Raw genomic sequence first — 128421 nt, 5'->3', positions numbered from 1 at the left:
CCTCACATGATCAATATCCCCCGTCTCCCCCACTCAGACTAGGTTGTGAAGTCACCAACATCCGTACGCGCTGTGCGCAGACACCTGCCGTCTCCCTCCCGGACTCGGGTGGGCCGGAGGTTCGAGACCGGCACCTTCCCTGTGACACGTCATCATCTAGGTCCAACCTTTTCGTTTCAATTTTTTTTTCGGTTGTGTTTTAAAAAAACAAACCAAAACTCGCGCGACGGACGTCTCGTGAAGTCAGTTGTGAGTTCAATCATTTCCGATTATTAATTGACGTCAAAGTATTTAATTGTCACCAGAAACTTCGCAGCGTCGGGTCATCTGTAAGAGGAGGTCGCTCCCACTCTTAAAGCGGACAGCGGAGTTTTATGGGGTTAAACCCTTTTTATCATAATAATTAATAATCTTGTATGGAACAGCGCCTTTTGCAAGCAATACCGCAATATCGCAGGCGTATAAACAGGTATTGGATAAAAATCAACAGAGAGGAGTTACTATAAAGGTTCTCGATGCTCAACAACGATAAGCCACCTGTTCACGAAGGAAGGCATCCCAGGTAACTGAGGGAAGCAAGGGTGGAAACAGCGGAGGCACTGACCATGATCTTCCAATGCTCTTTGGACACTGTCGTGGTGCCAGAGGACTGGAAATTTGCAAACGTTAATCCCCTGTGCAAAATCAGGCAGAAAAGTTAAACCTGAGGACTGCAGGCCAGCCAGCAGTAGGGAAATTTCTGTAGACTCGAATTCTGGACAATATAAATTCTCACTTAGAAAAATACGGCTTAATAATAACTCTGAATGAGTTGGACTGTATGGATTGTAGTAAATGAGAGACCGGCAAGTAGGCGATTGAAATATTCCAGCCGAGAAGTGACAAAGGCATGGACCAGGGTTTCAGCGGCTATTGCAGTGAGATATTGACGGAGACGGACCGATGAGTCGGGGTGAAAGCGGTGCTGGTGAGGGACCGGATGTGGGGGAGCAAGGATGGGGTTGAACCTGACGCCTAGGTTGCGTACGGGATCGGAGAGTTTTAACGGAAGGTTGGATAGGTGGAGGAGTCCAGATCTGTGAGATTTTATCAGAGATTTATAAACAAAATAGAAGCACACAGTATTAAAGAGATTGCGGCAACATGGATCCAGAACTGGCTAGGAGACAGAAAGTAGTGAGTGATAGTGAGAACTATTCTGACAGGAGGGAGGTGTGTAGTCGTGTCCCTCAGGGGTTGCTATTGGGACTATTGCTCTTTCTGAGTTATATTTAAAATTCTGGACCTGGATATAGGGAGCACAATTTCCATTTTGCAGAAGGTACTAAATTAGGATAAGTAACTAATGGTGACAAGGGTAGCATTAGAATCCAAGAGGGCTAAGACAGATTGGTAAACGGGGCAGAAACGTGGAAGATAATGTTTATTGCGAAGTGTTGCAATTTGGTAGGAAGTATGAGGAGAGGAAGTGTAAGCGAGATGTTATGAGCAGGGTGAAAATGAATAGGTAGACCTGGGGATCCACATAAGCAAATCTCCGAAGGTAGCAGGACAGTTTGACACAGCTGCTAAAATGCATACGGTTACTAGGTTTTATAAATAGAGGCATAGAATTAAAAATTCAGCAGATTATGTTGAATATTTATAAAATGCTGGTTCGGCCTCAGTTACATAAGAACATTAGAATTCGGAGCAGGACTAGGCTATTCGGACCCTGTAGCCTGTCCCGCCATTCAATAGAGTTATGACTGATCTATTCTCACTCCACTACCCGCCTTATCCGCATATCCTTTAATCCCTTTATCGGGAAGAAATCAATCAATCTCAGCCTTGAATATGTTCAAGGAATGAGCATCTAAATCCCTTTGGGGTAGAGAATTCTATAAACTGCTCAGTCTCATTGAGGCCCTGATTGCAAATGGTGTGTTTGTGGAAATTCCCTTCCTGCTGCATAGTTGGCCTCAGTGAAAATTCAGAGGGTTTTGAGTCAACAACGAAAACCCTGCTTCGTATTCTGCATCTGACTCACTGTTTGTACGGAAGGACAGGTAAGCAGGCGCTTGGGTAACTAACCACAGGGAATGTGCAAAGCCGCACTCATGGCCGCTTCTTCCTCTCTGCTGCTGACAGTCACAGCACGAAAGCAAACGGACAAAACAACATGGAAATCAAACACAACTCAAACATGCCACCAATGCATAGCAACAGCTCAAACTGGTGCCGTTTGTTTCACTGAAACTCCGATGTTTGAGAATGTAAGTTTGTTATAAAATCCTGTTAGTTTAAGCTGTAAAACCATGTTTTATTGAATTAGATTTTGTCACCACAATAGGCTGGATACCCACAGAGCAAACACCTGCAATTTATATCTGTATTAAACGACAAAGAGCAGCGTATCCACAAATGCACCATTTCCATTCTGGACTTCAGTGAAACTCGGCAAAGTGGAATAGAGGGACACAGATATACAGAGAATGAGAGAGAGAAAGAGACAGAGAGAGACACAGCGAGAGACAGAGATATACCCGTCCCTACACATGGACACAGCCAGAGAGAAACACACACACACACACAGACATAAAAATAGATACTGCTGTAAACAGACAGGCACCAGGATATTTTCCAAATGTACATACAGATGCAGAAGGAGATACAGATATCAACACATATGTAAAACCATGTTGTATTGAGTTCAATTGTGTTATGGATTTGCAGACGCGGAGAGAGGTGCGTATCTATGCACACATACAGAGATGCACAGACACACACAGACAGAAAGAGACACACCGAGGGAGAGATACAGAGAGAGGGAGTGTGATAAACCTACATGCACTACAAACTTCAGACACACAGAGAGAGAAGGGCTTATTACCCTTAGAAAGCGATCCATCAATCGACTATCAAGCAGGTTCATACCCACTTGCTAGATAAAAGTTTGTGAATGAGTGATGTTCTTGTAGAATCTCCACATTTTCCATCAGATGTGGGTACTATGGATTCATTGCCTGCATAGTATAAACATTGCTTGTGGGGTCACTGCTGTGCACAATTAGCTGCCGCATTTTGACCAGAAATATACAGTCATTTCACCTTAGAACATACTCTGGGAAGCGCTTTGTGACGCCAAGAGGATGTGATCAGGCGCAATATCAAATGCAAGGATTATAATTGTACAGTATTATATAAACAGAGATGCGCTTGTGTATGTGATATGTGAAGGACGCTGTGTGAAAGCAATTTGTTTTTCTTGTTATAAACAATCGGTCTCCACAAATCTGCAGATGAAAATTGAACTGATGCTGAGACTAAACATTGGTGTAAGTGTTACTGAGTTAATTGATGCCCTCACCCTAACTTTCTGTTGCTCTCAATGTTCAGTTGTTGATGGGGTTGAATGCCCGCCTCTCTCTCTCTCTCTTTCTGAGCTGCCAATGTTTACTTGCTGATTTTGCTTTAGAAACAGTGACCTACAAATCCTCTGTCTGCCCGGCTTCTGCTGACACGATTTCTTCTCTGGCGCTGGTTGGCTCCAGTTCCTCCCAAAATGCTGGAAACATCTGATTGGTTTAGAGAATGAACACTCTGCTGGCCTAATTATCTTTACAGAACCCACATCCCGCCATCAAAATACGCAGCTGGGTTTGTCTTAGACCCTTGAACCTCTTGAACGGTCAATTCAGGGAGAAATAAGTTCCATACACACAGGCAGGAGAACGGAGAGAGAGATACAGACACACACGCAGACATACACTGAGAGTCAGACAGACAGACAGACAGACACATACAGAAAGAGCGAGATACACCACACAACACAGACAGGGAGAGGAATACAGATACAGATACAGCAGCAGTAATGTGTATCTGTGTCTAAAGTGCTTCTATCTCTCTCTCTGCCTGTGTGTGTCTGCATTTGCGCATCCAAGTCTCTCTCCATCCATCCATCCATCCATCCATCCGTCTTTCTGTGTCTCTATATTCCCTGTCAGTTACTGTCTATTGATAGGATAAGAGCGGAAACAATAATAAAATAATCATAATCCTTGCATTTGTCACAGCGCCTCATCACGTCTTCGAGATGCCTCAATGCACTTCCCAGAATATACTGTCAAGTGAATTCACTGTATGTTTGGTGCACGAAACGCGGCAGCCAATTGCGCAAAGCAGCGTCCCACAAACGTTCATGGATTGAAATGATCAATTTTTTTTTGTCATGGTGTGTTTGTGGAAAAACTGCTGTTGCTCTGTTGACATAGATACCAAATGTAGGTCTGGGCTGCGTGGGTAACGTCCTAATCATGGTGACACAATTGAACTCAATACAACACGATTTTCAGCTCAAATTAACAGAATTGACCACAAATATACATTCTCAACCGTCCGATTGTCAGCGAAACCACTTTGAACTGTTGCTGTGTATTGATGGTATATTTGAGCTGTGTTTGATTTCCATGTTTGCTCTCGTGCTGTGACTGTCAGCAGCAGAGAGGAAGAAGATGCTGTGAGTTCAGCTCTGCACATCCCCTGTGTTCAGTTACCCCAGCGCCTGGTTCCCTGTCTTTCTGCAAAACTAGTAAGTCAGATGCAGAAAAAGAAGCGGGTCATTAGTTGTTGGCTCGCAGCCGTCTGACTTCTCAATGAGGCCAAATATGGGGCAGGGACTGCAGTGGCCAAACTGTGTGCTCTGCATGTCCTGGTCTGTATGTGTGTGCATGTGTAGAGAGTGGAGTGCGTGTGTGACTGTGTGTAGGGAGGGCAGTGTCTGTGGGTGTGTGTGTCTGGGGGGGGGGTAGATTGTGTGTGTGTGTGTAGAGAGCGCAATGCCTGGAGGTGTGAATGGAGGCAGTGTGTGTGTGAAGGGAGGGTGGCATTTGTGTGTGGAAAGGAAGGGCAGTGTGCGTTCAGGGAGGGCAGTGGCCACTTTGTGTGCACTGATTGTTTCGGGCTGTGTGTTACATGAGCAGCAGTAAAGTGTATCTGTATCTGTATTCCTCTCCCTGCCTGTGTTGTGTGGTGTATCTCGCTCTTTCTGTATGTGTCTGTCTGTCTGTCTGCCTCTCAGTGTATGTCTGCGTGTGTGTCTGTATCTCTCTCTCCGTTCCCCTGCCTGTGTGTATGGAACTTATTTCTCCCTCAATTGACCGTTCAAGAGGTTCAAGGGTCTAAGACAAACCCAGCTGCGTATTTTGATGGCGGGATGTGGGTTTCTGTAAAGATAATTAGGCCAGCAGAGTGTTCATTCTCTAAACCAATCAGATGTTTCCAGCATTTTGGGAGGAACTGGAGCCAACCAACGCCAGAGAAGAAATCGTGTCAGCAGAAGTCGGGCAGACAGAGGATTTGTAAGTCACCCTTTCTACAGCAAAATCAGCAAGTAAACTTTGGCAGATGAGAAAGAGAGAGAGAGAGAGAGAGGCGGGCATTCAACCCCATCAACAACTGAACATTGAGAGCAACAGAAAGTTAGGGTGACGGCATCAATTAACTCAATAACACTTACACCAATGTTTAGTCTCAGCATCAGTTCAATTTTCATCTGCAGATTTGTGGAGACCGGTTGTTTATAACAAGAAAAACAAATTGCTTTCACACAGCGGCCTTCACATATCACATACGCACGCGCATCTCTGTTTATATAATACTATACAATTATAATCCTTGCATTTGATATTGCGCCTGATCGCGTCCTCTTGGCGTCACAAAGCGCTTCCCAGAGTATGTTCTAAGGTGAAATGACTGTATATTTCTGGTCAAAATGCGGCAGCTAATTGTGTACAGCAGTGACCCCACAAGCAATGTTTATGCTATGCAGGCAATGAATCCATAGTACCCACATCTGATGGAAAATGTGGAGATTCTACAAGAACATCACTCGTTCACAAACTTTTATCTAGCAAGTGGGTATGAACCTGCTTGATAGTCGATTGATGGATCGCTTTCTAAGGGTAATAAGCCCTTCTCTCTCTGTGTATCTGAAGTTTGTAGTGCATGTAGGTTTATCACACTCCCTCTCTCTGTATCTCTCCCTCGGTGTGTCTCTTTCTGTCTGTGTGTGTCTGTGCATCTCTGTATGTGTGCATAGATACGCACCTCTCTCCGCGTCTGCAAATCCGTAACACAATTGAACTCAATACAACATGGTTTTACATACGTGTTGATATCTGTATCTCCCTCTGCGTCTGTATGTACATTTAGAAAATATCCTGGTGCCTGTCTGTTTACAGCAGTATCCATTTTTATGTCTGTGTGTGTGTTTCTCTCTGGCTGTGTCCATGTGTATGGACGGGTATATCTCTGTCTCTCGCTGTGTCTCTCTCTGTCTCTTTCTCTCTCTCATTCTCTGTATATTTGTGTCCCTCTATTCCACTTTGCCGAGTTTCACAAAGATCCAGAATGGAAATGGTGCCTTTGTGGATACGCTGCTCTTTGTCTGTTAATACAGATACAAATTGCAGGCGTTTGCTCTGTGGGTATCCAGCCGATTGTGGTGACAAAATCTAATTCAATAAAACATGGTTTTACAGCTTAAACTAACAGGATTTTATAACAAACTTACATTCTCAAAGATCGGAGTTTCAGTGAAGCAAACGGCACCAGTTTGAGCTGTTGCTATGCATTGGTGGCATGTTTGAGTTGTGTTTTATTTCCATGTTGTTTTGTCCCTTTGCTTTCGTGCTGTGACTGTCAGCAGCAGAGAGGAAGAAGCGGCCGTGAGTGGGGCTTCGCACATTCCCTGTGGTTAGTTACCCAAGCGCCTGCTTACCTGTCCTTCTGTATAAACAGTGAGTCAGATGCAGAATAAGAAGCAGGGTTTTCGTTGTTGACTCAAAATCCTCTGAATTTTCACTGAGGCCAACTATGCAGCAGGAAGGGCATTGGCCAAGCTTTGTGCTCTGCCTGTTTCGGGCTGTGTGTGACACCAGCAGCATCAAACCATCCGCTCCTGACAATCAGCTGTTAGTTTATATACGGCTCCAATTGATATAACATGACATAAAATAATGACATATGGCAGCAGGAGGAAGCCATTCGGCTCTTCGAGCCTGCCCCGCCATTCAATCACGGCTGAACTTCTAATCTATCTGCTGCTAATAACCTGACCCTGCCTTATCCCCACACACGTTAATCCCTTTTACAATAAGAAATCCCTTTTACAATAAGAAATCTATCTATCTCAGTCTTGAACATGTTCAAGGACTGAGGGTCAACAGCCCTTTGGGGTAATGAGTTCCACACATTCACTGCCCTTTGAGTGAAGAAGTTCTTCCTCAACTCAGTTCGAAAGGGCGGCCCAATCCAGCCCGAGAACCATTTCCAAAAATGGGCAAAGCCACCGCACCCCCCCCCCCCCCACCCCGTCAACATTCCCACACTCACCACTAGCTAAGCGACCACTCAGCCTCCGACCGCTCCCCTCCTGCTTACCCCATAGCCCACCACTACCACCTTCCCCGGACTACTTTCTGCACCAGCCTATTCACTCGCCACAGTAGCATTCGCTCCCGAGCCACTCCACTTCCCACCGACTTACCCCGTCCACTCCCCCACACTTGCCCACTCCAACACACCCACCATCTCACATTCCAGCCACATTGTGCCCCGTCGTCGAATCTTAAAGTCAGCCCCGCGTACCCACCAGTACTCAATAACCAACTGATTCCACTTTGTGTCGTTTCTCACATTCTGTACTCTCTCTGACTCTGGATATTGAGACAGCGCATCCCGACATGTCAGATTACTGGGAGACTCTCATGTTAATACTTTATTATTCAAAACAATACAAACTTCTCCACATATACAGCGCAATAGTGTGAACTCATTGCTTGAATTAGCAGGATTTTGCAAATATATTATTGATTTCAACAATAGTTTAGGTGGAACATAGCAGCATTGAGCTGGACTACATGGTTAATCAGAAAAGTCCCAACGATAAGAGGTGCAGTTAACACTCCACTTGGGGACAAATGTATAGATTAAACTGGACTGTCCAGCACAAGCTCAAAGCTATTTCTGGAGAAAAAAGAAACAAACTTGCATTTCTTTAATTGAATGCCTATTATTTTAAAATCAGGAAATGAGTTTAACACAGCGACATTCAAATGGGAGCACGCCCCAAGATATTGACCAGTCAGGTATTTAGAACAGAGCTGGGGGTTGGGATGAGGATGTTTGGAGGGATGGCATGTGTGGGGAGGAGGTTGAGTAAATGCGTGGTTGGTCGAAGAAGAGGATCTGTAGACGTGGCTTGAAGGAGGAAAGAGAGGGTTGAGGCCGAGGGATTGTGGGATGGAATTGCAGGAGCTGGAGACAGAGTGCCTGAAGAACTCACCATCGATGTTTTTATACACCCACAGGGGGAAAAGCTACAACTACTTAAACAGTCACTTGCTCTCCCCGTTCTCCATATCTGAGATTTCAACTTTCTCCATTTGAAAACTGTGCGTAACCTTGACAGACACAGCTGAGTTTCCTGTATGTTGGCACAACAGATACAAGGGATAGCACAGAATGATCAACGTAAACAGGTCATAGCTCCCAAATGTTCCATGCACACGGCTGCCCCCACACCTCTTATTCCCCAGAATGGAGAATTGTCCAATGTCACATTAGAGAGAACAAACTTGTCCTTTTCAGTTTCTGAGAAGCAACTTCATACTGGGCAGGTATGCGTGTGTGTGTATGTTTGTGTGTGTGAGCGGGTCAGTGTTAAGCAGGTGTTGCAATGATTAACGTAAAAGACATCACAGACCGTGCTGGTTTGCTTTTGATCTCTGCAGAGAGATATAGAGAGAAATTGTTGAACAGGCTACCAGAATAGATGATTGAGAAAAGGATTTGCTGATGCAATCAAAAGCAACTTAATGCTTTGCTGTGAGAATGGTAGAGTGGATATTCTGGATCCATGAGAAGACATTGGCCAAAGGGGATTCTTCATATAAAACATTGTTGTTGGAACCTGTGTTATCAGACACTCATACTGACAAACTCGCATAACTGTACAACCTTATGAGCCAAAAGTGGCAACGTAAAGGTAAAGCACACATGTAAACACACTTAGAAACGGACATAATGTTTAATAGTCCCGCAAGATTAAAGCTAAATGTTCGTACAATGCCACGACAAAAAAAAACAAGTGTAAAGCGCCTTTCACCAGGATTGTTGAACTACAACTGAAGAGATGCTCGTCTATCTCATAAAGAGCAGCAACTATGCATCTTATCAAATACAAACTCACAATTATGAAAATAATGATATATACTGACCAGCGAAACAAAATCTGCAAGCAGGAGGCAAACACATAGGCTTTTCAGTTGCACAGACAACAGAATCACGTACAAATGTCGATATTATCAATTTGGTACAAACATATACGTGTCATACGATCATAGGTTTATACAGCACAGAAGTAGGTCATTCGGCCCATCGTGTCTCAACCGGATCTTTAAAGAAGCTTTCCGAATCAATCTCTCTCCCCATTACACTGCACAATTTTCCATCCAAAATGCGTATCTAGCATCACAAACAATCATCAGATAAACCGGTCTCTCAGTGTTTGTGCCAATATATCTCCCTCTGTCTGGCGTTGTTTTGTGGGTGCACTTTTTTTCCTTGAAATATCACCTTCTAAAATTCCCAAAATGTATCCCTTTCAATTCCAATTTCCCGCTTTCTCACCACATCCCTTAATGACCAACCAAAAATCTATCAAAGTCAAACTTGAAGGTGTGGATGGAATCAGCATCCACGGCATTTGGGTGAAAGAATTCCAGATTTCTACCAACCTTTGAGTGATAAAATGCTTCCTGATTTCACACTAACATGGTCTGGTTCTAATTTTGAGACTATGCCTTGTTTTGGATGGCCCCGCCAAAGGAAATAGCTTCTCTGTATCTAACCGATCAAATCCCTTTATCATCTGAATACCTCCAACAAACCACCCCGCAACCTTATAAACCAAGGTGCATACAATGCAAGTTTATGCAGCATTTCCTCATAACTTAAACCTTTTAGGCCTGATAGCATTCTGGCAAACCTATGTTGCACCCCTGCAAGGCCCACATATCTTTCCTGGGTTCCAGTGCCCAAAACTGAACACAGTCTCCAGGTGGGGTCTTACTAACACTTTATGCAGATAAACCATCATTTCTTCCACTTTGCCTTCCAGGTCACTTGCTCTCCCCGATCTCGTTGAACTCCTAACCCCCTGGCATGCTGCTCGCTCCCTTCGCTTCGCCGGCTCTGGACTGTTTCGCATCCGCCGCCTCGCCCGTCCCACCGTTGGTGGAGGAGAGTTTATAAAGATTCAACATAACCTATACATTTTTCGACGTGTGCTTCTACTTATAGAGCTGATGATCGCATGTGCTTTTTTTTTTAGAGATTTCTGAAGCTGCCATTCTGCTTTCCAAGGCTTTCCCGTGTGAATCCCCAGTTCTGTCTGTTCATCTGCGAAATTCAAAATGTTACTCACTATAACCAAGTCAAGATCAATATGTGGAATCCTACAACTCAGTTGTTTAAGCACTCGCCATGCAAGCGAGAGACCTGGGTTCAATTCCAGGCAGGGTGAAACCATAGACAATTTCCTTACTCCACACGCCTGATAATAATTCCTCAAAAAACTAAATAATAATAAATTGGTAATTTTCCATCCATACTCTATGTGGCGTACTGCTGTACGCAATTATCTGCCACTTTTCGTCCACAAATATACAGTCAGTTCACTTGACAGCTTATCCTGTGAAGCGCTTTGAGATGTCTAGAAGAGGTGAAAAGCGCTATATCAAATGCAAGGTTTATTATTATCATTATATGTTAGAAAGAGCAGTGGGCCCAATACCACCTGCAGGGGAATCACGGCAGGCCTCCCTCCAGTAAGAAAAACAACTCTTAATAATAATAATAATCCTTGCATTTGATATAGCACTTTTCACGTCGGGAGGACGTCCCAAAGCGCTTCACAGAACACACTCTAAAGTGAATTTACTGTATATTTGTGGGCGAACGCGGCAGTCAATTACGCATAGCAATGTCCCACAAACAGTCGTAGATTGCAAATGAACAATTTATTATCGTTTTTGGTTTTGGATGGATTATTATTAGGCTCTGTGTGGAGTAAGGAAACTTGCCGAAGATTTCGCCCTGCCTGGAATTGAACTCAGTTCTCTCGCTTGCAAAGTAAGTGCTCTAACCACTGAGCAACAGGACTCCAGCACTGCCCTCTGCTTTCTATCTACCAAACAATTTCGGATGTATGCTCCACTGTCCCTTTTGTCACAGGGACTTCAGTTTTGCTGATACATGTAATATATGTGTGTCTACATATGTCCTTGGGGTGTGGATGAATGGTTGGACGGAGCTTTATTTTGTATCTGTTCCCTCTGACACCGGAATGTTGAAGGACATATGTAACCTTGAAGTGCTAACTAACAGATTAGAGAGAATATTTTCCTGTCTATTAACTTAAGCTATGTGTTTGGATGGACAATCCAGAGGGGTCTTTGATATGCCTCTATCCCTGACCTTAGAGACTGGACAAACAGAGTCGATGGAGCATTATTCCTTTGATAACTCTGTCCCTGGGAGTGTGGACGCGCTTTGTAGAAGTACACTTAATATATCTCTAATCCTGACCAAGAAGTATGGCCGCACATTGCAGATGCTGGGCTTATGCTGCTTTAACTTACCTGGCAGTGTCGAAAGACGGAATAGAGGGAGCTTTACTGTGTCTCTAACCCGCAACTAGAAGGTTGAACGCACGTTGAGCATTTTTGTACCCTTAAATCTGATCTGAGAGTGTGGAGTGAGAGTACGGAGTGTGCGCTAAAATTATCCCATCACGCAACGTGTGTGTGTTACAGCTCACATCGACTCTCAGCGGAAGTTTGTATATATCACAGGGAAGAGAGTGATTGCAAATCGCAGAGCTTCGTAAATTGAGCTAAACCTGCTCCTGAGATTTCTTCCATTTGGGTTACCTCCGAGTTTGCAGCAGCACCACCGATCCACGGTGCCCGTACACAAGACTCCACGCTCTTTTACTCACCAGCTTCGCCTGTCCCCAGAATGAAGCAACTGATTCTGTTCGTTGGTAAGTATTGCTTCTGTCCGAATCACAGTAATGTCCCGACCAGAGAGAGAGAGCAGAGGAAATAGCAATGGGAGTGGAGAGAGGAGATAGGAGAGAGGAGAGATTGAAGGACTAGATGGGGGAGAAGAGCGGACCGAGGAAAAAGAGGAGAGAGAAAGGGGAAGAGAATAGAGAAGAAATGAGAAGAGGGGATATGAGAGAGTAGGCAGGAGGAGAGAATAGACAGGAAAGAACAGAGAGGGCAGTCGGAGAAGAGAGAGGTCAGAGAGGAGAAAAATGACGGGAGCAACGACGGAAGGCACAAGAGAGAGGACAGGGGCGATAGGAGAAGGGATGAAGGTAGGGAACAGTAGAGAAAAGGAGCGTGTATACAAGAGAGAGAAGATCGGTAAGAAGAAAGGACAGATAAGAGATGCGAGACGAAAGAGGAGAGTAAAAAATGGCAAGGAGTAAGGAAAAGGGATAGAGAGGACAGGGAAGGAAAGAAGAGAGGTGACAGAGGAGAAGAGGAGAGAGAGGAGAGCAGAGGGGAAGAGGAGAGAGAGGAGATTGGACCGGAGAGAGCAATATATATACCTGTCACGCTGCAATGCATTAAAATCAAAAGTGAATACTTATGTAACTCTCTTGCCCAATTGAAAGTCACGATACTGTTATCATTCGAGATATATAGTAGCTCATTGGGTAGAACACTTGCCTCGAAAGCGAGAGACCTGAGTTCAATTCCTGGCAGGGCGAAACCTTGGGCAAGTTTCCTTACTTCACACGCCTACCAATAATCCCTCCAAAACCAAAAACAATAATAAATTGGTCATTTTCAATCTACGACTGTTTGTGGGACATTGCTGTGCTCAATTGGCTGCCGCGTTCGCCCACAAATATCCAGTCAATTCACTTTACAGTGTGTTCTCTGAAGCGCTTTGGGTCGTGCTCCCGACGTGAAAAGCGCTGTATCAAATCCAAGGATTATTATTATTATTATTATTAAGCAAGAGATCCGGTTTCTATTCCCGGCAGGCTGAAATTTTCGCCAAGTTTCCTTATTCCACACTCCTCTGTTTAACTAATAAATAATAATAATCCTTGCATTTGATGTAGCGCTTTTTATATCATCTAGATGTCTGAAAGCCCTTCACAGAATATGCAGTAAAGTGAATTGACTGTATATTTGTGGGCGAAACGCGGCAGCCAATTTCGCACAGCAGCGTCCCCACAAACAGTCATGGATTGCAAATGGCCAATTTATTAATGTTTTATTTTGTAGGGATTACTAATAGGCGTATGGAATAAGGAAACTTACCCAAGATTTCGCCCTTAATAACACTAAATGGGAATCCTATGTTTAGCCGTTTGTCCGATCGGTTTTCCGTGAATAATAATCCATCAAAATAAAACGTTGGTCAATCATTGCACGTCTGTTTCTTGGACACTGCTTTTTGTCGCATTTCGCCCACAAATATACAATCAATTTACTTTACAGTACGTTATCTAAAGTGCTTTGAAATGAATCAGAGACGCGAAAAGCGCTATACTAAACGTAAAGATTGTTATTATGATAACATTATACCACAGAGAGTAAAGAGAAGAGGAGAGAGCGATCAGAGAGCAGCGGAAAGGGGAGAGTGGAGAGATTGGAAAGGGGATAGAACAAGGAGGAATGAGAAGAGGAGAGATGAGAAAAGGAGGAGAGGGGAGAAAAGAGCGAGCAGGGACGAGGAAGCTGAGAGTGGAGAGCTGAGAAGATCGGCAGATGCGATCGGTTGGGTGTGTTGAGGGTAAGAGAGAGTAGAAAGGAGAGGAGAAGACAAATGAGTGAGGAGAGTTTTTTTCCGGGGAGAAGAGAGGAAAGGAGAAAGGACATAGGCTACGAGAATGGGGAGAGGAGAGAGGAGAGGAAAAAGGAGTGATTAGTGAGAGGAGAGTGGAAAGGGGAGAAGAAAGAGCAGAAGAGCGGAGAGAGGAAAGAAGAGAGGAAAGCGGAGAAGAGAGGAGGAGAAAGGCGAGAGGAGAGGAAAAATAGGAGAGGAGATGGGAGAGGGCAGAGATGAGAGGATAGGGGAGAGGAGAGAATAGAGATGGGAGAGCAGTGAAGAAAGAAGAGGGAAGAGAGAGGGGAGAGGAATGTGGCGAGAGGAGGAGGGAGATGAATGCGGAGATGGGATAGGAGACAAGAAAGGAAAGGAGTCAGGAAAGTGGAGAGGGGGGAGAGGAGTGAGCAAAGAGGGGAGAGAAAAGACGAGAGAGGAGTGGGGGAAGAGCGGGGAGTGGAGATCATAGCGGGAAGAGGGGAGAGAAGAGCAGAGGAGTTGCTGTTCCCTGGCCGTCACCAAACCCCATCTTCTTCGAGAAGCGAATCAGAAACACAAACAATCCTGGCGCCAAGAATTGTCGTTCAGACGATAGATGTCTATGTGAATCGGTGAAAGCGTTTTGCGTTCTGTCCCAATCCTCCTGCTCTCCCCATGTTGTCTGTGCTACTGCTCGCTACCCCCTAGTGCTCACTTCTCAAACCCATTCTCTGCTCTCTCTCTATCGTGTACGTGCTGGTGCTCACGAGCTCTCTACTCAACCCCATTCACTGCTCTCTTCCTGTCTTGTCTAGAAACATGGCAAGTAGCATACTCAATTCAGTTTGATCCCCTAAACTAATCCTTTCAATTCCAGTATCCTCCTTTCTCCAGATAATCTTTAATAGTCTGACCCAACAATCTATCAAACTGACTCTTGTAGATGTGGATTGATCCAGCATCCACGATTCATCTATTCCTTTTGGGGGAAAGCATTCCAGATTTCTACCACACACAGAGTAGAAAGAATGATGTTGCTTGCTGCCGCACTGCAGCTCTCTATTCTATCCTCGTTCCCTGCTCTCTCTATCTCTCTCCATTTCGTGGCTGTGCTGGTGATCATTCCCACACTGAATATCTCTACCAAAATCGAATTGCCTGTCCTCTATCTCCGGATCGTGCCAATGCTCGTGTCCGATCGCCACCCTGGGGCGCTGTATGTGACGACTTTAAATTGCTGGCCTCTAAATACGGACCGAACTATGATCGTGTGAGACCGGGCAGACCATTTCTTCGATTGTGGGAATTACCGCATCATTAATTCCTGCTTTGATTTTGGATTTTTTTTTCCTTGTGCAGTGATATTGCTGGAGACATAGATGGTGGAATGAGCAGGTTAGTGACACAAATTCACAGCCAGAAGCTGCTATTGGAATATTCGCTGATGAGAGTGAGACACGTCCTTTCCACAGGGGAATAGGAGAAGAAACCACCACTCCGTACATAAGCCAAGTTAATAGAGTGGCTCAAACCTTACACGTGGCCATCGTGCCCTACTTTTCAAGATGGGTAGGATGTGCCCTCGATGGTAGGATGGTGCCGGGGATGGGGTCTGTACCCTGCTGGTAGCTGTTCCTGAAGGGTATCTGCCTTTGGGGCTGTATTCTGGGTTGAACCTGGCTTGAAAAAATAAAAACTCCGCGCCCCCCCCCCCCAGGGCTCACATCAGAGCCCACTATGGTCCTGTTGGGTTCGCTGCCCCAATCTACGGGATAATGCCATCCAGCTGACTGCTTGCTCCCGGTCCCCGCGTTCGCACTATGGCTGCCGCTTTGACCCGAGCCCCCTCACCCCCTCCCTCCCGCCCTCCTCCTCTCTCCCCCCAAACCCTCCCCCCTCTGCATCTCTCCCGCTCTCTCCTCCTCTCTCTCCGTCCCTCTCGTCTTCTATCCCCACTTGACCCTCCCACAACCTCCCTCTGCTCCAGTCTGGGAATCCTCCGCCGGGCTCACCGTGGCACTCGGCGTTGGCTGTCCAGCAGCAGCCACACCGACTGCCCCATTCCCCACCACACTCGCCACCCACCCCGGGCACAGACCCGGGGAGTCAACCTCTCCTCCCTCATCCCCATTCCCCCACCCCTGCCTCACAACCTGGACCCCCTTCCCTCCCACACACCCTTCTGTCAACCGCTCCCTCCACATCGGACTGCAAAATGTCCGCTCCCTCTGCAACAAGGCCCTGGTCATCAACGATCTCATCCTTGATGAGAACGTTGATATCATGGCCTTAACAGAAACCTGGCTCACCCCAGGCGACACCTTCCCCCTCACGGAGGCCACGCCACCCGGCTACACCTCCCACCACATCCCCCGCCCCAACCGCCGTGGCGGTGGTGTTGCCCTTATCTCAAGGACACCACTTGCCCTCTCCCCCTACTCCTCTGGCTCTTTCCCCTCCTTTGAGCACCTCACCCTCTCCCACCCCTCATTCCTCTCCCTTAAAATCCTCCTCCTCTACCGGCCCCCTAAAACCTCTCCCACCTTCATCTCTGACATTTCAACACTCCTCACATCTCTTTGCCTCTGCTCCGATCGCCTCATCATCCTGGGCGACTTTAACCTACACTTCACACCCTCCTGCTCCATCTCCACAGACTTCTCTTCCCTGCTCTCCTCACTCAACCTCTCCTTACACATAAACTCCCCCACTCACAGTCACGGCCACCCACTCGATTTGGTGATCACCCGGGGCCTCAGTGTCTCGGATGTCACTATTACCGACAAGGCCATCTCTGACCACTACTTCATCTCCTTCACCACCTCCACCCCCCTCCCCACCTCCACCAGACCCACCACCATCTTCTACCGCCCTTGGAAGAAGTTACCCCCACAATCCCTAACCGATGCCTTGGAGTCCTCTGAACTCCTCTCCCTCTGGCCTTCAACCCTCACCGACCCCTCTTCTCCTCTCTCCCTCCTCCACAATACCCTCTCCTCCACACTCGATACTCTTGCCCCCATCACTTCCCGCACTGTCTCCTACTCCCGCTCCTCCCCTGGTACACCACCCACCTCCGCTCACTGAAAAGCCAGGTGCGGGCTGCTGAACGCACCTGTGTCAAATCTGGCCTAACGGTCCACCGACAAATCTGGCTGGACCTCCTCAAAATTTACCGCTCCACTCTAGCCTCGGCCAAGTCGTCCTTCTACTCCAGGATAATCCTGGAGGCGAAGAACAACCCCAGGCTACTGTTTTCCACCACAACCCGACTCCTCCGTCCCCCCCGCCACCCCGCGCAGGTCATCTCCTCCAACCTTCACTGCGAGGAGATGCTGGATTTCCTTGAATCCAAGATCAAGGGAATCCGCTCCGCGGTCACTTCCCCTCCAACTTCCACCCACCACCCACCCCTTCCCTCCCACACTCCGACTCCTACCCATCCTCCCCTACACACCTTCGTACCCGTTTCCCCACCCTCTGTCACTGAACTCATCCTATCCCTAAAACCAACCACCTGCTCCCTTGACCCCATCCCCACTCCACTCCTTATCTCCCAGCTCCACTTTCTTGCCCCACATATCACTGACATCATCAACCTGTCCCTCTCCTCTGGCTCTGTCCCCATTCCATTAAAAACTGCCATCATCACGCCCACCCTGAAAAAACCCTCCCTTGATGCGTCGCAGCTATCAAGCTACCGGCCCATCTCCAACCTCCCCTTTCTCTCCAAGGTCTTGGAAAGAGTTGTCGCCTCCCAACTGCGCTCTTTCCTTTCCACCCATTCTCTTTTCGAACCCCTTCAGTCAGGTTTCCGTGCTGCCCATAGCACAGAAACTGCCCTGGTCAAGGTCACCAATGATATCCTGACCATCTGTGACCAGGGCTCCCTCTGTCTCCTCGTCCTCCTCGACCTATCGGCAGCATTCGATACGGTCGACCACGCTAACCATTCAAGGCACTGTCCTTGAATGGCTTAGGTCGTACCTTTCTCACCGTCTTCACTTTGTCTCGACGAATGGCTTCTCCTCCACCCCCCGCACTGTCTCATGTGGTGTCCCTCAGGGCTCTGTCCTCGGTCCCCTCCTCTTCACCCTCTATATGCTCCCCCTTGCTGACATCATCCGCAGACATGGAGTTAACTTCCACATGTATGCGGATGACACCCAACTCTACCTTTCCTCCTCTACTCTCAACTCCACGACCACCGATGTCCTGACAGCCTGCCTGTCCGACATCGAGTCCTGGACGAGAGACAACTTTCTTCAGCTCAACGTGCGAAAAACCGAGGCCCTCCTGATTGGCTCACGTCAGCGCCTCCGCACCTCAGGCGCTGACACCATCAGCATCCAAGGCTGCACTCTCCACCTCTCAAAGCCAGTCAGGAACCTCGGCGTTTTGTTCGACCCTGAGCTGTCCTTTCTCCCTCACATCCGCACCACAACTGGCACCGCCTTCCATCACCTCCGGAACATCGCCAGACTACGGCATTACCTCACCCCTCACGCTGCTGAAACCCTGGTTCACGCCTTTGTCACCTCAAGGCTGGACTATGGGAACTCTCTCCTCGCCGGCCTTCCCGCCACCTCCCTCCACAAGCTGCAGGTCATTCAGAACTCTGCAGCTCGTGTACTGTCCCGCACCAGGCTTCGGGACCACATCACTCCCACCCTCGCTCGCCTCCACTGGCTCCCCATCCCCCAGAGGATTGATTTCAAGATCCTCATCCTCACCTACAAGGCCATTCACGGCCTTGCTCCCTCCTACCTCTCCAACCTACTATCCCCCTACCTACCTGCCCGTACCCTCCGTTCCTCTGGCTCCGGTCTGCTCCACGTCCCCCGCCCCAACCGCCCTACCATCGGTGGTCGGGCCTTCAGCCTCTCAGCCCCAGGCTCTGGAACTCCATCCCCCAGTGCCTTCGCCTTGCTTCCTCCCTTTCCTCCTTCAAGGCCGGTCTCAAAACCTTTCTCTTTGACCGTGCCTTCAGCTCCCCTCTCGACTCTCTTCCCCCTCCTCGCTCCCTCCCTTCTCTCCCCTCACCCTGACCATTTCCCCCCTCCTCGCTCCCTTCCTTTCCTCCCCTCACCCTGACCATCTCCCCCCTGCTCGGGTCATGACCCAACTGTGCAGCGCCTTGGGACGTCCTCCTGACGTGAAAGGCGCTTTATAAATGAAATCTTGTTGTTGTTGTTGTTGAACCTGGCACTGTGGTTGCGCTTTTGGGTTGGGGTTCTGTATGGACCGTTGCCTTTTTGAGATGGGAAGGGCTGTTGCTCCAGTGGGCTGTGCCTGAGGGAGAGACTGTGTCCTGTCATGAGCTTTGCCGTGGGGAGTTCCTAGCCTTGGGTGGTTGTGCCTTGGGGGAGGTGACAGATGCTGCGCCTGGGGTTGTCTTTGCCTTTGTGAGAATGTGCTTTAGTGAGGAATACTTGTACCCTGGAGGGTGCACTGTGTGAGAGTGCTGTGCCATTTGGTGTGTTGCTGTGCCCTGGTGAATATGCTGATCTGGGTTGGGGGGCGATTCTGTGCCTGGAGTCGGCTGTGTACGGGTGAGGGGCTTTGGCCTGTGTCAGTCTGTGCCTTTGTCCAAATGTACCTTCTGAGAATCGAGCTTACCTGTATTCGCGTTGTGTTTGATGCTAAATTATTATGTACCGCACTGTGGATGGATTTGCCCTGAGTTGGGAGAACTGTGAGGCTGCATGCTGCCCTACTTCCTATCCAGCTCATTGTGTTTGTGTAGAAAATGTGTAGCTTGACGTGACTCAAAACTGAGCTATCAACACACTGAGAAAATGACACTGTCTCTCTGCGCATATATATTTGTGTATCGGTAAATAACTCAAAAACCAATTGGTGTAGGTCTGGAAGGTCTTCCATCTGCAAGGTCTTGAGTTCGCTGGTGTCATGGGCATGCTGTTTCCCATCCCCTATAATTGATGATCTATATACTAAAACATCATTAACCCAGCCTCAAAGTAGAGACGTATGGTATTCTGTAACAAAGTAGCGAAGTAATAAATCACACACTGTTCTGGAGAGCTGCATATGTACTAATATTTCTGTAGGAAATTAGGAATCCATGAGCATTATTTTCTGTGAGGTGGTGGTGGGGGAGGGGGGTGGGTGCAGTGGTGTAATCACCTATGGTTACAAAAACTATAATGATCTGTTATAAAGTATAATATTATAATGTACAATCTATTATAAATTATAGTAAAATATAAAATATAGTTATCTTATATAACCAATAATAATCCTTGCGTTTGATATAACGCCGTATTACAACCTAGAAATGTCGCAAAGCGAAACGCGACACCAAATGTGGCACAGCGGTGTCCCAGAAGCAGTCATGGATTGAACGACAAAATTATTAGTTATATTTTGGAATGGTTTGGTAATCCCGGAAAAGGGATCCGCCAATTGACTAAAGGTTTCCCGTTGACTGCAAGGTAATCAGAGACATATTTAGTGAGGAAACGACCTGAGCGTTTCGCCCTGCCTGGAAATCTAAATAAAAAATGTGTAATAATCTAAAGTACAACAACAACATGATATGATTATAACATACTGACATAAAGCTTAATAATCTAACGTGTTGTATAGTAAACAAATACAAAATATAAAGTGAAGCATAATTATCTGATATAAAGTGCAATAATATAGTGAAGTATAATAATATAATTGCAATTATAATAACGAAATCCTTTGGTTGCAAACTTAGCTGCAACCTGTGCAGCTAGCAGTGCAATAAAGTGTTACTGTTGTTTTGACACCCGGGTGGAGGATTGTAGGTAGCCAGCAGTCATTGCAACTATTATAATGATGACTACTGTTGTTGTATTGTTTACCACCCCTCCCCACAACCCCACCCCCCCAACCCCTGATATCCTCCCAACGTGACAGGCGCTCTGCACATGTACATTGCAGTTTATTATCCTGAGTGACTGGAAGTCAAACAGGAAACGGACACTTAATACTGCGTGTGATGTTTTACAGAGAGTGGAAGTGTGACGCTGGTGAATGGCAGCAGCCGCTGTACCAGGAGAGTGGAGGGTTTCCACGATGGACAATGGGGCAGTAGCCACAAAGTCAATCTGACCTGGGATATGCTGGACGCGGCTGTGGTGTGTGAGGAGTTGGGCTGTGGACCCGCGCTGTCAGCATCAGGAGACGCTCAGTTTGGGAGGGGCTCAAGGTACATTTGTGGAATCCTGTAGGTCAGTGGTTAGAGCACTCGCTATGCAAGCGAGAGACCTGAGTTCAATTCCAGGCAAGGCGAAACCTTAGGGGAATTTCCTTAATAGACACGGCTAATAATAATCCCTCCAAAACCAAAAACAATAATAAATTGGTGATTTTCAATCTATGACTGTTTGTGTGACATTGCTGTGCACAATTGGCTGCCGCATTCGCCCACAAATATACAGTCAATTCACTTCACAGTGTGTTCTGTGAAGCGCTTTGGGACGTCCTCCCGACGTGAAAAGCGCTATATCAAATGCAAGGATTATTATTATTATTATATTACATTGTAACGTATAATGTTCAGTGCAGAGTGAACGAGTCTGCTCTGAGGGACTGTCGCTCAGAGAACTAGAATCACTATTCACTGCCACAGTCCTATGACGCCGACATCATCTGCTCAGGTAAATAATTTATTCTCTGATAATTTTTCAGTTCCAGTGTTTTCGGTAAACCACAGTTTGGGAAAATAAGATAAAATGTGTATCCGGCAATATGTTAGTTTATTATCATTTAATCTGGGAGTTGTTGTGTGGTCACACTCTTGGCCCTGGAGTCACTATTCAGCTTCATACAACCATGACGTCGGCGTTAGCTGCTCAGGTAAATACCTCTGTCTCTGATTATCAGTTCGTACTCGGGGAGGTGAGGGCAGTGGGTTAACCAAAGTTGGAGGGCACAAGCGGGTGAATGCAAGGAATGATTACAGGGAGTTTATTACAGTGGGTGAGAACAAACAGGTGAATACAGGGATGATTACAAGGTGGATGACCGAAGGGAGGGTCAGTTCACTGGGTGCGGAAATGGTGGTGTAGCAATGTTGGTGAGTGCAGAGTGAATTAACACAGTGAGTGAGCACATGTTAGAATAGAACAGGAGGTGAGTACGGGGGTGTGGGGGGAACATGGGTTTAAATGCATGGAGAGGTAACATAGGGTTTGAGTAAAGCGGGATGAGCACAGAGGGTAAATACGCGGGTTGAGAACTTCGTGGGATAGTATAGGAGGTCAGTACAGGGGATTGAGGACAGGAGGTGAGCAGAGGGGTTGAGTAAAGAAGAGATGAGCACATATGGGATTGGGTGAGCATAGGGTTGGTGGGAAGAGCACAAGGGGCGGAGAACAGTGCGGACCGAGGACAGGGATGTGAGCTTCAGGGGCTTATCAAAGGCCGATAAGCACAGGGAATGCAATGAGGTCGGAAGTGGGCTGAATACGGTGGACTCATGAGAAGAGGGAGTCGAAACCAGCGGACAGCGGGGATTAAGCACAAGGGGGGTGGGGGTTTGAGCATATAGTTGAGCACATGGAGGGCTGGTGAGCAGAGATGTGATGCAAACAAGGGGGTGAACACAGGCTGTTGAGAGTCTCAGGACAATCATGGTGATCACAGTGGGGTTTAACACGGGTTCGTTGAGCACAGGAGTGAATTGAGCAAGAGGGGGTGTGCGTCAAGGGATTCAGAAAGTGGAGAGGGAAACAGAAGGCAGAGGTTAGTACAGGGGCCGTGAGTAAAGTGGGATAAGCACAGGGGTTGAACACAATGGGGTTTGAGCAAAAGGTGGTGTGAGCAGAAGGTGGGTGAGCATACGGTGCTGAGCGCAAGAAGGGTGCACACAGCGCGGGATACAGCACTGCTGGTGCGCGTTGAGGGAAGCTGTGCACAGGGAAAGGGGAGCAAAGTTGGGGAGCTTATGGAAGAGTCTGTCGAGGAGGTCAGCACAGAAAGAGATGAGTACAGTGGCGGTGAGCTCAGAGGTAGGGAGAGCACGGCGTGCTGGTGTGTACATGAGCGTTTGAGCACTGGGGAGTGTTTTAGTACAGTGGATCCGGGAGTTGATGAGAATCAGGGATTGCTCATGGGGAGATGGGGCGGCGGGTAATGTCGGGTGGTTGTGGGGTGGGGAGGGGTTGTAAACCGAGCAGGAATGTGTACAGGCGATGTGGTTTACAAGGTGGATGAGCACAGGGTTTGAGCTCACTTGGGAGAAAGATGGTGGAGTGAATGCGTGAACACATGGGGATTACCAACAAGGGGTAGAACGCGATGTGGTGAGCACTGCAGGGAGGACAAGGAGAGTGTCAGAGGGGGTGAGCATAGAGGCTCTAAACAGGGAGTGTAGGAATTGTGGTTTTGAGGAAAGGTTAAGAACCGAAGGTTTTAAAGCACAACGGGCTTGAGCACGTGTGGGGTGAGCAAATTGTGGGACGCGAACAGGGGCAGAACAGGAAGATGAATACAAGTGGAGGGGTGATAACAAGCTGTTAATCACAGGGTGGAAACCAGAGCCTGAGCATAGTGGGGGGTGAGCAAAGTGGGATTCAGCACAGTTGCGGTAAGCGCAGTGAGATGTGTTCGGTGTGGGGATGTGTGAACTGGGAGAAAGCTCAGAAGGGAACAATAGGGTTTGAGCAAAAAGATGGTGGAGCACAGGTGGATGACACCGGTTGAGCCCAGAGAGCGCAGAAGTTGGGGATGAATGCGGTAAATGGAGGAGATGAGCGCACGAGTATTAGCACCGCAGCGTGAGAACATGAGTGTTAACACAGTGGGTGAGTATAGGGGCAGAGCACAGTGGGTTGGTGAGCACGGGGAAAGAAGTTACCACAATGGAGAGAGAGCACAGTGGGTAGAGCACAGGTGGATAGCACAGGCTGTTGTGCGTAAGGGCGCTGAGCACAGCGAAGCGGTAAGCACAGGAAGTTGGGCACAGGTGGGTGAGCACAGGGTTGTGTTCAGCACAGGGGTTTTAACACAGTGGCTGGAGCACAGGGAGGAGAGCACAGGGTGGGAGCTGACCACACTGGTGGATGAGCGCATAGGGAAGACTGCTGGGTTGGTGAGCAAAGGCTGCTCATCGTAAGGACGTAGAGCACAGTGGGGTGAGCACAGGGAGAGGGTTGAGCAATTGTAGGGGGTTGAGCACGGGGCAAGTTTTGAGCACAGGCCGGGTTTTGAACATACGGAGGGAGATGAGCAAAGCGAGAGATTTGAGCAGTGAGGGGGACGGTTTATCACATGGAGGGGGTTGAGTTCACTGAGAGGGGGCAGCACAGGTCGGGGGTTTAGAATATAAAAACAGGGAAGACTTGCTGCAACTGTACAGGTTCCTGGTGAGACCGCACCTAGAATATTGTGTGCAGTTTTGATCTCCTTATTTAAGAAAGGATGTATTTGCCTCGGAGGGGTTAAATAGGTTCAATATGTTGGTATCAGGGATAAGGGGGTTTAGTTATGAGAATAGGTTCAGCAATTTAGGCCTATATTCACAAGAATATAGAATAATGAGAGGTGATCTTATAGAAAACTATCAGAATATTAAGGGGCATGGCAGAAATGATAATGGGAGACTTTTACCCTTGGTTGGAGAAACTATAACCAGGGTTCACAGTCTTAAAATTAGGCGTAAACTCTTTCGCACCGAGTTGAGGAAAAACGTCTTCACTCGGAGGGAAGTGAACTTATGGAATTCTCTACCTCAAAGGGCCGCAGATGCTCAGTCCTTGAAAATATTAAAGTTTGATAGATTTTTTATGAATAAAAGGATTAAAGGATACGGGGATAAGGCGGTTAGGTGTTGATAGAATAGATCACCCATAACCTTATTGAATGGGAGTGCAGGCGAGAATGGCCGAATGGCCTAATCCTGCTGCTAATTCTTATGTTTTTATGAATAAATGCAGGGGAAGGTGAGCACAAGGAGGGGATGAGTGCAGGGAGGCGTTTGATTGCAGGGAGGGGTCTGAGCACAGTGAGGGGAAGGAACACAGATAGCGGGATGAGTACAGGGAATGGGGTGAGCACAAAGAGGGGATGAGTGCAGTGAGGGGTTTGAGCACAGCTGGGTAAACACAGCGTTGGGGTCAGCCCCAGTTGGGAACGCAGAGGGGTAAGCACCGCGGCTTAGCATAGGGGCTGCATATGAGGGTGAGAATAGTTGTGATGAGCACAGGGTGATTAATACAGCGGCATGAACACAGTGAGGGGGCAGAAAAGGTGGCTGAGCACAGGGGGTTGAGGACAAGTGCGGGGAGCAAGAGGCTTGAATATAAGGGTACAGGTGAGCGTATGTCATAGAGAACACGGGTTGAGCACAGGCGGCGGACCACGGGGGTGTGGGGTGGGGCGCTGAGCAATGGATGCGGTTGTCACAAGGGGTGAATGCATGGGTGTGAACACAGTGGGGGTACGCAGAGCGGGTGAGCACAGGGGAAAGCCTTACCATAGGAGTTAGGCGTGAGCCCTTTGGTTGAGCACAATGAGGTGTGCTGCACAGTGGGAGTGAGCACATGGGTAAGCACAGGGAGCGGGTGTGAGTACAGAGGGGCTGGGCACAGGCGATATGAGTACAGTGGGTGTGTGCAAACTGGGGGTGAACACAGGGGAGGTGAGTGCGCGGTTGTACAAGGGAGGTGGATGAGCAAAGGTGTGAGTACAGCGGTGGAGCAAAGGGGTTGAGCATAGGTGGGGGGCTGTTAGCGTCGTGAGAGCAGCACAAGTGGGTGAACACAGAGGATGTGTTGGCACAGTGGCGGGAGCACAGAGGAGTGAGCACAGGTAGTGGGATAAGCACGGGTGGTGGTTGAGCTCGGAAGGGTGATCCAGAGGCGTGAGCAAAAGGTGGTGAGAACAGGGGTTTAGCACTGCGGGTGGGAATCATGGGGGCAGTAAGCACGGGGTGGGGGTTAGAAATGCGAGGGATAAATGGGGGCAAACAAGGGTGCATGACCACAGGGGTTTAAAATAAAGTGGTTGAGCAAAGTGTGCATGAACGCAGGTGTGTGAGGTACAGGGGGCTGAGCACGTGGGAGTGGACCCGGGGAAGCCAATGAAGGGTCAACAGGGAAAAACTGGAGGGGTTAAGGAAAGGGCAGTTTGCAAAGAAGAGTGAGCAGGGGAGTCGTGTAGCCCAAGGTGGGGTGACACAGAGGTGGGGTTAGCACTGAGGCCGAGCAAAGGTGTTGGCTTAACCCACTGTGCGGATCACGAGTGGCGGGGTGTGAGCACATGTGTCGCGTTAGGCCACTAAAGTTAAGGGCCCATGGGAGGCGAGAGCACAGTGGAATATGATCACACTGTTATGGTTGGGGTTGTTGGCACTTCTTTGGTGTTAGCCTAGGGATGGAATGAGCACAGGGGTGGCGTTATTGCAGAGGTGGCAGCACATTAGGTTGAAAACAAGTGCGGATGAGCACATGAGGGTGAGAACAGGCGTAAGGAGCATAAGTTTGCGGGTACAGAGGGGTGACCACAGCGGGTGGAGAGTGGAGCAAGTGAAGGCTGAGCACGGAGGGGTGAGCACAAATGCTCGAAATATGAGGGTAGATCGGTGGTTGAGCAACAAGGGGGACTGGTGGAGGTTTGAGCACAAGGCGGTGAGTACACGGTTGAGACCAGGGGTCTGAGCAAACGGGGGAGGTGACTTGTGGGGTGGTAAGCACAAGGTTGGTGTGAGCAATATAGGGAAACACAGGAGCGGGGTGAGCACAGGGATGCGAGCAAAGGGGAAGTTCAGAGGGTTGACAACAAGGGGGGTGCGCGCAAGGCTGTGAGCACGGAGGGTGCGGGTGGTTTAGCACAGGACGGGGACTTGACAGAACGGCGGATGCCCAGTGGAGAACAACGGGTGGAACGCAAGCGGTGGCTAGAGCTGAGCACAGATGGCTGAGCTCTGAGGCAACAGATGAGCACAGTGTTTTATTATAGGGAGGGGGGCGCGGTGATCAACGTGGGAATGAGCACCGTTGGTGGAGCGAGCACAGGATTAATGCGCAGGTAGTGAGGGAGAGCACAGACGGCACAGCTGGGATTGGAACAGAGAGAGGGGACAGGGGTTGACGACAGCAGATGAGGAGAGAACGTGAGTACATGGCGTGAGGTCAGGTGATGAGGACAAGCAGTGAGGACAGTATGAGGAAATGGGTTGTGGAGAGAGGTAGAGGAATGGAGGTGAGGACTGGGGGTGTGGACAGGGGCTGAGGACAAGGGTGAAGACTGGGGGTGTGGACAGGAGTTGAAGACTGGGGGTCAAAACCGATGTTGAAGACAGGGTGTGAGGTAAGTGTGGTGAGTTCTCAGTGGTGAACACAAGAGGGTGGTGAGCACAGAAGGTTGAAGACATTGGGTGTGAGTCCGTGGGTGGATGGATCAGCAGAGAGGGTGTGGGTTAACGCAGAGAGATGACAGCAAAGAGAGATGACCAAAGAGGGAGAAGCATGGGGATGGGGGAAGCACTGGTGCGGTGGTAGCACAGAAGGCTGAGGACCACGGGTGTGAGCACAGTGGGATTAATCACAGAGGGTTGGGTTAGCAAAGTGGGGTGCACTGTTGCGTGAATAAAGTGGTGTTTAGCACAGTGTGTGATAGAAGAGGTGGAAGGAGCATGAGATGGTGAGAACAGGCGGGTGAGCACAGTGGGTGGGGAGTGATCAAAGGGGTTGAGCACGGGGGTAGGGCGGAGCACAGTTGTTGAGCATTGAGAGGGGAGGGAACACGCGTGGTTGATCATAGCGAGGATGAATATAGCCGTGGGTGAACATGTGGGCTGAGGCCAGGAATGTGAGCACAGTTGGGTGTGGAAAGCCGGGTGAGGAGAGATTGCTTTGAGCAAGACTGATAAACAGTGAGCGCATGAGTGTGAGCACAGGATGATGACCACAGAAGGGTGAGAGCAATGGTTTGAGCACTGGGGGGTGCGTTAGCAAAGTGACGTGGCTACAGTGGGTGGCGCAAGTTGGAGGGGTTGGGCACAAGAGGGCAGAGGGAGTGGGGTGAGCACAGGGCTTCAGCAAAGGAAGTGAGCACAGGAGCGTGTGAGCACAACGGTTTTTGCAAGCACGGGGGTTGAGCACGTGGTGGTGAGCACAAAGATTGGGGTGAGTAAAAGAGTTGTGCAAGTGGGGTGGGCACAGGATTTGGAGTGAGCACAATGGAGCCAGCATTTGAGGTTGAGCAGAGGCTGCTGAACATAAGGGTGGTGAACACAGGTGCTGAGAAGAGTGGGCGGAGCACTGGGGGCTGGTCAACACAAGGTGGGAGCAATGGGGGAACCACAAGGATGGGTGAATACATAGATGTGAGCACATGCGATGTGAGCCTAAGTGAGCACAAGTGAGATAAAACAGGAGGTTCAGCGCAGTGGTCTTACCACTGGGGTCGGTGAGAATAGGTGAGGTGAGCACAGGGGCTGAGCACAGGATCGGTGTTGAACGAAGAAGTTTGAGCACCGGATATGACCATGGGGTGCTGAGTACCGCAGGCAGTGAGAACAGAGTTTTGATGAAAGGGTGGGGTTTGGGTGAAAACAGGGGACTGAGCACAGGGGTGGTTTGCACAGTGGTCGTTGAAATTAGGAGGGTGTGAACCCAGGTTGGGGGTGCACAGGCTGTGGGCTGGGTAGGAACAAGAGGGCATGAGTATCAAGGGAATGCTTGAGCACTGGCGGATAGGCTGAATACAAGGAGAAGGATAGAGTGCATGGCTTCTATGAACAGCTGGGGGCAACATAGGGCGCGTAACGAGAGTTGGAATGAGCGCAGATTGGTGAGCGTAGGGTTAAGAAAAAAATGGTGATCACAGGGATCGCAAAAGTGTTAGGGTTAGGTCACAGGGTGTGTGTGAGTTCACAGCGAGAGGGTGAGCACAGATACGTGTGCACAGGGTGGGTGACAACAGGTGGCTGAGCACAGTGTGGGTGGTAAGCACAGGCCTGTGACCACCTGGTGATGAGAACAGTGGGGATAAGCAAAGGCGTGTTTGTAAACAAGGCGGTGGATCGGCACTGGGGTGGGTGGTTGGACGCGATGGGGCTTGAGCACAAGGCGGCTTAGCACAGGGAGGGATTAGCTCAACGAAGCGGTTTAAACGAAGGGGTTGGGTGAGTACAGAGGTTGGGTGAGCACAGAGGTTGGGTGAGCACAGGGGTTGGTTGAGCACTGGGGTTGGGTGAGCACGGTCGCTGGGTGAGTAAAGCGGTTGGGTAAGCACAGGGGCAGGGTGAGTAAAGGAGTTGGGTGAGCAGTGGGGAAGGGGGAGTAAATGGGTTGGGTGAGCACAGGGGCAGGGTGAGTAAAGGGGTTGGGTGTGCACACGGACGAGCGCACGGACGGATAAGCAATTGAGAATGTGGGAGTGCGGGGTGAATAGTCGCAGATCGTTAGCACAGAGGGCAAATGAGCCCAGAGCATGAACAAAAGTGTTGATTGAGCACAGGCGTCGGGTGAGCACAGTTGCCGGTGTTAAACACGGGATAGATGAGCACACGGTGGGTCAGCACAGCGCTGTGAGCACTACGGGTGATCACAGGATGTGGTGAGAAAAGAGGTGTCAGCTTAGGGTGGGCTGAGCACAAGTGTATAAGCACAGGTTCGAGTGTGCGCACGGGGTGAGCGCAGGGAGGGGTAAGCAGAGCCGTCAACACAGGGGAGGGCGTGAGTTTAGGGTTGTGAGCACAGGGTGATGGAATGTGCACACGAGGGTTGATCGCAATGGTTTTAATCAAAGGGTTGGGTGAGCTCAGGGGTTGAGCACATGGCAGGTGATCACAGGAGTCGGATGACAACAAGGGTCAGGTTAGCACAGAATGGGATGAGAAAAGTGGGGTAAGCAAAGTGGGGGGAGGGGGTGAGCGCATGGGGTTGCAACACAAGGGCTGTGATCACAGGTTCGGTTGAGCACGGTGAGGCGTTTGAGTTCAACAACAACAACAACAGCAGCAACAACAAATTGGATTGAAGTAGCTCCCTCCACGCCGGACGGCGTCTCAGAGCGCTTCACAGTAATGGGTCCCGGAGCCGAGCCAGGGCGGAGGTCGACGTCGTTGACCAAAGGCGCGGTCACAAAGAAAGGTATTTAGCCTAGACATGAAAATAGGAAGAGTGGGAGGGAGGCAAAGCGAACGAGGAAGGGGTTTCGAGAGCCTCGGGGCACAGTTGCTGACGGCACGGCCGCAGATGGTGGAGGATTCGGAGAAAGAGGAGGAGACCAGACCCGGTGGAGCGATGGCAACGGGCACTGTTGTGAGGTGAGAGGAGGTCAGAAAGTTCGGGGGTGCAGAGGAGTGGAGGGATTTGAAGACAAGATTGAGGATCTTGAAATTGATCCTCTCTGGGACAGGCAGCCAGTGCAGTCTGGCAAGGACTGGGGGTATCGGGGAGCGGAGTTCGGTGTGAGTAAGAATGGGGTGGGGGGGGGCGAATTATGCATTACTTGGATATTTTGGATGGTAGTGGAGCGGAGATCGGAGAGTAGGTCTTCTGAATAATTCAGCCGAGAGATGAGTTCAGGTTAGCACATAGTGTGGTGAGAACAGTGGGTTGAGCAAAGGGGGGCGTGAGCACATGGGATATTGAGCACAAGGGGTGTAATCACAGGGATGGTTGAGCTCAGCGGGTGAGCACATGAATGCGTGAGCACAGAGCAGGGTGAACCACAAGCTGGGGAGAGCGAGCGAGTGGGAATCTCTCGGTCGGATAAGATTTGATTAAAATCTCGCACGAAACCTGTTTATATTTCTACCATTTACCGCAGTTCTTGTTATGAACACCCTTCACACCTTAATATTTCCATGTTATATCCTGGGATTGGCTGGAGTGCTTGACCCCGGTCGGAAACCCTTCACCCCGATAAAACATTTCCCAAATCCAAACAACAGAGCGATCCCCACACGGCATTGGCTCCGTGTCTCCTTTGTAGCGACCCCACCCGCCCCACTCCCTGTCTTTCACCCTGCCTAAACCCTCCCACTCTCTCCCCCAGCCCTCCATTACCCACTTCTCTCGTCTAATCCTCCACCTCTCTCCACCTCTCCCCCCACCACCTCTATCGCCCTCTCGCCCTCTGCTCCCTCTTTCTCCCTCTCCCACTTTTCCCACCCTTTCTCCACATCTTCTCACCACACTCATCGATTCCCACCCCTCTCCGCCCTCTCCTCGCCTTCCTCTCTCTTTCTCCCAGCGTCTCACCCCTCTTTCCCCATCTCGCATCCTTGTCCATTCACCGCGCCCCCCTCCCAACCTAGCCCCTACTTCTCTATCCCTTTTCCCGTATTCCCTGTCCTCCTCACTAACCCTCTCTCCCACACGTGTAATTCTCCCACTCCTCTCTCCCCACTTCCTTCCACCTCTTTTCCAACTCTCCCTCCTCTCTCCCTCTCTCCCATACTTTTCCCCCTTTCACCCTCACTCTCATTCCCTCCCTCCCTACATCCCACACTTTCCTCCCTTTCACCCTCTCTATCACTCTCTCCCTCTCTCTCTCCCCCCCTCCCATCTCCCCAACTCTTCCCCTCTCCCACCTTCTCTGCAACCCTCTGACCCTATCTCCGCCCCACTATCCCCCTTCGCTGCGCCTTTCTCGCCTCTCTCCCCTGCCGCTTTACTCGCCCTCCCTCCTCGTTTATGCTCTTTCCTCATTGACACACTCTTCCCCGCTCTCTCACTCCTCTCCCACTCTTTCCACCTTTTATTTCTGCCACACTTTCCTGCCCCTTTCACGATTTCGTCGACTCTTCCACACCCTCTTCCTACGTTTTGCCACTGTTCACTTCTTTCTCCCCTCTCCCCCTCTCCTCCCATCTCTCTTAACTACTCCCCCAATCTTCCTCCCTCTCTCCCCACATTTCTGATTATCTCTCCGCATCTCCACAGATCTCTCCCACCTTCTCCCCACTCTCAACACCTCCTCCCTCATTTCTTCCATCTCTCCCTCTCCACCTCTACGCCCTTTCTCTCTCTCTCTCCATCTCATCATCCCTCTCGTCTCCCTCTCCACCTCTATCTGACCCTCACTCCCAGTCTCTCCCACTTCTCTCGCCCGTCGCCCCTCTTCAACTCTTCCCCCTAATCTCTCCCACGTGCGCCATCTGTACCTCCCTATCCCCCTTCCTTCCCCTTCCCCTCTCCATTCTTAACTCTCCCCCGTCGGCACCACTGTTGCCTCCCTCCTCTCTCCCTTCGACCTCTTAACCGCTCTCCCACTATTAACGTTGTCCCCATCTCCCCCCCGTCACAAGCTCCTCTCCACGCTTGCTTCCTAACACCCCACACACCTCCTAGTCCTATGCCATGGAGAGTTGGAGACTTTTTGTTCATCAGACCCGGATGGTGTTGCATGTGGGTCGGTCGGAGCGAAACGCCAACTTTTGCGTTGAGGTAAACGCTGGAGTTCTCCAATCTAAACCAACGGATTCTGTCGTTCAGAGTGAATGCTGACTGATTAGCGCTCCCACTACTTATTCAACTAGGAGCAATCTATCCTTTAGTTGGGCTTTGGCTGTAGCGTCAACAGAAGCTGACTGGAAATCTTCCATGGCCCCAGTAACTGGACAGTCCTTCTGGATACTGGCAATGGTCCACATTGGGCTATCCTGCCATCAGCAGTGAGTGCTCTGTAGTACTACGGACACGCCTAGATCAGGAATCGGAATAGAGTTCAATCAGGGTTTATTCGATTCTGATATTCCATTTGCACATCGAGCCCCCCACCTATTGGATATTACGATCTCTATTTACATTCCATTGATTTGTTCAATCAAGTAACCGTGAAAGTCGATGAAGGAATTGCTGTATATAATGTGTAGGTAGACTTTCAAAATGCGTTTGATAAGGTGCAAAAAATGGAGTTATTAGCAAAATTGAAGGCCATGAGGTTAATGGAAAAGTAAGGAAGCATGGATCTAACATTGGTTGCAAACAGAACTCGGAGGGTTGCAGTGAACAGTTGTTTTTCAGGCTGGAAGAAAGTATACAGTGGTGTCTCTTAGAGGTCTGTATTAGTTCAACTGTTCTTTTCAGTATATATTAATGACCTGGATTTAGCTATAGGCGTAACATTGTAAAGTATGTAGGTGAAACAAAACCTGGAAACGTATTAGACAGTGAGGAGTTTGGCAGCAGACGGCAGGAGGATACAGACATGCTGCTGAAATTGGCAAACACATGGTACAAGCTAATACAGTGTTGTAAAGAGGTTGCAGGCACATAGAGACCAGGTTGCACATTAGCAAATTGTTGCCGAACACGTTGGGGAAGCTGTTTTTTTTAAAAAAAGCATACAGATTACTCGGTGTGCTAAACTAGGGCATGGAATACAGAAGTAAGGCGCTTACTTCTGTATTCCATGTTGAATGGAATACTTACTTCTATTGAACTTGAAAATTAGCTGGTTAGATCTCAGCTGGAGTATTGTGTCCATTCCTGGGCATCACACTTTAGGAAGGATGTTAGAGCCTTGTAGAGGTTGTGCAGGACATTTTTCCTGGATGGTGCCAGAGCTGACGAACATAATTATGTGGAGAGACTCGAGAAGTTGGCATTGTTCCCCTTAGAATAGAGATTTAAGATAATTGATAAAAGAACCAGATGGGAGACGAGGAGAATTTTTTTATCCAGCGAGTTGGAAGGAATCCAATGCATGACGCGGTGGTGGAAACGGATTCTACAATAGCTTTCAAAAGCGAATTAAGTGAATTAAATGGCTATTTAAAAATGTGGAAATAAAGCAATTCTATGAGATATGAGCGCAGTTTTGGGACGGGTTAGTAGCTCTTTCAAATAGTTCATCGGCACAGGCATGATGGGCGAAATGGCCTCCTTCTGTGCTGTAACATTCTGTCATTCTAAGATTCTACTTAAGAGATTGCGAGCCTAATCCCCAGAGTTACTCATCCAGTCTTTTCCATTACCTTCCCTTTATCTATCTTTAACCTCACTTTTTGCTATAACTCTTTAGCTCCTCAATGGTCACCTTTCCACGCCCTCTCCCATGCTGGGGACAGGGAATCCAATGGGACACTTTGCATCGCTGTAAGTCGCTATCCTGGATGAAGGGAACGATACGAATGTAGATTCTTGTTGTGGTCACAGTCTTTTAGATTGGTTAATCAGCATTCGAACATTGCACACTGTATTCCATTCCAACCACAGCCAAATATCCATGTGCCAATGGCATAGGTAGAACCATAGATATATCCAGCACAGGAGATGGCTACGGTGATTGTCCTTCTCTATTAAAGTGCAATCATTTCAGTGATGTTTACCTGTCCAAAAGAAGAAGCCCATCCCCGTGCTATAGAGATTCAGTTATCGCTGTGGAATTTGTTTGAATATTCTTAAGCATGTTGATGAGTTTTCTCTTCTGTTGGACACCCAGCTGACAAAATAAACCTCAATCATTGGAATAATCATGATTCAGTCACTGATCAGTGTAATATCTATGATTTCTCAAAGGTTCCCTTTCTACTCAGGAAATTGTGAACATTGCTCACATCAGCCTGGCGATCGCGTTTTCTCTGATATTCTCTCTGCCTTAAATCGTGGTCGAATGCCATCGAATAAAAAAAAGATAACAGTCGAGAAAGAGTTATTGAAGAAACGATCTGACCTCTCCACTGATCTCCTCAAAGCTCTTTCAGATTCCATCTCGTCTGCACCTTATTCTCTGGCTCAGACCACAGCATCTTTCTCTTGATATAATTTCCTGCCTTTGCTGTTGCCTCACACCCTTGATCCATTCAGTTCCCAGTTCGCTATGTACCTCCTTTACCCTCGTGTTGAAGTTGAATTGGGCCCCTTTAGGGCTTAACAGTTAAATGCACCTGACAATAAAAGAACAATCACAATTTCCACACTTGATATTGCAGTTGTCACGTAAGTACCACTTGTCAAAGCACTTTTCAAAATGTACGGCTCAAAGACTAGATATTTGGGGTACGACAGCAAATTTGTGCACAGCAGTATCCCAGAATCCCAATATCCCATCAAGTTGATGTACGGCAGACAGAAGGCCCATCGAGTCTGTGTGGGCATTTTAAGAGCAAACTACTCAATCCAGTCTTCCTGTCCTTTACCCACCGATAGTTAAATTTGGTGGATATTTAGCCACGAGAAATAATTGGAGAGACACTATTTGAGCTGTGCCTGTGATATTTAACGTCCAATTGAACATAAGACTGTAGTCATGCGCTTGATTGACACATCGAGAATCTAGGCATCAGTTTAACTTCAGTTCTGCAGGAAGGCACCTCCAAACATAGTCCAGGGCACAGTACAGTGCCTCAAACAATATTTCAGGGCACTGACCATGGCTTCCTGCCAACCTAATATGTAGAAGAATTCAAATTATTCCCACCCAACTCCTCTTATTAACGACAGCGTGCAAGGTGTGTTGGTGAGCGTGGTCCTTATTGGACAAGCCGCGGAAAGCTTACTCAAAATCCACAAGAAGCAAACTGTGATATGTAAGTTGGCTAAACAATTGCAGTTACTTCGCACGAACCCTCCATCCCCCCTATAATCATAATCTGGGGGCCCCCAAGCCTTGTCTATTGTCAACCTGCACCTAACACTGTTTGATTAGGGTATCAGATGTATCCCTTTGATCAGCGAAGAGTGAAAGGGAAATAATATGTTCTCCAGACGCAGACAGATGGATGCCAGACACGTGTGAGAAAGCCTCGTTGAATTGTGTATTTTAACTTTGGTATAGAGCCTATTGTACCCGCAAAAAGACTCAACGAGCTTCATAGGATATAGTATCAATTGTAGTGATTATGAGCTTGTGGGAAATCGCAGCAGCCAAATTGCGCAGAGCAATGACCACATATGGAGATTTCCCTGTGTGTGGAATGTAATGGTGCTCTCTGCCAGACAAGCCTCCTGGTCAGCAGGGCTTGGCCTTACAATGATACATCAAAGGAATCTCTACGTAACTTTAATAAGCTTTGCTAATATAAAATGTATAGTTGCAATCATTTTAATATATTTATCATTTTTATTCTGCTAAGCTGATTAGTATGTTCTTTTAGTGTGTATTTTACATATATCAGAAGCGCTCTAACATTTATACTTTTATAGCTTTGTTTAACTGAAAGTCCGCTAGAAAATCGGCTAGAGCTCCCTCATCTCCTGTTCTTGGTGATGTGGTCGAGCAGGGAAGGGATGTTTCTTAGGTGATATTCTTTGGGTAAATTTCAAGAGGAATGCGGCTTACTGTATGGTTATAAGGTGTACTTTTTCCCGGGTGGATTTAAAGATTGCCAGTCAAAGAGGAAGGTTTTGAGCTGGAACTGAAAGGCAGCAAGAAAAGTGGGGAGGCAAAGCTTTCCTGGGATGCAGTTACAAACATTGGGGGGTAATAGACTGTTAGCTCAATTTCCAGTGGTGGGTTGGGCAAGATAGGGCAGGAGACATTAACCAGGCATAAGATGGGAGCGGATCAGTCCGTAGAATGTTAGTAGATTGCACAGGTCAGTTGGAGCTGGACAAGGAAGGCTTGAAAATTGGGACTATGCTATGAGCTGGTGAACATAATTATCTGTGGATAGGATGGTGTCTATGAACACTCACTCGGTGGTTGACATCAGACCATATGAAACATTGACAATCGTGCTTGTACGAAAGGCTTTCTTGAATGATTAATGCTTTGATTTTCTTTCCATTTCCAGCTGTTTGCACCACAGCCTTCTTTAATAATAATAATAATAGTAATCCATGCATTTGATGCAGCGCTTTTCACGTCAGGAGGACGTCCCAAAGCTCTTCAAAGAATACACTGTAAAGTGAATTGACTGTATATTTGTGGGCGTTTGTATATTTATTTATTTTCCAAGTATTTATTAAATGCTCTTATTATGAAATATGAATCTGCCTCAGACATGATATCATGTTAGGCATTCCACTTCCTAACAACTATCTCTGGAAAATTTACAATCATCCATACTTGACCCAGAAATCAAATTATTTTGGGTGGAGTGTTTTCAGAGATTGTTTTGGTTTCCACAAATTTATAATCGCTTTTGTGAGGAAAAAAAGCGATTATATTTTGTTAATGATCTTAATTCTACAACGACAGTGATGATCAACAAAATTTATAATTTAATAATCTCTATTGTGTCACCTGAACTAAATGAAAATTATTTCAGATTTCACATCAATTGAATTAATTTGCACAAACAGTTTCTCCCAGTTTTCCCTTTTGCTGTTTAACAGCTGATTTTCTCTTTGATAGGCAGAAAGATCTGCTCCCCCATTGTATTGCAGGCTGGAGACTGTCTTCCTTTTCTGATTGTAATGTTGTCAAACGCCGACTGGACAGCAGGGCTGGGGAACTCTCAGCTTAACTCTTAATTATTAAAAGCAACACAAAGTTGTTTTTAAAACGCCTGCTCGGTGACGCTTAATTTCCGATATGTGTTTGCAATTCTGAGCAGCAATTGAACATATCTTGCATTTCCTGCACATTCTGTTAATGACGTTCTGTCCTGGACTGCAAGTATCGTGGTTGTTGTTGGGCTTCGGAGTTACGCTTTGGTTTCCTTACTGTATTTAACGGTGTTTTCTTCAGTTCTTTCTGCTTGTTTGACAAGTGAAGAGATAAGAGCCTGGTGAGGAACCTGGCTGCCTTGTCACTTTAAAAAAATACTGGATTATAATAATAATAATCATTTTATTTGGTATAGCGCTTTTCACGTACCTAGACGTCCCAAAGCGCTTCACAGAACATACTGTAAAGTGAATTGACTGTATAATTGTCGGCAAAACGCGGCAGCCAATTCCACCCATCAGTGACACACACAGAGTCCTCGATGGAAATGAACAATTTTTTTTGAGGGATTAATATCAAGCTTGTGGAGTAAGGAAACACGCCCAAAGTTTAATCCTACCATTAATGGAATACAGATCTCTCGGTTGCAAACGAGTGCTCTAACCACTGAAGTAAAAGACTCCACCATTTGCATCAGATAAGGAAGCCAGCCTTACCTGTGTGGGGCGGTTTGTGGGGGGTTGCATTTTGGCGAGAATTCCGTAAGGCATGGTCGAAGGGGAAGGTCTTCAGGCGTGATCTGATGGTGGGGAAGAAGGGGAATATAACAGTAACCTTGCATTGATGAAATGTATCGCCTGATGCACAGTCTATGAAGCTCATACTTTGTATGCCTATACAGACACCATTATCACACAAGCAACTGTGAAGCGAACAAACGATTTGATACATTTGTGAATGGATACCGCAGAAACTTCCCACTTTACTTCCTATAGTGCCTTGAACCATATCATTGTGTAGCACTGAAGGCTCTATTTGGCCATAATGACTGAGCTGGCTCAATAGAGTAACAATCCCATCAGTCCTATGTTGATGTCTCTTCCCCAATTACTCCGTGATTATTGTATTCTAAAGTATCTTCTGTTATAGAATGCAATTGAGGCTTAACTTAAATCAATTGTTATTCAGGTGCAAGTCGTAGGATTTCGTGCATGTTTGTTCCCCATTTTAGTAAGGACGTCTGGGTCATAGTGAATGGGCAGAAAGGACTTAGTTGTATGCAAATAAGTTGTATGTTTTGATCGATGATCAGGGACTGTAAGAACTGGCCTTATTTTCTTTCAGGATAGCTTATTTGGAAACGTGATGGAAATCCTCAAAATTTTGAGTATGTTTGAAATTGTCCTTTCCTCGATGTGGTTTCAACTGGTTAGTGATTGCAGGATATAAAATCATATAATCTTAAAGTACAGAATAAGATGGATTGGACCATTATCCCTGTGACGGCTCTTTTAAGGAACTGTCCAATTAGTCCCACCCCCATCTCTTACCTCATCGGCTCACAAACTTAGTTTTAACGAGCTTTCCACCAAATTACAATAATTAGCAATGAAGCAATGCGGTAGATGAGGAAATTTGTTTCACACAATTTTCCGTATGTGAAATACTATTCCAGGCATGTTGGTCAAAGTAGTAACCATGCGAGCTCTCAAAAGGGTGCCATATGAATATCTGAAGCGAGCTAACGTCCCGTGATTCTGAGGAAAGAAAGGTGACGTATACTAAGGAGGTTTCACTTTCAAGTACACAGTGAAAAAATGGCTTTCTTCCGTGTAATACATTTCTAGGGCTCTATTAAAAAATGCCTGTTTGGGGAGTAAATTATTTCAAATCTCAAACCATTTAAACTGTCTTTCTGCCAGTTTCCCTCTTGCAGTTTAAGTGATCTTTCACTTTGAAAGACAGAAAGGTCTGTTCCCCTATAGACGCCCAAGATATTGCAGGCTGCCTTTCGCTTATCTGATTGTAATGTTGTCAAAAGCCGACAAGACATCAGGGCTGGTGAACTCTCAACTTAACTCTTTATTACTGAAAGAAACACAAAGTTCTGGACGGACACAGCACAATAGTGGAACAAGTTGATTCATTTACAACAATTTTGGAAATATGTGTATCATTCAACAATGGTTTCTGAATTCATAATCAATCTGAATAGTTCCGGTCGTTACAAATTCAGTTCAAATATCCCTTTCGAGTACAAACTCGAAGTACAAAGTGGAGTCCTGCTCAGTGGTTAGAGCACTCGCTTTGCAAGCCAGAGACCTGAGTTCAATTCCAGGCAGAGGGCGAAACCTTGGGCAAGTTTCCTTACTCCACACGCCTAATAATACTCCCTCCAAAACCAAAAACAATAATAAATTGGTCATTTTCAATCTACGACTGTTTGTGGGACATTGCTGTGCGCAATTGGCTGCCACGTTTGCCCACAAATATACAGTCAGTTCACTTTACAGTGTGTTCTGTGAAGCGCTTTGGGACGTTCTCCCGACGTGAAAAGCGCTATAAGGATTATTATTATTATAAACCTACAGATAAACAATGGATTATCTGCCGTCAGCTTTGGACAAGATTCCTTACTTATTGTCTCATGAATAATGCTGGAAGAGAATTATTGTTTCAATCTGGCCCAATAGCAGAACATTCGGCACTGAGTCAGAAGGCTGTGCGTTGATGTCTCACTTTGGAACTGGTTTAGTTCCAAGGGATCTTTAACTTCCACCTAAGCAAGAAGCAGCCCCTAGGCAAGACCTCTAGACTCCTAGATGTGGCTCCTGTAGCTCAACAGTTAGAGCACTCGCTTTGCAAGGTAGAAACCTGAGTTCAATTCCAGACAGGGCGAAACGTTGCGCAAGTTTCCTTACTCCACAAACCTTTAATAATCCCTCCAAAAAGAAAAAGAACAACAATAAATTGGTCATTTTCAATCCATGACTGTTTGTGGGACATTGCTGTGAGCAATTGCCAGCCGCGTTCGCCTGCAAATATACAGTCAATTCACTTTACCGTATATTCTGTGAAGCGCTTTGGGACGAGACCTGAAAAGACCTGAAAAGCGCAATATCAAATGCAAGGATTATTATTATTAAGAAGACTTCAATGATTGTGTTTTAAATAATAGTAATGTGTTTACTCAAATCACAGCTATTTGGAGACACTATTGTTTACAGTGGACAGCCCAAAAGTAAAGATTATTTTACAGTATAATCTTGAAGATCTTTGAGTCATTTTGAAGCCGTGATGATGCGCTCGTCCACTAAAAGTCCAAACCAAATGTCATGACTACCGAGCCAGATAAACGGATTGGATGGTCTCTTCAGTAGGAAAAGACGTAACTGAATCTAACTGACTTCCGTATTTTGGGATCTGCTTCCTCTGTATGAGAGCAGATGAAACAAGTCAGAAGGGAAGATCTGCAATAGCGATTCTTGCCACCAACGGGACGAAGGCACAGTTATCTGATGGGAGATCATCATCCAGATTGCATTAAGGGAAACACCGGTCTTGTTGCTCTTTCCACAACGGAACTTCTAAAGGAGAATTTTGTGGCGGACGCACAGCCTCACGAGTAACTGATCAGAACAGTTACTACATTTGAACTTAGTGAGTTTGGTTAAGATATATACCTAGATTCTTTCCATTCTGTGGATCCTGTAGCTCAGTGGTTGGAGCACTTGTCTCGGAAGTGAGAGGCATGGGTTCAATTCCCGACAGAGTGAAATGCTGGGCAAATTTCCTTACTCCACCCGTCTCTGTTTAACTAGCAGTAAGTAGGAAATTGGTTGCTAGTCGATGGCCGATCGCTTTCCCTGTGGTAATAATAAAAATACTATTAAACGTAGAATGATCAATTCAACCCACAGCTGTTTTTGTGACACTGCTCTGTGCAATAAGCTGTCGCATTTTGCCCACAAAATATACAGGCGCTTCATTTTACAGTATAAAGTGTGCCGCGTTTTGAGACGACTCGATAACGTCATGAAGCGCTATATAATATTCAAGGATTACTTATTGTTAATATTTTAATTATTATTATTTTTATTATTATTATATCATTACCTGACTTCACAGTTAGTCAAGCGATCAGTCTTCTTCATATCTAAGTTATCAGACACTGCTGTGTTTGTGTCAGATGCGGAAGCCAATCTCCAAACTGCAATACCTTTCCAAACCATTGGAGGAGGAAAAACTGTGCCAACAAGTCAGCTTTCTGTTGTACCCTGACAGCGAAAAACCTACTGCAGCGACAAACCTACTGCAGCTAAACAAAACATCAACTTTTTGTGAGAGGCTGTTTCTCAACTGTTCAATCCATATTATCAAACCCAAGACATAGAAATAAATAACTAATAACTAACAAACCAATTTTATTTACAATCATTTCCAGCTCCTGAAGCATATCTTATTTGGTCAGCCGCTTGTCTGATATACAACGAAACGAATGCCCAGGTTTACGATGATTACAACAACTACAACAGCCTATTTATATAGCACCTCGCATCAGAGTAGCGTCCCACAGCGCCTGCGAGTGGCGGAGATTCAAGGGCCTGTCCAATTCGTTCCACTCCCCCAAACTGACCCCATAGTACTACGAATGCTTCGTTTTTAAGTACATTCATTCCCATTATTGTTTTGCCCAATGTGTCAAGTTGCACCATATCAACGCCAAGAAGAACCTCAACTGCTTCCGACTCGCTCAAACACCATCGCCAACCTTCCCCACACCCCACACCCGCCCGCGCCACACACGCAGGTTTTTTGTTGCCGGCACCAGCTGGGTGATTCCCAGCTGAGTTCCTGGTGAGCAGCAGAACTCAGTTGATTTTATCATGCCACTGAAGTTGATGGGTTTACTTATTCTTAGCATCAAATGTTACCTCTTGTCATGTTTATATGGGACATCCTACCATTTGCAACATGACATGTTTATTATCAGTTATATGAGCCACTTTCCGATATATTATTTTGTCTATTTTATTTATTTCATGAATGTAACCCATGAAGATGGTCAATCTGTCCCTGCAGAAAATAGGCCTTTATTAATTTGTGCTTTATCGAAATGAATGTTGCAATCCGTGTCGTATTATAAACTTAAATTTCAACTCAAATGCTTTTTCATAATTTTATTTGCATCTCCATTTTCTGCAGTTGTGTATTGGAATATATTGTGAAACAAACAAAACGAGAACCTTAGAATGCCACCTGCAAGTTTTGTTCAGTCTGCAACCATTCTACACCTGATTGATTTAATCTACACAGAATTAATAAGGGAAACACGTAAATCTGTTCATGTGATCGAAAAATAAGATTTCAGACCTGGTACTCAACAAAACGTGGATGACAAGAATCCATTTACATAAATCCTCTGACATGCACATGGTTTCAGTGTGGTTTTGGGAATTTCCTATACTGTTCTGACAAAAGTAAAATTATTTAACTGTATTAATATTCTTAATGCACAATGTGGGCGGTGTTCTTCAAATTTTTTAATTTAATAATCTGTATTAATTCACCTGGAGCAAATGAAAGTTATTCAGATTTCACATCAGTTAAACTAATAAACACAAACAGTATCTGCCAGTTTCCTCTCTTGCAGCTAAGCAGCTAATTTTTCACCTTGAAATAGAGAAATATCTGCTCCCACTGTGCTCACCCGAGATATTGCAGGCTAATGGCTGTCTTCCTTAACTGATTGAAATGTTCACAAAGACCGACAAGAGAACTGTGTTGGTGAGTTATCAAGTTAACTCTTTACACTCAAAGCAAATGAAAGTTCTGGACAGACAACGCTCAATAATACGAACATTTTGCTTTATTTACCAAAAATTTCCTAACAAACACGGTATGTTCTACAATATTTTTACAGTGCATTCTGTAAAGCTGTTCCTGGTGTCTCGAAGATGTGGTGATGTAGTATATCAAATGCAAGGAACACTAATATTATCACAAATCCAGGCCCATTATACGGAGAGCATGCTTGTTATTCAGAAACCAGTCTTGTTATACGGAGGCCAGGCTTGTATTACAGAGACGAGACGTTTCGTATATAGTCCAGACCTGTTATGAAGCGATTAGGCCTGTGGCAAGATAGACCTGACCAATTATACAGGGACCATGCCAGTTAATAATAATAATACAGTAATAATCCTGGCATTTGATATAGCGCTTGATAACTCTTCTGGAACTCTCAAAGCGCTTAGCAGGCATATATACGGCTTATACGTGGAGAGACAAGTTAGAAAGAGACCACAGCTACAAGTACCACCAATTGTACAATAACAATCTCTGTATGGTCAACGATCATTTGAAGAAAGTGCCAGATAATGCTCAAATCGTTGGCCTTCAATAAATCGGTTAGAAGAGCAGAGAGCTGGCTTCAATGGTGTCGCTGACAGCGGCAGTTGTGTGTAATAAGCTTGAGGATGTGAACCTCCTGTCGATGAATTATTTTGCTCAGGATGAAGCTCTGAGGACCGCCGCTTGCCTATGTTTGGGTACAGTAGGAGAAGCCATTTAAAATAGCAAAAATGTAACGCTAAAATAGGTAAGAGTTGAACGAGGATACGACAGAATCTTGAAGGTGTAGCAGAAAACTGAAAGAATGATCGTGTGGATCAGTGTGGAAGAAAGCAAAGTGATTCTGAGAGCAAGGAGGCAGGAGATCCCTGGTCGCAGTATTTAGGTCACCTGACATTCTCGGGTGGTTTACAAACACGGCAGCCAATTGCACACAGCAATAGCCCACAATAATTCAGGGATGAATGACCAATGCTTTTTTTGTTTTGCTGAGATAACTTACGCCTCACTCATCCACTATCAGTGGATATAACCAATATAGAAAGTCAGGTGACCGGATGGCCTCTTCAGTAGGAAAAGCCCGGATCCAACCTGGTGACTGATAATTGAAGCGAGTTCCAATAATAATAATAAAAATAATTCTTGCATTTGATGAAGCGTCACGTCTTCTAGCTGTCTCACAGCGTTTTCCCTGTCTCCCCCTGACGCGGTCCCGGGACCAGTTAATGCGAAGCGCTCTGAGAAGCTGTCCGGCGTGGAGTACGCTATGTAAATCCAAGTTGCTGCTTTTGTTTTTATTACAAAACAGCAACAACTTACATTCATGTAGCACCTTTCACGCAGGGTAGAAACCCAGAGCACTTCGGAGAGGTGGAACCTCACGCAGTGCGAGGGAAATGGGCAGAAGGGTTGGGAGTCTTTAGGTGGGGAGAAAGCTGTAAGACCTTGTCGAAGAGGAAGGGCTTCAGGCAAGATCGGAACGTGGGGAAGATGGCCAATAGTACAGTAATGTTAGCATGTAATATAGACCCTGGTCACATTGCAGAAACGCGTCACGTGATACACAGTAATGTGCTGTGAAACTCATACTTTTTATGCGAATACAGAAACCATTATCAAACATACAACTATGAAGGAAATAAACAATTTGTGACCAGGACAACGGTGGAAACTCGAAATATGTTTACAATAGTGCGTTGAAACATATCAAGGCACAGCACAGAAGAGGCTATTTGGCCATAGTGACTGAGCTGGCTAAACAGATTAACATTCTCATCAGTTCCATGTTAATCCCTTTACTCCCATTACTCTGCAGATTATTATTTTCTTTCGTATCTTCGGGTATATATGGCGAAAAGAGGCAATTGGATCTTAACTTATATCAGTTGCAATGTTTTCTGCAAGTTTGGTCCCTATTCTAATAAGCACGTCTGGAATCATAGTGAGTGTGCAGAAGAGATTTATTTGAAGTGTAACTAGAGATGCATGGCTGGAATAACAGTATTTATTTTCTTTCAGAGAACCTTGTGAGGAAACGTGATGGATACCTTCAGAGCAATTTTTATTACAGGGTCATTTCCGAGATGTGGTTTCAACTAGTCTGTGATTTTGTGACCGGAGGATATGAATCTACATCATCTTAAAGTAGAAAATGAGACAGAGTGGAGGTTAGTTGCTGAAAACGCGGCCACCATTTGCGGAACACGTGGTATGCGGGTCATTAAGGCGATATACAAATATAGTTTATTATTGTTGTTCTTTTATATATCAACACACGTTCACCTCTCTGCCCACTCTGGTACACAATGGATGGTAGTCAAAAAAGCTATAAACCTTCAAGACGTTACCTCACTTCCTAAACCAAGTTCAGCAAATATCACACAGATTCAGCCTTTAGACCATCTAAAGTCTGTCTTTCAAATTTACTTTTTCAGCATCTCATTGAAAGTAATTATCAGTAACCAAACTCCAAACTGGTACCCAATAGGAAAATGAATCCAACAACAGTTTGGTTGATCTTAAATGTACCTTTCATAAAGTATTCAAATCTATAATCGCAGAAAAACTAGATGTAATATGTGATAATGGACATCCTTTCCTTCAGAAGCAGATCCACTTTTGGTTATTATCCATGCGTATAGCTACATAGATTGACACTGAAAGACACTTGAAAGAGGTTAAGCAAAGCTGGATTCCTATTATTTACCTTCTGTCGGCCAATTATCTTTCTCTGTATGTGATGCAATCGAAATATCAACACTATGATCCACATATGTGACATACATGTCTGAGTTATTTGAGTAAGGACATATTTAATATCAGTCTAGCTGTGCAACTTTCCTAATTATTATTTTGCCTATTATTGGGTTTATTTCTTCCATGCAACTCATACCGTTGCTCAATCGTTCTCTGAAGAAAATTGCCATTTTTATTGCGTACTTTCACCAAATAGATATCCCAATCCATGTCGAATTATAAAGTTTCATTCCTCAAATTCTTTTTCATCGTTGTATTTTCGCCACCATTCTGCGAAGTGCTGGATTGAAATATTTCGAGGAAATCAACCGAATAAAGAAAACATGTACAGTGGCAACTGCTGCTTTTATTCTGCCTGTCATAAACTTTCACCTAATTGGTTTAAAATCGCAGAATTCACGAGAAAAAAACACAGCTACGTTCATATGTTTAAAAATGAGATATCAGGCCAGGTGCTCACCAAAAGAGTCGACCACATTCTGTCCGTTAAGAGAAAACCTCTGATATGCACAAAGCTTCATGCTGTTTTCATTTTTTTCAACCAATAGCCTTTTTTTCATTCATTAAGATGATCACAATATCAGCACGGAGCCGTGTGACAGAGCGCTGGACAGGATATACTGTAAAATTTGTGTTTTGTGACCTACCGTGGCACACAGTTTGTGCAGTAATGTCCCACACACAGCAGTAGAGGGTGTGAGGAATTTGGTGGGGAATTCGATACTGGAAAGTTAAACTCCCTTAACTTTGGAATCGTTAACCAGAATAATTATACATGTTTCGCCCACACACATGCACAATCAATTCATTTTAAAGTATAATCTTTGAAGTGCTTTGAGACGTCTGGAAGACGTGAAAAGCTCTATGTTAAATGTAAGTTTTAATAATATTATTAACATCCAGCAGCACAGGCACAGTGCACACCTCAGTTAAATATTTCTTTCTAACTGAGAACTTCTAGAAGATCTCCTCTTCCTCATCTCTACAGCTGGGTCTCTGTCAAGGCAATGTAAATTTCTAGTCTTATATATGCACCATTATAAGCCATTCAGACATTCTGGCATTGACCGAATTTTATGATAATAGCTGGACCAGGCCTGTTTTGCAGAGACTTTGATTATTATTCAGAGATCATCGACCTTCACGTGAAGTATGAACTCAACTTATTGACTATATCGACAAATGAAGACGAAAGATATTTTGGCCAATAATGTAAACCAATTTACAATGGTCAGGTTAACAAAGACATGATGATCAGCATAACTGCTCAGTAGTTATTGTTCGTGTAGTTTGTGTTGAAAATTATAAAAGAAGCAAACTTTCATTTTACTTGTCACAAGTATTGAGGGTCATGTGAGAACAAAGTTAATCCAAACTACGTAAATATTGTAACCATTTGAATTACTGTATTAATGCGCCACTGATCGGGAGAAGAGGCCTAAAATGTGCGATCAAATATCTGTTGCACTTATTCAGATGTGTTAGCTCTGGTGGGTAGCCATGTGGGGTGTGAATCTGACACACATGTGAGCACTTTGTCGTCTGAGGTTTGAATCCCACAGAGCTTTGATCTACAGTGTTTGAGAGGCCTGTAATTATACTACAGAAACGCTGATGAATGTTCTGATTCGTGTTACATATTTTGTTCTTGGCTTTTTGTCGACTCAAATAATTGTTGCAGCAAAGCACCAGGAACTCCAACAACAACGGCAACAATAAGACTACATTAGCATAGCGTCTTTCACGTCGTTCCATGGGGCAGCCTGTGCCGACTAACATCAAATTTATCCCTCTTAATAATCTGTCGCTGTAGCTTTCGCTGTCAATCTCTCTCTCTCTCTCTCTCTCTATCACACACACACACACATGGTTTTAAGCAGGAAATAAGCAGCCGCGAATATGTTATCTGACAGCAGTTGCAGATGTAAATTTTTAATTGCGAAATAGGCATCATAGCACCCTAGCAATTTAACGCACTGAAGAAAGTCATTCATAGTTTGTCAAATGTTGGTTATATATATTCACATGAGGTAGTCCTGATGGGCAGACATGTCGGGTATGAACACAACTCAGATGTCAGCACATTGGCTTCTGAGGTTAAAATCCCACAGGGACTTTTTCCTACAGCGTTTGAGAGAACTATAATTAAAGCACAGAAACGCTGAGGAATGATCTGTTTGTTGTTACATATTCTGCTAATTGCTGTTTTATGTAAAAATAGTAGATTTAGGTAACTTGATCGAATGTGTTAATTTGGCCGCTCTTTACTTCAGCACCGCATCCAGTTGCTGCTGCAAATCGCGAGGAAGTCTGTGGCGCAGCTCGTGTCGAATAAAATATTTGTTATCTCTTTGTACGACCCGCCTCTGCAGATTCTGCTGCCGATCCACCCCACCACACACCTCTCCCAGCCCCCCACCTCACCGCACCTTCCTCCCCCCCCCCAACCACGTCTCTTTCTCTCTCACACTCACATGCAAACGCGGTTGATTGATATCAAGCAGGAAACATTCAGGCGGATAAGATGTTTTCAGATGTCAGTTGCCATAGTATCTCTTTACCCGTCAGAGAGCTACCGTGGTGTGTTCAGCATTTATAGCACAGAAGAAAGATATTTGTTGATCGTGTCTTTTAAAGTAAAACGTGTTTGTCCTAAATTACCTGCCTTTCCCTTTACTAATCTTTGGAGATTAGTCCTGATTCACAAAGGAGAGACAACATTAAAGTGAATTTATTTCAGAGAGGGGGAAATGAAATATGTAAAATATTAAACTATATTCACCGTGAACGAGACAATCACAGAGCAGCACAGACATTGGAGCTCAGAGCCTCAGGAGGCCACGGGGACCCAGGGCGGAGAACAGACATTGCAGCTCAGAGCCTCAGGAGGCCACGGATACCCAGGAAGGGCAGAGACATTGGAGCTCATGGGTTGTCGTCTTTATGGAAAATTGGGGCAGAGTCAAGAACGTTTCAGACAAGAGTTGTTGGAGGTTATACGCGCACAGTTATAGCAACAGTTTGAGTCTGGAGAATACTACAGTGAAACTGTTTAGCTTCTATATTGGGAGATTTTGCGTTTCAAGCACCGAAAACCAGCGGCTTCTTTCAACTGAACCAAGCTGCGAGACACTGAGAGCGCGGCACAGTCACTACTCTTAGAGGAAAGCTGAACATCGGATCAAACGTGTTGAACCAATTTTTGAAACCATAAATAGAAAAGGAGAGACAGGAGGAAATCTGAACAAAGGCGACTGAAAGAGAAGGAGAAAAAGATAAGTTGGAAAAAAGAAACAACAGGAAGATATCATTTCTGGGATACATTTGACCAACTGGAAAATACAATTTGTTTGAAAACAGCTAAACGATGGAATAGGTGAGAAACTGGTTTAAACATTCAGTTATTTAACACGTCAGGTACAGACAAGTACACTTTCTGTATATTCTGAAGTGACACTTTTAAATCTGGACAAAGTGAGACAAAAATAAATGGGAATTATAATCCGGTTAAAATTGTTTATATGAAAGTTTGTTGAAAATGTCCATCTGGGTCAAGGTTTAAACAATTTATTTGTCAATTCAGAGCTTTGGAACTTCGCAAATTCTTAAACAGTGTGTTAGCTAATTGTCTCATTTACTGTTACATGCAGTTTGTAGCCGTTTGTACACATCATTTTTCAGGAGCAGCAGAAAACCGACTTCAGAACCAATAATGATCACCAATTAGACAAATGCTGGAATGTAAACTGCACCATATAGAGAGCTGGTCTTCAACCAGGGAAAATTGCTCTCCAAAATTGTCCCAGTGTAAGGACACCGTAACGTTGAGATTCTTTCTTCTAATTTGAATTTTCTCTGATTTATTATTTGCTCTCCCGAAAGGCTCCAATTAATCCTCTCCAGCTCTGAGCCTCTCCAAACTGGAACCGCTCCCTGAGTCTTTCAGAGCTCAACCTCTCCAGCCCATAGCCTCCTAAGCCTTGAATCTCTCCAGCCCTGAGTCTGTCAAGCCCTGAGCCTCTCCAGCCCTGAACCTCCAGCCCTGAACCTCGAGCCCTGAGCCTCTCCAGCCCTGAACCCCCAGCCCTGAGCCTCTCCAGCTCTGAGCCTCTCCAGCCCTGAGCCTCTCCAGCGCTGAGCCTCTACAGCCATGAGCCTCTCCAGACCTCAGCCTATTCAGCACTGAGGCTGTCCAGCCTTGATCCTCTTCCTGAGCCTCTCCAGGCCTGACCCTCTCCAGCCCTTCACCTCTCCAGCCTTGAACCTCTTTCTGAGCCTCTGCAGCCCTGAGTCTCTCTGTCGATAAGCCTCTCCAGCCCTGAGACTCTCCAGCCCCCAGTTTCTCCTGCCCTCAGTCTCAGGAGGCCTAAATGTCAGCAGCATGCCTGGTTTACTGTGAAGCTTATGTGTTCAGGAGCGGCTCAGCACTAAGACACAATGTGAGTGTTACTCGATGCTCTCTCTCTCTCTCTCTCTCTGGCAACAGCAATCATAAACCCGCAACAAGACTCCACAATCTAATATTTTACACAGTGACACCGCTTATGCTGCTGCAGGAGATGCTGGAGTAGTTTTGCTCAGAAACATTTGAAAAAATAATTGTTTGTTGTTGATGTGAATGTATCTTTCGGTTCAATGTGATGGCTTCACAGCACTGCAGGTGCCTGTATTTGCTCGGCTGATATGCAGGATGTGGCTGTATTCTGTACGGCATCTGTACTCATGGCCTAGATGAGTTTGCACTGTGAGCGCCACTGTGCATTTGTCTATTTATCTTTATTTTTATATCTGACTGCGTGTCACTGCCTTTCCCTGATGCGGCATATGTTTATATCATTTTCTGTGTTTATATGTGAGTGTGTGTGAGACTATGCGTTTGTTTTAGTGGGTTCGTGTGTGAGTTAATGCATATGTGTATGTATGTGGGAGCTTCGTGTCTCTGTACATGTTGCATTAAAAATTAAAATTCATTGCATATATGCGCTGTAAAGTTTCAATCCGCTGTTGGTTTGTCCCTGAACTGTGAAGCCTGTTGTAATTGATTGGCTCCTAGCTCCCCACTTCGAACAGTTTCACATTCCACAGTAAAAAGTTCAATATTCTCGGATGCATTCTGATTTACTGGGATACTTTCAAAATTATTTTCACAGAGACTGTCTTGTCGGCTGCATTTTAAAAGTTTTCATATCGTGTAACAGACTATCATCCAAAGAGCAAAACAGTTTCCTGCCGGAAACTGCACTCCTGATCTTGACTGATTTATACAAGACACAGAGAGAAGGTGGCAGAGTCACTGTGTGTGTCAGACATTCGCATTGTGAATACAGTCAGGATGACTGAAACCTTGACCTGTTCCTTCACTAGGGAGAGGTCTGGGTGAGGGTGGGTTGAAGTTGAGCAGCGCTTGGCCCCACGCTCTCTGCCGCTGGTGATCAGACACAGAGGCTGAGAAGGTTCAACAATAAACTCGCAGACTCTCACTGTGTCGCTGCTCAGGCAACCGTACCTCCCATTAGGAGATGTTTCTCATGGCCCTTTTTATGTCTAAAATATGCCTTTATATGTAAAGAAGTGGTCCAAAGCTTTAATTTAAATTAGAAGTTTTATTCGTCTGCTGAAGGGTGAATTTGAGCAAGTTTCTCCTTCAACATCAAATACCAATATTACAATTTAAAAACACCAGAATTTCCTCGGCTAAGAAAGACCAACGTCTATCAAGTTCGCCTTCCCCCATCCTGACAGACGCTTGGTATACCACATTACTGTATTCCGAGATATTATTTTCTTGCAGAAACCTATCTCATTTGATCCTGAAATAAAAAAAAAGCTTTTTTTTCCCATTTTCTCGCTATCGAGCCCATTCCTTGAGGTTACTAACCGTTCACTGAAGTAATGTGAAAGAAGATTTTTTCTGAATTTACCCTCTGTCTATCGCAGGTCGTGTCCTGTAGTTGCACTGTTCAGTTCAAGATGAAACAGTTTATCATGAGCTGCCTATAATCATCATGGCTGCCGTGTTTTGGCTCCCAAATATACAGTCAATTCCCTTTGCAGTGCATTCTGTGAAGCGCTATGGGTCGTCTCAAACACTTAATCAGACGCTATATCAAACAAAAGGATTATTATTTTTATTATTGTTACATGCAATGTAGTGTAACTTCATGTAAATATGGCGATTGCCAAGACTCTGGATAAAGTTCTGTGTCTATCTCCGATCAAGAACACAAGAGACATGTTGGGGCCGAGAACACATTTGCTGCTGATTGCTCCACATTCCCCACTCACATACTCCAGTACCTGTAATCATGCACCACACACACATGGACACGAGTTTCATGGCCCCTCTCCACTCATAAGCCACATTTCCGCCATTATTCTCCCAGGAAGAACGCTCAAAGAGAAACGACGGGCAATTATATCCATATATGGTAATATCACCGCTCATTGGCGAATCTTATCGGGAGAAAGTTTTATTTTATACATACCAACAATCTGTTGGTTGTATGCACAGAGACATTGATTTGTGGTGAGCTGTTGTCCGGTGCTGGAGGGTCAAGATTGTAGTGGTTGACATCAATCGATTTATACCCCTCACATCACTATCAAACTGTCCAGTTGTGATGCTGCGTTCACTCGTCATCTACCTTCTCCTCCTTACGCTGACATGTAAGTTAATGGTTACTGATATAACTTCATTATAATCATACTCTTTGTGTTATGATTAATAATAACGGGTGGTGATTAATCGCTGTTACTCCTGACCACGGTACACACTGATCCTGTAATAGAAGCAAATTATCTTTACTGAATTACACTTTCTAATATGACGTTTCATGGTAGTGCTTTTTTCTTAATGTGCAATAACATAATTATTTATTGGCTTCATGATTTGTGAGTCAGTAGCTTCGTGCGTTTCCAGAGTAATCCGTTTTTTTGAATCCATATGTACCTTAAATAAACAGGGGAAACTTGCAAAGGACAGATTTCTTTTTGAACAAAATATGAGAAATATTCAATTGATCATTTTCCCAATCATTCACTGATAAACATCTGTTTCATCGGAAAATTTGATTCATAGCAAAATATTCAAACCATTTTTGAGATTCTGAAAACTCTTTTAAAATATTGTATTCAACGCATTGGAAATATTATTGCCTGTGAGGTCTGGAGCAATGTGAATAGTTGCTTTGGGTTGTAATTCGAAGCAGACATGGATCATGTCAATATTCTAATATTTTTGATCTTTTTAAGTTATTTATTAAATAATATTCTGGCTTGCATGTTGATATGTGCAATTTTGTAGTTCAAATATGAAAAGTATTTCAGCTTTAACTAATGTGTTTTGGGTTAAAATCTCATCCGTTTTTCGAGGTCAAAATTGCTCCTGCTGGAACACTAAACATTTTAAATAAATGTAAACCACTTCGTTTCTATTCACCTTCTTTTTGATTGAAGGCGACACGAGTATTATTGGTTTATGAAGAAAGTTTTCAATACATCTATTACATATCCAAAAATGGCTGTGTTGCTTTCCATCAGAAGCGAAAGAGGCAGAGAGTTGGGGCGAAATAGTCAGCGAGTTGGGGGCATTGGGAGATGCAGTTCCCGAGCGCGGAGTCTGAATGGCTGAATGTATTCCTATCTTGAGTTGAATATTTTGCTTTCTTTACTGACCCAAAATAAATCCATCTAATGTTGTTATCCAAGAACTACAATTGACAGTGAAGACCTGACACTGAGGGACCTGGTACTGTTACAGTGAAGCTGCTTCTGGTGCCAGTTTCTCCTGTTCATCACCAGCTCTGCTCTGAGCAGTGAAAAGACATTTGTTGAGTGAGACACACAGACTGACAAATGCAGGAATTTAACATTTGCTTCAATTTAAAATTTATCAAAATAATATTGATTGTGTCAAACTATTGCTTTGCAAAAAGAAATTAAAAACCATTGAGTTAAACACATCAGTAAATGTTCCATTCCTTGTGCAAGATATTTACTTATTTGCTCATTGCTCTTGATAGCGATACAGAAGCAGATTTTTCTGCATTGATTATAAACCGAGACAAGAAAATACTGATTGTTTCAAAGACATTTGCAAACTATGAGACATTTTTTTCTAAATCTAGAACATTTTTTTTTCTTTTGATTTTTCTTCCACTTTTTAAACTAAAGATTTTACAATTTTTTGCGATAAGAAGCCAATACACATGGGTTTATATACAGCTCCCAGTCCCCGTGTTGTAAACACGGGCTGAAACTTCACGTCCTGCGCCGTTGCTATTGACAGTAATCGATCTGGAGGAGTGGATCATCATAGAGTGAGAGCATTAACTTAGCGACAGCCGAGGGCAGGTCCCTGAGAAGAACATACATTAAATCTGTAACATAGGGACCATCATCCACAGAACCATAGCCTGAGCCCGGCTATGTGTGTCTGTGTCTCTGTCCTCACTGTAACTGCAGCTGAGGTAAAATACCGCAGGTTTACAGGACAGTGTCGGGGAATGGCTTCACGGCTCTGACCCTCGGCGGCTTTGATGCTTATATTGAAAACAAGCATGACTGGGAGTAAAAAACAAAATTAATATAAATAATAAGTGACCACATGCAGGAGACGCACACTCAATACTCTACATGGCCACTTGTTAGAAATACACTAACCAGTATTATTTCACGTCCACTATTGGTTATAATTATAATATTAATAATAATAGTACTATTGTGTGTTCGGGTGAGGAAAATAATAATAATCATTGCATTTGATATTGTGCCTGATCATGTCTTCAAGACAATTCAAAATGCTTCACATGATGCACCGTGAAGTAAATTGACTGGAAAGCGAAATACGGCAGGTCATTGTGCACAGCCATGTCCAACACAGATGGATTGCATGATCACATTATTATTATTTTTATTACTACTATTATTATTATTATTTGACAAATGCCCTGTCAGCCTGACTCCCCAGCTCTTCCCTTCACAAGCTGCAGCCCAGCCAGATTCTGCAGCTCTTGTCCTCTCCAGCACCAGCCATGGCAGTCTGTCAGCACTGCCTCACATGGCTATTGGGAGAGGACAGAACCTACAGGGTTCCGGGTGGTCTGCAGCTTGTGTTGAGAAGAGCTGTATCGAGCAGACTTCTCCAGGGCAAAAGATATTTAATTGGAGACGATGGTGGATTGGGAGCCAGAACAAGGTTGAAACTATTTTTTTCCTGGAGTTTAAGTCCCTGCATGGCCTCGTTCCACTGAACATCAGCCAAAAGCTGCTGTAACCTTGGCAAATTATTGTTCATTCTGTAGATTATTTAAAATGTAGGAAATAACGGGACAAACAGATTGGATTATATTTGCGTTTTATATCCATTATCAATCCAATGGTACTGTACTGCCTGTAAAATAAACTAGCATTAAATTGATTTGTCGTATATATTTATATATATTTGTATTGAATTAAAATGCGAGGATTGCTTCAGATAAATTAGATAGTGAACTTATTGCAGATAGTCAATTATCCTCCTCCTCCACGGCATGTCCTCCCACCTCAACCTTCAAGACCCTGTCCTTGAGTGGTTTACGTCGTACCTCTCCCACCGTCTTGACTTTGTTTCCACGAATGGCTTTCCCTCCAGCCCCCGCACTGTCATGTGCGGTGTCCCTCAGGGCTCGGTCCTCGGTACCCTCCTCTTCACCCTCCATATGCTCCCCCTTGGTGACATCATCCGCAGACATGGGGTTAACTTCCACATGTATGCTGATGACACCCAACTCTACCTTTCCTCCGCTACCCTCAACTCCACGAACACCGATGTCCTGACAGCCTGCCTGTCCGACATCGAGTCCTGGACGAGAGAAAACATTCTTCAGCTCAACGTGCGTAAAACTGAGGCCCTCCTGTTTGGCTCACGTCAGCGCCTCCGCATCTGAGGCGCTGACAGCATCACCATCCAAAGCTGCACTCTCCACCACTCAAAGCCAGTCAGGAACCTCGGTGTTTTGTTTCACCCTTTCGCCCTCATATCCGCGCCACAACTGGCACCGCCTTCCATCACCTCCGGAATATCGCCAGACTACGGCACTACATCACCCCTCACGCTGCTGAAACTCTGGTCCACACCTTTATCACCTCAAAGCTGGCTATGTGAGCTCTCTCCTCGCGGCCTTCCCGCCACCTCCCTCCACAAGCTGCAGGTCATTCAGAACTCTGCAGCTCGTGTACTGTCCCGCACCAGGCTTCGGGACCACATCACTCCCACCCTCGCTCGCCTCCACTGGCTCCCCATCCCCCAGAGGATTGATTTCAAGATCCTCATCCTCACCTACAAGGTCATTCACGGCCTTGCTCCCTCCTACCTCTCTGACCTATTATCCCCCTACATACCTGCCCGTAACGTCCGTTCCTCTGGCTCCGGACTGCTCCACATCCCCCGCCCCAACCTCCGTACCATCGGTGGCCGGGCCTTCAGCCTCTCAGCCCATAGGCTCTGGAACTCTATCCCCCAATGCCTTCGCCTTGCCTCCTCCCTTTCCTCCTTCAAGGCCGATCTCAAACCTTTCTCTTTGACCGTGTCTTCATCTCCCCTCTCGACTCTCGACCCCCTCCTCGCTCCCTCCCTTCCCTCCCCTCACCCTGACCATTTCCCCCCTGCTGGGGTCCTGAGCCACCTGTACAGCGCCTCGGAATGTCCTCCCGACGTGAAAGGCTCTATAAATGGAATCTTGTTGTTGTTGTTGTATTTAAACAATGTATGTTCTGAGTTAGTAAACAAATAAATTCACGTCAAATGTAAACATAATTTGCAGATTGTTTATCATATAGTGTAACAAGACCCTAAACCACTCGACTTCAGCAAACCAAAGTTTGTTTCTTACTCATTTCAACATATTTGAATATAGTGCATCAATGAGATTTCGATGCCAATCGAGAGGACATCCTCATTAATTTAGATATAAATTTTTTTCACAAAACTAGCATTGTTTCAAAATATATAGTTGGAATTGAGGTCATATTCTTATTTTTCGTGGAGTCCTGTAGCTCAGTGGTTAGAGGAATCGATTTGACCGTGCCTTCAGCTACCCTCTCGACTCTCTTCGCCCTCCTCGCACCCTCCCTTCCCTCCCCTCACCCTGAACATTTCCCCGCTCCTTGCTCCCTCCCTTCCCTCCCCTCACCCTGACCATTTCCCCCTCCTCGCTCCCTCCCTTCCCTCCCCTCACCCTGACCATTTCCCCCCTGCTCGGGTCATGACCCAACTGTGCAGCGCCTTGGGACGTCCTCCTGACGTGAAAGGCGCTTTATAAATGGAATCTTGTTGTTGTTGTTGTTGTTGTTTGCAAGCGAGAGACAGGAGTTCAATTCCAGGCAGGTCGAAATCTTGGGCAAGTTTCTTTACTCCACACACAGCCTAATAAGAGTCCCTCCAAAACCAAAAACAATAATAAATTGTTCATTTGCAATCTATGACTATTTGTGGGACACTGCTATGTGCAATTGGCTGCCGCGTTCGCCCACAAATATACAGTTAATTCACTTTACAGTGTGTTCTGTGAAGCACTTTGGGACGTCCTCCCGACGTGAAAAGCGCTATATCAAATGCAAGGATTATTATTATTATTATTGGGTCCACTGCTCTTTCTAACACATAATGATCATAATAAACCTTGCATTTGATATATCAATTCCAGGCAGGGCGAAATCTTGGGCAAGTTTCCTTACTCCACACGCCTAATAATAATCCCTCCAAAACCAAAAACAATAATAAATTGGTCATTTGCAATCTCCGATTGTTTGTGGGACCTTGCTATGCGCAATTGGCTGCCGCGTTCGCCCACAAATATACTGTTAATTCTCTTTACAGTGTGCTCTGTGAAGCGCTTTCGGACGTCCTCCCGACGTGAAAAGCGCTATATCAAATGCAAGGATTATTATTATTATTATTATTATTATTACTATATGCATGATTTTGTGACTTGAGAAATCTGAAGGTGGATGCTAAGCACACAATTTATCCTTGAGATTGTGAAGTCATTGCTAAAGAAATTATGAACATCTGCTCTTTCATCTCATATTCCGCAGGTGCTGGCAAGTCACAATCTTTCACATCTTTGTCAGTGCGACGTTTAATGCTTGTGAACACGAATAACTATAGCATTGGCAATGACTTCTCAACGTTTTAGTTACTCATGAACATTGTGTATTTTAAAAGTAGTTTTTGTAGAATTTACATTGTAAGCAATATTGCTCTGAGGTATAGATTAGGTGCATCAATAATGAAGAATTCAGCTTAGTGCTACAGATGAAAGTACAGGAATCCCCAAGGACTGTTATTATCTGTCCACTCCCTACCCTCAGTAGGTTTTGGGCTGCTCCACATCCCACGCCCGGTCTGCCTCACCGTCGGCTATCAGCTCCTTTGCCAACAGAGCCTGGAGCTCCCACAGTCCCTGCGTCTCTCTTCCTCCTTTGTCTCCTTCAAAACACGTCTCAACAGCCTCCTCTTTAACCGCACATTAGGCCAGGCAGCTCCCTCACCCCTCCCTGCCCTCCACCATTGTGATACCAATCTCCAGCTCGGGGCCCAATCCCTGAGGTCCTCCCGATGTAAAATATGCTTTACAACTGTAAATTTATGGTTGTTATATCATTAACAGTGTTCTATGCAGTCAAGTGTCTGTATTTCTCACGTTTAAATATGAACATTTGATGTGTATCATGTGGAAGATTCAATTTACTAATGCTTTTTCAAGAAGCTATTCCGCAACGGAAAACATACCCAGAATAATACTGATATAAATGTTAATAAAAATGAATAAAACTGGTCTAAAATGACTAATCCACTAATAATTAAAGAGCTTCCACTTATAGAACACCTTTTTTTCTTTGTGGGTTACGTGAAGTCCTGTAGCTCAGTGGTTAGAGCACTCGCTTTGCAAGCGAGAGACCTGAGTTCAATTCCAGGCAGAAGGCGAAACCTTAGGCAAGTTTCCTTACTCCACAAAGAGCCTAATAATAATCCCTCCGAAACACAAAAACAATGATAAATTGGTCATTTTTAATCTATGACTGTTTGTGGAAAATTGCTGTGCGCAATTGGCTGCCGTGTTCGCCCACAAATATACAGATAGTTCACCTTACTGTGTGTTCTGTGAAGCGCTTTGGGACGTCCTCCCGACGTGAAAAGCGCTATATCAAAATGCAAGGATTATTATTATTATTATTATTTCCTGCTCAGTCTCCCTCTTGCTCCCTCTCTCACCTCCGAATCAGGAGGATGTGGGTTGGAAACCTAACTGCCACCCCACCCCCCAACCCCACATCCACCCAAATACACTCACCTCAGAATATACGCTCACACGCAACCACACACGTGCACGCCCTCGACTCTGAGCTCACAGTCCAGGCTGACGCTCCAGATTACCGATACGTGGTGGGTGGGGGGATTGGGGAGAGTGGCAGCTGGAAGGAGAGAGGGCTGTTTTGAAGTAGACACCAAATCACCTTACAAAAATAATAATTTGATCACTTAATCCACGACTGTTTGTGGGATACTGCTGCGCAGAATTGCTGCTGCGTTTCTGCCACAAAAGGCACAGTCACGACACTTTACACTATTTTCTGTGAAACCTTTTGAGACATCTCATTGACGTAATGAGTGATGGTGGATGTTAAAGATATCCTTTGTCATTAAGTTTGCAATGTCAATGCAATGTAAAATAGGAGGATCTGCTGTTTACGCTCATATTAAGCAGATTCTCGCAAGTTGTAATCTTTCAAATCTTTGTCAATGGGATTAATAAATTAATAAAATTGATCAAGAAAGACGACCACAATTCCAGTTAAAATATTTACATCTCCAGAATTCTTATTTTTCCAATTCGGTTGTGGTTCCGGCTCTTGCTCTCTCTGTCGCCTCAGGTTAGACCCCCCCCCTCCCACCCCACACACTTTCCACACCAAACACCCACATAACTAGTGGACTCTGAGCTCACAGACCCGGCTGACGCTCCAGCTCAGGGCTGGAGATATGGACTGTGTCAGGGTTAGAGAGAGGCCGCACTTTGCCGTAGGCGCCAAATGTCCTTGCAAAAATTATAATCTAGTCACTTAATTTTGGTCCACAACTGTTTGTGGGATACTGCTAGGCACATTTGCTGCCTAGTTTCACCCACAAAAGACACAAAAAGCGTCTCAAAGTACTTGTATAATGCACTTTGAGACTTCTCAGTTACGCGATCCGGCGCAATATCCAATGCAAAGATTATTATTAATCTTAGTAGCCTTTTATAAATAATGTATATATAATACATATATCAACATTTCTCCAAAACTTACGAGACATTGTAGCTGTATGACGACAATTTGACCACCCTGTATATATCGTGTCATGCTCGCTCAGGAGTTGTCGCTCTCTGAGAGAAAAGATTTTGCCCACAGTCATGGCTTTGAAATACATGTTTCTATGGTGATGCTCCAGTGCGCGCTCGGCGTGTCCTGGATAGTCTGAGGTGCTTTACGTCCCATGTAACATTAAATATATTTAATATTTACCCGTTCACGTGGAAATCAAATATCTCATAGCACTATTCCAAAAGAAGACAGAGTTCATCTCTTCGTGGCCTAGCGGACAATCCCCCCAAATAAAATTGGTCAATTACTGCATCACTGGTTATAGAACATTGTTGAACGCAATTGACAATCGGCTTCGCCCAGTGGCTATCACTGAACAATATAATATTATATGTCTATTTGTAAAGATTGATTGACTTTCTTATTTCATTTTCATAAATATGCTTGACTTCTTTTTCTCTGTGTATACTGCAACTAATTCATTAATAAATTTATTAATACACGAGGTTAAGAAATATCTTTTAGTAGGCGTCCTATTAGAATCAAATCTGTCAACAATACATGCAATTGATGAATTTTGCAATTTTGGTTTCAGGAGAGAAAATAACTGTTGTTAGGTTTGTAAAAATACCAATTGTAGATTGTAGTTGTAAGCACGCTTTTTATATGCTAAATATGCTGAAATATGCTGCAAATGTTGTTACATGACTTACAGATTTTTAAAGATCGAGAAATTTGATATTAATTATAGAAGAGCCAATCTCTGAACAGTGTTGGTAATAATCTTTACATTTGTTTTTTGCTTCTTTCACTTTCTTGCGTAGAGTGTGCCTGACAGGATGTAATATCAAGTGGAATGATTCTGTGTGTTTTGAGCAATGGTAGCAGCCAATTTGTTCACAGCAATTTCCCAGAAACTGCCATGAAGGAATGGCTATTTTTAAAGCCTTCTCTTCGGTTGATTCAGTTTCAAATAACTTATCTTCAGTTGATACAGTTTCAATCTTTGTTCATATAATTTATAAACTTACAGCTTGTGCGTCAGAATACAAAAATCTTTTCAACTTTCATTAATCTGCAACGCTCCCTCTTTGATTTCAAGATAAATCAAATGGATTTAATGGACAGAGTGAACGTGACTTCCATATATTTTCAAACAACTACAGAATAACGACCTCTGATAATACTTAATCCTCGATTTACCAACGACGGACAATGGCCTAAACCAGAAGCTATAACCAGATATAACCAGAAGCTTTATCATTGACTCTAGTACAATATTTTTATTGATTAGAGAAATAAGTAGAAAATGTATTCAGAAGCACTAATAGGAATTAAACACTGGTATAAAAATGTTAGTTGGGATCAATAACCCGAAAATTCCTTATCATGTTATAACTTTCACTTACAGAAGGCATCTCAAAATGCATCATACGATTTCTAGTAAAGTGTAAATTTTAAAGGCGAAACTGGCAACCAATGTGCATAGGCCAACGACCCATCAATAAAACAAAAATACAAATATAAGTTGCTGGGATTGTTCACCAGTACACAGGGAGAACTCGCTTCCAAATTATTATTTTATAATAATAATAATAATAATAATCCTTGCATTTGATATAGCGCTTTTCACGTCAGGAGGACGTCCCAAAGCGCTTCACAGAACACACTGTAAAGTGAATTGACTGTATATTTGTGGGCGAACGCGGCAGCCAATTGCGCACAGCAATGTCCCACAAGCAGTCGTAGATTGAAAATGACCAATTTAATTATTGTTTTTGCTTTTTTGGAGGGATTATTATTAGGCTCTGTGTGGAGTAAGGAAACTTGCCCAAGGTTTCGCCCTCTGCCTGGAATTGAACTCAGGTCTCTCGCTTGCAAAGCGAGTGCTCTAACCACTGAGCTATAGGACTCCATTTTATGCTCTGCAACTACCATGTTATATTGTTCCACTTGATATTCCTTTAAGACTTCCATCATCTGACCCTCCACTTGCCGGAATCTTGTTGCAGCTATCGATGAGCTAAATGGTCATACCTCCTCCACTTTCTACTCATATTCCCTCTGATACTAGGACATCATCCCACTGACACATTGCTCCCAAATCAAGACTCACCTTGGTATCTTAAATCCAAGGACCGTAAGAGTAAAAACTTGCCTCACAGTTCACTGACAGGTTTGTTTTTATCTTTCCAGAGTTGCAGCGCCCAAAACAGAATGCAGTGCAAAAGATGAATCTGTCCATTGATTACCATTATTTAACGTTTAAATCAACAACCCTTACTCGAAAACCTTCCATTTTCACTTCAAGTTTCAAATGACATTAGATCATGAACTTTCTCGCAACAAAAATTGAAAGGATCAGCTTGGTTGCATTCTATGTCTCCAACCTGCCCCACCCTACTCTCCTTCTTCCCCATTTTTATCCTTCCTCTCTTCTCTCAAGAACTCTGCTTCCGCATTAACTCTGCAAAAGACAACCATGGCCACTCCCTGATTATTACATGGGGCCTCACTTTCTCGAACCTGTGATAATTGACAATGCCATCACAGACCATGATTTTATCTCCCTAAGCTTCTCTACCCCTCACACCGCAGCTCAATCCACTGGTATCTCGTACTGGCTCTCGAAACACATCTAACTACACACCCTTTCTGGTGCCTTATATTCATCTTCACCCTTGTGCTTTGAGCCTCATATCGTGATGATCTGTCCTCCTCTGTGACTTTCATTCACAAGTATCTCTGTCATAATTGACTCCCTTGCCCTTTACAGATCCTACACATCTCCCACTCATGTACAAATGTACACAAACCACCTCGCTCCTTCAAATCAAACAAAAAGTCTATGACCAGATTTGGCTGAACTGCACCAATGCCACCACTCCGTTCTTGCCTCAGCTTCATAGTCCTCCGAATCCAAGAGCAGATGTGTTGAAAAATAGTATGTGTTGTTTCCTGGTGGCCTTGCCAATAATCATTTCACTTTTCCCTTCTTTCACTTGTTTGCTGATTGTGGAGTCCTGTAGCTCAGTGGTTAGAGCACTCGCTTTGCAAGCGAGAGACATGAGTTCAATTCCAGGCAGGGCGAAACTTTGGGCAAGTTTCCTTACTCCACACGCCTAATAATAATCCCTCCAAAACCAAAAACAATAATGTTTTGGTCATTTTCAATCTACGACTGTTTGTGGGACATTGCTGTGCGCAATTGGCTGCCGCGTTCGCCCACAAATATACAGTCAATTCACTTTACAATGTGTTCTGTGAAGCGCTTTGGGACGCCCTCCTGACGTGAAAAGCGCTATATCAAATGCAAGGATTATTATTATTATTATTATTGTTGTGGTGATGGATATGGAAATCATTACTAAAATCTGGAGTTGAAGCAAGCCTGATGCAAACGGGAAGAAGAAAGCAAAACAGGAGTTTCACAGTATGGTCAAAGTGGGAAGGAAACTCGTGGGCTATGCAATCTCAGCAAAGAGTAGTTTGAATGTCATGTTTCCTTGCTGCAGCACAATCTATAGTCCCAATTTGCGAATTGTAAAAAGGTGTTCCTAGCTCGACAAGCAGCGGTAAAGCTTGCTAGTCAGCGATATCCATTTCAAGCTATTGGGTTTCAGATGGATAGACCGCAACTGTACCTCAACTCAATTCTGGGATCTCCAAACCTCGGTTCTTGCCAACTTCTGACTAATACTTTCAGGAATTATATAAGCATGGAGAGAGTCTGCATTCTATTTCAACAACTTATGTCTGAGATTTCCCCATGTATGTGTGATGTGTGAAAATGTCCGTTTGGTTTTTGGATTGTCTTTAGCCTGACGATGAGTTTCTGCATGTGTCAGACACCAGGCTGAACAAAAATAAATGGAGGTGGAATTAAACAATGTTCTGAAAGTATTCATATCAAAGATTAAACGGTAAGTGCAGGAACATGGAACAAAAGTAATTGCTGCATCAGAATCACAGTAAGACTCTGCATGGTTTCCCTATGCTCTGTCACGTTCTATGGCTTTGTTTAATTTCGCTTTCAAGGAATTTCAAGGTTCAAACAAATTTAGTGCCAGACAATAGTATATTTTATTGTTTTAAGCAGGTTCGATTTGAAAAGAATGATACATTACATTATCATCTTACTGCCTCTTCAGGTCGTTAATGGATGATAAATCTATCAGAAATACAGAAAGATACTTTCAAGTAAAAACAGTTCCCTCAAACCAAATCATTTGGGTTAATTTATTTCCCTTTGATATGTAGAATTTGCTAGCCAGTAAAATAACCGACATAAGATGCATTGTGTTTCAACCTCAAGATAAGTAACTTGAATTCACATAGCTCCCTCTAGGTGGAGTAGCAATTCATAACTCTTAAAGGTTGGAGAACTTGACATTGACGGGGACAGGCTGGAGGTGATCAAATACAAGCTACCTTGTGTACATGGTGACATTTCATTATAGATTGTTCTGGTTGTTTTTGTTGTTGCATCGTACGCTTTGTGTGGACGCACAGAGGGAAAGAAAGAAGGGCTGAGGTTGAGGGGACTATACAAAGGTACATAAAAGACCACGCTTCAAGTTAGTTGGGTGAGGGATGGGCAGAATTACGGAATGAACAGTTTACTTTGAGCAGTCGAACAAACGTGATGTGTGAAATGGTCTGCTTTGGCCATTGCTGTAAATTTCTGTTGATGTACTGGCCCGTGTCCACCTGTGGTTGTTTGTGATTATGTAAAACTTATACAGTCTTATCATTGACTCTTGGACTAACGATAATAATCTGTAGAATTTGAGTTTATTTCACTAAACATTCATCACCGAAATTGAACTTTCAATCTGACCATGAGCAATAACGTTGAGCAGTGGAAGGAGCACTGACCGGTCTTTATGCGTGGCTCTGCCAAAAATAGTATTGTGGGGAATGTGATTGAATAGGTCAAATGGCGTCATTAACCGAACTAAGCTTCCAAAGTATCTAACTGGCGATAGCTTTCCCGTTTCAGGCCCACAAGTCGATATTCAAGCAAAGCAACTATGTGAGTAGCACGTGTTTCTTTTAAGTTTTACGGTACGAAGCGTAACATGCATAAAGCACAATTAAATCAAAACGTTGCCGCCAACAAACTTCGAACAACCATCACTCCAGCCTACGCCCGACCTCCAGACATAATATTCATTAAGTATACTGTTTTGCAATTTGCTGCTGCTTTTAAAGTTCCCAGGCTCCATTGGCTTCCAGTTGCAGAATGGATCATTTTTCTCGATCGTGACGCTCGCGTACCTGTCACATCATGCATCAAATCTCCTCCAGCTATGCTGCTTCCATCCCACTCCTCTACCCGTCCCATCCCTCCACTTGCTTCGGCCAAAAAAACTACTTGCATTCGTAAATCGCCCCTCATTCAGGATAGAGTCCCAGATCACTTATGACAGCATAACACCAACCACGGGCAAAATGTATGTTTAATGGAAGGTCTGCCGATGTGATCTAAAAGAGGAGTCAAGGACGAGTATTTGTTGAAGAGCGTCCCTGAGTTTCAGTGCAAGGTCTGCACTTTTAATTGCTCGGAAACACTACCGCGAGTTTAGCAAGTACAAGATGATGTTCCTGTTGCTGTGATGATCTATCCCATAGCTTTAATAAATCTCAAGTAGTGTGTTTCCTCGACTAATTTTTGGCCTTCACTATATTGAGTAGAGAGAGAATTATTTCCTCTGATTGTTTGAAACTTAAACCCACATTTGTGGGAACTCTGAAGGCGATTCACGTCTTCCGTCTAAGCATGACAATTGGAACATACATTGACTGGCTGTCTTATTGAGAAAGGAGTGCAAATGGAAAATAAATTGATCTGCGCCGCGACCATCCCTTCCCCTCCCTATGTAATTCCTCTTTGCATTTACACGCTTCTCCACCCTCTTTCCATCATGCCACTCACTCCTCGATTACGGTTCACACTCACCTTTCGTCTTGTATCTATTATGTAATCATATCACATAATTATAAAATCGGAATAGCGTTGTCCCGCATCCCGGTAAACCTATGAATGTCAATTGACATGTGAGAATACATGGCTACAGCACCTTTAAATCTATTTTGTTCTGAAAATTATTGTGAAGTCCCAGTCATGATTTCCTCTGTATTGGAAATAACGCATTGGCACAGATTGCAAACCTATTAACTCGCTTCAAGGAAATTGGCATAAGGGATAGTAACTGTGTAGGGAAATGCGGCAGCTCGGTCAATTTATGAGGATTATTATTATAATTATTATCATCCTGTGTGATTGGAAATCCAGTACAAATACATGCTTGTGACATTTCTGCAGATCGTTTGAGGCTGGCGAATGGAGGCAGCCCTTGTGCCGGGAGAGTGGAGGTTTACCACGATGAAAAATGGGGAACCGTGGATGACCGTAGTTGGGATAAGTTGGACGCAGCTGTGGTGTGTAAGGAGCTGGACTGTGGAACCGCGCTGTCAGCAACAGTGTTAGCTCACTTTGGGGCAGGCTCTGGTCCAATTGTGACATATAATGTTAAGTGCAGAGGGAACGAGTCTGCTCTGAGAGATTGCGAGTCAATGCCCTGGGGTGACTATTCACAGTCCGGGTTCTATCACGCCTATGAAGCCGGCGTCATCTGTTCAGGTAAATAATTCAGTGTATGTTCATTTTTTTCAGTCCTCATATTTTTGTAAACCACAGTTCTAGAAACTCTGATAAAGACAAAGATGGTTTTCCACATAATGTCAGTTTATTGTTATGAATGTAGGGCTTAAGATGAATCTGTCCATTGATCACCATTATTTAACGTTTTCATCAACAACTCTAACTCGAAAACCTTCCATTTTCACTTCAAGTTTCAAATGACATTAGATCATGAACTTTCTCGCATCAAAACTTGAAAGGATCAGCTTGGTTGCTTTCTATGTCTCCAACCTGCCCCACCCTACTCTCCTTCATCCCCATTTTTATCCTTCCTCTCTTCTCTCAAGGACTCTGCTTCCGCATTAACTCTGCAAAAGACATCCATGGCCACTCCCTGATTATTACATGGGGCCTCACTTTCTCGAACCTGTGATAATTGACAATGCCATCACAGACCATGATTTTATCTCCCTAAGCTTCTCTACCCCTCACACCGCAGCTCAATCCACTGGTATCTCGTACTGGCTCTCGAAACACATCTAACTCCACACCCTTTCTGGTGCCTTATATTCATCTTCACCCTTGTGCTTTGAGCCTCATATCGTGATGATCTGTCCTCCTCTGTGACTTTCATTCACAAGTATCTCTGTCATAATTGACTCCCTTGCCCTTTACAGATCCTGCACATCTCCCACTCATGTACAAATGTACACAAACCACCTCGCTCCTTCAAATCAAACAAAAAGTCTATGACCAGATTTGGCTGAACTGCACCAATGCCACCACTCCGTTCTTGCCTCAGCTTCATAGTCCTCCGAATCCAAGAGCAGATGTGTTGAAAAATAGTATGTGTTGTTTCCTGGTGGCCTTGCCAATAATCATTTCACTTTTCCCTTCTTTCACTTGTTTGCTGATTGTGGAGTCCTGTAGCTCAGTGGTTAGAGCACTCGCTTTGCAAGCGAGAGACATGAGTTCAATTCCAGGCAGGGCGAAACTTTGGGCAAGTTTCCTTACTCCACACGCCTAATAATAATCCCTCCAAAACCAAAAACAATAATGTTTTGGTCATTTTCAATCTACGACTGTTTGTGGGACATTGCTGTGCGCAATTGGCTGCCGCGTTCGCCCACAAATATACAGTCAATTCACTTTACAATGTGTTCTGTGAAGCGCTTTGGGACGCCCTCCTGACGTGAAAAGCGCTATATCAAATGCAAGGATTATTATTATTATTATTATTGTTGTGGTGATGGATATGGAAATCATTACTAAAATCTGGAGTTGAAGCAAGCCTGATGCAAACGGGAAGAAGAAAGCAAAACAGGAGTTTCACAGTATGGTCAAAGTGGGAAGGAAACTCGTGGGCTATGCAATCTCAGCAAAGAGTAGTTTGAATGTCATGTTTCCTTGCTGCAGCACAATCTATAGTCCCAATTTGCGAATTGTAAAAAGGTGTTCCTAGCTCGACAAGCAGCGGTAAAGCTTGCTAGTCAGCGATATCCATTTCAAGCTATTGGGTTTCAGATGGATAGACCGCAACTGTACCTCAACTCAATTCTGGGATCTCCAAACCTCGGTTCTTGCCAACTTCTGACTAATACTTTCAGGAATTATATAAGCATGGAGAGAGTCTGCATTCTATTTCAACAACTTATGTCTGAGATTTCCCCATGTATGTGTGATGTGTGAAAATGTCCGTTTGGTTTTTGGATTGTCTTTAGCCTGACATTGAGTTTCTGGATGTGTCAGACACCAGGCTGAACAAAAATAAATGAAGGTGGAATTAAACAATGTTCTGAATATATTCATATGAAAGATTAAACGGTAAGTGCAGGAACATGGAACAAAAGTAATTGCTGCATCAGAATCACAGTAAGACTCTGCATGGTTTCCCTATGCTCTGTCACGTTCTATGGCTTTGTTTAATTTCGCTTTCAAGGAATTTCAAGGTTCAAACAAATTTAGTGCCAGACAATAGTATATTTTATTGTTTTAAGCAGGTTCGATTTGAAAAGAATGATACATTACATTATCATCTTACTGCCTCTTCAGGTCGTTAATGGATGATAAATCTATCAGAAATACAGAAAGATACTTTCAAGTAAAAACAGTTCCCTCAAACCAAATCATTTGGGTTAATTTATTTCCCTTTGATATGTAGAATTTGCTAGCCAGTAAAATAACCGACATAAGATGCATTGTGTTTCAACCTCAAGATAAGTAACTTGAATTCACATAGCTCCCTCTAGGTGGAGTAGCAATTCATAACTCTTAAAGGTTGGAGAACTTGACATTGACGGGGACAGGCTGGAGGTGATCAAATACAAGCTACCTTGTGTACATGGTGACATTTCATTATAGATTGTTCTGGTTGTTTTTGTTGTTGCATCGTACGCTTTGTGTGGACGCACAGAGGGAAAGAAAGAAGGGCTGAGGTTGAGGGGACTATACAAAGGTACATAAAAGACCACGCTTCAAGTTAGTTGGGTGAGGGATGGGCAGAATTACGGAATGAACAGTTTACTTTGAGCAGTCGAACAAACGTGATGTGTGAAATGGTCTGCTTTGGCCATTGCTGTAAATTTCTGTTGATGTACTGGCCCGTGTCCACCTGTGGTTGTTTGTGATTATGTAAAACTTATACAGTCTTATCATTGACTCTTGGACTAACGATAATAATCTGTAGAATTTGAGTTTATTTCACTAAACATTCATCACCGAAATTGAACTTTCAATCTGACCATGAGCAATAACGTTGAGCAGTGGAAGGAGCACTGACCGGTCTTTATGCGTGGCTCTGCCAAAAATAGTATTGTGGGGAATGAGATAATAATAATAATAATAATAATAATCCTTGCATTTGATATAGCGCTTTTCACGTCAGGAGGACGTCCCAAAGCGCTTCACAGAATAGACTGTAAAGTGAATTGACTGTATATTTGTGGGCGAACGCGGCAGCCAATTGCGCACAGCAATGTCCCACAAACAGTCGTAGATTGAAAATGACCAATTTATTATTGTTTTTTGTTTTGGAGGGATTATTATTAGGCGTGTGGATTGAATAGGTCAAAGGGCGTCATTAACCGAACTAAGCTTCCAAAGTATCTAACTGGCGATAGCTTTCCCGTTTCAGGCCCACAAGTCGATATTCAAGCAAAGCAACTATGTGAGTAGCACGTGTTTCTTTTAAGTTATTCGGTACGAAGCGTAACATGCATAAAGCACAATTAAATCAAAACGTTGCCGCCAACAAACTTCGAACAACCATCACTCCAGCCTACGCCCGACCTCCAGACATAATATTCATTAAGTATACTGTATATGCAATTTTCTGCTGCTTTTAAAGTTCCCAGGCTCCATTGACTTCCAGTTGCAGAATGGATCGTTTTTCTCGATCGTGACGCTCGCGTACCTGTCACATCATGCATCAAATCTCCTCCAGCTATGCTGCTTCCATCCCACTCCTCTACCCGTCCCATCCCTCCACTTGCTTCGGCCAAAAAAACTACTTGCATTCGTAAATCGCCCCTCATTCAGGATAGCGTCCCAGATCACGTATGACAGCATAACACCAACAACGGGTAAAATGTATACTTAAGTGGAAGATCTGCCGATGTGATCTAAAAGAGGAGTCAAGGACGAGTATTTGTTGAAGAGCGTCCCTGAGTTTCAGTGCAAGGTCTGCACTTTTAATTGCTCAGAATCACTACCGCGAGTTTAGCAAGTACAAGATGATGTTCCTGTTGCTGTGATGATCTATCCCATAACTTTAATAAATCTCAAGTAGTGTGTTTGCTCGACTAATTTTTGGCCTTCACTATATTGAGTAGAGAGAGATTTATTTCCTCTGATTGTTTGAAACTTAAACCCACATTTGTGGGAACTCTGAAGGCGATTCACGTCTTCCGTCTAAGCATGACAATTGGAACATACATTGACTGGCTGTCTTATTGAGAAAGGAGTGCAAATGGAAAATAAATTGATCTGCGCCGCGACCATCCCTTCCCCTCCCTATGTAATTCCTCTTTGCATTTACACGCTTCTCCACCCTCTTTCCATCATGCCACTCACTCCTCGATTACGGTTCACACTCACCTTTCGTCTTGTATCTATTATGTAATCATATCACATAATTATAAAATCGGAATAGCGTTGTCCCGCATCCCGGTAAACCTATGAATGTCAATTGACATGTGAGAATACATGGCTACAGCACCTTTAAATCTATTTTGTTCTGAAAATTATTGTGAAGTCCCAGTCATGATTTCCTCTGTATTGGATATAACGCATTGGCACAGATTGCAAACCTATTAACTCGCTTCAAGGAAATTGGCATAAGGGATAGTAACTGTGTAGGGAAATGCGGCAGCTCGGTCAATTTATGAGGATTATTATTATAATTATTATCATCCTGTGTGATTGGAAATCCAGTACAAATACATGCTTGTGACATTTCTGCAGATCGTTTGAGGCTGGCGAATGGAGGCAGCCCTTGTGCCGGGAGAGTGGAGGTTTACCACGATGAAAAATGGGGAACCGTGGATGACCGTAGTTGGGATAAGTTGGACGCAGCTGTGGTGTGTAAGGAGCTGGACTGTGGAACCGCGCTGTCAGCAACAGTGTTAGCTCACTTTGGGGCAGGCTCTGGTCCAATTGTGACATATAATGTTAAGTGCAGAGGGCACGAGTCTGCTCTGAGAGATTGCCAGTCAATGCCCTGGGGTGACTATTCACAGTCCGGGTTCTATCACGCCTATGAAGCCGGCGTCATCTGTTCAGGTAAATAATTCAGTGTATGTTCATTTTTTTCAGTCCTCATATTTTTGTAAACCACAGTTTAAGAAACTCTGATAAAGACAAAGATTGTTTTCCACATAATGTCGGTTTATTGTTATTAAATCACTATTTTAGGGAGTCACGCTGTCCCTTACCACCGACCTCTGTCGCCGCTCAGTGTTAATTTTCTTTATTCTCCCTGTCTCTGCACAGGATATGATTCAATCCTTGAATCAGTCTGGTTTTCATACATGCATTAAATACATTGAAAGCGCAATGTTTTCTTGCGGTATAGCTCAGTGGTTCATCCAGGACAATCCCTCAAGAGCTATTAGACTTCACCCCGAAGAGAAAGGCCATTTATCAAGAATCATGTTTCAATTTCAAGTCTCCATCTGTCCAAGCGACAATCGACTGCCTTGTTGACCAGTCACGATGAGCATTAATTTTCTCAAATCAGTATTACGACATTGAGACCTTCATTTTTGTTTCCTACAAATATCTCTTCAACTCTGGATCGACGCATCCGCTTCTTTAGCCGTAACATACAGACTTGAGTCTCCTTTCCCCTATCTTATATATTTCTTGCCTTATCCAGCTTCACAATCAAGTTGAAAATGTAATCTGCTTCCTCTTACACAGACTCGATGTCTCCAGTTTCAGAGCAGAATGTCCCAGCTGAACACTCCGCAAATCATTTCCATCCACAGGACTTGTTTTCCTGCCACAATCTCTAGGACTCTTAGACTCTATGCTTCATAAGGGGCGCGATATAAATGCAAGTTATTGTTGTTGTTTTATTGCTGTTATATATAACCTTGAACATATCCCTGAGGATGTTTAATTTTATATAATTGGCAGGAGAGAACCCCCCCAGACTGGTGAATGGAAGCAGCCGTTGTGCGGGCCGAGTAGAGTTGGACACCAGGGTCGCTTGGCGGACATTTTGTGGAAATGACATTAGCAAGGAGATTGGAGGAGATATTTGTAAACTTTTGGGATGTGGATTCGCTGTGTCAGTATCCGGAGATGCTCACTTTGGAGAAGGATCGGGGACAGTTATTGGTCGGCCTTACTGCGGTCACGAGCGAGACAGTGGCATATACTGTTCAGGTACAGTGTTTACTAAAGTTTCAACATACGTTGTATCAGAATATGTATAGTATTATAAAAGATTGTGCTCTAATATTTGATTCTTAGATAACTTTTTATACAAAATGCCAATGGTGAAATTCGGGAAGGGCGATAGAATCAACACGTGTCACTGTGTGAAGAAAACAATTCGTAGGTCAGCGAACCTGATCGCGTCGTTTTGACGCTCCTTACATTCTCAGACACCACCCTATTACACAAAAATGTAATGTAACCGCACCCCGCACCCCCCCCCCCCCCCCCCCCGGAGAGACAGCAAGAACTGTCATTCCCCTCCTCATTCTCGCAGGCTCCCCTTTACACAGCAAGTACCGTCACTCCTCACCCTCTGTGTCCCTCATTGCACAGCAGGTGTTGTCATTCCTCACTCTCGCAGATGCCCTTCATACGGAACGTACTGTCATTCCCATCTTCACACTGTCAGATGCGCAATGCACAGCAAGTACTGTTAAATATGTTTGGGACCTAACATAATCGTATACTGTGTTGTTTTGAAGCTACACAAAACACTTGGAGGTAAATATGTATTATCCCCGAGTCACTTGGCATGAATCTGCATGTAGATTCCTGACGCTACGTTTCCGATCACTGTTTTAGTTTTCATGTTTGCTTTCCGTAACTTACCATTCTGTCAATCGTTAATTGCTAACCGAGGTTGTTTTTATTGTTAATAATTCACATTACGTTAATTCTTGCACGCCAGATCATCAATCAATAACATTATTCGGTGGAAACAGTAGCTGTTCTGGAAGAGTTGAGTTGCAGCGTGATTATAAATCAGGAACCATCTGCGATTTTGATTGGGATTTACAGGACGCCGATGTGCTCTGCAGGCAACTGGATTGTGGACTCGCTTTATCAACTGGTCCTGGAGGACAGTTGGGGGAAGAAACGGGTCTTATCTGGAAAACTACATTCAACTGTGTTGGGAACGAGTCCCGAATGTGGGACTGTCCTTTGTCATTCTGGGACAAGTTCAGCTGCACACATGATCATGACGTTACTGTTGTATGTTCGGGTGAGTGAAAAGTAATAATACTTGTTTTGACACAGCGCCTTACCACGTCGCTGAAACGTCTCAAAGTGCTTCAAATAATATACTGTAAAGTGCTGTTACTGTGCATTTTATCGGCAAAATATTCAATAATTACAAAATAGTTGAGACACTGTCTTTCAAACTAAACTCAACCTTTTGTAAAAAAATATGTTGTCTGTTTTAGCCAATTTGACCTGATAAATGAGTAATATTTGTGATGAATTTTTCCTCAGGTATCACAGATGTAAACAATCTCAATCACCAAAATTGAGAGCAAACCAAATCCCTGGCTTCCTTGAACTTCCAATTTGAACCACCTATCTTTGAATCTGTCAAAATATATTAATTTTTACATTAAACGAGAGCATAGCAGCATTTCCTCCTGAGACACGGCGATTACTCCTTACTACCACATGGTGGCCCTCTCCTGATCAGGAACACCCTCTAGTTTTAGAATGTGACGATAACGCTCTTCTGCTATAATTGCAATCATGTTTTCCAATATTCCCAAAAGTTAACGGTTCCTGCCCTCAAACTATATTTGGTGCATTGTATTGGATTACTGGGCTGGTGTGCTATTGAGGTAACATGGGTTACCTCAATAATATGGCAGTCTGCGAAAAGTTCTTTATTTGCTGCATTAATATAGAGCTTTCTATGTCATTATGTCAGCTATATTGTCACTTTGGAATTGTCCGTTTGTAATCAGGTAAAGCTATGATTATCTTGCCTTCAGCTCTTACACGTTTTGATAAAGAATTTTGGATTGAAATCGTTGCAGGTAAAGATTGGCATTTACGGTTAGAGAACGGAGGGAGCCGCTGTGATGGGCGAGTGGAAATTTATCATGACGGCACCTGGGGCAGATTGCTGGATGATTCCTGGAACATATCAGATGCCGCTGTCATCTGCCGACAGCAGAACTGTGGCTCTGTTATTTCAATCTACAACTCTTCCCAGTACGGGGAAGGCACTGGACCTGTGTGGATCAATAATGTTCAGTGTACCGGAACCGAGACACACATCTGGAAATGCCCGCATTCCACAGTGGCTTCACCCTCCAGGAGCAGCCGGGATGTGGGAGTTCTTTGTTCAGGTGAGTGTATTTTAATGATAAATAGATTCAATATTTGTCAATTTTAATATCAATTTCCTTCCTATCGGTGAGCGTCTGCTCCGCCATCAAAGTAGAAAGTTCCAAATCATTGAATTATTCCACATGTGGTGTTGTGAATGTGCTGTGGCAGGAGAATGACAGTGAATAAACAATGAAGGTTCACAAACACTCAATACATTTACTAACCATTAATATTTGGATGCTGTACATAGTTTTTACCCAATGGATACCTAACATTTTATTTTTAATTGAAACAGATCACAGACAGCTTAGGTTGCTAGATGGTGGCAGTTCCTGCTCTGGAACAGTGGAGATTTACCACAGTGGAAACTGGAAGAGAGTGCAGGATTAGTTGTGGGATTTATATGACGCGAATGTGGTTTGCAGACAGCTGGGCTGTGGTCCTGCCATAACAGCCTATAGCTACTCGGTGTACAGAGAAGCTGAACGGTCCCCATGGCTGAAGGATGTTCAGTGTCAAGGAAATGAATTAAATATTTTGAATTGCAAACCATCCACGCTAAACCACTCAACTGGGAATAAGAGTAATGTTGGAGTGCAGTGTTCAAGTGAGTGAACGATTATTAATAATTGAAATTTCAGTATTGGGTTTTAACTAGTAGCCGGGTTGTTACTTGATTTTCTGGCGACTTTTCGGGGTGGTGGAATAAAAGTCGCTTTAATAAATACATAGACAATATAATGTTAATTTAATCACTCAATCCATGATTATTTGCAGTTCCCTTTGTGCGTGATTGGCTGCTGCATTTAGTCCAAAAAGCACACAGTGAATTCACTTTACATTATATGCACTGAAGCACTTGGAAACATCTCAAATACCCGAGAAGGTGTTAAATAAAATGCAATGATTATTATGATTGTTTAATTTTATCTTGCATTTGAGTATCTTCCTCTTCTAAAGTTATAATTGACCAAAGGAAATTGGGCAGCCGGTTGAATATTTATTGTATCATTAAACACTCAGCTCATCTCTTCTACATTGAGTTGGTCATTATATTAAGCTGCGTAAACTGATGCATGTTATACATTCAATTACATTGTGTTTATATTCGGCAGAGGATATCTCAATCAGACTGATGGACGGTGGGAGTTCGTGCGCTGGGAGAGTGGAGATTTACTACAAGGGAACCTGGGGCACTGTGTGTGATGACTCCTGGGGATCACTTGAGGCGGAAGTTGCTTGTAAACAGCTGGGATGTGGATCTGCAGTTAATACAACGGCTGCTGCCCCCTGTGGGCGAGCTTCAGGTCAAGTTTGGTTGGATGAGGTCAGATGCACAGGAAATGAATCAGCTCTGTGGGAATGTGCTACGTCTCCATGGGGTCAGCACGACTGTCATCATAAAGAAGATGTGAGCATTGTGTGTACAGGTAAGAGATTTCACATTTTGTGTTTCACCATCACTATCTACTAATGGGTTGTCAGCCTGGCTATTTTATTGGAAATCTCACCGTTCAGCCACAAGCCAGTTGGGTTCAAACCCCACATGGAGTAATCACGATAAAGGCTGATCATTTAATACCGGAGGATATGCTGCCTAGACCGTCGCTGTCTGTTCTGGTGTGAATAAAGATCCTAAGAGCGCTGCTAGCAACGGCAAGGGAGTGTATCCTTGGTTTTTGGCCAAAAACCCTCCTGATCAAATATGGTGCTTTGATTTCAAGCTGGTTCTGGGACATTGCTTGTTGAAAGTGACCAAAGGCAGAAACCCATGTAAAAAGTATATTGACTTTGATGCATTCGAGCAATTTCAATCACGTCTTTTTTGTGATCGTTTATGAGCATTATTATCAATTAATTCTCTTTCAAACATCCAGCATAATATTATAAATTACACCAACATGTTGTCCAGGATCAAAAATAAATTGAATGCAACAAACGCTGCTACGCACGAAATTATAAAATATAGAATATGCAACAACTCCTGCATTCATATAGCGCAATCGAGAAGCGCAGCATACTGGAAGGCTTCAACGTGGCGGAGTCTGACAAGGTGGAGATCACCTGAGGTGAAATATATCGAAAATTTAATTTTAAACCATCAATTTACCTCCACAGGGCACAGGATGCTGCGGCTGGTGAATGGGCAACATTCCTGTGAGGGGAGAGTGGAAGTGTTTTACAATGAGACTTGGGGCACAGTCTGCTCGGACGTCATGGGAATGGAATTGATGGGACTCGAGGCTGCTGAGGTAATCTGCAAACAATTAAATTGTGGCCGAGCGCTTGATGTTGATTATGATGGTACATTTGGCAAAGGATCTGGACCTATTTGGCTGGATGACATCATGTGTAATTCCAATGAGTACTTCTTGTGGCAGTGTCTCTCACCACCTTGGGGTGAACACAACTGTGATCATTCGGAAGATGTGGGTGTAGTTTGCTCAGGTAACAACATGTTCTCAGAATTATGGAAACAATTTGTATTGGGTTTATATGTGAAGCATTTCACTTATAAATGTGTGTTTAATGCAGAGAACGCTGCGAAAAAAACAGATAGTTCAAAACAGTGCCTGTGAGGTCATCTGATCAGCAGCATCGATTAGCAGGTACTGAAAGAAAAATAAGTGAATTAAAAAGTACTTATATTTGTTAGTAAACCATTCAAATCACGAGGATTTGTCAATGTGCATCAAATTATGTACTTTAAGTGCATCTGGAGCATATTATTATTAACAATAATCCTTGCATTTGGCAATGCCCTTTTCTGGTCTTCGAGACGTGTCCAACCACTTAACAAAATATACTGCAAAAAGAATGGACTCATATTTGTGGGCAAAACACGGCAGCTAGTTGCTCACAATAATGTCTCAGAAACAGAATGAGCGACCAAATTTTCATTTTTATAATTTTTTGAAGGATTATATATAGGACTTTTAATCTTATTCTACGAGTAATGCTTTAAAGGTTAATATTTTTGATATTACTATGGAGCAATGCGTATTTTATTGTGTGAGTAATTAACATTTGTGATATAAATACTCACTATTCAGGACAGGAGTTGCGGTTGGTTGGAGGAAGCAGCATTTGCTCTGGGAGAGTTGAGATATTGAGCAATAACACGTGGGGGACGGTGTGTGACGATTCCTGGGATATCCGAGAGGCCAGTGTTGTGTGCAGACAGCTTGACTGCGGCCCCGCCGTGCGGGCTGTGGGACAGGCGGGGTTTGGACAAGGCGCTGGTCAGATATGGCTGGACGAGCTTCACTGTAGAGGAAGTGAATCCTTTCTGTGGGATTGTGTCATTTCATCTGTGGGTCAAAGCGACTGCGTTCATAAAGAAGATGCTGGTGTGGTTTGCACCGGTAGGGATCTGATTTATCAATACTTTGTTATTTTCTTGACACATGCGAATTAATTCTGGCATCACTTCAAGGCAAAATAGAAATATTAATGGATTAATGGTGCATGTGATGTTTTACAGGACGTAAACCTACGAGACCGGCAATCCCTGCCACATCTTTTGGTAAACAATAAAACTTATTTTCTTCTTCATAATATATTGCATAACTTCCACTGATATTACCATTATGTATTGCTATATATTCGTAAAAAATGAAATGAATGTACAGCCAGTATGTTTGTAAACTGACCTATCAAAAGTCATTTAAAAAAAAATACAGGCTGCTTATCTTTAGGAAAGGAGATCAATATATACAAGGTTACATTTGTATACAATTATTAAGATGATTCAGGCATTCATTTAACTACACTTTGCCACATGTCATACACTGTGTAAAACTTGGCCTTAGATAACTTTCAGTATAGTATGAAGTATTTTTCATTATCATTTCGAAAGTGTGACTTCCAAATGTTTTCCCAAAGAAATAACAAACGATATGTATTGATTTGCAAAGCCCAGTTGATCAGCATCCCTTTTGTGGCCTGCATCGTACTTGGAATCCTCTTAGCATTGGTACTGTTTGCACTGATTGCACAGATGGACAGCAATTCTTCAGAAAGAGGTGAGCGTGAAATCTGGTATCAGGACGCGGCCTGGAATTTTGCTTTCATCAATTCAGATAAAACTAACGTGTGTCCTATTTATACATGTTTCTCTTTTGTTCACTTAATCCCATTGGCTGTTGTTGCTGTCTCGATTACATTGCGTGTGTTCACATATATCTGCAAAGATGAACAAATTGAAACTAAAAACATACACACTCAAATGCACAGCTCATAAACAAACACAAATGCATAAATACACACAGACACACATGCGCCCAAATATAAGCTAAGCACACGAACATATTTTTCATGCAGGAACATACATACAATCGCATAGGTAGCTAAATAAACACAAACAGTTACATACATAACGCATCACTGCGACGCAAGTATATAAACACTCCAACACACAGAGCTAACTAGGCATGTGCAGGTACCTGTATAGGCACATGAATAGAAAGACACAGACACATAGACAGATTAAAAAATACATATAATATCAACACACTGATGAAAAAGGCAATGAAATATTGATTTAATTTCATATATTAAAACGCAAGTTACATGGTCCAGATACGTACACGTCAATTTCAAACGTCATTGTGCGATTTCAAGTTAATATTTTAATTTCTGTACATGTTAACTTCGAACAGAGGAGAAGTGTTCATCTGCTCGTTCGTATCAAGCAAGTTATGAAGAAATTGATGAGCTGCCAATAAGAAGAGGACAATTTGATCCTGGCTCCTCTGGTATTTACTTTACAATCAAGTTTATTGTACCCGAATCAATGTACAAGCAAGCATCAGCATTAATAACCTATTTGATGGTAAATGTATTGATTGAAATGCCGTGTGGATAGGTTTTCAAGTTTTTATTCAAAGAACTGAAAAAGCCACATCTTGTAGCATTGTATCAATGTACCTGGTAAATACAACAACAACAACAAGACTACATTTATGGAGCGCCTTTCACTTCCGGAGGACGTCCCAAGGCGCTGAGATCCCAAGGCTGATGAAGATTAAACTTACTCAATACCTAAATCTGCTCGGTCTTTCAATTTTCAAATATTATAAACGATGAGTTCTGCAGTGAACAATTGAACCTAGTTATGTTAGGTAATTCAGTATAGAGTAAAACAACTATTAGATATTGGGATTCATTAATTCACCAAAAGGAATCCTACAGAATCTAATATAAGCGATGCTGATTGTCTGTCTCTAGCCTGTAGTCCAGCGAATATCTAAAATAGTACCATCTTGTCAAATGTGCAATGTGTAGCCTGAACAGAGGCAGTATTCAAAAATCATATTAGTTATGTTTATCAACTTTTGACCAACATCATCATTTTGAGCTGCTGACAATATTTTCCTTGATGAAAAATGATCGACGATTTTCGAAACAAATATTCTAATTTTTGGTATCTACCTTTATTTTTAAATAGGAGTAGAATTAGACTCTAACAACCTCTGTAACTGGACCGTAATGACATTATTTCCCAGTTTCAGGATCCAATGATTCTACCAGGGAACCGGAGTACTACACTGGGGAATGTGCCAATGGATCCGATCTAGAACAAGGAAACAGTGAAGTGTTTCTTTCCAATGACGATGGTGAGTGTTATGAAATAATTATTGTATTTGATTCAGCCTCTGACCATTTTGACGGGATGTTTCATAGCACTTCACATAGGTTTACAGTGATTTATATTGATTGTGTACCTGTTAATGAACTGGAAAGGCAATTTGTGCGCAAAATATGCAGAGTAATGAAGTAAAGAAAACAGCTGATCAGGGGGATTGTGGGCCAGCCCTCCGGAATAAGCCTTATTTCCCTGGTAAGTTTTGCAATATTTAAATTCAATTTGAATTTAAATTTAAATTCCAGCTAAACAGCAAACGGACCACAATATAATACATTCCCCGAGCACTGCAGTGTAAGCCAGAGTGTGATCGGATATTTCCCGTTTGGATTACACTCAGAAGCTTGTAACCTAGAGGCTGAAGAAATCCCAATTTATCCATGCTTGACTATAAAGCAAGATTTAATCTTCAGATAACATATCCAAAAATAAATTCAGTTCTTTTACAGTATTTCAGGCATAAAATACAGTGAGCACTACTGGATCCAATTTTGGGTGGATATGGCTAGATAATTGGGGAATACAAATTTAAAGGGCTGTGGGGAGAGCGCGGAAGAGTTGAAGTAATTTGCGTAACTCTTTCAAGAGATGGAATGAATGGCCTCCTTCTGTGCTGTAAATTTTACGATATCTGCCTCCTTTTCCTACCTGAATGTTTGAGTGTGTAAGAATGGTTCCCTGTTAGCAGGTCATCTTCAGGAAGATGATGACGCTGAGAGCGGAACCTTCCAGGTGCCGGAACGTGGCCTCCTCCTGCTCACTGACACACCCTGATTTTCCCGCACTGACCAGCCACAATGTCCAGGAAATCTCGCTCTGTCCAGGTAAGAGCGTAAATGTCATGTCTTAACGTATTGCGGCAGATATTTAACCAGCAACACATCTGGGAGGCTAAATTATGATCAAAGTCACAATTATAATCAATCTTCCATTCGATACAGCAATTTCATGGCATCAAGTCAACAAGAATTACAATTGTGTGGTGCCTTTCAAGTTGGGACGTCTCGGATACGCTTTACTATGCAGTAACTGTATAAAGTATAGGCCAGTTGGTCCGTGTTTGCACTAAGGGTTTGGTAATAGGGCAGCTGGTAATATTTGCCAATGCTGTGATAGCTAAAATCAGACGAATTAAACGTCGATCTGCAATCTGAAATGGGTATTTTGCGGGTTGATGAATTCATCTCCGAGGCGCTCTTTAATATCAATAATTGTACATAAAGAATGATGCTGTGTGTAATGTCAATAATTGCACAGTGAGAATGATGCTGTGTGTAATGTCAATAACTGCACCTATAAAATGGTGATGTGACTTACCGATTGACACAGATATCCTTGTCTCTATGTCTTGTTGATAACAATCAAGATGTAATTAAGGAAATAACCGTTTAAACCACTATCATGAGTTATTTAAATGAATGTGTAAAAATCAATAATCCCGTTAAAATGTAGCAAGTGAGAAATAATTCCATCTAGAATACCCAAACTTCAAGTTTAAAAAATTCTGATTGTAGTGATGGAGGTAAGATACACAACCAAAAATCCAAGATTGTTATCTCCACAGTCGGTATTTTTCTCTCACACACAAACACACAGATACACAAGCAGAGAAACATAACATACATACCATACATATGCACACACAGGCAAGCGCAGCATACACACTCACAGAAAGATACGGGCACACACGAGTAGACACACACAGAGACACTCACAGACAGACACTCACATAGACAAGCAAACGGACAACACACAGACACACAGACATACACATACACAGACACACAAATGCACATGCAGCCACACACTTACAGACTCGTTTCTGAATGTTTTTACTAATAAATGATGATTGTCTCTACAGAGGATGGACACCACACAGACAGTGACCCGCTGTTTGCCGTTGACACCAGTCAGTGTGGTTATGATTATCTTGATGTTGACTGTGACAATGACACCGAGCAGGAAAGACAGCTTCCCATTGGGAATCAAAGGGAATCTCCCGAGCTCTGCACCGTCTGATCTTAACAACCAGATCAAACAGTGAGTATTTGGCTTCATGATTTATAGCATTATTTAACACCACAGAAACCCGCCAATGACTGGCACTAATCACCACGGTGACATGTGTATTTGTAACCAAAGTTGCAGGTTTGTTCGGTAAGGGCTGATTCTAATGATTATAAACCTTAACCAGCACCAGTCACTGAATCTAATCAATCGCAAACGTGACTTGAGACTTATTAGACTGAAGTGTAGTGATCATGTGCAGCTGCCACACAGGTATTCACGCCTATTGATGATGGACCTAAAATTAAAAACTTCTTTTCAACAACTTCACAGTGATGTGATCCTTAGTTGGATGTGACTAAAATCTTAAAATTTATATTTACCACTCTAAACGTTTGAAATTATTTTCTGCATTTGAGTCAGAGACTATTGCTCCTGTACTTTCCTCGTAGAATTGTTATTTAATTTTCCTGAAACGAAATCCGATCTCACATTCTGCTATTTATAAATGTTGTATCTAATGACAGAAACGTTAATGAAAACAGTTGGGAAGAGTCTTTCAAACAGCAGACGGTGATTGAAACAAAGTCACAGCCCCAGAAATTGTCATAGCCAATGTGCTGAAAATTAGCATGCTATAAGTGAATCAATATTATCTTATTAATGAGAATCAACTTCTTTCCTTTAAATAATATCTGTTTTGTTTGTTTTACAGAGTCGTTCAACTAAATTTTCATCACCTATAATTCCTGATTATGATCAGATAGAAAACCAGTGGTCAAAGTGAATATACATGTTCCACCAACTTACAAATGCAATTAGTATGAACCCGTGCCATATTCTTTTGTGATAGCAAGTTTCCATGTGTTCTCGAGGTAAAATATTCTTCTGTGATTTTCAGAATGACTTGTGCCCATTTCAGGATGAATATAATGTGTATTTTGAACACTGCAATAATTTGACAACATTATTGGTGTTATCGTATTACACAGAAAATGGTTGTGATTTTATCCTTTGCTATTTTGTTTTGACTTAGCTATAATGCTTGCGATTCTAGACTGCAAAAAACTTGAGATTTTTTTATTTTCTCGTCATTTTAAAACACTTATTGTGATATAACTATTAGATTTCTGCACATATTTGTTTAGCTTATTTGTTCAATTATATGTATCAATTTATTTTATCTCATAAAACGAGACATTGATTAAAAACGGCTCCAGTTTAAGGTGAAGGGCGTATCCAAACCAGAAAGTTCTATGTTTATTCTGTAAATTGCAGCGATTGTTAATTTGGCGATTAAAACTAAAAGTAGAAGAAGGGCAAACAAAAGCGATTTGATGTTTTGACAGCACCCAACATGTCTCACGAGAGGGATACCTGCTGTTGGCTGTTTATCTAATTAACAACCAGATTGCAAATGGTGAGCGAAAATCAAATTGTCTTTAATAAATATCAAATGATCATGAAACCGCCCAGCTGCTTGTCATTGTTTTCAAGTGCACAACACATGAATCACTGACATCTGTCTGTCCCTGACCACAATGGATTGCAAAAAAAATTAGCAGCTTCGTGATTTGAAATTCGGTGTCATTCTCAGGAAATTCAGCTTCGATCATTGAATCAATCACACAAAAAGACAAACAAATAAAAAAGGAGATACATGGATACATAGATGCATAGATAATTAGGTAAATAAATACGTTGGGCAGGGGAAAGTTGGCAGAGGAATATGTGAGGTAATAGGTGGAGTGGGAGAATTGACAGGGAGTGTGGGAATTTGGATCAGGGAAGAGAGATTTGACCCCGGGGTCTGGGACCGTTACGCCTTGGGGTAACAGTGCGGAATGGCGCAATCAGTGTGGCTGCCCCTGGAGAAGCGGGAGGCTCTGGGATCATCCAGTAAGGATAAGAGATGAGGATGAAGGAGAATGTGGAGGACTGAACGGCAATGATGCGGTTAGAGGATTTGGATGTGGGATAGAACGCTGGAAACGGTGTGGCGTAGAAGATAGTGATGTGTGGTGGAGGGCATTGATGCAGTAATGTGGGGTAAAAGGCAATGATGTAGGGTAGGGGCAGTGATTGGCGTTGGGTATAGGGCAGTGAGTGATATGGGCGCGAGGGCAGTGATTGGTGTAGGGTAGAGGGCAGTGAGTGATGCAGAGTAAAGGGCAGTGATGTGGAGTAGAAAGCAGCGATGTGCGGTAGAGAGCAGTGATATGGGGTAGAGGGCAGTAATGTGAGGTAGAGGGCAGTGATGTGGGGTAGGTGGCAGTGATGTGGGGTAGAGGGCAGTGATGTGGATTAGAGGGCAGTGATGTGGGGTAGATGGCAGTGATGTGGGGTAGAGTGCAGTGATGTGGGGTAGAGGGCAATGATGTGGATTAGAGGGCAGTGATGTGGGGTAGAGGGCAATGATGTAGATTAGAGGGCAGTGATGTGGGGTAGATGGCAGGGATGTGGGGTAGAGGGCAGTGATGTGGGGTAGAGGGCAATGATGTGGATTAGAGGGCAGTGATGTGGGGTAGAGGGCAATGATGTGGGCTAGAGGGCAGTGATGTGGGATAGAGGGCAGTGATGTGGGGTAGAGGGAAGTGATGTGGGGTAGAGGGCAATGATATGGATTAGATAGCAGTGATGTGGGGTAGAGGGCAATGATGTGGATTAGAGGGCAGTGATGTGGGGTAGATGGCAGTGATGTGGGATAGAGGGCAGTGATGTGGGATAGAGGGTAGTGATGTGGGGTAGAGGGCAGTGATGTGGGGTAGAGGACAGTGGTGTAGATTAGAAGGCAGTGTTGTGGGGTAGAGGGCAGTGATGTGGATTAGAGGACAGTGATGTGGGGTAGAGGGCAGTGATGTGGATTAGAGGGCAGTTATGTGTTGTTGACCAAACCCGGCTGCTGGAACGCTGATGGCAAAAGAATGGCGTGACAATTCACCACCAACTGTGACTATAGCATCTCCACAGCTACAGCCTTTCTTTGACGGGTGCGAAAACAGCCTTCTTCTCCAACATCATCTTGGAGAAAAAAAAAACCAATTCTAAAGTCCATTTTTATCACGAACAAAGCCTCCTCCGTGCGCCACCTCAGGCCTTCTCAATTTTCACATTAAATGCCAAGTGCGTGGAGGTCATGGACTTCTTTTTAACTATAATAAATAATGTCCGCCTGGCAGTCTCATCCTCCTGATTTTGTCACCCATTACCACACACTTTCCTTGCCGCTCAGCCTCCCCACTCTCTTCCTACTTTCAGGGCCGCGCCTTTGTTCACCTCCATCCCTCTCCCTCTGGCTCCGCCCCGGTATTCATTACCGTGAAGCGCTCTGAGACGCCGTCCGGCTTGGAGAGCGCTACAGATTTCTACGTTTTTGTTGTTGATTTTCCATCAACTCCACAGTCTCTCTGCTCCAATGTCTTAGCTCTTGTGTACCCGTGGTCTTCTGGGGCTCTCAGCTCCAGTATTTGTGCTACTGTACGATTGATTGGTTCAGTGTGAATACAGTTTAATGTTTTATATATTTAATTTCCCCCTCTCTGTAATAAACTCACTTTAATGTTATCTCTCATTTGTGAATCAGAACTAACCTCCAGTGGTACAGGGAAAGGCAGGTGAATTGGACTAAGCACGTTTTACTTTCAAAGACATGGCAAAGAAAAGTTTTTTCTGTGCTATCAATGCTGAACACACCATGATACCTCTCCTATAACACCTGAGAAATCTGAGTGTTTCCTGCTTGAAATCAACCGTATTTGCATGCGAGTGTGAGAGAGAGAGAAAGATCGGGCGGGTGGGTGTGGGATGGGGTGGTGGTGGTACTTGTAAGTTTACTGACGAGGAGGACTTGCTGCAGAATCTGCAGAGTCAGATCATACAGAGAGATAACAATTATTTTAGACGACATTGCCAGCACCACAGACTTCATGGTGTTTTGCAACAGTACCTGGATGCGTTGTTACGGTAAACAACGGTCAATTTAACACATTAGAAACATTTATCTAAATCCACTATTATTAATACTAAAATTATGAACAATGACGCCAGTACCTGTAGCAGCATAAAAATAAGATCTGTAACACCAAACAGATTATTCCCGAGCGTTTCTGTGCTATAATTACAGGCCTACCAAACACTGTAGATCGAATCTCTGTGAAATTTAGACCTCAGAGGCCCATGTCCCTGGCGTCTGAGTTGTGTTCGCAGCTGACACGTCTGCCCGCCAGAACTGCCTCATGTGAATAAGTGTAACCATCATTTGATCATATACATTCCAAAGGACTTTATTCTGAGCTAAAAACTGCTAAATTTCTGTGACGCCTGTTTGCTGTTTAAAGAGTTACCTTAGCAACTGCTGTCAGATAACATCTGAGCTGCTGCTTATTTGCTGCTTCAATCCGTGTGTATGTGTATGAGGGAGAGACACAGAGAGAGAGAGAAAGGTTATCAGGAGAGTTAAAACTTATGCTAGTTGGCACAGACTGCGCCATGGAGTTTATTGTGCTTTGCAAAACGATCTGGATGTGGAACTTGAATTAAATGCCGGCCTAATTAATATATTTGCAAATGATTTCCGATGGCATTGTTTCCGGCACTTTGTTTGTGTGTGTGTGTGTGTGTGTGAGAGAGAGAGAGAGAGAGAGAGAGATGGGAGATGCAGCTTTGGGAGGGTGGGGAGGTGAAAGTTTGGGGGACGAGGATTACTGGCACCGGAAGCTGCAGAAGCAGATCATACAGAGAGATAAACTATAATTTGGTCGACACGGGCTACACCACAGATTTTCTGGTAGTATGCATTAGGACCTATTTGTGGTGTTGAAGTAAATAACGGCCAAATTAACACATTATTTCGAGTTATCTAAATCCACTATTATTATAGTTAGAATTATGCCATATAACATCAATAATGTAACAGCAAAGAACAAAATATGTGACACCAAACAGAACATTCACGAGCGCTTCTGTACTATAATTATAGGCCTCTGAAACACTGTAGATCAAAGCTCTGTGGGATTTAAACCCCAGACGACAATGCGCTCGCATGTATGTCGGTTCACACCCCACATGTCTTCCCACCAGAGTTAACTCATCCGAATAAGTACAACAGATATTTGATCACACATAATATGCCTCTTCTCCCGATGAGTGACGAATTAACACATTAATGCAAATGGTTATAATATTTATTTAATTTTGTTTAACGTTGTTCTCACATGGCCTTTGAGACTTTCTGCAATGAAAATGAAGCTTTGCATTTTTTGTAATTTTCATTCTTTAGCCTGAGACGTATTAAAATTCAATGTGTACTACACGAACAATAACTATTAAACAGTGAGACTAATCACAGCAACATTATGTACGTTAACCTGACCATTCTAAATGAATTTACATGATTCGCCAAATTATCTATCGCCTTCATTTGCCCATATAGACAATACGTTGAATTCATACTTCAAGTGAAGGTCAATGGTCTCTGAATAACAAGCATGGTCTCTGTTTAACAGTCGTTGTCCAGCATTATACTAATATTCCTTGGATTTGACATGGTGCATTATCACATCTTCGGGACATCACAATGTTCTTCACAGAATATAAAGTAAAATACTGTAGACTGTACTGTAACTGTTGGGCAATAGTGGTAAATAAAGCAACATATTTCTACTATTGCGCTTCACCTGTCCAGAAATTTGGTTTACTTTGAGTAATAAAGAGTTAGCTTGAAAGCTCCCTAGGCCTGCTGTCTTGTCGGTTTTTTAAAACATTACAATAAGATAAGGAACCCAGTCTCCAGCCTGCAATAACTCGGGCAGCCACGGGTGGAGCAGATATTTCTCTATTTCAACGTGAAAGATCAGTTGTACTCTGAAATAACGTACAACAACATCAACAAGATTTCATTTAAAGAGCGCCTTTCACGTCAGGGGAAGTCCCAAGGCCCTGGACAGTTGTGTCAGCACCCGAGCAGCGGAGAAATGGTCAGGGTGAGGGGAGGGAAGGGAGGGAGCGAGGAGGGGGAAATGGTCAGGGTGAGGGGACGGAAGGGAGGGAGCGAGGAGGGGGTAGAGAGTCGAGAGTGGAGCTGAATGCACGGTCAAAGAGAATGGTCTTGAGACCGGCCTTGAAGGAAGAAAGGGAGGAAGCAAGGTGAATGCACTGGGCGATGGAGTTCCAGAGCCTCGTGGCTGAGAGGCTGAAGGCCCGGCCACCGATGGTAGGGGTTTGGGGCGGGTGATGTGGAGCAGACCGGAGCCAGAGGAACGGAGGGTACGGGCAGGTAAGTAGGGGGATAGTAGGTCGGAGAGGTAGGAGGGAGCGAGGCTGTGAATGGCCTTGTAGGTGAGGATGAGGATCTTCAATTCGAGAAACGTAGAATATTCTTGGGATAATATTTGGGAAATTTTTGGTAAATAAAGCAACATGTTTCTTCTAATGTGCTTGATCTGTCCAGAGCTTTGCGTTGCTTCGTGTAATAAAGAGTTAAATTTAGAGTTCCCCAGCCCTGCTGTCTTGTCGGCTTTTGACAAAATTATAATCATGAAAGGAAGCCAGTCACCAGCCAGCAGTACGCCTGGTGGCCACAGAGGAAGCAGATGTTTCTGAGTTTCATTGTGAAAGATGAGCTGTTAAACTGCAAGGGAGGAAACTGGCAGATACTTTCCGTGCAAATTAATTTAACTGATGTGAAATCTAAAGCAAATTTTCACTCTGTCCAGTTGAATTACCGCAGATAATTAAATCAGAAATTTTGAGGAGCACTGCGGAGTTTGTTGATTTTAGGGCATCACCAAATTAAAACAGTTCTACCTTTGTCATGAAGTGACAGGAAAGCTGTGGTAACGAATCTACTCTTTTAAAGCAATTCAAACCAAAATACCGAATTCCAAATAAAACACAGATTATCGTAGATAGTGCAGAGAGTTGTGACGCTGCATACCAAACATGAAAGCTGGGCTTCGACAAATTCGTGATTCCTGATCCGAGAGAATTTTGTAAATATCTGGAACAGAAATATAAAAGGTTGCGTGGGAAATGGCTGGAGAATGGGATGAACCTATTGCAACAATTATTGAAGAAGGCCTTTTACTCAAGCACGATTGTCAATGTTTTAATGGGTTGATCATAGCCACCAGGTGGTAAAGGCCTACATCATACTCCCCAGGTCTTTATATAGGTTGATCATAGACTCGTCCGCACCTTTAAAGCCGTTTTCGGTTGTTGCCTCAACCGACCTGTGTAAACACCTTAGACCATACGAACTAATCCAATTCCTCCCTTTGCCTGTTTGATGTACCCTGCCTTGCCCTGCTCATCACGTCATTGGTCTTTCAGGCTATCTGGCCCCACTCTCTGGGATCAAATTATCCCAGAGATCATTTGCCTCCCTACTCCGCAATTAACTTTTGTAAAATGATTTACATTAATCGACAAATACAGTTTGGCTTCATTTGTCCATTTGGCAATAATTCCCATTCATACTTCAAGCGAAGATCTTTGCATGTTGAGACTTTCAGCCTAGTTCAGTTTATAACGCCTCTATCGCCTCTGATTCAGAATACTGTGGGATGAAGCCCAAACAAAATGTTGGAATTGGGTCAATGCCAGAATGTCTGAATGGCTTATAATGGTGTACATGTAGAACTAGAATCTGTTTTTGCCTTGACTAACACCCAGCTGCAGTGATGGGGAACCTCTGCATTTTTGGAAGTACTCAATTCTAAACACACGTTTAACTGAGGCACCCTCCTTGCCTGTGCTGCTGGTTATTAATAATAATATGAATCCTTACATTTGATATAGCACTTTTCGCGTCTTCTTGGCATCTCAAAGCGCTTCACAGAATATACTGTAAAGTGAGTTAACTGCATGTCTGTGGGGAAACGTGTATCATTTTTCTATCTTACGATTAAAAAGGTAAGGGAGTTTATCCTTCAAGTTATTGTGATCATTACTGATTAAAATGATATTACTGTTAATATCAGACATTGTGGTCATCTTAAATAATGATAATAGGCGACTCGTTGCGGATAAAAATATAAACAACATTAACCATGTGTATATCAGAGGATTTCTGTAGAAGGTCAGAATGTGGTAGATGCTTATCAACTTCGTGTTGTTGAGCACCTGGCATACTATCAAATTTTTCGATCATATCAACAGAGTTATGTTTTATTCCCATGAATTCTGTGAAATTTGAAACAACTAGGTAAAAGTTGCTTCCAGGTAGAATACAAGCAGAAGTTTTAACTCTAACTTTTCTGCTTATTATGTATATTTCAAAGAATATTCCAAACCAAAACTGCAGAAAATGTAGATGCAAATAAAGTTATGGAAATGCATTTAAGGAGAAATTTAAGTTTATAATACGGCAAAGGATGTGAGATATATTCAGAGAAAATACACATTAACAAGGCGTATTTTCTGCAGGCAAAGTTTGACTAACTTCATGGGTTAAATTCTCGAAATAAACAAAATAATGGATAAAATAATATTAACGAACGTGGCACACATAAACTAATATTGAACATGTCTTGGTTCAAATGGTATAACGTCCCATAAAAAACATGGCAAGTGGTAACACTTGATGTTAAAAATATGCAAACCCATGTACCGTCTGAACATCGCCTATAGCTTTCTTTTAAATCCCTCTGAGAATTTTACCTGAACCGACCTGTGCAAACTCCTTACACTTAAAATGTTATTAACTATGTCGTGATGCAAAATAGACAGACATGCTCGGCCTGCTCCCCATCTCCCCCGCTCGGTATTAGGTTTCGCTTCTCTCTGGCGCTCTGGGACGCTACCTTGCGTGAGAGGTGCAGTACAAATGTAAGTTGTCCGTTTGTGTAAACCTGGGAATTGATTCCCTCGTATAACAGATAAACGGCTGAACAAACAAAACATTTTCAGGAGCAGAAAACGATTGTAAATAAAATTGATTTGATATTGTTCTATATATATTTATTGTTTGATAATTGATTGAGTAATTGACCTTTAGTCTCTGACAACAATTTGACATTTTCCTTCGCTGCAGTACAGCAACGTGAATGTTTGTTCCTGTCAGAGGCTGCAACAGAAATGTCGACTCAGTTGATCTGCCAGTGGTCAGAACAGGTTTTGCTGGCTGGAAACTGGCTTCCTCATCCGTTGCAAATCTAACATTTTAAAAGTTACAAGGCAGCCAGGTTCCTCAACAAGGACACATCTCTTGACTCATCAAGCAAACATAAAATACTGACGATACATGGATAATATAGTAAAAAAAAAGCAACCATATCTCCGCATCCCCAAAACAACCACGATCCTAACATCCCAGCACGCAGCGTCACTAACAGGAGGTACCACAAATGCAAGACATGTTCAATTGCTACTCAGAATTTTAAATCCCATATTGGAAATTAAGCATAATTTTACCCCAATGTCTCAACCAATTTCGACAAGATGCCAAGTACAATTAATATATTGCTGGGAACATTCAGAGTGGAGGTATCATGTATCCAGATACTTGCCAATTCAGCAGTGATCCTGACCCCATCCATGACCCCATGAAGCGGAGACTGGTAACTGTGACAGGAACCAGCCTAATCGCTGATCAATTGTCAAGTCAGGCAATGAGATGTGTGGGAACCTAAGCACGTACAGCAGCCAAATTCAAGAAGATCAAGTGTAGTAACTGTTCCTATCGGATATTGCTGTGGCTGTGCACCTGCCAGAAGAATCTTCTTCTGAAGTTCGCTGGAGCGGACAGCACTGTAACACCATCATCAACAACTTGCACATATATGGAGTCATCACTGAAGCGTAGCGTCTCAGACCGGATATCCCTGAATTTATTCTGGATGATGACCTCCCATCAGACAGCTATGCCCTCGGATCTCTGATGGCTGTGATCGTTGTTTCCCATCTAAGGAGATGCATCTCTCCCTCAGTGGAAGCAGATCCCAGATACTGAAATTATTTCAGTTATTATTCACAGAGATCAATCCGGGTTACTCCTAGTGAAGAAGTAATCCGGACACCTGAATAGCTAGGGTGCCCTTGCCAGGTTACATCGGCGTATTCGGGATGATTGGAGCGTTAATTCACAAACATGATGTTCACCTCCACAAGCTCATCACACGCAACTGCATCTGTCAGCTCCACTGTTGACCTCCACCTGCTGTTCTGGCCGAATGATTGTCAGCCATTAAGTGGTGCAAGATCTGGCAATTTGTTTTCATGAATGTTTACCATATAGAGGTTGCTGTTGTACAATTGTTTTTGCTTGTGCCTGAAACAGGTCTGGTCTCTGTATACAAAATCAGAGGGAGCTCTCTGTATATCAGGCCTCGTCTCTATACAACAAATCTGATATCTGTATAACAGGCCTGATCTATTATAACAGCTCCCCTGTATAACAGGCCAGCTCCCTCTGATTTCGTTTCAGATTCCAGCATCTGCAATATATTGTGTTTTGTTCTAGTATCTCTGTAGGTTGCCTGGTCCCTGTATAACAGGCTACGTCTCTGGTACTAGGACTGGTCTCTGTTTCACAAGCCTGCTTGGTGTAATACGGGCCTGTTCTCTGCAAAGGAGGCCTGGTCACTCTATAACAGGCTGTTCCCTATATAACAGTTCTGGTATCAGCATAACAAGCCTTGGAGTCCTGTGGAGTCCTGCAGCTCATTGGTTATAACATTCGCTTTGCAAGTGAGAGACGTGAGTTCAATTCCAGGCAGGGCAAATCCTTGGGCAAGTTTCCTTACTCCACACACCTAACATTAATCCCTCCAAAACCAAAACCAATAATTAAATTGGTCATTTTCTATCTACGACTGGTTGTGGGACATTGCTGTGCGCAGCTGGCTCCAAACAGGAACGGTGCTACATGTAGACAATCTGTTGTTGTTATCTAGTGGCTGAGCTAGGTGGGTACATGGTATTCAACAGCTGATGAAAGATAATCCACCCATGGCTCATTGACAGGACTAGGGAAGACCAGTCACTGTTGTTGACAGCAATTGGAACAGTCGATATTAACTGTAAATAAACTCCCTGCCCCTTAATTAAAACTGCACTATTAATTTTCCGGTATCGAACACCAAGGTAATGAAACTCAGGATAAGAAGGTTCTGTATTAAGGAAACTTCTATGCAGCGATCTCTATGTAGAGAAAGGTAATGTTGACAATCAGTCTCTATTGTCCTCTTCTTCTCAATGAAATGTGTTCAAATTGTGTCAAGACATTGACAAACACATGTACAGCGTTTCCCCTTTCCAATCAACCACTTTACAACAATACAATAAGACTCATTCCTCTTGATTTTTACAGAATGGATACCAGCGAACAACACATTCCTCCCCTGCTGGAGCAAATCAACAAGAACAGGAGATAAGAAACCTCTGTATTCATAACAACCCAGCCCCCAAGTAATCTCCGATCACCATTCACACCATCTACTTATTTATTTTTCCCGTTCTGGTGCAAAATACCTGCTTTTATATTTCTTTTTTCACACACATATGCAAAAAAGGAAGCAAAAAATAACAAATATTAATCAAGGAAACGCCAGTGAATTATGAATACAACCTCCCTGGAAAGCACAGGCACAGGAAGTCCATTAGCTGCAGAAACAACTGTCTTTGTCCTCAACGGGTTTACATATTTGATAGCGGACTATCGTTTGATCAATGCATTAATAGTATATATGTTAGATTACCTCTGCTGTATGTAAAATACACACTAAAACAGCGTAACAATCAACAACACAGAATAAAAAAAGTTGAAATATTAAAATGATTAAAACTATATATTTTATTTGAACAAAGCTACTAAATAGCACATATATATTCCTATTATGTATCGTTGTTTTCAGTGTTCTGCACATATATTAGCTGTTGCAATCACACACAGGCTCACAGTCATTGCACTTAACAATACATTCTGTGAAGCGCTTTATGACATTCTCAAGGTTCGAAAGGGTCTAAATCAATCGAAAAATATACGATCTGTTTATTATTCTACATGTGAAACTCTCAGGGTGGAATGAATACTTTTAAGCAAATAACAGCAATCTATATTTTCGCATTGCAGCGAGAGTAATAGAACAGGGCAGTGTCCCCAAATGTAGTCAGCTGTGTATATCATTTTCAGGCATGTTCGTGATGCGAAATGTGCTGTATAACTGTATATTGTTTGGTATTGTAAGTCTCCATTCATTTCTCCCTGATACCTCAATCCCTTACTCTACAAGTGAAAGTCCACCTTCCTCTGTCATCTATTGATGTGCTAATGTACGCTCATATAGAAAGAGCTGTTTCACCATCATCCACTGCAAAGCAATTTAATCAAATATGTTTGTTCGCTTACAAAATAAATCACATGGTTATATGCTTTCACTAATTTGATGGCTGATTCTGGTACACCGCTGTGCAAAGGCTAGCTGTCACGTTCATCCCCAAGATACATTGTTTTTGAAAAGTACATCTTCAAAAGTGCGTTGAGACATTTTCCTAATGTAAAAACTGCAACATCAAATGTGGGAATTGTTGCTGTTCGTATTATTGTCTGGTGCATTTAGTCTCTGAGTCCTCAAGGGGCCCAATTCACCTCCTACATGAGGTTAAAAGAGACTCACAGTGAACTGTGAATTGAATGGATCAATATGTGTGAGGCAAAAGCAAAGGATGGAAATTATATCAAGTGTAAGGGAAAGATTCTGTGTCTGAGACGGAGGACAAGCTGGAGGCGAGCTGGGTTCTGAGCGCTTTGAGGAGATCAATAGAGAGGTCAGGTTCCTTCTTCAATAACCCTTTCCTGACTTGTCTTTTTTTATTTGTCGATAAAGAACCACAAGCCGTACAATAATAACCAGAGACAATGCGATCACTAGACTTTGAGAGAAATCGATGCAGGGAGTTTGAGACTGTTGGAGAAACACATGGAGAAATTGAGATTGTGAGTGACACAGTGTTTCAGAGTGAGAGAGAGTATGAGTGATAAATGTGTGAGAGAGAAAATAAGAGTGCGAGCAATGTTACCAACAGATTTCACACGAATTACATTACTTTCCACAAAAAACTGAACTCCCGAATTGAAAATCGCAATAAAATGCAACTTGTTTCATATTGTATAAAACTTGCAGCTTGAAAGAGAGAAATATTGGCTCCTACTCTTCCCACCCGAGGTATTACAGACTGGAGATAGGTTTCCTTATCTGATTGTAACTTTAACAAAAGCCGACAAGTCAGCGAGGCTTGTGCACAAGATTGTCGGCTGCTCGGCTGGGGAGCTCTCAATTAATCTAATATGGTGTACAGTGGAGCTGGAAAACCCAGTCAGAAGGACACTGGAAAAGTCCAGCTGGGAATTTACGAAGGCGTGGGTGAGTGATCCGGCAGCTGTAGATGTGGTGTATCGATTGGGAAAGGGAATGTGGAGGAGTTGGAATAAAGTGGTTGTGGTTAGGGAATTGATGTGGGGAAGAAAGCAAAGCTGTTACAACAAGTGTTGCTCATTCTTCTGATCAGAATTGAGCTTTTGATGTGCTGCCGCGTCATTTTCTTCTATAAATGCACTTTGATTCTGAATAACGTCTTGTCTGAAATATTGTTGATATTAGAGTTGATATTCAGAGACGTCTCTGAAACGTCCCGAAATATGATGAAGCGCGGTATCAATTGCAAGGATTAATATTATTATTGCTGTAAAGCAGATTTGACGCTGAAGACGAGTTTACTTTCCAGAGAAATACCGAGCAAAAACTCCTCTAAAGAAATGCTGCTGTTCTGTTTAGTTGTTTTTTTCCGTTTGCAGTTAAAGTTTTAGTACATCTTGCAGGGAGGTGTTGCGTGGTTTGTGCTGTACATCCGGAAACGTTGCTAAGCTAACACCATGCCAGTGGTTCAGCTACACTTCAGCCTTTGCTATTTGGCGGCATGTCCAATCTTATCCCTTTCGAGCAGCTTATATTCAGCTGGTCTGAAATCTAACATCCGGACAAACTCCACTCTCTTTTCGCAATAGCTTCTCGGGATCTTTAACATTTGTTCACAACACGGCACAAGCTGGACCTCAATCTATCGTCACATATTAGAGCCTAACGTATATAGAGGGAGTGAGAGGTGGGGAGAGAGAGAGGGAGAGCGAGAGAGTGATTGAGAGAGAGAGAGAGAGAGTGAGAGTGAGAGAGATAGGATGTGAGTGAAATTGGGAGTGTGTGCGTGAGAGAGAGATAGAGTGTGAGAGATAGAGTGAGTGAAACTGGGAATGTGGGCGTTTGTTTGTATGTGTGTATGTGAGAGAAAGCGCGAGAGAGAGCGAGAAAGAGAGAGAGAGAAAAGATAGAGAGACAGATGCAGAGGGAGAGGAAGATTGAGAGTGTGAGTGTCAGTGAGAGTGACAGATTATGAGAGACAGATTGTGGGTGACAGACTTTGAGAGAAACAGGTATTTGGAGACTGAGAGTGTCAGAGTCACAGTGTGTGTGTGACTGCGACTTTGAAAGAAATAGATGGAGGGAGACTTATAATGTGGAAGACACAGATGCAGATAGAGAGACTGAGCGTGTGAGCTACACAGTGTTTCAGAGGGAGATAGAGTGTGAGAGATACAGTGTGTGTGTGAAAGAGACTGAGAGTTAAGCAAGGTTACCATCAGATTTCACACGAATCACCTTAATTTGCACAAAGAGCTGAACTCCCGAAGTGAAAGGCGCTGCACAAGTGTAATCTTCACTATATTTTATTAAACGTGCAGCTTGAAAGACAGAAATACTGGCTCCCTTTTTGCTCATCCGTATTTCAGACAGGAGACTGACTTCCTTATCTGATTGTAATTTTTCCAACAGCAAACAAAACAGCAGGTCTGGGGAACTCTCAATTAATCGGATGTTGTGTGTTGTGGAGCTGGAGAGACCAGCCAGAACAAAGTGCATTTATGGTAGAAAATGAAAAGGGTGAACATTTCTATCTGCAACAGTGTCTCCCACAGTCACTGGAATAGTCCAACAGGGAAGTCACGAAGGTGCGGATGACTGTTTCGGCTGTTGAGGGAACGAGAGGGAGAGAGAGAGAGAGAGGTAGAAAGAAAGAGAGAGAGAGAGAGAGGAAGAGATTGAGTGAGAGAGAGAGAGAGAGAGAGAGAGAGAGAGAGAGAGAGAGAGAGAGAGGGGAAGAGAGAGAGAGTGAAAGAGAGAGAGAGAGAGATAGAGAGTGAGAGTGTGAAAGATAGAGAGTGAGTGAAACTGGGAGAGTGTGGGTGTGTGTGATTGTTGTGTGGGTGTCTGTGTGTGTGAGAAAGAGAGAGTTAAAGAGAGAGAGTGTGAGAGAGAGACAGTAATGGTTAGAGACTCACTGTGTATATCACAGTGTCTTCGAAAGAAGCAGATGGAGGGCGACTGAGAGTGTGGGAGACACATTTGGAGATAGAGATGTTCAACCTTTTCATTTTCTGACAAAAATCCACTTTGATTCTGCACAAGCTCTTGTCTGGAATACTGAATACGTCTCTGAAACGTCTCTGAAGACATGATGAGGCGCTATAACAAACGCAAGGATAATTATTATTTTTACTGGAAAGTAGATTTGAGATTTTAGACGAGTTTACTGTCCAGAGAAATACAGATACAAATCACCGCTGAAGAAATTCTGCTCCATTTTTAGTTGTTTTTTCCCTTTCCAGTTAAATGTTTGAGCCATTTAGCTGGGAGGTTTTGTGCGGTTTGTGCTTTCTATCCGGTAAAGTTGCTAAGCTGACACCTTGACAGTGGTTCCGCTACGCATCAGCTTTTGCCATTTGACACAATGTCCAATACTGACCCTTTCATACGGCTTAAATTAAGCTGGTCTGGAATACAACTTCGGGGATAATTTCCTTCTCGTTTCCAAATAGGACTCGGGATCCTTAACATTTGTCCACAACACGACACACATTGAAACTGAATTGATCATCCCAACTTACAGCCTAAAATACACACAGAGAGAGAGAGAGAGGGGGGGGGGGGGGGTTGTTGTGAGAGATACAGGGAGTGAGTAAGATTGGGAGTGTGTTTGTGTGTGTGTGTGAGAGAGAGAGAGAGAGAGAGAGAGAGAGAGAAATTTTGAGAAAGTGACTTTCAAAGAAGCAGATAGAGGTATATTGAGAGTGTAGGAGACACAGATGGAGAGACAGGGACTGAGAGTCTGATCTACACAGGGTATCAGAGTGTGAGAGAGAGTGTGTGAGAGACGCAGTGTATTTGAGAGAGTCACAGTGTGAGAAAGGTCACCATAAAATTTCACATGAAGTACATTAATTTGCACACACAGCTGATCTCCCGATGTGAAATGCGCTGTACAAATGTAACTTGTATTATATTCCATTAAACTTGCAGCTTGTAAGACAGAAATATTGGCTCCCTAAGCGGTCAACCCAGGTATTGCAGACTGGAGACGGTTTTCCTTATCTGATTATATTGCTCTCAAAAGCCGACAAGACAGCGGGGATGGGGACCTTTCCGTAAGTCAAATATTGTTTATTTGGAGTTGGGGAGACCAGCCACGAGGGCAATGAAATAATCCAGCCGGGAAGTGACGAAGAGGTGTGTGAGTGTTTTGGCTGCTGTTGATGTGAGTTATTAATTGGGGCAGGACATGTGGCGGAGTTGGACAAAAGTAGTCCTGGTCAGGATTTGAACGTGGGGAAGAGAGCAAAACTGTTGTTGACCAGTGTTGCTCATTCTTCTGATTAGCATTGTGCATTTGATTTGCTACCTACTTACTTTCTGACATAAATCCACTTTGATTCAGAACAACCTTTTGTATTAAATATTGAATATGTCTATGAAACGTCACGATGACATGATGATGCGCGATATCAAATGCAAGGATTATTATTATAAGAACATAAGAACGTAAGAATTAGTAGCAGGAGTCGGCCATTCGGCCTCTCGAGCCTGTGCCGCGCCATTTGATAAGATGATGGCTGATCTTCAGACCTAAATCTAATTACCTGTGGGTCCTGTAGCTCAGTGGTTAGAGCACTCGCTTTGCAAGTGAGAGACCTGAGTTCAATTCCAGGCAGCGGGAAACCTCGGGCAAGTTTCCTTACTCCACACAGAGCCTAATGATAATTCCTCCAAAACCAAAAGCAATAATAAATTGGTCATTTTCAATCTAAGACTGTTTGTGGGACATTGCTGTGCGCAATTGGCTGCCGCGTTCGCCCATAAATATACAGTCAATTCACTTTACAGTGTGTTCTGTGAAGCGCTTTGGGACGTCCTCCCGACGTGAAAAGCGCTATATCAAATGCAAGGAATATTATTATTATTATTACCTGCCCTATCCCCGTATCCCCTAATCCCTCTGATTTTTAAAAATCTATCAGTCTCAGCCTTCAAGATGTTCAAGGACTGAACATCTGGGGGAGTGAATTCTATAAATTCCTAAGTGAAGAAATGTTTCCTCAACTCTGTTCTAAAAGGGTGACCCTTAATTTTAAGACTGTGACCGCTGGTTATAGATTCTCCTCCCGGGGGAAGCAGACCCTCAGTGTCTATTTTATTAGCCCTTTAAGAATCCTATACGGTTCAATAAGATTTCCGCTAATTATTATTTTTGAAAAGCAGATTTGAGGTTTCAGACGAGTTTACTGTCCAGCGAAATAGGGATACAAAACGATGGCACAGAATAACTACTGTTCTGTACAGTTGCTTTTTTTTCCTTTTACAGTTCAGCGTTTGAGCCCTTTTTGCTGCGATTTGTGAGAGACACAGTGTGTACGTGAAAGTGTCTTCGAGAGACACAGATGGAGAGAGACTGACAATGTGAGAAACACCGTGTGTGTGCGGCAGAGATTTTGGGTGCACAGATAATAGGAGATTCCGCGTTGCCGAGACACAGATGGATATAGAGAGATTGAGAGGGTGAGCTACACAGTAATAGATACTGTGAGGGAGAGAGTGTGAGAGAACCTGTGTGTGTGAGGGAGAGTGTGAACAATGTTATCATCAGATTTCACCATGAGTTACATTAATTTTCACAGCAGGGCTCCTGAAGTGAAAGGCTTATTATAATTTATTAAATTTGCAGCTTGAAAGACAGAAATGTTGGCTCTGCGAATGGTCAACCGAGATATTGCACACTGGAGACTGGCTTCCTTATCTGATTGTAATGTTACCAAAAGCCGACAAGACAGTAGGTCTGGGGAACTCTCAAGTTCACTCTTTCTTATCCTAACTCAAAGTAACACAGCGGACAGACAAAGCACAAAAGTGGAAACCTGTAGCTTTAATTATGGTGATTAGTAAATATATATTTAATTTAACAATGGTTGCAGTTGAGATATCACAGCATTTGCCTGAGCACTTCATGACTGAGAAGTTCCATTCATTAGCAATACAGTTCCAGTATCCTTCTTGAGTACCAATATATAGATTAACAAAGGAATGTCTGTCATCAGCTCAAAGTATTTTCTGGAGAAGAAAACTCACATTTCTTTAACGGCTTTGTTACTGCTTTATTACTAAAAAAGCGGGGAAAAGTTGTGTGAAATGAACGTTGTGTATTGTGGAGCTGAGGCCTCCAGCCAGGACGGCAATGGAATAGTCCAGCCGGGAAGCGATGAAGGCGTGAGTGAGTGTTTCGGCTGCTGTGGGTGTGAGATACGGATGGAGGCAGGCAATGTGGCAGATGTCGAAAAATAATTTCTGGTCAAGGAATGGATGTGGGGAAGAAACCAAAATTGTTGTTGCCTAGGTTTACTAATTATCCTTATTCTAATTGTGCCTTTCATGTGCTTCCTTCTCGTTCTCTAACATAAGTGCACTTTGATTCTTAACAACGGCTTGTCTGAAATATTGCATATGTCACTGAAAGGTCTCGAAAGCCTATTGACGCGCTCTATCAGATGCAAGGTTCTTTTATATTACGGCATTATCTTTAATATTATTGAAAAACAGATTTGGGATTCGAAGCGAGATTCCTTTCCGCAGAAATATGTATTCAAAACTCCGATGAAGAAATTCTACTGACCTGTTTAGTTGTTTTTAATTTGTTCTCTTTAATATTTGAGCGCTTTTTGCAGGTAGGTTTTGTGCGGTTTGTTCTTTATGTCTGTTAACGTTGCTAAGCTAATTCCATGACTATTATTCAGCTACACATCAGCCTTTGGCATTTGACTCCATGTCCAATATTAACCCTTTCGTTCAGCTTAAATGCAGCTGGTCTGATCTAGTATCTGGAGAAACACCTTCTTTTTCCCCAAAAGCGTCTCGCGATCTCTAACATTTGTTCACAACACGGCACAAATTGAAACTCAATTGACCGTCTCATCTCATAGCGCAAGAGAGACAGGGAGAGAGTGAAGCGTACTACGATTGTGAAAGACCGAATTTGTAAGCGTATGAGAGATACATATGGAGAGACAGCGAGAGAGATTGGTAATGAGAGAGGGAGGGACCGAGCAAGAGACACACAAAGTGTGATGATACAGATTGATAGAGATACAGATGGAGAGAGACTGAGAGTGTAACAGACACAGATAGAGGTGGAGACACGACAGGATGAGCCACACAGATTTTCAGAGTGTGGTAGAAATTGTGTGAGAAACACTGTGTGGGCATATGTTTTTGTGTGTATATGTGTGTGCGCGTGAGAGAGAGTGAGAGAGAGATAGAGAGAGATACATACAGACAGACAGACAGACAGACAGACAGACAGACAGACAGACAGACAGACAGACAGACAGACAGACAGACAGACAGACAGACAGACAGACAGACCGACCGACCGACCGACCGACCGACCTGCCCTTCCACAGAAGCCCTGCCTCCCACCATCTGTGCAGGGCTTCTGTGGAAGGGCAGGAGCGGTAGCTTAAGCCTTTTTCCAGCCTCCGCAATCAGGAGAACAATGATACTTGCTCTTGTCACAGAAACTTTAAAGGCAGCAGACCTTTAAAGCCAAGCTAGTTGGTTTGGAATAAACATCCTGAATATAACCAAAAATGTGAAACTTTTTCCCCATCGCTTACATTTCAATCGTGAGGGGTTCAAAGAGCATCAGCTGTAAGGACTTAGGGAAATGAATGAACACAATGTAGGCATTTTCCTCTGAATCTTACAACTTTCTGTGATCTGATCCGAGGCCACAACTTTTTCCACACATTGCTCACAGAAGAGAAGCCAGCCTTCTTCTTCCTGATCAAAGCACGAGTCTCCAATCCCTGCAAACTATCTTTCATTGCGTGAAGTAACAGTTTAAGTGTTACTGAAGTCATTGAGATTCCTGGGTAGTCCTGGGTCTTCCTTGTGAACAGACAAAACAGTTGCTCTCTGGGCACTGACAAAAAAATGTCTCAGGTAGTGTCCTGCTGAATTTTAACTCACTGATTCTCATGGACTTAACGAGAATTATTTTATCATCAGATTTCAGGTAAACTAAATCAATTTGCACAGCTGTTATCCCGACGTGAAATCCGCTATACAAGTGCGAAACCTTGGGCAAGTTTCCTTACTCCACATGCCTAATATTAATCCCTCCAAAACCCAAAACAATAATAAATTGGTCATTTTAAATGCATGACTGTTTGTGAGACATTGCTGTGTGCAATTGGCTGCCGCGTTCGCCCACAAATATACAGTCAATTCACTTTACAGTGTGTTTTGTGAAGCGCTTTGGGACGAGCTCCCGACGTGAAAAGTGCTATATCAAATGCAAGGATTATTGTTATTATTATTATTGTAGCTCAGTGGTGGACTCACTTCGCAATTCCTGTAAAGAACAGCACAAGTCGTGCTGGTTCCTACTGGTCTCTGATGAGAGAGAGAGAGAGAGAAAGAGAGAGTGAGAGAGAGTGGCTGGCGTTGGGGGGTGGTGGGAGATAGAGAGAGTCTGAGTCTCTTTCACAGTTCTGAACGTGGCTCAATCTTTATCTCTAAGTCACAGTTCGTGTTCGTCTTGAGTGTGGCGTGTTTGTGTGTGTGTCTGTCATAGCTCAGGCTGTTTGTATCTGTGTGTTTGTGTCTGTCTGTGTGTCAGATTGCTTCTCGTCGCATTTCATTCTGTGCATGTGTTGCAGGGAATTGGATGTTTTGGGGATCACATGCATAAGTGATCCTGGAAAAATCTGGTCCTGAGATTTACTCCATGTGACTTATCACAAGGTTTGCAGAGCCCGCTCCACAACGGACACAAAAGCAAGACCCCAGGCTCTGCTCTTCACACGAGTTCCTCCTCATCCCCGTCATGGAGCCATTGATTCTCATCTTCGATGAGTATTGTTTCTAATCCAGTCAGAGTGTAACCACACCCACAGTGATGGAAAGCAGAGGAGTGAGAGGCATCTTGTTTCAATCTCAATTGCCCTTTCTACAAAACATCCATGGAATGATCCGCTCTGTCTTCCCCCGCCTCCCCAACATCTCCATTATTGATTTACACCTCTGACTGAGGGAACCCTCATACACGCATTGATAACATCCAAGCTTCACTATGCAAACCCCCCGCTTGTCGGCCTCCCCAACTATTCCTTCGATATGCTGCCGATTATCCAGAACTCTGCAGATCGTGTGCTCTCCTGCAACCGTCTCCGTGACCCTGTAACTCCCATCCTCGCTGGACTCCATCGAACAGTTCAACATATTGGTCTTCACCTTCAGAGCCATCCACGGCCTCGCTTCCCCTCCATTTGCAACATCTTAAACACCAATCAACTTGCCAGCTCCCTCCGATAAGCGGGCTCTGGGCTACGAATTGTCTCCCGGCCAATGTTGGGAGGGGTTTCGACCACTTTGCTTCTACCCTGCGGAGCTTCATCTAGCAGCCCACCCCACGTTTGCAATGATCACGTTGTCCGACAAGTTTCTCCGCATGAAGCTGTATTGCTATTTATTGCCACAGTGTTTAAAAATCCAAGTTGTTGATGGTGGGGAAATGGAGAGGAGCGACCAATAAAAACCAAAGCCATTGAGAGCACTCCTTACAGAGTGGGAAAAACAGAGTATTCGGACAATTAAGGAATTTCAAATAAACTCATTTGTTTCTCGGAGAGGCGAGAGGGGGAGGAGAGAGTTGGAAGAGGGGATGGGAGAGCGGAGACCGGAGCGAGGGTTGGAGAATGGAGAGGGTATGGATTACAGAGTAGGGAGCAAACAGAAGGGGAGGGAGAGTTTTGAGCGGGGAGACGAGAGACGAGGGAGTTGAGGAGACGAGTTCCTTTTTCTGGGCGTTCATGAAAACTCATCTTCTCCAAGACTCGAAACAGAAACAGTTCTTGCACAGAAAATGCCGATCAGACAAATGTTGTGATTGTGAGACTGTGAATGAGTTCTTGCTTCAGTCCTATTGCCTGCTCTACACATTGTGTTTGTGCTGGTGCTCACTCCCCCACTGGAGCTCTCTACCCTAATCCTATTCACTTTTCTCTCACCACATCTTTCTGTGTTGGTGCTCATTTCCCTACTGGAAACTTTTATGTTCATGACCTTAAACGGCTGCCCTGTAGGTAAGGACCGACCAGTTACTGTGTGAGAGAACGGGAACATTAGATCCCTATTTGTGTGAATTACAGTTTTAATAATTCCTGCTTTGATTTTGCTTTTTTTGTGCAGTGATGTTTCTTTAGAGAATGGCGGTGGAATCTGCAGTTCAGTAACGCAAACTCACAGAATGAAGCTGCTGTGGTAACATTAGCTGCTGATAGTGAACTCGACCTCTCTTCAACTCCATCTGAGGAAAAGGAGGAGAAACCATCACACAATCCACAGGCCAGTTAATAGTCTCGTTCCAACCTTCCGCTTATCCCTCGTGCTCTCCATTTGCAGAAGTTATTTGATACGGTGCCAACTGAGAGGACAGTGCAGAGAAATGGGTGTTTTGGAGTTCGCGTTCATATGGCTGCCCCAATGATTGCTGGTGATTAGGACTGTGCTGCTATTCCGCTGCGTATGTGTGTGTGTGTGTCGGAGGGGGGAAAGGAGGTGATTGGGGGTTTGTTTATGTCCTGGGTAAGCGCTGTGCCCCAAAAGGGGCTGTTTCTGAGGGCGGGTGTGCCATGGTGAAAAGCTGTACGCTGGGGGCAAATGCTGTGCATGGTGGGGTACTTAACCGAGGTAGAAGTGCGTGGTGGGTCTGAGTCTAGCGGGGTTTCTGTGCTCTGGGCGGCTGGTGGGCGGAGTGGCGAGGGGATGAGCTGTGCCCTGTGTGGGGAGTTTTGCCTGGGGTATCTGCCGTGGGAGGGTTGCTATGCCTTGCCTGAAGGCTGTGCACTGGGTCAGTGTCTCTGCTGTGCTTGTTGGGTTTTGCCCTTTGGGGGCTGAGCAGTGAGGTAGGGCTATGCCTCTGGGTCTCTATGGATGAGTCGTGCACTGAGTGTATAGTTGCGGGCGAAGTGTCTGTGCTGGGGGGTGGGTTAGGGTGCTGAAACTGGGATATATGTGTCTGGGTGTGGCTGGGACTGGTTGCGGTTTCCTCAGGGGGCGAGCCCAAGTAATATTTTATCTGTGAGGTCTGTGCCTGGAGGTTGGGGTCTGTGCCCTGGTGGGAGCTATTGCAACGGGATTTGATGTGTGGTCTGTCACCCAGGGGAGTGTTTATGCCTGCGGGAAGTGTCTGTGACTGGAGCGGGATGTGCCTGGGAAGAAGGAAGCTTGACACTTGTGGGAGAGGCTTGCATATGTAGGTTTGCCCGGATTTTGGGGGGGCTGTGTTCTGGATAAGGGTTTGATTCTGGGGCGGGTGGGCTGTGTCTTATGGAATTAATGCTCCATTGGAGCATTGCCCTTAGTAGAGGGTCTTTTCACTGGTGTGATGGGCCGTACGTTTCGGGGGAGGGACTGCCCCATGGGTGAGGAAGTTATGCTCTGCAAGCGTTTGTATCTGGGGCGATGTGGCTGTACGCTGTCGGTTGGGGGCTCTACCCTGCTGGGAGGGGCTGCTCCCTGGGATAAAAGAATGTTTATTGATGGGATATGCACTTGAGAAAGCTTGTACCCTTGGGACGAGGGGCTGTTCATGTGCTGCCACTCTATTGGGTGGGGCTGGGCCTCGGTGGACTGGACCCAGGGTGAGGCAGTGACTTGGGAGGAGCCACCTGTGCCCTTTGTTTGTTAACTATTAAGATGCTGTGGCAGGGTTTGCGGGCTGTGCAGAGGGGGCTGTTACTGATGGCGGCAGCGATGCATCTTTGGAAATTTTGTGCCTGGGGGTGATGTCTTTGCCTGGAGTGGGCTATTCCTCGAGCGTTCTATGGTTGCAACGGTTTATCCCTGTGGTTGAGTTGTGCCTTTTGTGGTTGTGCACTGGTGCGGGGGAGCGAAGGTGTGCTTGTGGTTGGACTGTGCACTGGGGGTTCATATCTTTACTTTGGTTGGGGTCTGTGCACTGGGGATTGTGTTTTTGCCTTGTTGAGGGTTTGTGGCTCGAGTGGGGTGGGGTGGGGTGATGTGCGGGGGTATCTGCTCCAGAGGCAGACGCTATGCCTGTTGTTGGGACTATGGCCTATGGTTAGCACAGAGTGTAGGGTTGATCACAGGAATTGAGCACAGGCGTGTCAGCATAGTTTGGGTGGGGTGGGATGGTTTTGTTGCTGAGCAAAGCGGGATTAAACAACGTTGTGATTGACGAGCATAACTGTTTAGCACAGGAAACTTGATTGAGAACAGAGGTGTTTAGCACAGCGACCGTGAGAACAAGAAGCTGAGGATAGTGATGTGAGGACAGGGACCGCGAGTAGAGTGCTGGAGACCAGGGGTGAGCAATAGGGGAACAAATGGGGTAGAGGAAGCAAAGTGAGGTGAGTACAGTGTGAAGGGTTGATCACAGAAAGTGAGGCAGTGGCTGCGGTGAGCAAATGGGGTGTCGGACTCAATAGGGGGCTGAGCAAAATGGGTGTGTGAGCAGGGGGATAGTAGGGAGCAGAATGCTTGAATACAGGGTGTGTGAGTGAGAACAGAGGGCTGAGCAAAGCGGGAGCGAGCAAATGGCCGTGAGGGCAACGGGCGAGATGAAAGGGTGAGTGATGTTACGCTGCTGAGAATAAGAGGGATCAGCACTGCGCGGTGAGTGCAATGGGTGTTAGGTACACGAGGGTGAGAACAGGCTGTGAGGGGCTACAATGGGGTGTTGACGAAGTGCGTAGAGTACAGGGGGCGGTGAAGAAGTTGTTCAGCATAAGTGTGTTGAGCACAGGGGGCTGAGCACAAGGAGGGGTTTCTGAGCACCAGAATGGTGGTGAGCACAGTGTTGACGTCAGCATAAGGAGAGGGAGCACAGGGGTTTAAGTGCAGGGAATTGCTTATGGGGTTGATCACACGGGACAAGGACAGGTGCGATGAGCATAGAGTGGTGAGTATAGGGAGTCAAAGTGGGGGTGAGCGAAGGGTTTAGTGCGAAAATGGAGGGAACACCGGGTGATCACGGCGCGGTAGCACAGCGTGGGTGAGCGCAATGATGGATGTTGAAAATAGCGGGAGTGAGCATAGGGTATGAGCACAGCAGTATGTTCTGGGGCTGGAGTGTTGTTAGCACAGTGCAGCTGAGCAACACGGAGGTGAGTACAGGGAGTGTTGGTACACTGAGGGTTGAACATACGGGCGGTGTGTAATGGTTCTGTGCACAAGGAAGAGGAAGAGCATAGGCGTGAGAACACTGGTGGAGCACTGACGTGTGGGCAGAGGTGTGGGATGTTAGCCCCGTCGCCGTACTACAGAGGGGTTAGCACAGGCGAAGTGTTAGCATAGTTGGGGTTCGTGAAGGGGAAGGTGAGTACAGAAGGGTGCGCAAATGCTGGTGAGAACAGGGTCTTAGCAATGCCTTTTAAGCATGCGGTAGAGCAGTAAGCACGGGGTGAAGCAAAGGGGGGCTATGGGCGTGATATCAGGGAGCACAAGCACAGGGGATTTAATTATAAGGGTTGAGCAAAGCGTAATTGCACGCAGGTGTGTGAGAATAAGGGGACCATAATGTGAGTGGAGGTGCATGGGGCAACACAGCGGGGGAGCAATGGGGGCAACAGAGGAGGGGTAAACACAGGGGAATGTGCAAAGGTGGGATAAGAACTCATGGGTTTAAGGGCAAAAGTATGTTTTCAGCAAAAGTAGAGTGAGCAAATGGGGATGAGCACAAATGGGAGTTGAAAATAAGGAAGGTTATCACAGGGTAGGGGGAACACCCTGTGAATTAAATCAGGGGATGGGCACATTGGGGTTGAGTAAATGGTGTGGTGAACACAGCCTGTTTTGTGAGCAAAAGGGGTGGAGGGAGTGTAACACAGGGTGGGTAAGCATAAGGCGTGGGAGCAATGTGTATGAATACCACGGCGTGGGCTGAGCAAAGATGTGTGAGCACAGAGAATAATTCTCAAGGGTTGAGTACAGGTTTGGTGAGCACAAATGTGTGAGCACAGGGGTTTGAGCGCAGAGAGGACGGGAACAGCTTGGAAAAGCAATTGGGGAAAATTTAGGGTTGGGCGAAAGCACAGTTGAGTGAGAACAGGGGAGATGGTTGCCTTAAGTGGATGAACACGTTGAGGTGTGAGCATAGGTTGCGTAGTGTGAGCAGAGCGGGTTTCAGGAACGGGGTGAAGGGTGAGCATTACTGTTTAGCACAGGAATGTTGTGTGAGAAAAGACGGGATGAGCACAGCGTGGGTGAGGACAAGGAGCTAAAGATGGGGCGTGAGGGCAGGGGGCGAATGTAGAATTTTGAAACTCTATTCATCCGTTCCTTCCTCCCTCCCTCTCACATCCAATGTGCCTCATATCCTCCCACACCATCTACTCCTCTCTGGTCCACTACCTCCCTTCCTCCATAACCCCTATTTCTCACTGCCTCCGTTCCTCCCACACTAACTATTCCCGTTCCCCTCAATCTCCCCGTCCTCCCTCGCACACCCTCTATTGCTGCATTCTTCCCACACACTCCTTCCCAATCGCACCCTCCCTTCCACAGCCTCTATTCATCTTTCCCTTTTGTGAACGACTGACTTCCTCTTGAATGTACCTACACTGTATGATTCCACCCCCACTTCAGGCAGTGTGTCCCACCATCATATTCTCCTCTGTCTGAAGTCGTTACTCTTCAATTCTGTTTGATCCGCTGTATGTGACCTTATAATTTTGTTTAAAAACACGCCTGCAGATCCGACTTGAAAATACAAATGAATTACCGTTCTCACGTGCCAGGTGGAGCTGTGTAATACCCCACTGTCGTCCCTGGCTGCCTCGCTCCATCCGTCATATACCCAACCTTTGCGCATAGGAAAACTTGATGGATTCTGTGCTGATCCTGCTCCTCAACCCCTCTCCTTCGTCCTGACACCACCTACATACTGAGACACAAGCAAATGGTCACTTTTTCTGTGACCTGATCCATGTCTGTGCTGCAGAGCGAGTGTTTCTCAGGTTAATCTACAGTAATCTAAGTGTGATTTTTATATCACATCCGCTCCAGAAACCCAACATTTCTGTAAAGCCAGATTCCCGAGTGTTTCTGAGAGGGAAAAGCGCCGAGATCTCGTGTTCTGTAAATTATTGTGGCAGCAAATTCTCACTATACAGAGATGGCGAGTTTATCAAACCACAGCGCGCTCTAGGGAATAATAACTCGGCCACATTCACCCCCTCGGAGATCAGTGCAGGAAACTACACCTGTAAATATACTGCATTCGTAGACGGTCGAGAGTTCAAATCACCAGAGAGCGAACGATTGGGAATTATGTGCGGGTAAGAGCTGAGCAAAATGTCACACAATAACTTGTTTGCCTCTTGACAATTCACAGCAGCTCCTGTTACAACTACGCTTTACAGCATTGGTCATATTTTCGTGTTTTCTCCTTCTGTTTGTTGAAGAGTTTGACCTGGACAGAAATATATCCCCTCGATAAAACAGTTTCCAACTGCAAAATCCTGAGCGTTGTCCAAACGGCAGTTCCGGGGTGTAATCCGTTTATTCCTTTCCCTAGGGGGAGAGACACCTCTGCTAACTTAATCCTCACGACTTGAAGGTGTGATTTTTTGCGAGAAAACCTTTGGAGGCCCCATATCCTGCTGTTGCAGAAAAGCTGATATTTAACCTGCTGAACCATAGACTGTCATTGACAGCAATGTGGTAGACAACTACTTATTTTCCAACGAGGACAACCCAAACCGTCCGCTCTGTCATGTTGTATTATTCAGACCCAAGCGTGAAGAATCCCACCTCCCAGTGAGCGATCTTCTCCTCACCTTCTCGTCGGTGATCCAGGCTGAAGAGTGCTGTCATCAGCAGTGCCTTGGGGAACTGCTGATCCGCCTGGCTCAGATATCATCAAATATGGATTCGATTCCGATTTGCACAGCACGTTTGGCAACCAGTGTAATCCCAGGAGAGCGCCCCTACTTATCTTCCCTTCCCAGGGTCAAGAGGCTTTTCTCAAGACGATAGACTGGAGGGGAATGGTGCTGTTTTCTTTGGAACAGAGAAAGTTGGGAGATAATATCACTTCCTACTAATTTTAGAATCAGGAGGAGATGAAAGCGGATTGAGGTCCTGAACATGATACACATTGTCATCTCTTAGCTCTTCAAAGATAACAAGTTGCTGCTTGTCCATTTCCCTCACTAGCAAACTGGACTGGAATTCACACTGTAGGACTTTCAGTAGGGATTGTCAATGCGATACTGATCACTGCTCTTATACTGGGATTCTGTGTTTATAAAAGAGGTACGTGGCCATCAATGTCACTGAATATAGAATATGATTGTTGGGAACAGCCAGCAATCACGTTTTTGGGGTAGAAAACTATACTTGACGACAAGTGTCTGTGAAGGCCTTTTGACTCCTTTTGGTTAAAAGGGAAGGATTAGTATTAAGAAAAAAAAACACAAGCAGTGTAGAATAATGTTTAGCATTTATTATATTTTCTATTTGCAGGTAAACAGAACAGATCAAGCGGGGAAAGGTGAGAACATTTCTATTCTAATCACATTCTCTGTTCTCTCCCCAGCGGGTCTGTGCTGGAGCTCGCTCCCCATTGGAGCTCTCTCATCGAAAGCAATTTCATCAGCTCTCTCCATCTCTCCATCGTTTCTTTGCTGGTGCTCACTCTCCACTGGACTTCTGTAATCTTCTCATATTCCCTGCTATCTCCGCATCGCCGGTGCTGGTGTTCTCTACTCCACTGGAGCTCAGTAATCTGGTACCCCTCTGTGCACTTTTCACATTGTGTGTGTACTACCCCACAATTCGGCAGGACATGGAAGTGCGGAAACGTCACTGGTGGCATGAAGTGTCCCACTATAGAGCTGTGTTTTTGCTGTGGATGGTGTGTGTATGGATGGAGGATTGGGTGAATGGAAGGCTATGATGATTTTGTCAAGCCTGCAAGCCATACCCATAACGGGTAGGATGGTTGTAACTGGACAGTCAGTGGGAAACCTTGCCGGCTATTGCCCCCAATGGCAATCCATATATGTTCAGTTGGTTGTACCGCAGAAGTTACCACAATACACACTCTGAGATCCCCAAGCATGAGTCTGCGGATGAATCCCCCCCCCACCTTAAGTAAAAATCCTCCAGTGTCGAGGAAATAATTGCACAGTAACACATATTCGTCCCCCGCTCCTCCGACCCAACCACAAAACCTCTCCACCCATACCCACTCTCCCCAATCACAAATCCTCCCTATACTTTCACTCCCACCCACTACACCCACCTTCGTGTCACTGAGATTTCTGATATACAGAAACCTGTCACCAAGTTTACCGTATCCAAACAAAGTGATGGCTCTCCATTTAACTTTGATTTAAACAGGTTTTGAAATCACCTTCTGGCAAACTAGCTGAGGCTTTAGCAACTCCAGAACCAGAGACATATACTGAACAGGAGGCGACCAATCGGCCCCTCCCCCAGATGAGAGACAATAGTTAGTGGTTGGCCCTGTGTCAAGCCCAGATCTGAGCTCTGTAATCCTCCTCAGTAAAATCAGTGAATTCATTGCGCTCTCCTTTCTGTGTTTTTCTCTCAGGAAACCACACTCAGAAGGCGGTCCCCAAACCAGCAACGTCCCACGTGAGTGAGAGATTTTCTATGTTTGATCCTCGAGGGAAAGGAGCTGATCACAAAGAGAGCTGTTCAGCCTTTGCTCGAGCCCCACATAAACATTACTTGCTCAACAGCCCCGACCCCCAAACCAGATGCCATTGTTCATTTAGCCTCACTCTTGCTCCGTCATCTCCCATCTCTCTTCGTCTGATTTCCTGTCCATTGGTGAGTGTGTGTAAGTCTGTTTTTTCTTACGTCTGTGCGTGGTGTCTATGAGACTGCCCCTTTGTTTGTTTCTCTCTCTGCGTTTCTGACTGCGTGTCTGTCTATTTCTCTCAATTTGAGCCGATTGAAGAGTTCTGTCTCCTTCAGATGAGATGATAGGCCCAGGTGCCATCTGCCTGCTCAATTGCACATTAAGTATCCCACGGCACTATTTAAAAAGGGAGTTTCTCACTCCCGTTGTCCTCCTCCAAATCATAGTATCATAGAATTGTACAGCACTTACAGAGGCCATTCGGCCCATCGATTCAATGCCGGCTCGTTGAATAGAACAATTAATGTCAATCAGATGCCCCAGCCCTTTTTCCATAGCCCTGCAAACCCGTCCCCCTCAAATACCCGTCCACCGCGTTTTTAAATGCAGTTATCGAAACGGCCTCGACCACCATTTCAGGCAATGCCCTCCAGATTCGAACAACTCGCTGCTTGAAAAAAATCTTCTCACCTCCCCTCTGCTTCAATTAGAGACTATTTTGAATCTGTGGCCTGGAGTCACCGACACACCCACCAGTGGAAACAGTGTTTCTCTTTCCAACCTATGAAATCCCCTCATGATTTCAGAGACCTCTATTAGGTCTCCTCGTAACCTTCTCTGCTCCAATTAGGATAATCCCAGCCTCTCCAGCCTTTCCTCATCATCAAGGTCTCTCATTCCTGGTACCATCCTCGTCGATCTCCTCTGCATCCTTTCCAATGTCCTAACATTCTTCCTATAGTGTGGTGCCCAAAACTGGGCGCAGTATTCTAACTGAGGCCCAACCAGTGTTTTATATAGGTTAATCTTAACCTCCTGACTCTTGGACTCTGTGCCCCTATTTATTAAGCCTAGAATCCCATTTGCTCTTTTTGCAGCCTTATCTACCTGTCCTGCCAACTTCAAGGATTCATTAATCTGCACCACTAGGTCTCTCTTTTCTTTCCCCCCCCTTAAGTTTCTATTACCTAGCCTTTATTGCCTCCCCTCATTCTTTCTACCAAAATGCCTTATTTCGCATTTCTCTGCATTAAAACTCATCAGCCATATTTCTGCCCAGTTTACCATTCTTTCTCTGTCTTCCTGCAGTTGGCTCCTATCCTTCTCACTGAATAACACCCTACCTAACTTTTTGTCGGCCGCAAACTTGGAAATAGTGCTTGCTATACACAAGTCCAGATCATTTAGGTATATTAAGAAGAGCAGTGGTCCTAATACCGATCTCTGGGGCACTCCACTGTACACATCCATCCATTGAGAAATGCAGCCGTTCACCACAAATCTCTGCTTTCTGTCTTCCATCCAGTTCTGGATCCATGCTGCCATTCTCCCTCTTATACCATGCGCTTCTGTCTTTCATGTGACACTTTATCAAATGCCTTTTGAAAATCCATATCAACTGCATCAACTGCACTACCTTTATCCATCCTCTGCGTTAGCTCATCGAAAAATTCTATTAGATTTGTAAGAAAGATTTGGCTTTAACAAATCCGTTCTGGCTGTCCCTAATTAATCCATATTCTTCTTAGTGAAGATTTATTCTCTCCCGGATTATAGTGGCCATGAGTTACTTCACTGCTGATGTTAGGCTGACTGGCCTGTAGTTCCTTCTCTCCCTTTTTGTACAGGGGAGTCACATTGGCCACTCTCCAGTCCTCTGGCACCACTCCCGTGTCCAGCGAAGATTGAAAAATTGTAGCCAAATCCTCCACTATTTGTACCCGTCCCTCCCATAGTACCCTTGGTTGCATTCCGTCAGAACCAGGCAACTTATCTACCTTCAGTGCAGTCAACCTTCTCAGTACTTCCTCTTTGTTTATACTTACAAAGAGGACGATATCCATTTCCTCTACACTCTACTCCGATACTGCGGCATTTGGTGCATCCACTTCTTTTGCGAAGACAGATGCAAAGTATTCATTCAGCACATCAGCCGTGTCCTCTGCCTCCACAATGAGATTTCTTCCTTGGTCCTTAATTGGTCCCACCCTAACTTTGACTAGCCTTTTTTCTTTGATAAGTTTCCAAAATATTTCAGAGTTCCCTTTCATTTTACCCGCTAACACTTTTTCGTATAAAATCCATCACTCAACAAATGAATGTTGGAGGGGAACTGATGTGCCCAATTGACTGCCATGTTATGCACACAAAGTAAAGTCACTCCAACGTATAATCAATCCTAATTATGAATATGTTAAACTTTTTTTGATAATTATTGTTTTCATTATTATTGATAAATATGCGTTTTACTTACTGATATCCTTCAAAACATAAATAACAGTGCGTGTTATTCAAATGTGACAATATCATATCGTTGTTGTGTTTGTTTCAGATGCGACGGTGAGAATGGTTGAATGCCCGTTACCTCCAGCGGTGAGTAGTGACTGCTCAATTTACCCTGTATCAGCCCAGCTGAGGGTCCTCTGTCAGCCAGGACAGCCCAGTGTGAGCCCAGTTCAGGCTCTGTCAGCCCAGCTCATGTCCTGTGTCAGCCAACCACAGACCTGTGTGAGCCCAGCTCAGATTTGGATTAGCCCAGCTCAGGCATTCTTCATCAGGGCTCAGTTCCCTGTGTCATCCCAGCTCAGCCGAATGTCTGACCTACGTAGACCTGTTTCAGCACAGCACAGAACTAGGATAGCCAAGCTCAGCACTGGTTCAGCCAAGCTCAGCTTTGTATTAGCAAAAAATAGCCCTGAATCATTCCAGCTCAGTTATGTTTCCGCCATGCTCACGCCCTGTATCAGATCTGCTCAGACCTACGTCAGCCCAGCACAGCCCTATGTCAGCCAAGCTCAGCACTGTTTAAGCTGATCTCAGCTTTGTGTTATCTCATATTAGGCCCTGTGTCACCCCAGCTGACCTCTGCTTCGGGCCAGCTCAGCCCTGTGTCAACCCTGATCATCTCCATGTCAGCCCAGCTCAGACTTGTGTGTCGACTGAGAGGAAGGCGTGTTTGTGTGTGTTTTTGTCGATTTTTGTTTTTTTGTGTTGCGTGAGTTTGTGTGCATGTGTGTGTCTCTCTGTGTGCGTGTGTCCCTTTTTGTGTGGGCTTTACATTTTAGCACCATCTCGTGACTTTGGCAATATTCAAAAAGAGCAGAGTGATTATTTCATTTGGTTGACTGACATTGGTCATTCAATTTAGATTATTATTTTATAATAATCCTAGCAATTGGTATGACTCAAATGACATCAAGGTGCGTCTCAAAGCGTTTCACAGGGCATACTGTATAGTGGAGTCACTGTGCGATTTGGGAGTTTGCTGAGCACAATTTGGCTGATGAATTTGTTTGCAAAGTTACTACAGTTTATATGAAGTGTGTATGTCGGGGTGTTTGTGTGTGTACCTGTGTATCTGCATATATGTGTGTTAGGGTGTGTTCGTTTGTGTGTGGGCTTCACATTCAAACAGTTCATTTCAGCTGAAGAGGAACTCCCAAATGCTAGATGATTGCTAACATTGATTCCTGTTTACTTTGGAGAAATTAATCATGAAAAATTCACTTCATTCCCATTCAGGAATTTTAACATCCGCAGCACGGCTGGGGGAAGGATGAACGGTGGGGAGATACAAATTCACATACACTCACTCACAGGCACACACATACACACAATCAGACATGCATACACGCCAACACACAAACACATGCACACAACCTCACACGCTCATACACACACTACCAAGTAAACACTCATACATCTCACAATACAAACACTCACATACATACATTGAAACACACACACATGCACACACTTACGCAGTCGCAGTTCCAAAAAGAGGCAGATTATCTACCATTAAATAATCCATCAGGCAAATGTCAGTCATGGTAAGTACATAATTTTCTACAATTGTAAATGTTAATCTTCATTGAGATGAGTAAACTTTCAGTTTGCTACCGATTCACAAAACTAATTAAACGTCGGTTTGGTATATAAATTCCATGAAGCACATTCGGAAGTTCTTTACAGAATGAGTTTAATAGGCCGGGAATGTCATATATGGTAGTATCGGACAAGAAATTTTCGAACAAGTATACCTCAGCAACTAAACTAATGCCCACCAGAATAGAGAGCCGTGGTCTCGTTTTAACTTTTCGCTGTTACCTCAGGCAATCCACCAAACTTGCAACATTGCAGTGGATTGCAAGCTTCCTTCCAAGACCAACAATTGCAACAGCAAAACCACTAGAAGATTAAAAAACTGCCGAAGCCTCTACTCCAAATTGTGGTGTTGCTGTTTTCAAAAATTCAGCAGAAGAGGCTCCGTTGAGATTTCAACCCAGGATCTCCTATTTACAAGAAGGCGCTTTCGTCAACTTAAACCACAGCGCCATGTATATCCGAGCTCTCATTTTATCTTCAGGAATCAAAATGTCTTGTCAATGTTATAATTAATAAAAACTGCTTGAGCTGTAGAGTTTTCCTCGTGAGCCAGATGTCTGAAAAAGATTCTTAGGCTCTCCTTTAGAGCGCTTTAACTGTGTAGTTTGAGAATGAATGTTTATTTCAATGTGAATTCAACTGTTAATTCGATTCGTACATTGCAATTCACAAACAAGACGTCCTCATGCCGACTTGCAATGACGTATCGGAGTCTATCACTCATTACACAGAAATTCAGAGGTACAATAGTCTGTAATTGTCAATTAATTGGCTGCTTTGCTTTTTGCCTCCAATATTTATATTTGGTTTTAAAGTTAAGAAACATAGAAATCCAAGAGGCAGATTGAACCAAATGCATTAATTGAAACGATTGACTGCCTTGCAGTGATCACTGTTGTGATCAGGATTCGGTTGAATGTCCACAAAGTTCAGCTACAGCTCAGGGAAAAGCAAAGCGTAATTGAATTAAAAGCGCAAAAGCTCTTTTCAATGTCTGTCGGTATTTGGTCACATTTGTATTACCTCACACAGCAGAGACTGGTTCCATCACGACGGAAACGTTATAACGCCAAGAACTTTATGATTTTTAGAACTATGTAGCTACGGTAATCGAAAGGTCAGCTTTGTGCTCAGTTTCATTTGTCCTCTGGGTCATTACCCAATGTGAGGGGCGCTATATAAATATAAATTGTTGTTTTCTTGTTCACAAAAAGATACCGGCATACGTCTAACTGTTTACTCATTTTTGGAAAGATATCTCTGAGCAAAAACACGTAAGTATTAAAAAGGAGAGGTTCTAGCATAGAGGGCTTTCAAAAATCACATAATAATCAACAATATAATAATATTACGTTTGCTGTCGTGCCTTCTAACGAGTTAAAGATGTCTGAAAGCATCACGGAATATAATAAGTTAATTGACTGTATGTTGGTGAAACACGGAAACCAATTGCCCACTGCAGTGACCCACAGAAAGTCGTAGATTGAGTGACTCCATTATTGACTCTAGAATCTCAATTCTTCTCCGTAAACAGCGGCGCATTGTAAAGGAATCAAACCCAGGTCCGCTCGCTTAAGAGATGTTGCTCTATACGCCATTTGTTTTTGTATTGAACAAAGCCACATCTCCAACCCCAACAGCCCCAACTCCCACTCCCACCACCCCCTCCTCCCGCCCCAACCCCGCCAACTGCCAATCCAATGCGAATTGTTATTTTCTTCTTTGTAGATATAAATGAAACTGCAACGTACAGAGCGGTTATGAAAATGAGAAGTAATATAAAAGCATAACATAGTAGAGATTCAACCTGATGCTGTGTACCGTCAATGCTAATGAGAGGATGCGAGCGATGGAGGTGAATCCATTTGCGGAAACAAACGGGAGACGTTTGGAAAAGTGAGGAATGGTTAGAGCCACAAAAGCCGAGTTGAAAGGAGATGCGGTGGAAAACAATGTAATATTAACAGTGTCAATGGCAGCAAAAGAAAAGGATGGCCGAAGTCGAATTCAATGAAATACATGAAAGAAACAAATGTAGATGTGTACTGGAAATGCTATCCAATTGATTTTCTGTTCCGTTTTATTGATAATTTTTATTTCCATTGGATTAGAGTGAAAGGATAAATTACCACGTTCTTCAGCTCAACTCTAAACTTCGCCTGGGTCACCGCATAGATGCAAGTGTTTGTACATGAACTCAAAAGTTGAAGCAAAAACCCTATCTCTTGGAAGATATATTGAGAGGTATTGATGCGTTTTTCGTTATTATAGTTTGTAATTGGCCATGTCAATGCATAGATAATAGTTGTCATCCATAAAAGTACAAAACTGGCCGAGACAGTGAAGAGTAAAATAATGGATTTTCTTCGTTTTTCCATTACGGGATCATTCTCTTTATTTACAATTTTATTGACCCTGATTCTTCTGCGGACCCTTCCGGCTGCTAGAATATGTCTGATGGTCAGAGCATTGAAGAGGAAAATCAAAAGAAATACAAATATAGGAGTGAAAACTCGGTTGAACCACATGAACACTCTCCATATTGGCAAAGTATAATAGGTGGGTTTCAGAGTGCAGTAAAATTGTACATTTTTTACTATCATCACAGGAGAAAATATAAAGTAATAGGGAATACATTGGACGCAGTTTAGCACAGTGACTACTGCTATAACCAAGTAGGCAGTTTTCGCAGTACAATACGTAATTTTCATATTTTGACAACAAATAGCCACAAAACGATCGAAGGTGAAAACAGCTGTAAACCATGCAGAAGATTTTGTGGCTGTAGCCATCAAAACAACTCTGAGACTGCACACGGGAGTGTAGAACAAGAAACTAACTGGGAAATACAAATTATTAATACGATTCAATATTACATCAGTGATTATGACCATAAGATCTGCTGCTGCCATGGATACCAAGTAAACAGTGACGCCTTTGGATAGACCGCAATTTCCCCGGGAAAGGATCAGAATCGCCAACAAGTTAACTAGAACGAAAAGTAAGAGTAGTGACTAACTGATTCCTGGTAATTTTTTCAAATTACAAACCACAAAATTACCCAGTCATCCAGTGCCCTGTTAGATGCTGATATCTTTTGGTGTTTTTGACGAATCGATAAACCTTTAGTTTCACCTAAATTGTTAGCAAGTAAAACATCTGACAATTTTATTCATTGAACTGTCGTGACGGTGTCATTTTAAAGCAAGCACGACAACAAATTTGCGCACAGCAGCATGCAGCAACTTCCCACAAACGGCAATGCAGTAAACGACAGTATTCACTTGGGAAATTTTTGGCTGGGTAACCGGAAAACATTTCCTTCTATTATTGAACAGTGACATAGTGACACTACAGTGACACTACAGTCCACATAAACATGCGTCACAGCAACACTGTAAGGTTGATTCACTGTGTATTTTGGTGGCGAAACGGTGTGCAATCATATTGGTGAAAACATCGGTAGGGACTGTTTTCTCTTTTCAAATAGTGCGGTGGCATGAGATACTTAACAACGCTCTGAAAAGGCATCTGGTAATTTCGGTTCAATGTTAAATCCACAGGGCGGCACATTCGGCAATTCAATGCAACACACCCACAGCAATGCATTAGGGCTGCAGTTCAGGCAGTGCGTTGCCAACTCCAAACGAGAGATTTGAACCCACAGCCTTCTTACTCAGAGGGAAACGTACAAACAATCCGACAGGCTAACACTCCCAATTCTTTAACCAAGCAACTTTATTTCTAAAACTGCAGCACTCCCCCACAGTTGCACTGCATGTTACGCTCGTCTGTGAGCTCAACGTCTCTGACATGGTATGGGAGTGCAGAAACCACAAGCTCTGAGTCTAGACTATTACCAATCGAACCAGGCAAAACTGTTGTTTAGCAAAGAATACCTTTTTATCAATATGCCGAAACAGTTATATTGTAAAGACTAGTTATATTATCCTACCAGGAACGCCGACCACTGCAAGAATGGGGTAGTAAATTGCCTCTACCCCATAAATGGTTAAATATGCCATATTTTCTTTTTGACAAGCGGTTGTGGGTCACAGCTCAGACAGTGGATCCAAGCAGCAGATTGAGACGGAAGCTTTCTGGAAACGCTTTATTAGAACAACAGCAAATCTCTAGGGAGGATTTACACTAATCTCCAGTGGCTTTATTCAGCATCACTGAACAAACATGTCAATCATCTCTCTGACAGGGAACAACCAACAACAGCAAATATTTATACAAGTCACTTAGATATTGCTGTTGAGTATTTTTATTGACGAGCAATGTTTTTAGATATTTCTGGTTAGCTGATAAATTCAGGAATACATTGGTCAATATTATATGAACAAATTTGACCTGGCTGTCACTGTTTCAACTGAAAGATTAAATTCAATCAATGGGAAATGTTAGAATATAGAAAAATGCTTATGGCAGGAATAGGGTTCAGTGTAGTTTTGGCAGAAAACATCACATGCTGTAGGTTGTTCTCAGTGGTCTTGTAGACTAGCAGGAGGTTACGCGGGATGAAACAGAATTCCCTCAACTGCGTCAATAATAGTCCAATGTACAAGGATATTGCTGATAACATTAACCTAAGAGAAAAAAGTAAGAAAAAGTATAAGAGTTGGCCGTTAGAAAAAACACGTCTGACATCTACAAACTAAGCTGACAGAGTGGACATACTCCCGGTAGTATTGTTCTGTTTTTCTTAAGCATAATATAATGAAGTGGATGTGATTTCATCTACTTCTCCGCCCATTGTTTTTTTAATGGCTCCGAACATTTGAAGGGAAGTTGTGTTTCCCCGTTTTATTTCAGAGCGATACTGGTGACAACTCAGCATGGCACATCGGCAGGAACTGGAAGGGCAGACCAGTTACTGGGGGCAGTGAAACCTCCCATTCCGCTATAGTAAATCATGCAGCCAAAGCCCGAACTAGTTGGACAATCAGGACAGCTTGCCAAACAGCGTCCTGAATAACAAGCTATTGGGGTATAGCTGTTTAGAATCCAACAGTAAACACACAAACAAGTTACACAAACATAAACTGACATCAGCCAAAACTTGGCTGTCATTTTGGATCTAAAAGTGAATGAAGGCAATGCGTTCGGACGTTGTGTGTTTGGATTTCCAGGAAGAGTTTGATAAACTGATTCACAGAAGGCGGAGAAGGAACTACGCCTAAGATAAAGGTGCCCTCCTGCGTGATGGGCTATATATGAATGCAAGTTGTTTTTGTACTGGTGCAATCAGTCTGTATATTAATGATCCAAATGACACAGCACAGAAGGAGGCCATTCAGTCCATCCGGTGCTTGCTCACACTTTGAAAGAGCAGTCTAAATTATTCGTATTCCCTCGCTCTCTCCCCATAGCATAATGTTTTGGATTGGGCTTTCAGCCTCTGCCCTCAACCTCTGGGGTTCCATCCCACATTCTCTTCACCTCGCACCCTCACTTGCCTTATTAAAAGCATGCCTGAAACCTCTCCTCTTTGACCTTGCCTTCGGCCACCTTACCTACTACCCACTCTGCCTTCCACATCACCACAACCAACCCCTGCTCGGGTCCTAAACCCTGACTGTTTAGCGCCTTGGGACGTCCTCCTTACATGAACGGCGCTTCATAAATGTTATTTTGTATGGCATTGTATGGCAAAAATACAAATGAGTCGTAGGAGAACACATTGGTAGAAAGCTGGAGAATAGGAAACACAGCTCATTAATACGGTTCGTGTTCTACAGCGTCTCAAAGATTACAGGGTAGGTTTACAAGGAAGTTTCCAGGATGGGTGGAAACAGTTATACAGAAAGTTGGGAACTTAACTCCCTAGATTGAGAAGTGACATCATAGATGTGGATAGAATTATTCAAACGAATTTCTGAAACGGATATAATATTTTGTGAATCCAAAGTAATTAATAAATAGATTCGCCATTTTTAGTGAAGCCTGTGAAATGCATTAAGGAGTTCTCAATTGGATGATACTAAACAAAGGTAAGGAAGACAATATTATTGTTTACTTGATCTATCGGGGAATTTAGGAGGATATAATGTCTCACAGATTGTGTGGAGACTCTGGAGTGTATTTCCACAATATGTGTTTGAAGTGAAAACGTCTGCGTATTGAGGAGGAAACGTGTGGTTGTGTAAAATGTGGAGGTAGAAGGTGGGAGAAGCGGAGGGTGAGAAGGACACGTTGATTGGAATCGCCTGTTTCTATGGATCATTCTATGCTATTCCATGTATTCGGCTGAGCAACATAGAAGAAGTTCAGCTGCATCTGTCAAGCTTACGTTCAGTTTTCAAGTGGAATAAGTCTACAGTTCAGATATGTATAGAGGGAGGAGATCAGGTAAATGTTTGTGGGAAATAATAATATTAATTATATTACTAACAATAATAATAATCCGTGCATTTGATAAGAGCTTCTCACGTCTCCTTGACGTCTCAAAGCGCTTCAAAGAATATGCTGCAAAGCGAATTGACGGTATATTTGTGGGCGAAACCCGGCAGCCAATTGCGCAAAGCAGTGTCCCACAAAGAGTCATTGATTGGAAATGGCCAATTTATTATAAAAAAATGTTTTTGGCGGTATTATTATCAGGCTTATGGAGTAAGGACACTTGACCAAAATTTCGCCCTGCCTGCAAAGCGAGCGCTCTAACCACTGAGCTACAGGACACAACGTAGCTTTTCCCCGCATTGTCTGTCCCACCATCGGCGATCGGGACTGTAGCCTCACTGCCCCCACCCTTTGGAACTCCATCCTGCAGTGCCTTCGCTTCGCCACACCACCCCCCACCCACCATTTTTTAGTTCAAGACATATCTCAGGATATACATCTTCGACGCATTATTCATTTACGCTCCTACTGCTGCTCTACCTATCCCCCGCGGGTCCTGATTCCAGCTCCCAACTCCAGTACAAATCCCTGACTGTCCAGCTCCTTGGAAAGTCCTCCCATATGAAAACTGTGCGTAAATGTGATTTGTTGTTGTTGTTTATAAATAATCGACAGTGCAAATGAAGAAATGTGAATTTGTCTTTTCTGAGATGATGATAGACGTTCGAATGTTAACCTATAAATGTTTACCCAAGACGGGTGTTTGAACTGTATTTCTAATTACTGCTATTATTCTGGTAAATTGTGAACGCAGCTCGAGTTTGTGATATCGCACGAGTTACATTGTTGAATGAAATATATATTTGTATAATCAAAGTGAACAAAGAGACATATTTCAACTAACGTGCTTGATCTGTCCAAGCCTTTGCGTTGCTTTGCGTAATAAAGAATTAACTTGAACGTTCCCAGCCCTGCTGTCGTGTCGGCTTTTGAGAACATTACAATTAGAGAAGGCAACCAGTCTCCAGCCTGCAAAACCTCGGGTGTCCACAGGGGACAGTATAGTTCCGCCTTTCAAGCTGTAAGTTTGAAACAATATGATACAAATTACAATTGTGTCGTGATAATTCACATCGGGAGTTCGGCTGTTTGTGTAAATTAATGCAACTCATATGAAATCTGATGGCTAAACATCTATCATAAAGTCCAAGAGAATTAATGTGTTACATTTCACCATGACTGTGTCTGAGGACTGCTCTCCTTCCTTTCTTTTTTCTCTGACTTCATAATAATAATAATAATAATAATAATCCTTGCATTTGATATAGCGCTTTTCACGTCGGGAGGACGTCCCAAAGCGCTTCACAGAACACACTGTAAAGTGAATTGACTGTATATTGTGGGCGAACGCGGCAGCCAATTGCGCACAGCAATGTCCCACAAACAGTCGTAGATTGAAAATGACCAATTTTTTTTTATTATTGTTTTTTGGTTTTTTTGGAGGGATTATTATTATCTTGTTGATACTCGTCAACAAGGTGATGTCTCACCACTGCAATCATAGACAGACTGCAGACATGGATGCAGTGGGCATGGAGAGAAGGAATAACATGACCAAATCCAGTGGCAGCCGGTTTCATAGCCAAGACCAATAATAGGCGGTGTCTCACCACAAACGAGACACAGAACTATCCAGGGTTCTCGTTGGCTTCAGTGGCTCTTAAATTGGTGCTTTGGGATGTCACTGCAGATAGGTTGGCCCTATTGGAGACCCATGGTTTGATCAGGAAAGAGCAGTCTTGCTTCTGATCTGTGAGCCATGTGCGGGAAAGGTTGTGGCACTGTATAAAACCACAAAAATTTGTAAGATTTGGAGGCAAACCACCTACATTGAGTTAATCGATTAACGCATGACTTTGGAGCTGGTGTGTTTTGAACCTCTCATGATTCAAATGTATGTGTTTATTCCGAATATCTGTTCCAAACCAGAGAGCGTGGCTGTTTGTCAAGGGATATGATTCTCGCTTCGGGCTCTCTCAATTCGTGGAAACACGAGAAGTCCCGGGTTACGTTCACGGACGAGTCTGTCTTATGTTTTATCCAGGCGGACAATCCCTCATTAACATTCTTCATTCGTTTTATGGCTGTTTGTTTGACCTTACAAATTATGCTGTCACGTTCAATCATAAAATACACAGTCGCTTCACTTCAACAAAACAATTTGCCCCCATATAGCACCCTCCACACACGGTAGTGTCTCAGAGCGCTTATAAGTACACACTTTCCAGCATATCCAGCGAAATGACTTGTCATGTCCTCCTGATGTGAAAATCTCGTTGCAAATGCAACGGTTATTATCCTCCTGGGCGAAGAGGTGTGGGCGGGGGAATGGGGTGTAAGAGAGGACTCATTTTAGCTAAAGTCTACGAGATGATAATCTTCACACTCACAGCCACTCCTGCCACTCCACACAAGGCCTATCTCTCACCGAATATTTCTCTCTCACAGCATGTTTCTCTCTCTCCCTATCTCTCAGTACTGCTCACACTCTCTCAGCATTGCTCACACTCTCTCTCAGCACTGCTCACACTCTCGCTCAGCATTGCTCACTCTCTCTCTCAGCACTGCTCACACTCTACCAGCACTGCTCACACTCTCTATCAGCACTGCTCACACTCTATCAGCACTGCTCACACTCTCTCTATCAGCACTGCTCACACTCTCGTCACTTGTCTCTCTCTCACTTTCTCACTTGTTCATCTCCCTCTGTCTTTCTCTCTCACAAACACACACACACTCTCTCTCACTCTCATTCTCTCTCTCTCTCTCTCTCTCTGTATCTCCCTCCCTCCCTCCCCAGATGAGAACAGACACCGAGCTCTAAGCAGAGAAGGCTGCACAACCACCACCAAGTCCAAGAAGAAGGAAAAATGTACCGTCTCCTGAGAGGTGGAGAGATCATGGGGAGAGTGTGTGTGTTGGGGGTGGGGAATGACTATGAAATGTCTTGGGTGGGGGGCGCAGTTGTAGGGCAACAAAGGGGTGAAACAAGAGACCCTCCCCTCTCTTCCCCGCCCCCCCATCCTTAAAATATTATCCCACCTTCAGTTCTCTGTGATGTTTCTCAGTGTCTGTGTATGTTTGAGATAGCGACTGTGTGTGTGAGAGAGACACCGAGAGACTGTGTGCGTGTGTGAGAGAGTGACAGAAATTGTGTTTTTGTGTGAGAGACCAAATAGGACAGTATGTGTGAAAAAGCGAGAAACTCTGTGTGTGCTTGAGACAGAGAGAAAATGTGTGTGAGAGTGACAGAGGGACTGTGTTTGTGTGAGAGAGAGAGAGATACGGAAAGAATGTCCATGTGAGAGACAGACAGGGACTGTGTATGTGAGACACAGAGGGAGCCTGTGCGTGTGTGAGAGAGAGAATGGGTGCGTGGGTGTGTATGAGAGAGAGAGAGACTCTGTGTGTGTGAGAGACAGAGAGAGAAAATATGTGTGAGAGAAAGCAGAAGACTGTTTGTGTGTGTGATAGACAGAGTTACTGTGTGTGTGAGACACATAGAGTGACTCTGAGTGTGAGGTACAGAGAGATACTGTGTGTGTATGTGTGTTAGAAACAGATTTAGATTGCGATTGCGTGTGTAATACAATGTGTTTGTGTGTGAGAGAGAGACACAGAAAGAATGTGTGTGTGAGTTTGTGTGCGAGAGAGAGAGAGTCACAAAGAGAGGGTATGTGTTTGAGAGATAGTGTGAGGCTGTGTGTGAGAGACAGAGAGATGGTGTTTGTGTGTGTTTGTGTGACAGAGACAAAATGTGTGTGAGAGAAAGAGAAAGACTGTGTGTGAGAAATAGAGACTGTGTGTGAGACACAGAGGTTGTGTGTGTGAGAGAGACAGAGAGACTGCCTGTGTGAGTGAGTGTGCGAGAGAGAGGCTATGTCTTTGAGAGATAGAGTGAGGCTGTGTTTGTGAGAGACTGAAAGATACTGTTTGTGTCAGAGAGACAGAATGTGTGCGTGTGTGTGTCTGAGAGAGGGAGAGAGACACTGTGTGTGAGAGAGACGGAGAGAGAAACTATTTATGAGAGAAAGAGGAAGACTGTTTGTGCGAGAGAATGGGAGACTGTGTGTGTGTGAGACAGAGACTGTGTGAGAGAGACAGAGATAAACTATATGTGCATGAGAGACAGATTGTTTGTGTGGACGAGAGAGAGACATTGTGTGTGAGAGAATGACTGTGTGTGTGAGAGAGAGAGAGACTATGTGTGTGTGTGTGAGAGAGAATGTGTGTGAGAAGAAGAGACTGTACGTGTGAGAGGCAGAAAGAGAGAGTGTGTGTGGGAGACTTTGAGAGACTGTGTGTGTGAGAGACAGGGAGAGACTATGTGTGACTGAGACAGACAGTGTATGTGCGTGCGTGGGACAGAGAGAGAGAGAGAGAGAGAATGTGTGTGTAAGTGTGAGAGAGAGCAGAGAGACTGTGTGTATGTGAGAGAAAGGGAGAGAGAGAGACTGTGTGTGTGTGAGAGAGGCACTATGTATTTGTGTGAGAGAGATACTGTGTGTGTGACAGAGAGACACTGTGTGTGAGAGAGACTGTGTGTGTGAGAGAGAGCGACTGTGTGTGTGACAGAATGACTGTGTGTGTTTGAGAGAGAGACTCTGTGTGTATGAGAGAGGGAGAGAGAGAGAGACGGTGTGTGTGAGAGAGAGGGACTATGTATTTGTGTGAGAGAGACTGTTTGTGTGAGAGAGAGACTGTGTGTGTATGAGAGAGAGGGAGAGACTCTGTGTGTGAGAATAAGAGACTACGTGTGAGAGGCACAAAGATAGACGATTTGTGTGAGAGACTTAGAGAGACTGTGTGTGAGAAACACAGACTATGTGCGAGTGAGACAGAGTGTATGTGCGTGAGACAGAGAGAGAGTGAATGTGTGTGTGTGGAAGAGAGAGCGAGAGACTGTGAGTGTGTGAGAGAGACTGTGTGTGTGAGAGAGAGGGACTATGTGTGTGTGTGTGTGAGAGAGAGCGACTGTGTGTGAGAGAATGACTGTGTGTGTGTTTGAGAGAGATACTGTGTGTGTGAGACAGAAAGAGATCGTGTGTGTGAGAGGAAGAGAGACATATTTGTGTGTGTCAGAGACAGAGAGAGACTGTGTGTGAGTGAGACAGATAGTGTATGTGTGTGTGTGAAAGACCGAGAAAGAGAGATAGAATCTGTGTTAGTTTGTGTGTACGTGGTGCTTGCGTGTGTGTGTGTTAGAGTGAGACTGTGTGTAAGAGAGACATTATGTGTGTGAGAGAGAATGTGTGTGTGTGAGAGAGAGAGATTGTGTGTGAGAGACTGTGTGCGTGTGTGAGAGATACTGTGTGTGTGAGAGACTGTGTGTGAAAGAGAGACTGTGTGTGTGTGAGAGAATATGTGTGTTAGAGTGAGACTGTGTGTGTGAGAGAGAGTAACTGTGTGTGAGAGACTATATGTGCGAGAGAGG

The 128421-nt window shown here is 44.1% G+C and overlaps 1 protein-coding gene across 1 annotated transcript; it reads left to right on the top strand.

Annotated features, from left to right (window-relative positions):
• The first annotated feature begins 28051 nt into the window (after positions 1-28051).
• LOC103189877 (deleted in malignant brain tumors 1 protein-like) lies at positions 28052-82475 on the top strand. Its single transcript, XM_042345291.1, has 14 exons — positions 28052-28154; positions 66449-66766; positions 67444-67611; positions 71228-71545; positions 72743-72826; positions 73398-73712; positions 74512-74826; positions 75925-76239; positions 76928-77257; positions 77863-78174; positions 78727-78834; positions 80323-80427; positions 81145-81198; positions 82318-82475. Exons 1-14 carry the CDS (start codon positions 28052-28054, stop codon positions 82473-82475), a joined length of 3003 nt encoding a protein of 1000 aa, XP_042201225.1.
• Positions 82476-128421: the final 45946 nt, after the last annotated feature.

This window comes from Callorhinchus milii, unplaced genomic scaffold, assembly GCF_018977255.1.
Source record: "Callorhinchus milii isolate IMCB2004 unplaced genomic scaffold, IMCB_Cmil_1.0 Scaffold38, whole genome shotgun sequence".
NCBI lineage: Eukaryota > Metazoa > Chordata > Chondrichthyes > Chimaeriformes > Callorhinchidae > Callorhinchus > Callorhinchus milii.
Note: the sequence above shows the minus strand (reverse complement) of the source record. Positions and strands in the feature narration are given on the sequence as shown.

What these genes read in the sequence shown, in the direction of transcription:
- LOC103189877 (XM_042345291.1), top strand. Translation starts at nt 28,052, where the DNA reads ATGGAGCCAGCATTTGAGGTTGAGCAGAGGCTGCTGAACATAAGGGTG. An exon ending in AGCCGGCGTCATCTGTTCAG is followed by an intron (nt 66,767 to 67,443) that starts GTAAATAATTCA and finishes TGCCCTTTACAG; the next exon opens with ATCCTGCACATCTCCCACTC. An exon ending in CGTTACTGTTGTATGTTCGG is followed by an intron (nt 73,713 to 74,511) that starts GTGAGTGAAAAG and finishes AAATCGTTGCAG; the next exon opens with GTAAAGATTGGCATTTACGG.